The sequence below is a fragment of the Populus trichocarpa genome, chromosome 17 (assembly GCF_000002775.5).
Source record: "Populus trichocarpa isolate Nisqually-1 chromosome 17, P.trichocarpa_v4.1, whole genome shotgun sequence".
NCBI classification, from domain to species: Eukaryota; Viridiplantae; Streptophyta; class Magnoliopsida; order Malpighiales; family Salicaceae; genus Populus; species Populus trichocarpa.
This window is the reverse complement of record NC_037301.2, coordinates 296649-440420: the sequence shown is the minus strand read 5'-3', so window position 1 is coordinate 440420 and position 143772 is coordinate 296649. Positions and strand designations below refer to the sequence as shown.

Sequence of the window (143772 nt, the reverse complement as noted above, 5' to 3'; positions counted from 1 at the left end):
TCCCTTCCCTGCCGGCTGTGAGGGACACCACTACCTGCAATAACAGAAAACGCACAACACAGTCGATTTTAGTTTTATTTTTCTTAGATCCGATTCCTTTGGGTCTGTCACGGTTTGTTGCCCAAGAGTTCATCCCTGTAGCACATCTGGTTGTTGGACATCGTCGGCGCTGATGGCGGCTGGATCTCGGTCTAGATCTGCTGCACTGGTTTGAATCGGAGGAGGACCGGTTGCTGAAGGGGTTTGCTGAGGATGAGTTACTGGCGGTGCGATTCTGCCGGCTGCTGAAGCTGGGGGAACGGCTGGAGGAGGGCTGTCTTTTGCTGCCGTTGTGTTCGGGCCGCCGTTGGAGGTCGGTTGAAGGATGAGCTCGGTGGCGGTGCTGAGGAGATCGGGTCTGTGGGCGCGGCCGTGTTCGTAAGTCTTGCTGCTGGAGCTGGGTTGGCCGAGAGAGGGAAGAACGGTGGTTGGCCGAGAGAGAAGAAGAGGGGATCAGTGTGGAGGCAGTGAAGGGAGACGGCTGCTTTGTGTTGATGAATGGAGGGGAAGTGGCCGACTATGGGAGATGACCGGCGGTGTGGGAGAAGGAAGGAAAAGGAGAGCTGCGGTGGCTTGGTTTGTGGGGGGAGAGGAAGTCTTTGGCCGGCCAGGAGAAGAAGATGGGGAACCGGCTGAAGAGGAAAACCAAAAACGTGGGGGGCGGCTCCTCTTGAAAAAAAGATGGGTTTAGGGTTAGGTTTTTTGTATTTTTTATGATGTTGTCAAAATTGCCCCCCCTCTGAAATTCAGTGTAGCATGGTATTTATAGGAAAAGTTTTGCTAGGTTTTCAAATTAGTCCCTCAACTTTTCTTTCCTTCTCTTTTCCTCTTTTTTTTTTGTAAATTTTGATTTTTCTTAATTTTTTGTATTTTTGAAAACGAGCAATATCAACGTCGACTCAATGAGGAAAATCAATGATTTTAAAATTAACGCGTTAAAAGTTGAACGCGTTCCAAATATCTTTGAAAATTTAAATTCTTTTGAGACGATGCTAAAAATGATAAAAAACGATGCAAATGTATTAAAAACGTATTTTTTTGGATTTTCAATGTTTTTCGCTATTTTTGAATTTTTCTGAAAATTTATCAAAACATGGGTCAAAAATTGGGTAGCAACAGATGCCCCCTCTTTACAATTCTTACGAAGCAAAACTCCTCAATGTTTTGCATAGTAAGCTTTGTAAAGAAAATCTTTTTTTTTTCGTTTTGTCCTAAGATCCCATCGGGCGATCTCCTTGAACCAGAACCAAAATTCTGTGTGTGGTTGGGCTAACCTGAGATCCCATCTGGCGATCCCCTTTAACCAGAACCAATATCCTGTGTGTGTGGTTGGGCTAACCTGAGATCCCGTCCGGCGATCCCCTTTAACCAGAACCAATATCCTGTGTGTGGTTGGGCTAACCTGAGATCCCGTCCGGCGATCCCCTTTAACCAGAACCAATATCCTGTGTGTGGTTGGGCTAACCTGAGATCCCGTCCGGCGATCCCCTTTAACCAGAACCAACATGAGATCCCATCTGGCGACCTCATTAAACCAAAACTAAGAAAATGTGTGTAGCTCGGTCAACCTGAAATTCCATCTGGCGATTCCCTTTAACCAAAGCTACATGAGATCCCATCTGGCGACCTCATTAAACCAAAACAAAGAATGTGGAACAAATGGTCTCATTGTAATGGGTGACCTACCCAAATGGAAAGAATGTGAAGTGCGGTCTCATTATAATGGGTGACCTACCCAGGTGGAAGATAGAAAAAATGTGAAGTGGTCGCGTTATAATGGGTGACCTACCCAGGTGGAAGATAGAAAAAATGTGAAGCGGTCTCATTGTAATGGGTGACCTACCCAGATGGAAGATGAGAAAAATATGAAGCGGTCTCATTATTATGGGTGACCTACCCATGTGGAGGATAGAAAAAATGTGAAATGGTCTCATTGTTATGGGTGACCTACCCAAATGAAAGATGTGATGTGACAAGTGTGAAAAATGGGACTTACCTGGCGAAGTCCTGAAGGGATGATAGAAGAAGGGCCGAAAAACTTGGTGCTTCTTGATAATTCTTGATCGCAGGGTTTGAAAACTCGATGCTTCCTGATTGCAAGGTTGATCTTTTCATTTCTTTGAGATTTTCCTAACAGTAAGGTTTATCTCATCTTCTTCCCGTTTCAAGGTCACAACCATGATTCTCTGTTATTATCAACTCAATGATTCTTTCTTTGTCCACAATCTTGCTGGACTTCATTGAGGATCTTTCTGTAACAAATCACAAGTATGTGCAATGCTTTGAGGTTAGATGACATGCATGCATCCTTACCTGATATGAAATATAGGCCCCCCCCTTTGATGATCCATCGTCATAGGGTGCCTTTGTTTGCATTCCAAAGCTTTATTGGTTCTTTCGATGCATTGGCTCATTCATGTGCTAGCCATCCCCTCAGTTGTAAGTGCAGTGCACATCCTGGGCTGTCCACAACAATTACTGCTCTCGCTGTTTATCAAGCTTGACTCTGCCCCCAAGTGCGGTGTTGCTCGATTCATCATGAAGGAGTTGAACAAATCATCCATCTCCTAGATTCTCTCAAGAATTGTCCTTTGATTTGGTGCATGTGTTTTGCCAACACCCCTCAAGAGGTTTTCTGGTGTTTAACCTCCTTTTAGATTGTCAATCAGTCATGAACTTGCCCCCAGTTGAAACAATACTCTTCAAGTATATATTATCATCAGTCTTCATTGAAACTATCCAATCATCCAGACATGCATCTCATAGCTTGCAGTGAAAGACTCATCGTTGTATGCTCAATGTTCTTTCTCATGGATTTCTCTCAGCTTGTCAAATCAGATAGTGGAAAGAAATGTCTTGACATCATCAATGATGTTCATGTTATCACCCATATTCATACGGTGAAGTGCGCATTTGAGCTCTAAAATAGATGGTCCCACAGTCAGTCTTGGTGGTGTGCATCTTTCTGACATTCATTCCAATGCAACTATGCAATAACATCTGTTGATAACCATGTTTCAAAAAATGACAATATGAGATTGTCCTTTAAGTGCAGCTTTGATCCACCGTCAGTCTTGGTGGTGTGCACATCTTTTCCATATTCGTTCGAATGCAACTGTATGCCCACATCGGTCGATAGCCATGTTTCAAAAGATGACGATATAAAGATTTCCTTCAAGTGTATCTTTGCTTTCCCGATTGTTGACGGGGTTCACTAGATCATGGACTATCTTTGAACAACATTGCCCCCAATATGATCTGAATGTGCTCGTTCATTGATTATCTTTCTTTGAACACCATTGTCTTCAGTACACTGATTCATCATTTAATCATCTTTCATTGCCCCCAACTGATCTGAATACTGTTTGTTTTCCTACCCATGATCCACTGTATTGCCTCCAGGTGGTCAACTTTTCAAGGAGTGTCGAGAAATGTTGATGTCATTCTTGTCAAGGATTTTGCAAATTCGGTCGATGTTCTTGTTGTTTAACAATCTTTCTTGTTCTGGAATCAACTCTCATATTTCAAAGATCATGTCAATTCAAGTCTAATTGTTGAAATGAAATCAAAGAGATATCAGTTTTGGAAAAGATCTTTTGAAAATCAAGCTTTTTGGTCAAAGACCCAACACACACTATTCAATATAGTCCTTTGATTGTCTTGTATTTTGAAAACAGAAATGACCCGTTGTAAGATTAAAATGAATTTTCCATGGTTTTTTTTTTGTGTCAGTTTTAATCTTTGATCTTGGGTATATCTTTTGATGGTCTGTGATGAGGTGATATTTTGTGAATTTCAAAAAACAAGATGCTTAGGCTTTATCAAGAAAGGTTGTTTCTTCTCTTAGCATTTATTTTATCAGCATGCATAATAACTGGTAGCTTGATTCATGAAGTCACGACCCTTATGGAAAAAACTCTTCAAGTTTTGAGATCGCCATTTATCGGTTCAGATTGCTTACTTGATCAAAAAGGGCTTTTAAAAGCACGTAATGCAGGCTATGGTTCATGGCTTATGAAAGAAAGGAAATTTCAGGCTCAAAAGGTGTTTGAGGGTTTCAAAGACCTAGGATCAACATCAAACTATTCATCAACTCTTTTTCTATTGTTGTCTTTGTGGAGAAAGTGACCTATAACCTTGTTAATCTCAAAGATCAGAATTCTCTTAACATAGGTCATAATGTAAATCCAACTTTTTCTATGATGAATAATCAATCTAAAAAATTTTTAAGACACTAAAGGCTTTATCCTAGACACACCAAAAGACATGAAACTTGATTTTTTTAGTGTTGACTTTTGGCATTTGTTGTGTCTTTCTTCAATTGAAACCTCTTTTGCCACTCTTGGAATTGATAGGCATTCTCCTTCCTTTATCTTTGACTTGCCTTTAAGTGAAGGCAATTTCATCATCTTCTTTTTTCAATCTTTTTTTTGCTTTCTCACAGCCTTCCTCAAAGTTTTCTTGGATGGCCCTCAATCTATGGCTTTTATTCTTCTAGCCCTTTCTCAATCATTTGACTTTTATTCTAAGCCTTTCTTTTATCCATTAGTCCAATCAGTGTCTTCAAAATATCTCTCATTTTCCCCCAATGTAGGGTGTGATCCTAGTCAGGGTTTCTTTTTGAAAGAAAATACTTTACCAGACTCAAAATGGGACTGCAAGGGATAATATTTCAAGAAATGTGAAAGGATAACAAAGATGGCCTTTTCTCATTTCAAGCAAGGTCGGTTAGAACCGATAAATTTTGACCTCATCCAGTGTAATGATTGGGACTTGTAAGAGTCAATGATTCATGAGTCCATAACTACTGAATCCACTACATGTCATTATGCATACTGTTAAAATTTAGCTACATCATGTGTGGTTCAGTTTCAGGAGGTATGAGTTCAAAAGTGTTTGGTCACCTCATGTCATTTTCAAGCATCGAGTTATTTCTGCAATCAAAATACTTTTAATCTTCAGGATTGATTAATCTTAATCGCATGTTGGAGCTTGATCAAAATATTTTGTAAAAATACCCTTTGAAAGAAGCATCTCTTGATTTCAAAACAACAGGAAGAAAAAGGAAAGACATGTTTCGTTAAAGGATGAGATGTGACCCCAAAACAAAATGCAAGATGGCAAAATCCATAACAAAAATGATTGACAGTTTAACCCCTTCTTAGATCAGCCTCTTTGGCAATATCTCTGTTTTGCCAAGCAATTCCGATCACTCGTCATTCTGAGGATGTTCTGGCGACAAAATGATCGATGACAAGCTCCTTCACAGATTCCTCTCGTCTTTTGCTCACCAACTTCCGGACTCGATTCTTGCAATTGTTCAATTGAAATGGCTGAGGACCCCACCATGACATCACATCTCTTGTTTGGATTATACCACCTAGAAAACGGTGGTTGCATGGGATCTGTCAGAGTCAGGCAAAAGTCTGGAATCTGGCAGATGCTAGTAAATAAACCCACATGGCAAAGGAATGTCTATCTTTGGCAAAGACATTGGAGTAGTTGGTGCTTTGTGAGACTTGACTAAACCACATAACTATGGTTTCCCGTCTTCAGAGTCATCTCCTGATTCATCTCTTCACAGTTCTGGAATCCATGGCAGATCCTTCAATCTTTCCCATCTTGACAGCTAGCTTAATTCTTTTGGCAATCTTCACAACATCATGTCAATCTTTCCATGTTGTTGTGGTCGTTTGTGTATTGTTGGAAACCTTCCAACAGCTAGGTAATCTTGCCAGCGCATAGAATCATGCAGCGCAGTGCTATCACTGTCAATGTGTGAAATGATGCATTGTTTTTATTGGAGGAGAAACTGATGAATCTGAAACTTCTTTGTCTCCTCTTCGATTGCTCACAGACAGTGCAATAAACAGACACCTCTAGAGGGAGTTCTCCTCTATTGAAGTTTCAGTCTTCTTCATGTTGTTTAGTCCAGGCTTGTCTTTTCTCCCTACTTTTGTATTTCAATGCTGACACTGGTAGGAGAAAATTATAGACGATCTGAAACTATTCCTTCTTGGATTTCCCACTTGCGGATCCACAAACAGATTCCTGCCGAGAGAGCTCTGCCACGGTGAAGTTCTATATTTGCTCCTGTTTTCTAGCTCAAATCTGGCTTTTCTGCCTACTACAGTGTTTCGATGCTGAAACTGGTGGGGGAAAGTTTTAAAGCATATGAAACTACTACACCCCCTCTTGCATTCCCACTTTGCAGAGCCATAAACGGATTTTTGTAGAGAGAGCTCTGCCACATTGAAGTTTGACGACTGCTAATATTTTCAGACCAAGTCTGACTCTTCTGCCTACTACAATGTTTTGCTGGTGCCACTGGTGAGAGAAAATTTCAAAGCATATGAAACTACTACATCCCCTCTTGCATTCCCCACTGGCAGATCCACAAACAAATCTCAACAGAGAGAGCTCTGCCACATAGAAGTTCAGTGTATAATCATGGTTTTTTTTTTTAGATCAGCATCTTGTGCCGCTGAACTGGAATTGAGCTCAAAGTGGGGTAACTTCAAAGAAGGCTAATGCACCATGCACAGAAGGCTAGCAGTTATTTAGTGTCATTGAAAGATGTGGAGGCGATGAACAATTAACAGGGCAATTGACCGAGAACAAAAGTTGTCATTGGTTATGACTGAAGGCATAGTTGTCGTTGTTCATGACTGAAAAGGAGAGGTGCGGCTTCAATGGGACGTGGACGAGCGGTGTTCCCACAAAAGATTGTGCAGACATTCCCTTTCCATTTGATGCTCAACACTTGTTCAGGGAGATCTGAGTCTAGCTACTTCACCTTTGATGCTCTCAACTTCCCTTTGATAATGAGCTTCTCTTTGACCCCTTTCTTCATTTCCCATCATCTTTGTTCAATCAGGTGTAGCAAAGCTCAGATGGGGGAACCTATTTTTCCTCCCGGTACATGCATGATAAATGTATGAACATGCAAACTATATGATGAACTTGCCCTTCGAGAGGTGACATATGGTCGTAACTCTTGCATGATGAAACAAGAATCTTGATTCTTGCCCAAACTCTACAATGAAAATTTTCTGAGTGACGGCCATTGGGTCACCCACAAGTCTTGAGTTCAAGATGCTTCAAGAAGGGTTTGCCCTTATGCAAAACAATGTATACGGAGCACACATCCTAAAGGCAGGTTCTATTCATTATGTGAACATGGGTAGGTTTTCTACCTGGTCTCAAAAGGGTCTCATATCTGCCCAGTGACGATCTTTGTAAAGACAGTATAGGGGCGTTGCAAGAAATAGTTAAGGTACATATACCCACCATTACTAAGCAGGCACTCAGATATGAGTTCGGTTTTTCACGCATCTGAACCCTGACCAATAGTCATAGGGCAGATCGCTAATTCACCACCTAACTTAAAAGCTCGTGTGTGCTTTCAAAAATAAATACAGGTGATGCATGAAACAATTCTAAAAATGCATGGAAACAAATATTGAAAAAAAGAGATAAAATTGCAAAAATTTAAACATATCAAACACAAAGCTTAGTCCAATAATGTCAGAAACAGTACCTTCCCCAGTGGAGTCGCCATTCTGTCGCACGTCAAAAAATCCGCGCGGCATCGGCTGGTGATTTTTCGTTTGTCGTTTTGCTTGAATTGATTGGTTCGTTGGAGTCGCCACCTAGTAATTTATTGAGGGCTACTAGGAAACCTGATATACTGGTCTTGTCAGAGATTCGCGGGTAAGGGACTGGTTGTGGTTAGGGAAGGTATTAGCACCCCTAACACACCCTACCTGAGGTAAGCTGCTTCGTGACTTTGATGTGTTAAAGAAGTTTTAATAATTGTCTTTTCATCGGATATTAGAAATACAACTTACATGTAAGTTAATAATTCTTGACCGTGATCCAATCAAAATATTAAATTCTTCTTTAATCTTTACAATTTTATCTTAAATAAAAATAAAACATCCATAAAACAAATACAAACACACTCATACACTTTCACTATATTTTCTTTTTCTTTTCCTTTCCTTTTCTTTTTTTGTTTTTTACATACACAATTTTTACATGTAAAACAAATAACAAAAATTCAAAATAAATCAAATACAATAATATCTAAATATACACATCATCTGAAAGTTACAACAAAAACACAAAGAAATCCTCGGGAACAGTGCTGCACAGCCTTGGTGTCGTCTGAACAGTAGTGGCGCGTTGCTCCACGCGCCGCCGCCGATGAAGACCGAAAACCAGTGGATCGGGAACGCCTCCTTCTTCTCTTCCCTTCCCTGCCGGCTGTGAGGGACACCACTACCTGCAATAACAGAATACGCACAACACAGTCGATTTTAGTTTTATTTTTCTTAGATCCGATTCCTTTGGGTCTGTCACGGTTTGTTGCCCAAGAGTTCATCCCTGTAGCACATCTGGTTGTTGGACATCGTCGGCGCTGATGGCGGCTGGATCTCGGTCTAGATCTGCTTGCACTGGTTTGAATCGGAGGAGGACCAGTTGCTGAAGGGGTTTGCTGAGGATGGGTTACTGGCGGTGCGATTCTGCCGGCTGCTGAAGCTGGGGGAACGGCTGGAGGAGGGCTGTCTTTTGCTGCCGTTGTGTTCGGGCCGCCGTTGGAGGTCGGTTGAAGGATGAGCCCGGTGGCGGTGCTGAGGAGATCGGGTCTGTGGGCGCGGCCGTGTTCGTAAGTCTTGCTGCTTGGAGCTGGGTTGGCCGAGAGAGGGAAGAACGGTGGTTGGCCGAGAGAGAAGAAGAGGGGATCAGTGTGGAGGCAGTGAAGGGAGACGGCTGCTTTGTGTTGATGAATGGAGGGGAAGTGGCCGACTATGGGAGATGACCGGCGGTGTGGGAGAAGGAAGGAAAAGGAGAGCTGCGGTGGCTTGGTTTGTGGGGGGAGAGGAAGTCTTTGGCCGGCCAGGAGAAGAAGATGGGGAACCGGCTGAAGAGGAAAACCAAAAACGTGGGGGGCGGCTCCTCTTGAAAAAAAGATGGGTTTAGGGTTAGGTTTTTTGTATTTTTTATGATGTTGTCAAAATTGCCCCCCCTCTGAAAATTCAGTGTAGCATGGTATTTATAGGAAAAGTTTTGCTAGGTTTTCAAATTAGTCCCTCAACTTTTCTTTCCTTCTCTTTTCCTCTTTTTTTTTGTAAATTTTGATTTTTCTTAATTTTTTTGTATTTTTGAAAACGAGCAATATCAACGTCGACTCAATGAGGAAAATCAATGATTTTAAAATTAACGCGTTAAAAGTTGAACGCGTTCCAAATATCTTTGAAAATTTAAATTCTTTTGAGACGATGCTAAAAATGATAAAAAACGATGCAAATGTATTAAAAACGTATTTTTTTGGATTTTCAATGTTTTTCGCTATTTTTGAATTTTTCTGAAAATTTATCAAAACATGGGTCAAAAATTGGGTAGCAACAAAAGGCAACAAAGGTAGAGAACAAATCAGACTTATTGACTAGCGGAAACATCTAGCAATATCTGGTACATTCATTTACAAAGATGGTGTAATATCTATAACCATCAACTGATATACATGGTGTAGGACCCCACAAATCAGTATGGATAATGTCAAAGGGAGTTTTAGATTTATTGTGATGCTGTGGGAAGGGTAGTTTGCTAACTTTCCCTGCAAGACATGTGTGACACAACATAGGGAAAGAGGTTTTGGGAACACGTATATTAGCTTTATTTAGCATCAGAGAAACAACAGTATTTGTTGGATGTCCTAACCTATGCTGCCACAAATTGGACTGAATGAGTTGGCCAAGAAACGCCTTAGCTGGAGATGTCTGTTTTGAATTTGAAGGTGCGAAGGCATGGATAGGGTACAGTCCATTAGTGCACAAGCCTCTATAAAGGATCCTCCTTGTGGCTTTGTCCTGAATCCAAAAACAAAATACATCAAATATAAGCCAGCAATTATTGTCAAGGCAGAGTCGATGTATTGATAGCAGATTATGAGTTAATTGAGGAACAAACAACACATAATTCAATTTGAGTGGATATACAGATGAATTAATGGTAGAATGACCAACATGAGATACTTTCAAACCTTCATCATTTGCAGTGTGAATTGTGTCAGCTGTAGGATATGGTGAGGCCAATGTCAGATTAGTCAAATCTGCCGTCATATGATTGGTGGCACCAGAATCAGTGAGCCACTTGAGAGGAACCTAAAGAATTAGATGATGGAGATGTAGAGTTAAGCATTGTGTGCATGGCTTGCATAGGAGGTTGTTGTTCTTGAAACTGAGAAGATGTGAATGATAGATGTGGTGAAGGAGCTCGATATGAAGTATACTGCAGATTTTGTGGTTGTATGGGATAAGAGGTCTGTAAAGAATAAGCAACAATGGCATGCACCCCAATGTAGTTTGGGCCCTTGTCATTATAGAAGTAATACCAGGTGGTATGATTATTTCTACCACATATGTGACATTTGGTTTTCTTATAAGAAGAAGCCTCACAGAATGGGGCAGTGTGTCCCTCAGAGTTGCATAATTGGCAGATTGGAATCATGGATGCAGAATGACTTCGAAATTGCTGACCAGGGAAGGATCAAGAACTCCAGGATTATAGTTGGGAAGTGCATGTGCCATAGGGGAAAATACTGGTCTAGAATTAAAATGTCTAGATCCCTGAGTGAATCGACCTTTACCATTGTTCTTGTTCCCGTTATAAGGCTTAAAACCTCTATTAACAACCTGAGATGGACCATGATTCAGAGAGAAACCTGTATTAGAAACCATTGCTGTCATGAGAGGAGCATTAACTGAAGTCTCCACAATCACTTCCTCTGCAAGTAACTGTGATCTAAAATCGTTTAGTGAAATCACACTTTCACGCCCCCTTATAACACATCTGAATGTGTTATACTCAGCATGTAAGCCATTCATGGCAAGAATAACAATGTCTTCATCCGCAAAGTATACACCAGCAGCAGAAAAATAGTCCCTAGCTTCTTTAATGCGATGAAGATATTGTGAAATCGAATCTACCCCCTTTTTAATTGTTTGCAGATTAGATTTCATTTGAAAAATGCTAGTTCTAGACACAGTTGAAAATTGTTCCTTTAACCGATTCCACATATCCTTGGAGCTAGTGCTACCAATCGCACAAGACATAGCATGAGGTGATAATGTGGCAGTGATCAACTGCATAATAGCTCGGTCTTGCATTTTCCGTACTATATATTCATCATTCTAAGAAGAAGTGATACCAGATTCACTTGAAGTCGAATTGTGCTGAGGTGGACAATGGATGGAACCATCAATATATCCCATAATTTCATTGCTTTCAAGCAGAAGTTGCATCTGAAAGTTTCAATTGAGGTAGTTCGAATCATCAAGCTTGACATTAACAGACTTGGGAATAGAGAAAATGAGAGCTGTAGTTGGAGATTGAAGTAGCTGGAGTTGTGAAGCAGTCACCATCAAGATTTCAAGATCAATCTGTGAATGAGCTAAATTACCAAACAAAGATTAGAGAAGAAGTAACAGAGAATGCGGAAGCAATAGAGGATCTTCAAGCGTGAGCAACAATTGTTCTGACACCATGTTAACGTGTATTATCAGATCAAACACAGAGAGATAGGAAGAGAGATGAGATATGAAAGAGAGCAGACTTATTAATCTTCTTCTTCTATTTTCATTAACTGACTTTTACGAGATATATATATATATATAGATATATATATACATATATATATAGCTGTAAATAACAAACTTAACAGCTTCATATAACTAACTCTCTAACTAACTAACTAACTAACTGCTTTATTAAGATCATGACAAGTGTCACATCTGATGCACTATACTCTAACCATAGGCAGGGGAAGGTAAAGCTGGTGTTTGAAGTGCTGCTGCTCCCATAGTAGTTTGCCCATTGACAGGCAAGCTAATGAATTGTTGATTTGGAGCTGACCCATTTAGCAAAGGTACTCCAAGACAGCCTGCAATGCTTCTGGCAATACCAGTGCTATTTATCTTCTGTGTAAGCAATGCTCTTAATTGAGCACCAATCCACCCTCACCATCTTGATGAATTGCTTCAAAAAGCTGTCTAAGCTGCATTTCTGTCATGTAAAATGCATATTCCCAACATATAGTTTTCTGTTAGTACATACAATTCATCGTAGAACTCAATATGCCCAACCCCTTTTGACAGCCTTGAATTTCTTTCCATTATTAGTCGAACATCCATGACCTTGCCTGCTTTCGAGAAGAATTCATAAAAATTTCTCTTTGTTGCCTTCAAATACATATGGTACGCAAAAACAGTTCTTTGGTCCCTTTTTGGATCGGTTTCAGGCTCCATCAGAGGTGAACCTGCAACATAAACTTTTTTTTTTAAAAAAATGAGATTTAATTTTCAAACTTTTACAACCCGAAAAAACCAAGCATAAAATTGTTGTTTTTTTTTTATATATATATATAGTAATTGAGAGATTTATTGATATAACTAGATTATCATTAAGCCAATTGAAAGCTAGCAAATGAAAACTGAAGTTGAAGGAATACAAAGTTTTTTCTTTTTGGATTTGAGAAAATCCCACCTCCTGAAAAGCGTATTTTATGGGTTCAGGTAAGCGAGTAAAACCCCGGTTGTCCCAGGCTCTTACTAGATGTGCACGCCCTGACTCGAATTCGAAATCTGCTGTGCAGATCTCAAACCCTTTACTATCACGCTATATCCTGTGGGAACGAAGGAATACAAAGTTGATAAAAAGAAAAACAGAGGAGTAAAATCCAAAGCTTATAACATAAAGCAAAATTACAGTTGGAAGAAATAAAACGTGTTACTTGGTCGACCATAGCAGGATTCCATCTGGGTCTCTAAATAAATCCATACCAGTGTAGGTAAAATTGCCATCAATTTCCTTTTTGATGATGAAGAATCAACTCAAAAATTGTATTTCAATCCAGGATCGTATATTCAAAAATCAATATGTTTTTAGTTAGCCAAATACCATAAAAAAGAATGGTGAATGCCTTAGGACGAGACTTTCCTCTAGCATGGATCCAAAACATAGGTAGCCCAACTCAATTCAAACACTTTCGATGTAAAACATTCTTAAAATACAAATTCTTTCTTTCAATACTCTATTTCCCTCTCACGACAGCAACTAGAAGGGTTGTAAGGTTGTCAGGTGTCTTTTTTGCATCTGGGGTTTTAATGGATTTTAGTGAAATATATAAAATTAAATTATATAGAGCTTCATTACTTAGATTGATAATTATCATGTATTAAATATATTAGTTTTATTTTGATTTTGATTATTCTACAAGATTAGTTTTTGAACTAATAGTAATGAAATTGTAAAAACATTATTAAAATCATGATTTTACTTTATTTTAATTGATTTTACCGAATTAGATGATTTAAATCTGATTTTATCAATTTTCAAGTTAATTCTTACAATGATTCAGTATATAATTCAATATGATAAATATATTTAACTCGTAAAAATTTTAAGTTTTTAAAGTGATTGCATAATAAGTATATTTTACTCATAAAATTTTATATAATTTTATAATTCAACGTGCGATTTTAACAGTATTGACGTGGCTCATCCCCTTCGCAAGATAAAATTCAAAAGAGATGGCACTTTTGCAAATCTCTCATCTCCATCAAAACCTAATGAATTTGCTATCACTGTAATTATAAATTAATCTTTCCTAAAATTAGAACATAAACGTTTTCTGGATTTCGATCTGTTGAGAGCTTCCCAGTCAAGAAATTCAAAGCATGGAAGTTGAAGCATTCAAGGGAACTTTACAAAATGGAAAATTGACAGCATGCGCAAAACCGATTGATGATCTAATCAGGCCACTTGAATTTTATTACAGATAACATTAATTTTACAGCAATATATATAGCTGCAGCACTATAAAAGGAGTAAAACAGTCTACTTCATTGAAATTCAGATATGACATATATTTTATTTAGTTGGGCAGAACAGTGTTACAATACTCCACCGTTCTAACTCAAAACTATGGAAAAGATACTAAAGGAGGCCGATCGCTCATTGGAAACCTTCTCTACGTGCTAGTATTGACACAGTACCATATGTAGCATGTATGACAAGCAATGGCATTGGCAAGAAGACATGTAAAGGGAGACTGATCACTCCTGAGCAACTTTCACTACTTGCTTGCCTACATTTCGGCCGCTGAATAGGCCTATCAATGCAGCAGGGCCACTCTCGAGTCCTTCAGTTATGTCTTCCACATAAACAATCTTCCCTTCTTTAATATACGGCAGAACAAAATCCAAGAACTTGGAGTATTGGTCATAGTACTCGTAAACCGCAAACCCTTCCATCCGGATCTGCTTAAAGAGTAGAGCGATTAAGTTCTGCACACTTTCAGGCTGCTCGAGATTGTATTGAGAGATCATTCCACACAAAGCAATACGGCCATGGTGTCTCATGTTTAGAAGGACAGCATCAAGCATTTTTCCTCCAACATTCTCAAAGTAAATGTCGATGCCTTCAGGGAAGTACCTGGCAAAGGAAACAATCATTCCTTTTTCCACTTGAGCCAATCCCCACAAGATTAACATTCAAAAACAAAAAAAGTAAAGCACATAATCACAGATTAATTAAGCTGCAGAACTTCTAGAGGTTCTGTAAGGCTTGAGAGTGCTATTTCAGATTGTCTCTTATGCAGACTTCATACACTAACCTTTTCAAGGCTGCATCCAAGTCATGCTCCTCTTTATAATTGAAAGCATCATCAAATCCAAACTTGGTCTTCAATAGTTCAACCTTTTCTTTACTTCCAGCACTTCCAACAACATAACAACCTATCAGCTTTGCAAATTGCCCAACAAGCTGACCAACTGCGCCTGATGCTGATGAAACGTAGACACGGTCTCCTTCCTTGGGAGAACCAATGTCAAAGAAGCCAAAATAAGCAGTCATGCCAGGCATTCCTGTAAGATCAAAAGCACAAATTCAAAGAATATGGCTCATTACAGTCATAACAAAACAACTTCACATAAGAAAATCATATGGGCCAAGAGCATGCATACCAAGAATTCCAGTGTAGTAGGAAAGGGGTATATCATCAGTATGGTTGATTTTGAAGAGGTATTCAGGTGTTGTTATTAGACTGTATTCTTCCCAGCCGATTGTCCTTCCCCAGACCAAATCGCCTTTCTTGAAGTCAGAGTGCCTGGAATCAACAACTCTAGCCACTCCATATCCAACAATTGGCTGCTCAATGTCTCCAACAAGAGTAAGTAAATTCACAGTAACTAACAGTAAAATTACCATAAATAATCGTAATATAAATTATAACAATTCAACAATGAAAGAGGGAGATTGGGAACATACAGAGCCAAGGGAGTAGGAAGATAGTTCAGGTTCACCGGGTGGCAGATCTCTCTGCATGCGTCCACGCATGAAAGGATCACTAGACAAGTAGAGATTCTTAACCAGCACAGCATCTTTACCACTCTCTTCTTCTGGCACTTTGAGTTTGATGTTACTTGTCGTCAGGTACAGGTTTGATTCTCTTGGAAAACCACTCACATAGTCCTTGAGGATCACTTGTTTGTTGCTGATCACTTCCTCACCACCGACACTATGATCACTAGCCATGCTTTATGGTAATGTTCTTAGATTAATTTGTTGCTGAACAAAATGGTGATAAAATATTGCTGATGATGTACAAGGTTGCAAAAGGCAAAACATTATATAGACATGCATTAGCTAGATCTTGTTGAAAAGTCAATTGCAAGCACAAGATTGCAGATATTATTCGAAGTACTGTTGATTTGCTGATGATGTAAGTGCTGATTGTAGTGTTAATCATGACCTAAGTGCTGACCAGTAGCCTCACAAGATTTTCTTTTAGAATATGGGCCTGTCAATTTGGAAGGAGGGCTTCAATTTTTAGAATATGGGTCTGTCTCATAAATCAAAACTTACACCTAATAGAGACGGGCTTGTCATTCCAAATAGTTGTAGGAGTAGCCCTTGGTATTTAATCAATAAAATATTTTCTTACAATGTGAATATTTATGATCAGGATCTGAGATTCTTCACACTGTAATCTGCAATAATATTTAGTATATTACAATCGAAGATATTAATTTGATTCTATGCACCTATAAAACTCAGTTTTGTAGCTTAACAATTATTTGTTTTGGTATTAGAACTTATTTTTCAATTTCATAATTTATGTTATTTTCGCAAAATTATAATGTTGATAATTTACGTTGTATATATATCAAAAGAATTTTTTACATCTAGTATATTATTGCATTCACTATTATGCTAGACTCACCAACACTATTGACTACTACAATATTGATGAGTCTAGTCTTTTATTTATTTATTGAATAGTTATTTTTTTGGATTCTTGAATTTTTTTTTAATTTTATCCTTCTATGTTATATTTTTATATGTATAAGCCTGATAATTTGTTTTAATTTATATTCTATGTTATATTTGTGATGTAAAAAAAAAAAACCTTGTATAGATTGATGCTTAATTTTACAAAATATAATTTAATTTTATTAATTGAGAAAATTTAAATAACAGGGACCCGACTTCAATGCTGGAACAACAGAAAACTTATTTTTTTTAATTTTATTGTTCAATTGCAATTAAATTAATTTATTTGTAGCTGGATTATAGGTTCTGAATAGGTTTTCTAGGTTAGCTGAAAATTTTTTAATGCTAAAATTGAGAAAATTTAAATAATAGGGAGCAATTTTAATGCTAAAAAAAAAGAGGCCCTTTAATTTTTACTATTTATGAAACATGAAAAAGTATAATTTGCTCCTTAAAGCTTTTACTTTTCTATTTTTTATCCTTTTAGTCCACTAAACTTTATTTGTTTTATATTTTAATTTTGAAATTTTTAAGAAAAGAGAGAGTCACTAAAATAAATTATTGTATTGGTTCATGTTGATTGTCTAGCACGTAAATATTTTTACCAGATGGATAGGTTCAAGTAGCTGGCTCACGCCCAACAATTTATTTAACAAAAACAATTAACTCATATTAAGTCTCAAATGTATAAAAAACATTAACCGAACTAGGTGTTTGGAAAATTAATTTCCTCCTTTGTACTATAATTGCAATCGTCGTCGGGCGGAGACGTGCCACAAGATCAAGCAAATAAACTCGCTTCATGAGCTAAGGACGTATTACATTGTTTTTAAGCTAAGACAGAGAGAAAATATCCCATTTGTATATGTATATATACTATATGTGTTACGTAATAATTTATTTTTTTTTGCTTGATCAACTTTATATTCCCTCTCTAATTAGGCTCTTATACACAGCTAGTGGGCTGAACAAGTCCTGAAGCAACTCCACCAGCATTGCTGCATGATGCTTCAGCTGGCTGATTCTTGTAAGTGAGCTTTACATCTTCTAATTTGATCCCAGTGCATGGATATTTTTTGCTACAATCAAATTTCACCGCCACTTCTGTTGCTGATGATCCATGAATGTCTTGGTAGGTCACATCACTTATTTTCACACCAGAAACCTGTTTAATGTACAGCAAAATACAGCAAGATTTATGTACATGTTTTGGATGTTAGCTTTCAAAATGAAAAGAACGGTATAGACAATAGATTTGACGTGTACCTGGCCAGGGCAATTCTTCTCGCCGGGGCAATAGTTTTGGTCTATTACAATAGGATTTTGGACGTTATTCATGACTGCATGTTGGAAAAGAATATCTCTAGCAAAACCATTGCTAGGCCTTCCCCAAGACTTTATTCTCAGTCCATTTTCTGTACCGGTAAATGTAGTGGTCTTGACTGTAACATTTTGCACACCAGCCTCTTGGGATTCTTTGCCTAAACTTCCAATGCTACAATGTCAACCATATACACATCATTTCAGTTCCCATAATTAGCAACACATTAAACATTAGGAGCAGATGATAATTGATATAAACTTATAATTGATGTTATAATTTCTTATTTACCTGATTCCATGGCCAGGTCCACAAGCCACATTTTCAATCCACAAACTTGAGGTACCGGGGCCAATCGATACACAGTCGTCACCTGTTCCAATCCTAGAATTCAATATGGTGACACCGGTTGATGATTGAACGTGAATACCATCCGTGTTAGGGCTGCTTCCGGCGGCAGAGACTTTGACTCCTTGCACTTTGACCTTTTGGCAACCATTGATGACAATGTGAAACAACTGGCTATTTAATGATGCCAATCCGGTGATTGCAATATTGTTTGAATTGGAAAATTCAAGTGACTGCACAGTAAATAAATCAACAAGAAAAATTAAGACCTTGAAAATATAACATCTATCTTTAGTCTACTAACCAAAATATTGCAAGATGATTATGCCATGCATGCATGTGCTTTATTATCATACCGTTGCGCCTCTGGGGCAACCCTTGCCGGAATTCTTGCAAGACCACAGTCCAGCACCCTGGCCATCAAGAGTCCCTCCAGATACAGTAACCCCATTAATATGCTCAAAGATTAGCCAATTTTTAGCGTTACCAATGACCTTATAATCTGATGGTGCGACCAGGGTGCCATCTATACGTACCAAGATAGCACGGTTCTTGCAGGGACCCTGAAACCTCACTTGACCTAAAGAGAAACTCCCTTTAGGAACAGAAATTGTGGCTGGTTGTGCTGAGGCACATGCCTGTGCCCAAGCAGCAGCAAAGGCCTTGGTTGAGTCAGTTTTTCCATCAGGTTTGGCACCATAGCTTAACACACTATATTGTGCTGCCTTTGCTAAAGGTGAGAACGCAAAGTAAATGATGAAGAAAAGGGTAATAGGATGGGGGATCATTGGAGGTGGAAGGCCTGCCATTGATCTTTTTGGTATGGGATAATATTTGAATTGATGCAAGTGATGAGTAGTTGAAATGGAGAGATGGGAATCTGAAGCAGCTGAAGGTGGTATTTATAGGAAGTTTGGATATAGAATGCATGTGGAGATTTAATATTGGGTATTTGAAAATATAAGGCATCTTTTATGAAAAATAAAATAACGGATGCTATTAATGCATTCATATTGATTAGTTTCTCATGATAAAATAAATAAATTTAAAAAAACAAAAATTTAAAATATAAAATAAATTTATTGTTAGAATAGTTTTAAAATAAATTTATGTCAATTTAAAGTATAAATTAATAACAGGTAAATATATTTTTTCTACCTCGAGATAGAAATTAAATGCTATTTAAAAAACTAATTATTATTACTTAATTGTAATTAATGTTGTAGTAGTAATTAGTGAAATTCTCATATCAAATTTTTAATCTAACCATAGAAGTGATTAGATTAAAAATTAGAAATTAAAGATTATCTAATTATTAGTGTTTATATATATATATATACCGATTAATTTATTCATCATTACAAAATTTTAAATTATTTAATTCGAACAACATTTAACTACCATAACCTTACAATAACTAACTCCATGATAATGGAAAAAATTAAGATAGATTAGGAAGTTAATTCATTCTATGTCTTAGTGCCTCAACCTTGAAAAGTTGATTACGTAGATAGTTTTCCACATTATTTTGGTTATTAATACACATTATTTAGTATATATGAAAGAAGTTTTGCCAAATGAAATTGTTGAAAAGTGGGATTGAACGTGACAGGTGGAGCAAAGAACGGAAAGAAAAGTGGGTATTTCTTTTAATTAAGTTTTTATTACCCAAAAATCATGGCCTTAATCTCACAAATTTTTTCTCTTCTTGCGCGTAATTCTTTCACTTTTCGTGTTTTTGATGGGACACAAAGGATGGCATAGGTTCTTACATGTGCCTAACAATTAATGCAATGGAAACAGTATACTTTTTATTTCCTTTGTTCCCATTTGAAATCGCATTAGCTTTTAGGTTTTTTTATCTAAATTATTCTTTATTCTTGAGTTCTGAAAGCAATTACATTGTAGTTCTTTTTTTGTTTGAAATCCTAAATAAAAAAATAAAAAATAGTGTTTTGTATAAAATAAAAGGGTTAACCTAGTGTGGCAAACTCTCTTGGCAACATATAAATAATTATGTAGACTATACTACACAAAATAACTTTATATAAAATAATTATGATATTTTATATAAAAGAACACATTCCATAATATCTTATAGCATTGTCCATTAACTCTTGTTAACCAATATTGTTTCATTGAAACATCCAGGATCTCATAGGATATGAAGAGGTAGTTCGGGGGAACATTGACAAAGAAGTAGACAAGTGGACATCAGTCAATCAGCTATAAGGTCTTTTTTCTGTTAAGTTTTGATCTGGCTTGGTTTTTGCTCTATCTATGAATATCTTTGCTTTGAACAGTTGTTGGTTACGTATGTCTAACAAACGATATTCCATCCAAAATAGGTTGTTCAATAGTAATGTTGATATCTGTTTTCTATTAGAAACAAAAAAAGATAACTGCTGTGATTCCTTCATCAGAAATTTGTGGAATAATGTAACTGTTAAATGGGCTTTTCTAGAATCTATAGGCAAATAAGGAGGGATCATAGTGATGTGGGACATCTCTATCTTTGAGGTCAGTTCCATAGAATTTGGGGGGCAGTGGATCAATTTATGCGACAAACATGTTAATTCTTTCTTTAACTGCATGGTAATTGGTGTATATGTTGCATCTTCTATGCAAGATCGTGCTAAGCTATGGGAAGACATCACCACTCCGAAGTTTGCCTCCAAATTACCAATGGTGGTGATAGGTGACTTTAATGAAACCCTTCATGCTCATGAGAGAAGTAGCATCTACTTTAATCATTTAAGGTCAACTTCGCTCCGTAATTTCTTGTCCAATTGTGATCTGATTGAATTCAAACTGCAGAGCCATCATTTCACTTGGTTTAGGGGGGGCTCCATGAGTCGCATCGACAGGGCTTTTGCATCTCCAGAATTCCATCTTCAGTTTCATTCTTATCACTCTACCGCTACCTTAGAGGGATGTTTGATCATTGTCAACTACTTCTTTAGACATCAAAGGAAGATTGGGGGTGGAAGCCTTTCTGCTTCATAAACTGTTGGTTGTCACACCCTTCCTTTTCAGCTGATTTTGAAGTCTTTTGGTTTGATAGCTATAAGGAATTTCCAAGTGACTATAGATTGGTAAAGAAACTAGGAACTCTGGGAAAAAAATGAGACAGTGGAACAAATCCACTTTTGGTAATCAAAACTCAAAATTTGCAAACATTCAGAACTCCATCACAACCATCGAAGATTTAAGCGAGGTGCGCCTCCTATCTGAGACTAAAAAAACAAAGCTCAAGAATATGAACTCTGAGCTTTGGGAGGTTAGCAGGAAGGTTGAGGATATTTGGAGGCAGAAATCCTGCCAAAACTAGTGCAAAACGAGGGATAAGAACACCCGTTTCTTCCACCTTTCAGCAAGTTTGAGGAATGGCCACAACCACATCAGCAAGTTTGAGGAATGGCCGCAACCACATCAGCAAGATTGAGCAGAATGGCAGAATTTTAGTCTCTCTAAATGGCATCAAAGAGGGCACTATCAACTACTTCTTAACTCTGTTTGCCAAGCCAAAATCCAGAAGAATTGAAATGGGAGGCTTGGGGTTCTCCAAAATTTCAAAAGCAAGATCAGTTTCGTTAGCTTACCTTAGGTAGGGTGTAGTTGGGGTGCTAATACCTTCCCTTTACGCAACCAGTCTCCATACCCGATCTCTGAGACCAGTTAGGGTTCTTAGTGATCAGAATACTAGGTGGCGACCCCCAGTCCATATTTTACTGATAAGAGACAAGAATTCCTTGTCTCTCCACATTTGCCAGATAGACCATGATATTTTTCCTTGAGAGGGTGGACGATCGCCGCGACGCCACACACGTGCGACACTACCATGGGCTATATGGGTTTTGGCTCTCATTGGAGGAAATTGATTTTCTATACTACATGTCTGTTTTTCATATGCCAAAGGGCATTACAAAAGCCATATCCTCCATCAACCGCTGTTTTCTCTAGAAGGGCACCTCGAATTCACATGGTATCTGTAAGGTCACTTGGCACAAGGTAATCAAGAGTAAACCCCTTGGAGGTCTCGGGCTGGGATTTCTTCACAGCAAAAATTTGGCTCTGCTGTTTAAATGGCTTTGGAACCTTGATAAAGGAGTGGCAGGAGGTTGGCAAGAACTTATCCTATAAAAGTATCGACCTCATTTTTCAAATGGTCTTCCTGTGTTTGCAGGTTCTTTATCTCCAACTTGGCATCCCATGGTATCAACAATCTTTTTAAATCATAACATAGCCACTCCTCTCCAATTCAATATCGGGTTCAAGGTGGGTGATGGGAGAAACATCAGGTTCTGGACCGATTCCTGGCTAGGCTCCACAGCCCCTCTCTAGTTCATGTTTCCCAGGCTTTACAACCTCTCCCAGCAGGAATCATTAAGCCTTACAGAAGTTCATAGCCCAACTGATACCTCGCTCAACCTATCTTGGAGAAGACCCCTTCAGTCCCGTGAGCTCTGCAAGCGAGAGAGCTTGATAGCAGAAGTGGAATGTGGTCTGGTCTTTTTTGATGGTGAAGACAACATAATATGGAAATTTCACAGCTCCGACGTTTACTCAGTTTTCTTAGGATGCCATCTTTTTTATAGTCTTATTGTTTCAGAAAATAATCACTCCCCTGCTCTGCTTTGGAAAGGGTTTGCGCCTCCAAAAGTAGAAGTGTTCATGTGGCTTCTTCTAAAAGTAAAAAGGGCTTCTTAGCTGAGAGGAGGATTATCAATTATGAGGAAGCTCTTTGCCCTTTCTGCTTCAAGGAGATTGAGACTATACATCATCTTTTCCATCTTTATCCTACGTCATAGACTCTTCAGTTGGTTTGGGTGTTTAGGCTGTCTGCCAAAAGACCCAAATCATAACCTTCAAGAAAGAACTGGCCTGGTAAAAGGAAAATTTCAGTGTCAAGTCATTACCCTTCTCTGTAAAGGATTGTACTAGTTAATATGGATAACATGCAACCATCTAATCTTTGAGTCCAAAACTCCAGAATGGGATGTGATTACTAGTTGCGGCAATCATTGCCTCGCTTACTTTATTTTTTCGGATCCCCCCCTGTAATCTCCCTTATCTTGCAGCCCTCATTTTCTTAACGGGGACGCTTTATTTATAATATTCTCAATTACTATATAAAAAAAAAACATTTGTTGTTCTTTTTTTCTTATGTCCCAAATATACTTAAAAACACTAACAAGAGGCCAAACATAAGGAAATAGATAATAATTTTGAAAATCCATTGGTTTCTGTTTTAAACTAGCAAAACAAGGCAGCATATTCTACTTCAACTTTACATTTTGCATATGGAAGTTGGGTTGTAAGTCTATGGGTTGGAAGTTGGGACCGAACCAATCAATAGCCAATGAGCATATTTGCGGCCTTCACTATCCATTTTAATTTCTCCTTATCGCCATGCATGTTTCCTTAGCCAATGATGCTCGGGACAGGTTCTGAATATTAATTAGTATATATCCTCCTGACCTTGAGCTATCAGAATTTACTAAATATTATTTAACAACAAGCAGTACAGGCTGTACAGCACAGTAATCCTATCATATCTCGTCTGCATCTTAGATTAATTTCCATGATCGTTCGTCAGTACCCTTTGAAGATGAGATCATATATACTACATTTAAATTTTGGAATAATTAAGGTTGTTGTGCAATCACATACATAGTTCAGAAACCAAAATTCCTGTCTGATCAGCCTGAACAATAGACGGACAAGGAATGGCCTTTTGGTGTGTTTTTAGTGCATGTCTTCAAAACACACACACAAACGCATGCATTCACAACAATGCTTGATGTGTGAAAGGCGCTGGACGTAGCTTACTCGTTGTTCATGTATCAACCTTTTTTGAAGACTAACCACTTGTAAAGCATGTGCGTAGCCACTTTTAATTTGGTCCCTATTCTTGCCTAACTTTAATAAATCAATCCAAAATGACTTAACCTAGGGGTCAAGAGATCAGTAACGTGATTATCATGTTTAGGTCAATTTCTCTTGTCAAATTAATATAGCTGATTCAGACTTGAAACTGTTTTCAACTAACTCAGAGTGACAAGTAACCTCCCCATGGATCGGAGCAGGCCAACCTATGTAACAAGCTTTCCACATGGGGTTTCTTGTCTTGTGTTCCAATTTCGAAGACGGTAAAAAAGAGAAATCAAAGTTCGCATCTTATCTTGACTCCACTTATATTTGTTCCCATAACTGTCAAATTCTTGTTCAGACTTTAAAAGATATTAGCTAACTTCATTAGTTTTATGTGATTTGTAGAGTGATAAGACTTGAAATACTAAAAAGCATAGTTATATAACCAAATTGGGTTTTATTTGAATCAATTTTTTTATCAATGTTGTTTTTTATTTTAAATATTTTGATTTTAAAAAACAAAATTCTTGAAGCGATATTAAGTACTTGCCAGCTCTTAGGCCAACTGATCTTTTTTTTTATCACTCTACAAAAAACAATATTTTTTTATCAATGTTGTTTTTTATTTTAAATATTTTGATCCAAGTCTCGAATAATTAAGTCATGGTGTGAATTGGGTTTTCTAACCATGCTAAGAAGTTTGATCATCCGTTAAAAAAAAAAAAAAAGTGTATTTGTTTGCCTTTTCAAATGTAATCGATATAGCATGGTAGAAATGATTAATGGATTTCGAACAATGATCCATCCAGATTTGGGTAACTAATTAGCTAAACAAAATCAATGGGGGATAAGTGCAGAGTGAAATCAGTTAGGTTTCGGGCACAAAGTCAGGCAATTTTCGAAGACTCCGTCTTACATCATGAAAAATTGAAATGGCTCACGCATATTTGAGGCCTTATCCATCTCTCGTTTCTTTTCTAATAATAATAAAAAAAGAGTGAAAGCAATCGAACGTCGATTCATACAGAAAAAGTCTATAATTGAATAGTTAAATAAACTTTAACAGTATAAATGCTCGCCAAATAAACTTTCAAGGATCGGTTGCTGATGAATTAAATTGTTCGTGCATGTTCTTCCATGTATAAATGCATGCCTCATCAATATGTGTGTGTAAATGAAATACCTTATCATCCACTGAGATTACAGAATATATTCACATGCATGAATCTCATTTTTTACTAGACATTTGAAGAAGAAATCCCCATGTGGTGAACTTGAATGATTATACAAGTCGATCACTCCTCATCTTCTTCACAAATTTAAAGGAGCTGAAGCCCTAGAGTCCAATTTCTTCCGCTTAACCCATATGTTAAAGTCTCTTTATATTAATGGTACGTAATCTCAGCATGAACTTGGACCTGCATCGATTTGCCATCATATGCTACAGGGAACTATTTATGCCCACATAAATATTTGGTTATTAGCACTTATACAGACATACATAGATTGAACATATTTAGTTTATGGGGGTGTATTCTTAAAATGATTAAAAAAAAATTGATTAATTAATAAATATAACTGAGGATACCCATTATCGTTAAAACCATATATAAAAATATATATTAGAGTTAGCTGGCTCAATATTACCTCCTATCCTAAATAACTTGGTAAAAATTATAAGCTCCTCCTCCTCCTCCTCCTCCTCTTCTTCTTTTTTTTTCAATTAATATTATTATTATTATTATTATTATTATTATTTTCTTTTTTATTTTGCTTCCTTTTTTTCTTTTAATTTCAATTTTAATTTAACGTATAAAGTAAAATCATAACATCTTATATTATTGAAAGCAAAATACTTGTATTCTATAGGTCCTGTTTGCTTGCTGAAAAGTAGTTTTATTTTTAGGGTGATTTTCATGGAGAGTAAATTTTTTTTTTATGTTTTGCAGTGTCATAAAAAATAAGCTGAAAAATATTTTTCAGTGTTTGGTTATGTCATGAAAAATAAGTTAGAAAATAATTTATTTATGTTTTAATTTTTTTAAGTTTATTAAAAGAATGAAGACCAAACCTAACATATGAAAAACTTGAAGGATAATGAAATTGAAAAAATAAATTTTAATTTCATAAATTATTTCAAATAAAATAAATATTAATAAAAAAATAGAATCAAATCTGACAAATAAAAAAAGTTAGAAGATGATAAAATTAAAAAAATCTAATTTTATAATTATTTAATAAATAAATATCAATTGAATTACATTGAAAGATTGAATTTATGTAAAATGTGATAGATTGCCTAATGACAGCAACCCTTCCTTTATATTTATATCTTTAGGGTTGTGTACAATACAAGAGTGGTATGTACTACACATGATAACTATTCTTATATAAGATATTTACATATATATAGGACTCTTTCCATAATATGCCTTGTCAAGATGAAGGTGGAGACTCCACCCGAAGCTTGGATAAAAAATAAGCAAACGAAACTGGAGGGGGAGGCTTGGTAAGGACATCGGCTAGTTGGTCCTTGGAAGAGATGAATTGTACCTAAATTTCTTTCATAGCAACGCGATCACAAACGAAGTGATAATCAACTTCAACATATTTAGTATGAGCGTGAAACACTGGATTGACAGGTAAGAAAGTTGCCCATAAATTATCACACCATAACATAGTGCTGGATGAAGACGGAAATCGTAGTTCTAACAATAAAAAGCGAATCCACAAGATTTTAGCAATACCATCAGCTAAGGCTTTGTATTCAGCTTTCGTAGAGGATCTAGCAACAGTGTGTTGTTTCCCCGATTTCCAGGAAATAGGAGTAAAACTAAGATACACGAGATAACCACCTGTCGATTTTCGATCATCAATATTGTCAGCCCAATCAGCATCAGTAAAGCCATGAAGAGACAAGGAGGAGTCCCGAGTAATGTGCAGACCATAGGAGGTTGAAGCTTGAAGGTAACGTAAGATGTGTTTAACTGTAGCCCAATGGTCCTTAGTAGGAGCATGCATAAACTAACACACCTTGTTGACTGTATAACAAATATCAGGTCTAGTGAAAGTAAGGTACTATAGAGCACCAACAATCTGTCTATAACATGTTGGGGTAGAGTAAATAGTACCAGGCACGAATCCCAACTTAGACGAGGGAGACAATAGAGTGTCAACCGGTTTGTAAGAAGTCATACCTGCTCGTTGGATAATGTCTAGCGTATACTTGTGTTGATTGAGTAAGAGACCCATAAAAGTATATTTAACTTCTATTCCCAGAAAGAAATGAGCAGAACCTAAGTCCCAAAGCTTAAACTCTGAACTCAACAGAGTAATCAATTGGTGAAGCAAGGCTAAGTCACTCCCAATTAACAGAATATCATCAATATACACAAGCAAATAAATCATTACACCACTGAAAGAGAGAATAAACAGAGAAGTATCAACCCTAGATGCCTAAAATCCAAATGAAGATGAGAAACTCACTTAACAAGTTGTACCATGCTCGAGGTGTTTGTTTCAAACCATATAAGGATTTATAAAGACGACATACATGAGATGAAAGTGTAGGATCAACAAAGCCAGATGGTTGTGCCATGTACACTTCTTTCTAAAGAATGCCATTCAAGAAGGCATTATTGACATCCAACTGATAAATTTTCCAACCATAAGTGACAGCAATCGTGATCACAAGTCGAACCGATGTAACCTTAACCACCGGACTAAATGTCTCCAAATAATCATTCCCCACTTGCTGCGTGAAACCACGGGCAACCAACCGTGCTTTATATCTGTCAACTCGACCATCAGTGTGCCGTTTAATCTTATAAACCCACTGACTGCCTACCGCATTCATGGACGGATGGAAGGGCACCAGCGACCAACTATGATAACAATGAAGTGCCCGAATTTCCTCTTGCATAGCATTATGCTAAATCAAGTATCGGTTGGTATCCTTAAAAGAAAGTGGTTCCTGGTGAGGTAGAGAAGCCACCCGGGAGGCAAAGGAAACACTAAAGTTTGTTGTCTTGGATACATGTGGGCGAAGTACCTTAGAATGGGTGTGGGCAACTAGAGGGGGAGTGGAAGACTCACTGGCCGTGGCTTGCTGAAGAGAGAATTGAGACAAATCAACATATAAGTTAAGTCTAGGAGGGGAAACAGAGGAAGAACCTGGCAATGAGGAGCTCAATATAGGACTAGGCCGACAAGGGGAAACAACATGTGAAACAGCAGGGGTAATGTCCATAATCTGTTCACTCTTGGGGAGAATAGCAAGAGAGCTAGCAAGTGAAACAACAGGGGTGACGTCCACACTCTGTTCACTCTTGGTGGGAACAGCATGGGAGAAAGACAAGTCTAAACCTGTACCTGAGGAATGATCATGACAGTGATATGCAGGTAATGGTAAGGGAGCCTAAATGGTTGTGTTATGTGCAGGGGGCGTCGAGTGAGTGTCTCGATAAGGTGGTGGGATGGGTTGTAAAGTAGCAGTAGAAGTTGTATGGGTGGAGCTACAATCTGTTCAGATTTGTCAAGAGGAAAAACTGTTTCATGAAACTAAACATTACAAGCAAGATAAATACGATTTGACGATAAATCAACACATCGATATCCTAAATGAGAGTTGTTATATCCTAGAAAGATACAAGGAGATGAGCAAAAATTTAACTTATAAGCATTGTATGGATGAAGAAATGGAAAACAGAGATACCTGAAAGTACATAGAAAAGTATAATCAGGAGTCGATTGTAAAAGACATTCAAACGGTGATTTATGATTAAGAACATGAGTTGGCATATGGTTAATCAAATACACTGAACTTTCAAATACATAACTCCAGTATTTTAAGGGAGCTTTACATTGGCCAAGAAAAGTGAGCCCAATTTCAACAATATATCGATGACGACGTTCAACCATTCCATTTTGTTCATGAGTATGCATACAGATTACATGATGATGAATACCAATTGTTTTAAAATACGTATTAAGTTTTTAATATTCACCACTCCAATCTGTTTGAACAGACTTAATTTTTAAAGAAAATTGGCGCTCAACAAGCGCCTGAAATTGATGAAATATAGCAAACACATCAAATTTTGAAACCAAAGGATAAAACCAAATAAATTTTGTATGGGCATCCACAAAATAACAAAATAGCGAAAACTATCAGATGACAACATAGGGGAAAGACCCCAAACATCACTAAAAATCAGGTCAAGAGGAGCTTGAGTTTGATGACCTGTAGTTTTTAAAGTCAGACGAGATGATTTTTCCAAAGGGCATGCTGAACAATTAAAATTAAATTGTTTTGACATACAGGACACCTGTTTAGTTGACGCTAGAAAATGAAAAATGCATGGACTGGGATGTCTAAGTCGACGATGCCACACATTAGTAGAAGTAGAGAGACATGTAGATGAGAAAACTTGAGGCAACGACATTGCAGACAACTCGGATAAAATATATAGATCATCTCTACTCTGACCAGAAAGAAGCACCACTACCAGAAAATTGATAAATACAAATGGAAATACCGAGGGAATATTTCCGTCGGTAAATTTCCGAGGGATTTTACCGACGGAAATATTCCCTCGGTATATACCGAGGGAATTACCGTGGGAAAAAAAATTAAAACAAAGCAAAAAAAAATGATGACGTGTCATTTTTACCAACGGAATTTATTCCGTCGGTGATTCCGTCGGTACATTTGTTGGTAAATTGTGAACATTGTTCATCATGTTAATTACAAAGGGAATCACCGACGGACCCGTTTCTTATTATTCTTCTTCTTCTTCTTCTTCTTCTTCTTCTTCTACTTCTTCTTCTTCACTATATGTAAAAAACATCATTAAGGTATGTCTTCTTCTTCTTCTTCACTTTATGTAAAAAACATCATTTCTTATCTATTTCTTTCTCTTCTTTTCTCTCCTCATCTCCTTCTCTTTTCCTCCATGCTTGGGTATGTCTTCTTCTTCTTTCTTCTTTTATCCTCTTAGTTTTTTTTTAATTAATATGCTTAATGAAATTTTTTTTCTCTCCTTAGCTTCACTTGCAACTACATTAAGGTAAGATTTTTCTTTTTTCTTCTTTTTTCATGATTTTTTTCACTATTTTTGTTCTTTATTTTATTTTTAATTGTTTTTGTTCTTAATAATTGTATAAATGTTGTTGTGAGATTTTTTTTTCTTATGAGATCAATTTTTAGTAGATTTATTTATAGGATTTTTAAATTTTTAGCAATTGCAACTTCATTTTTTTCATATGAATTTTTTTAGTTGAATTTATTTTTTTATTTTATTTATTTGTTGCAAATTTGTTTGAATTGATTTTCTTATTCTTTTTTCCAAGCATTTTGAGTATATATTATACAGTGTTAATTTATGTTAATTTAATTATTTTATAATTTTATAAAATGAATTTTTTTTAAAATGTTTTTCAATAATTACCGACGGAACTTCTGTCGGTAATTCCGTTGGTACTTCCGTCGGTAAATCCCTCGGTAATTCCGTTGGTAATAAAAAAATTATTATCGACGCGTCTGTTCCATCAGTAAATCCATCGGTAATTCTATTACCAACGGATTTACCGACGGACAAAACATTACCGACGAACGATTCACCGACGGATCATTTCCGTCTTTGATTCCGTCGGTAATATAATTACCGATGGAATATGTGTCTTACACCGACGGAAAAATTCCGTCGGTAAAACTGTTAAATCTTGTAGTGCACCTCCTTTGTCATGAGGTCCTTAAAATAAAATAGAAAGGGGTGAAATTCAAAAAACACGTTATTCTCAAGATAAAACTTTAGAACAGAAAGTAGAGGTTTTTTAATGTCAGGCACATGTAAAATATTGGATAAGGTAAACGTGTGTTTGGGTGAATGAATTTTAGAGTAAGCAATATTAGAAATAGTAAGGCCCATACCATCGCCAACATGTAAATGATCATTACCACGATAAGGTTCTAAGCTCGTCATACTCACAAGGTCCGATGTCACATGATGATTTGCATCTGTATTAGGAAACCAAGTAACAAAAGCAGTTATAGGAGCATTGTTAAATGCTAAATTGGCATTAGCTTGTAGATTATGAGTAGCCAATTAAAAGCACTGTTGGGCGGTATGTCCATAGTCATAAACACAACTGACACTTTACAGTTCGGTTATAGCCTCCAAATCAGTTTCCTTGCTGCCCAAACTGCTGACCAGAACCAGATGAGAAACGGTTCTGGTGCTGTCCAAATTGCTGACCTGAAGCATAACTATAGCCATGATTCCTATAATTATAGCTACGATTACTTTGTCTCCAACCCCCACGAAATCAGCCCCTTTGTCCAGTACTGGTAGGGGTGAGCAAAAAAAACCGATTAAACCGAGAAAACCGGAAAAAAATAACCAAAAAAACCGAACCGTGAAAAAAAACCGATTAAAATTTTAAAAAAACTGACCAGTTCGGTTCGGTTTCGGTTTTATAAGCCTGAAACTGAAAAAACCAAACCGAACCAAACCCAAACTGAAAAAAACAGGAAAAAAATCAAGCTAAACCAGAAAAAAAACCGAGCCAAACCGAAAAAACCAAGCCAAACCGGTTTGAACCGGTTTTTGTCCTAAAAAATCGAACCAAACCGAACAAAAACTGGTTTGTTTGAACCAGTTTCTGTTCGGTTTTGTTTTTTTTAAATTCGGTTTGGTTATTTTTTTTTATAAAAACCGAATCGAACCGAAAATGATCACCCCTAATTACTGGAACCAAACTGATGCTGCCCAAAGAATGCAGATGCTGCTGTGAAGGAGTTGGGAACAGAGGAGCTGTTATAGTTGATGAAGAGAAGCCTTGTAGAGAAATTCATGTGTGAGGAGGTGGTTATGGAGGTCAGTGTAAGAGATGGGATCGACCTTAGTGGACAAGTTGGTTACAAGATCCTTAAAATCGCTTCATAACCCCCAAAATACATACCAATTAAACTCTGCCATGGAGATTGGTCTACCAATAGCAGCAAGTTCATCAAACAAGGCCTTGGCCTTCTGCAAATAAGTGTTGATAGAGTCATCATTCTGTCGTAAATCTTGGAATGCACCGTGGAGTTACATAATTCACGAGTTGGAAGGAGAAGCAAAGGTAGTTTCCAGCGTTGTCCAGATGTCGTGAGAGGTTTTACAATCCATAACTAGATGCAGAACTTCCGTAGAGAGCAAGGATAAAAGAGCACTCATGATTAAGTGGTCTTGTTGTTTCCATGATAAATATGAAGGATTGATCGATGGTAAGGATGTGGCAGTAGATATAAGATGAGAAGGAGGACATGGTGAGGTGCCATCAACAAAGAAGTGCATGCCTTGGCCCAAAAGAAAAGGTTTCATCTGCATCCTCCGATACAAGAAATTAGTATTGGAGAGTTGTAAAGAAATTACCTGCTGAGTATTAGGAAGAGGAATGATGACAGTCCTATTCATGATATCTAGAGAAGAGTTCAGAGGAACTATGCTAGCAGTAGCAGCCGCTAAAGAAGACTGAGAGATTGGTGCAGCAGCAACAACACCATGTTGAAGTTCTTGGTTGTCCACTGTCAAGAGAAAAGGAGAGGCAAACCGGTCTGGAGGAGACAACCAATAATAAAAGAAAAAACAGAAGAATGGAAGATGGAAGCAAATGAGTGCAGGACGGTTTGGAAGAGATGACCGAACAATAAAACAGAAACATGAAGGGAGATTTTGTTGAAGCTCTGATACCAAGTTGAATGACGTTGAAAGATTGAATTTATGTAAAATATAATAAATTGCCTAATGATAACAACCCTTCCTTTATATTTATATCTTTAGGGTTGTGTACAATACAAGAGTGGAATGTACTACACATGATAACTATTTCTATATAAGATATTTACATATATATAGGACTCTTTTCATAATACCAATCAAAAGAATGAGGACCAAATTTGACAGATAAAAAAGTTAAAAGATAATGAAATTTTTTTAAAAAATTATAATTTCATAAATTATTTAGAAAAAATAAATAGCAATCAAAAGAATAGAACAATATATAATAGATAAAAAAAAATTCAATTAAGAAAAACATAAAAGAAAAAAAATAACAACCAAAAGAATGATGACTAAAGTTGATATAAAAATCAAATTTTAAGGGATGTAATTTAAAAGAAAATAAAGAAAAAAGGATTGAAAACAAAATATATAAAAATAAAAAAGATTAATGATCAAATTTGATATAATCAATAAATAATATATTTTTTATTATTTTATAATATTTAAAAAATATATCCCATTAAAATAAAGAAGGGAAAAAAAACGTGGAATGTTGCCTGTCATTCTTTTGTGCGTGGTCAAATTATTCGGAGCACTTTCACTTATTTGCCCATGGATCCGAGCTGACCAATGCCATACATCACCATGCTCCTCACGGCGTGGGTCGGTCTACTTTTTCAATTTGAAAAAGGTTTCATACCCATGTTTAACTTTGGATTGACTTTTTAATCCGGTAATCAAGGAACTAATCTAGTCCAACTTTTTTTTTAATTTCTTACCATAAGAACAGCCATTACCTAATAAACCCCTCTAATTAACAAGATCATTTAGTATAGTAATGACTCTAAACAAATCATTAATGTTTCTGCTATATATTTAACCACACAACAAAGAACAACTCTCCTCTCCTAATGGTCTGTTCTTTCCATTGCTGTCATCAACAATGTTAATGAATCTTATTTAATGGATCTTATTATAGACCGTAACTAATGGGATTTTATTTGTTATATAGTTATGGGATGGTTCAATTACAAGGTTAAAGAGTTTTGATTAAAGTTATGAAATTCAATTTAAAACTCAGGTCGTGGATTGTTCATTAGTTATGCAGATTAACTCGAATTAACTTAAAAAAATTTGTTTTAATATTTTTTTTTTTAAAATCAAATTAAATTTTTATTTTGACCGAATTTACCTATTAAGTCAATCCTATTTGATCAAACCAACTTCAATCTAATTTATTTTAAAAACTCAGTTAAGATCACGTCTTGAATTTTTGAGCTGGGATGGGTTTTACAACAATGGTTTGATTTTTTGCAAAATGCTTCTCCAAATCGGCTTCAAGGGTATTTTGGTGAGGAAACCTCCAAAAAAATGAGACAAAAATCCTTCTCAAAGTACGGCGCTGATTGTTGTCAATCTATTTCCACCTCCAAACTTCCTATAAATACCATCTTTAATGGCTTCAACCTCCCCATCACAACTCTCTCTTTCTCTCAGTTTCCACCGCTGATCACTTGCATGAACTCATATCATTCTATGGTATCCCTTCCACTTCCAATGAGCCCTCTTCTCCTTACCCTTCTTTCCATCATTTTCCTTGCCTCCCCTTCAGCAAAGGCAGCACAATTTAGTGTGTTGAGTTATGGGGCCAAGCCTGATGGAAAAACTGACTCAACCAAGGCCTTTGCTGCTGCTTGGTCACAAGCATGTGCCTCTACAGGGCCAGCCACAATCTCTGTTCCTAAAGGGAGTTTCTCTCTACGTCAAGTGAAGTTTCAGGGTCCTTGCAAGAATAATGCTATCTTGGTACGTATAGATGGTACCCTAGTTGCTCCATCAAATTATGGGGTCCTTGGTAGTGCAGAAAACTTTCTAATCTTTGAGCATGTTAATGGGGTTACTCTATCTGGAGGGACTCTTGACGGTCAAGGTGCTGGACTGTGGTCTTGCAAGAACTCCGGCAAGGGTAATTGCCCCAGGGGCGCAACGGTATGCTAATCACATGCATGCATGACATAATTATCTTACAATTTTGGTCTCTGGACTAAAGTTAAATACATAATCTATTCTTAAAGTCTTAAATCTTTTTATTGTGCAGTCACTTGAATTTTCCAATTCAAAAAACATTGCAATCACCGGATTGGCATCATTAAATAGCCAAATGTTCCATATTGTCATCAATGGCTGCCAAAACGTCAAATTGCAAGGAGTCAAAGTCTCTGCTGACGGAAACAGCCCTAACACGGATGGCATTCACGTTCAATTATCAACCGCTGTCACCATCTTGAATTCTAGGATTGGAACAGGTGACGATTGTATATCTATCGGCCCCGGCACGTCTAATTTGTGGATTGAAAATGTAGCATGTGGACCAGGCCATGGAATCAGGTAACTAAGAAAATATCAGTCCAGTAGTCATCAGCTATACATTCATATCAATTATCATGAGCACATGATGTCTAATTTGTTGCTTATTATGCGAACTGAAAATAAAATAACGTGTGCATGCATGGTCGATGTAGCATTGGAAGTTTGGGCAAGGACTCCCAAGAGGCTGGTGTGCGAGATGTTACAGTCAAAACCACTACATTTACGGGTACCGAAAATGGACTGAGAATTAAGACTTGGGGAAGGCCTAGCAATGGTTTTGCTACAAATATTCTTTTCCAACATGTAGTCATGAATAACGTCAAAAATCCCATTTTGATAGACCAAAACTATTGCCCCGGCAACAAGAATTGCCCTGGCCAGGTACGTCAAATCTACTGCCTCTATACTCTTTCTTTTCATCAAATTAGGAAAGTAAGATTAACATAAAATATACTTGTATCTTTCTACTAATTTCTTGTGCATTAAACAGGCTTCTGGTGTGAAAATCAGCGATGTGACCTATCAAGACATTCATGGAACATCAGCCACTGAACTTGCGGTGAAATTTGATTGTAGTAGAAAATATCCGTGCACTGGGATTAAACTGGAGGATGTGAAGCTCACTTACGACAATAAACCCGCTGAAGCATCATGTAGCAATGCTGGTGGAGTTGCTTCCGGCATGGTTCAGCCTACTAGCTGTTTGTAGGAGTCTAAAGATGAACTAGTTGACTAAGCAGTAAGGAACAAATCGTAATAATCCTATGCGGAAAAAAAAAAAACAATGTAGTGAGCAAAGTATAGCTCATTGAGTCGAAGTTTATTGCTTGAGCCTGAGGCACGTTTGTGCCCGACCTTTGCAATTATAGTTGTAGTGAAAACTAAAATTTCCAAACTACTACAGTTTGGTTAGTTCTTGTAACTTTTCATTTGATATTTATGTGAGAGTTATATTCTCTACTTTATTATATACAATATAACCTAGCTAAATTAGTAATTTTTATTAAATAATAATCTTGTTCAATCATTATTTAAATTTGGAGTTTAAATCATTGTTTTAAAACTTAACCCGATTTAAAAGATTGACATGTGACTCGAGGTCTAAGATGGTTTGGGTGTCAAAAAAAAATAATGGTGGGAGAATTAATTTGTTGTGATTTGGTTAAAAATCCTGGTTGATCTGTGATCTGGTCAGCCCAAAAAAATTCAGTCAAAACTTGTTAAATTTTTTTTAATTATTTAAATAATGTTATTTTTAATTTTTTATAAAATAAAAAAATATATATATCCGGATTAAGTTACCTTTATTCAGAGACTTACCCTGATCAACATCAGATCAAGTTTTTAAAAAATCAAATGAAATATCTGAATTAAATAATTTCAATTTTCTATAGACTCAAATGATAGCTAGTACCTATGCTTCATTAGGTTCGTTAGTGCCAATGAAACAAGAGACCAAAAAAAACAAGCTGTTAGCTGTATCTCTTAACACGCCGCCGATACAAGCCCTCCCTCCCTGGTTTACTATTGGAAGCTCCATCCACTTTCCATTTCAAGACACCAGAAGGTGGATCAGTTCCCTACTTTCGGGATAAATAAAGCTGCATTTGCAGCATGAGAGGAGTGGATCAGTTCCCTAGAATATTTGACAAAAAACAAACCCCTGGATTCATGTATTCATACCAAGCTCTCCTCAGATGTTGGGAAAAGATGAACCTGGGAAGGTATGTTTATAAGATGATCATACAGGTCTGCTTCATCAGTCCGAAATTCTCTCCTCCATGGTAAGTTCCAAATCACCCATATCAGCAATCCAGCAATCCTTCTTGCTAGAAAGACTAAACAGCCTAGGGAATAAGTTCCTCAGGCTCTGATTTTCCACCCAGATATCACTCCAAAAATAAACTCAAACACCATTACCAGCAGCAAAACAGATACTTTCCTTAAGAGCAATGCCAGCTACTAATGAGTACAAAAAAACAAAAAGAAACAATGTCTTTCCAAATAGGAGACAAATTATGATAGAAACGTAGCAATCCATTATAAAAAGAATGATCATATTTCTGAAGGACGAAAGACCTCCAACTTTCAGTTTTAGACTTGCTAAGGCGCCATAAAGGATATTCGATAAAATGGAAAATATCCATAAAAAGGCTGAAAGATTTTGCTCCCCACTGATTCAAACGACCACTACCATGATCACTAGCCTGGAGAGTTTCATTATAGTTGCCAATGAAACACTAAGGAAGCTCAAAAGTATATCGCAACATACATGGTTAGGGACCGATTTGATGGCTTGGTCTCATGGTTATAGCACAGTAATTTTAAGAAATAGACTCATTGTTAGCTGCTAACAAGCTGCCTTCAAAACATAATTTGGCTTTGAGTATGCATATAGGGAGGAAAAACTTTTTACCTTGCGCCTATTTCTAAAAATATTAGCAGACACTCGCTGGGTTGCCTAATATATTCAGAGGCAGGGGAAGGTAAAGCTGGTGTTTGAAGTGCTGCTGCTTCCATAGTAGTTTTCCCATTGACAGGCAAGCTAATGAATTGTTGATTTGGAGCTGACCCATTTAGCAAAGGTACTCCAAGACAGCCTGCAATGCTTCTGGCAATACCAGTGCGATCTAGCTTCTGTGTAAGCAATGCTCTTCATTGAGCACCAATCCACCCTCATTATCATCATCGAAGTCAGCAGATTTTACTCCACTATCTTGCTGTCCGCCATGTTCTTTAACAGATGAAACCTTAATAGTTCGAACTGCAATCTCCAATTTTCCATTGAAAGCACTTTGTACAGCCTCGGCATTTTCAAGTTGAGTAAACTGAACAAATCGAAAACCTTTGCATTGTCCTGTCTCAAGGTTAAGAGGCAATTGTATGATAAGAAGAGAATTTGGGACAAGAGATAAGGAAGGAACAGAGGAGAGAAAGGAAAGATTGTTTTATTAATTCAATGGTCTCCTTCCATACAGAGTTTGTGAGCCTAAATAGGCCACCCAAAATAACAATAATTCGACGAAGTGGAGCTGAAGACCAGGATTGCGATTAGCATTCCTACTTCCACCACTTTGATTATTTGACTAATTCAACTTGGCGATAAAAACAATGATAAAACCAAAATAATAGCAGTCCACGAACTCAGCTGCTTCCACGTATTCAGCTCCTTGAGCCATGCAACACTTCCTCCACGTACTCTGCTACTTCTTATCAATCCATCCCCCTGCGAAGAACCTTGTCCTCAAGGGTTAAATTGAGGATATGTCTTGGCGAAACGCCACAAATTCTCCCACGAAGCATCTTCTGGCAAGGCTCCCTTCCACTGAACTAAGACCTCTGTTTTGGGACGATATTTGCCCTTTTGGACCACCCTTCTATCCAAAATCAATTAGGTTCTGGTAGTATGACGTCATCTGTAGACACAGGGGGAAGAGTTATCACGGTATCGTCAACAACCGGTCCCCATTTCTTTTTGAGCAAGCTGACGTGAAACACATCATGAATGTGTGCCCCTGCTGGTAGGTCTAGCTTGTAAGCCACAGCCCCCACGCGAGCTAAAATTCTGAATGGTCCAAAAAACCTGGGAGAAAGCTTCAAAGAACTCCTGAACGCTACAGACTTTTGACGGTAGGGTTGAAGCTTAAGAACACATAATCTCCAACATCGTAGGTGACCTCCCGTCGATGCAGGTCAGCTCGAGACTTCATACGAGTCTGTGCTTCCAATAAATTTCTCCTGAGGTCGCGCATGATGACTTCCCTTGTTTGCAGTAAGTTATCCACTGCTTGGACCTTTGTTGTGCCTGGAATGTAAGAGGTCATGTTCGGAGGAGGAACCCCATAAACTGCTTCAAAGGGAGACATTTTTGTTGCCGAATGAACTGCTGTGTTATACCCATATTCTGCCCAAGCAAGCCATTCCACCCAGCCTTTTGGTTGATCCGAAGAGAAGCAACGCAAGTATTGCTCAAGAGTTTGGTTGACCACCTCCGTTTGTCCGTCGGATTGTGGATGATAACTGGAGCTATAGCACAGCTTTGTTCCCTGTAATTTGAACAAGGACTTCCAGAAAGTGCTAAGAAAAACCTTGTCACGATCACTCACAATGGAGAGAGGCATCCCATGAAGCTTCACCACGTTATTGAGGAACTTTTTTGCTACTGATACCGCCGTGTAGGGATGTTTTAAGGGAACAAAATGGGCATACTTTGAGAGACGATCTACCACCACCATGATCACATTATATCCTTGTGACAGCGGCAATCCTTCGACAAAATCCATGGATATATCTGTCCAGATTCGTTGAGGAATAGGAAGGGGTTGAAGCAAACCTGCTGGTCGGAGAGTCTCATGCTTGCAACGTTGGCACACCTCACAATCTCGGATAAAGCTTTTTACTGAGGTGCGGATACCAGGCCACACAAAACTGGCTGAGATTCTCGTGAGGGTCTTTAAATAACCAAAATGGCCACCTGATGGTGAAGAATGTCCATCGGCCAAGACAGCAGGTAACAACGTGGAATTGGGACTTAAAAGAATTCGTCCATTTTGCATCCAAACTCCATCTCGTTGAACACAATTTAAGGGTTGATTAGTAAGCAAGGAATTATAATAAGGATGATTGAGTACCTCTTGCTGCAAGATTTCCCACCAATCGGCAATTGGCACAGTCAAGGCCTGAAATTGGAAGGCCGCCACGCGTGAGAGAGCATCAGCACCTTGGTTCTCCTTCCCTTGGCGATATTGAATGGTGTAATCAAAACCCATTATTTTTGGCAGCCACCGAGCTTGAGACGGCGTTGTGAGGCGTTGCTCTAATAAATATTTGAGGCTTCTGTGATCTGTCTTAATCACAAAGGGTCTGCCCAACAGGTAAGGTCGCCACTTCCTCACGGCTTTCACCAATGCCATCATCTCCTTGTCGTAAGTGGATAATAACTTTGATTTGCCCTTCAAAGCCTCACTGTAGTAGGCAATCGGTTGGTTGTCTTGAGATAAGATTGCCCCTAACCCGTCTCCGCAAGCATCACATTCAACGACGAATGGCTGGGAAAAATTGGGCAGTCGTAAAACTGGGGGGGAGACGAGAGCTTCCTTTAATTTGTCAGAAGCCAATTCACATTCTTCAGTCCAACAAAACCCATCTTTAGTGAGAAGTTTTGTTAAGGGGGCCGCGATTACACCAAATCCGCGTACAAATTTGCGATAATAACCGGCCAAACCCAGGAAGCCACGGACACCTTTAGGAGATGTTGGCACCGGCCAGTTCTGAACGGCGTGTATTTTCTCTGGGTCCACTGCCACACCCTCCGAAGAAATGAGGTGGCCCAAATACCCCACCGATAGCACCCCAAACTGGCATTTGGAGAGTTTGACAAATAGCTGGTGGTCAGCCAGAATTCCCAGCACCTGTTTAACATGCAGCAGATGATCCTCCCAAGACCTGCTATACACCAAAATATCGTAAAAAAAAACGAGGATAAATCTTCGCAAATGTGGCCTGAAGATATCATTCATGAGACTCTGAAAGGATGCTGGAGCGTTGGTCAACCCAAACGGTGTTACCAAAAACTCATAGTGACCATCATGAGTGCGGAACGCCGTCTTCTGAATATCCTCCTGATGTACCCTGATCTGGTGGTAACCGGAGCGCAAGTCTAATTTTGAAAAATACTTCGCGCCATGTAGTTCATCCAAAAGCTCATCAATGACAGGTATGGGAAATTTATCTTTGACCGTAATCTCATTAAGTGCCCGATAATCGACGCAAAAGCGCCAAGACCCATCTGATTTTTTTATCAATAAGACGGGTGATGAAAACGGACTCCGGCTTGGGCGAATAATTCCGGACTGAAGGAATTCTTTGACCAATTTTTCGATCTCATTCTTTTGATAGTGGGGATACCTGTAAGGTCGGGTGTTAACTGGTGGTTGATTTGGTAGTAAAGGAATGCGATGGTCGTGGCTGCGCGTAGGTGGCAGGTTGGTGGGTTCATCAAATATGTGAGAATATTGTGATAGAATTTGCTCCAGGTCTGGTGGTAATGGAGTGTCTTGGCTGGACTGCACCTCCGAAACCATGTGAACAAAGAACCCCATACCAGATAAGTGCAACAATTCCTTCTCACTCAGCAGCGCCAACTCTGAACCTGTTATTCCGTGTAGAACGTGGGTTCTGCCTGATTGTTTGAAGGACATCCGAAGCTTCTTGTAGTCAGTCTTGATTGGTCCCAAAGTTTCTAGCCATTGGACTCCCAACACTACTTGACAGGCAGCCACGGGCAGAACAAAGAAATCAGCCCGAATCGTGATTCCTTGGAGAGATAATGAGAGTCCAAAACACCTCCCCGTACATTCAATTACTTCTTTATTCCCTACTGTCACTTTGAATGTCTTCCCCTTAACCACATGCAATCCTAACTTAATGACCACCGATTGATCAATAAAATTATGGGTGCTCCCCCCATCAATGAGCACAATTAATTCCTTGTGGCCACTCCTCCCTGTTACCCGAAAAGTTCATGGGTGTGATGTACCCACTAATGCATGGAATGATATTTCGGGTAATGCTTCTTCGTCAGGCTCAATATCCATGTCCACCTCATCTTCATCCCCCTGCGACTGCACATCTACCATCATGAATAATTGGGGTCTGGAGCAACGATGCCCTTGAACATACTTTTCATCACAGTAAAAACATAAGCCCTTTTCCCGCCGTTCTCGTGCCTCCTGTCCAGTGAGTCTTCGTGCAGGTCCACCAGGGAAATGGGAAACCTGTGGTGGTCGCTGAGAAGGGGCAGGTCCTAGTAGTCCCATTGTGGAAGTTTGCTTGTCTCACCTGGCCTGAGGTTGCCGTAGTTCTGAATGTGTTGTTCGTCCTCCTTTGGAACTGGTTGCGTTCCTCATTTAGATGAGCGACGCTAATGCATTCCGACAGTGTTTTTGGATTGCTTCACTCGCACATCCAAACGAATTTCATCCTTCAGCCCTGCAATAAAACAGCCCACCAAAAACGTCTCTGGGAGCTCATCGACCTTATGAGATAATTTCTCAAATGCCTCCTGATACGCATTGACAGTAGTGACTTGTTTAAGACGGGAAAGTGCCTCAGATGGATCGTCATAATCAGTTGGTCCAAAACGATGGAGCAGAGCTTGGACAAACTCATGCCAGCGTAGCTGCCCTTTGCCCTTGGTATACCAGCGATACCATTGGAGTGCTACACTTGTTAAGTGAAAAGAAGCCAATTGAACCTGTCGCGGAGCATCAACATTCTGAAATTCAAAGTACTGCTCTGCCTTAAAAATCCAACCTGTTGGGTCTTCACCCTCACCAGCATAGGTTGGAAAGTTCAGCTTAAGGTTGGAATGATTTCTGTTGAAAGTAGAAGTGTGTGAAGAAGATGACCTGTCATGAGAAGAACTTCCCCCAGCAAAAGGATTTACTTCCCTCTCACTGGAACGATGGGTCTGAGCAATTCTCATTGCTTGGAGTTCAGCCATGACTCCTTGAAGAGCGTCGTTGACCCGATTAAAATTCTGATTTAATTCATCAAAATTGGCGTCGTGTCGTCCGAGAGCTTCAGTGATCTCAGCACGAAACTCTGCATTAGTTTTACCACGCGTGTCCATGGGTTGAACCGCGCTCTGATACCACTGATAAGAAGAGAATTTGGGACAAGAGATAAGGAAGGAACAGAGAAGAGAAAGGAAAGATTGTTTTATTAATTCAATTGTCTCCTTCCATACAGAGTTTGTGAGCCTAAATAGGCCACCCAAAATAACAATAATTCAAAATAACAGGGATTCCCGAAGTGGAGCTGAAGACCAGGATTGCGATTAGCATTCCTACTTCCACCACTTTGATTATTTGACTAATTCAACTTGGCGATAAAAACAATGATAAAACCAAAACAATAGCAGTCCACGAACTCAGCTGCTTCCACGTATTCAGCTCCTTGAGCCATGCAACACTTCCTCCACGTACTCTGCTACTTCTTATCATTGTACAAGCTCCACAATACCAAATGGTTCAGAAAGCTATCTAAGCTGCATTTCTGTAATGTAAAATGCACATTCCCAGCATATAGTTTTCTGTTAGTACATACAATTCATCGTAGAATTAGGATATCGGTATGTAAACCCGACAAGATAAAAAATAAGAAACATGATAAAATAAGAAATAACACACAAAAATTTACGTGATTCATCTAATTAGACTACTTCCACGGGCAAGTATAGAAGAATTTTACTAAGTAATGTTGGAATTACAACCTCTCTCTACTAATAAAAGAATAACTAAAATCTCTCTATTAATAAGAGAAAATACCTCACTTACTCTCTCACTAATTCCTTGTAACTTTGTGGGAACTTTCCCTTTCTTACTCTCCTCTTCTTTCTCTCTTGAGATGTATTTAAGGCTTGAATGCATTGGCTATTTATAAGTGTCGCACGTCCCCCGCGCGACGATTCTGCAATTTTTCGTTCTATTTGCTTAATTGGTTCTTAGGAGTCGCCACCTAGTATTTAATGAAGGGTTACTAGGAAATCTAGATGTACTGGTCTTTGTCAGAGATTAGAGAGTAAAGGACTGGTTGTGGCTAAAAAAGATATTAGCATTCCTAGCACACCCAAACTGAAGTAAGCTGCTTTGCAATTTGATGTGATTTGAAAATTTAAAATATTAATCAATTTTAAGGTTTTAATAAATCAGTTATTAAATCCCAGAATATAGAAACATGTTTTTACATTTTCATGAAAAATATAACATAATTTTATTTATCATTGAGATATTTAATTATATTCAAATTAAACAACATTAATTATTATTTTTAATTATTTATTGGTTTGTGGTGGCTCCAGCAGGGCAAAAAAAGGAAGGCTCCCTTTGGTTTGGGAGAGAACCAGGAGACCAGGGAACGGCGGCCCCCTCTGAAAAAAAGATGAAAACCTTGGGTCTTAGGGTTTTTTGTGTTTAGCTGATGGCCCTGTTAATTTTCTCCGCCGCCTTTGCCTCTAAATTTTTCTCCCCGTCAATCCCCCCTCTCTTTTTTACACTGTAGCTTGTATTTATAGGAGAAGTGTGACTTGGCCAAAATCATAATGGTCCCTCCACTTTTCATTTACTTTTTTGCTAATTTTGATTTTTTTTTTTTTTTAAAGTGGGCAATATCAACGTTGACTCAACAAGAAAAATCAGTGATCATAAAATTTACGCGTTAAAAGTTGAATGCGTTCAAAATACCTTTAAAAATTTAAATTCTTTTGAGATGACGTTGAAAATGCTAAAAACGATGCAAATATATCAAAAATATATTTTTTAGGTTTTTTTTTATTTTTTTGCTATTTTTTATGTTTTCTGAAAATTTATCAAAAATATAGATCAAAAATTGAGTAACAATAATAGGCAAGATTCAATCTTTGTTTTGCAAAAAACATAAGAAATAAGTGGCACCAATTGGTGCTACAAGTGACACCGAGTTGGTGCCCACATTATTTACTTATAGCCAATAATGCCTTGGAGGCTCCACATTTTACAGTTGGAAGAAATAAAACGTGTTACTTGTTCGACCATTGCAGGATTCCATCTGGTCTCTAAACAAATCCATACCAGTGTTGTAGGTAAAATTGCCATCAATTGTCTTTAACTGAAGAGCAAGATGATGAAGAATCAACTCAAAAATTGTATTTCAATCCAGTATCGTATCTTCAAAAATCAATTTGTTTCTTCTAGCTAGCCAATTACCATAAAAAAAGAATGGTGAATGCCTTACGACGAGACTTTCCTCTAGCATGGATCCAAAACGGAGGTAGCCCCAACTCGCTTCAAACACTTTGGATGTAAAACATTCTTAAAATACAAATTCTTTCTTTCTGTACTCTATTTCCCTCTCACGACTAGAAAGGTTTTATGGTGTTGTGGATTTGTACCTCCTTGATTTGTTTTTTTGTATTTAAATTCTAATTTTTGGTGTTTGGAATCTTATATATTTTTTTATTTTTATTTTTTTGCATTTGGGGTTTTGATGAATTTTTATGAAATATATAAATTTGAGTTATTTAGAGCTTTAAATACCTGAATGTTTATTGATACTAACTAGATAAATAATTATCATGTATTCAATGTATTAGTTTTATTTTAATTTTGATTATTTTACAAGATTGATTTTTGAAGTAATAGTAATATTATTTTGGTGGTAATATTTATATTTATAGTTAGATTACATATTTTAGTCTGATTTTACCAGTTTATGGATATTTAAAGTTAGTATATTTTTTCAAATTAACTCAAAACCACGTAGATATGGCTCATCCCCTTCCCAATATAAAATTCAAAAGATATGGCACTTTTGCAAATCTCTCATCTCCATCAAAACCTAATGAATATGCTATCACTGTAATTATAAATTAATCTTTCCTAAAATTAGAACATAAACGTTTTCTGGATTTCGATCTGTTGAGAGCTTCCCAGCCAAGAAATTCAAAGCATGGAAGCTGAAGCATTCAAGGGAACTTTACAAAATGGAAAATTGACAGCATGCGCAAAACCGAGTGATGATCTAATCAGGCCACTTGAATTTTATTACAGATAACATTAATTTTACAGCAATATATACAGCTGCAGCACTATAAAAGGAGTAAAACAGTCTACTTCATTATAATTCAGATATGACATATATTTTATTTAGTTGGGCAGAGCAGTTTTACAATACTTATCCGCTGTTCTAACTCAAAACTATGGAAAGGATACTAAAGGAGGCCGATCGCTCATTGGAAACCTTCTCTACTTGCTAGTATTGACACAGTACCATATGAAGCATGTAAGACAAGCAATGGCATTGGAAAGAAGACATGTAAAGGGAGACTGATCACTCCTGAGCAACCTTCACTACTTGCTTGCCTACATTTCGGCCGCTGAATAGGCCTATCAATGCAGCAGGGCCACTCTCGAGTCCTTCAGTTATGTCTTCCACATAAACAATCTTCCCTTCTTTAATATAAGGCAGAACAAAATCCAAGAACTTGGAGTATTGGTCATAGTAATCGGCAACCGCAAACCCTTCCATCCGGATCTGCTTAAAGAGTACAGCGATTAAGTTATGCACACTTTCAGGCTGCTCGAGATTGTATTGAGAGATCATTCCACACAATGCAATACGGCCATGGTGTCTCATGTTTAGAAGGACAGCATCAAGCATTTTTCCTCCAACATTCTCAAAGTAAATGTCGATGCCTTCAGGGAAGTACCTGGCAATGGAAACAATCATTCATTTTTCCACTTGAGCCAATCCCCACAAGATTAACATTCAAAAACAAAAAAAAATAAAGCACATAATCACAGATTAATAAAGCTGCAGAACTTCTAGAGGTTCCGTAAGGCTTGAGAGTGCTATTTCAGATTGTCTCTTATGCAGACTTCATACACTAACCTTTTCAAGGCTGCATCCAAGTCATGCTCCTCTTTATAATTGAAAGCATCATCAAATCCAAACTTGGTCTTCAATAGTTCAACCTTTTCTTTACTTCCAGCACTTCCAACAACATAACAACCTATCAGCTTTGCAAATTGCCCAACAAGCTGACCAATTGCGCCTGATGCTGATGAAACGTAGACACGGTCTCCTTCCTTGGGAGAACCAATGTCAAAGAAGCCAAAATAAGCAGTCATGCCAGGCATTCCTGTAAGAGCGAAAGCACAAATTCAAAGAATATGGCTCATTACAGTCATAACAAAACAGGTTCACATAAGAAAATCATATCGGTCAAGAGCGTACATACCAAGAATTCCAGTGTAGTATGAAAGGGGTATATCATCAGTATGGTTGATTTTGAAGAGGTATTCAGGTGTTGTCATTAGACTGTATTCTTCCCAGCCGATTGTCGTTCCCCAGACCAAATCGCCTTTCTTGAAGTCAGAGTGCCTGGAATCAACAACTCTAGCCACTCCATATCCAACAATTGGCTGCTCAATGTCTCCAACAAGAGTAAGTAAATTCACAGTAACTAGCAATAAAATCACCATAAATAATCGTAATATAAATTATAACAATTCAACAATGAAATAGGGAGATTGAGAACATACAGAGCCAAGGGAGTAGGAAGATAGTTCAGATTTACCGGGTGGCAGATCTCTCTGCATCCATCCACGCATGAAAGGATCACAAGACAAGTAGAGATTCTTAACCAGCACAGCATCTTTACCACTCTCTTCTTCTGGCACTTTGAGTTTGATGTTACTTGTCGTCAGGTACAGGTTTGATTCTCTTGGAAAACCACTCACATAGTCCTTGAGGATCACTTGTTTGTTGCTGATCACTTCCACCCCACCAACACTATGATCACTAGCCATGCTTTGTGCTAATGTTCTTAGATTAATTTGTTGCCGAACAAAATGGTGATAAAATATTGCTGATGATCTACAAGGTTGCAAAAGGCAAAACATTATATAGACATGCATTAGCTAGATCTTGTTGAAAAGTCAATTGCCGGCACAAGATTGCAGATATTATTCGAAGTACTGTTGATTTGCTGATGATGGAAGTGCTGATTGTAGTGTTAATCATGATCTAAGTGCTGTAGCCTCACAAGATTTTCTTTTAGAATATGGGCCTGTAAATTTGGAAGGAGGGCCTCAATTATTAGAATATGGGTCTGTCTCATAAACCATAACTTACTCCTCATAGGGACGGGCTTGTCATTCCAAATATTAGAGGTAATTATTTTCGGTTCGGTTTGGTTTTTATCAAAAAAATAAGTAAATTAGGTTTTTTATAAAAAAACCGAAACGAAACTTGTTCAAACCGACTGATTTCGGTTCGGTTATTTTAGAACAAAAATTGGTTCAAATCGACCAGTTTCGGTTCGATTTAGTTTTGGTTCGGTTCAGTTCGGTTATTTTATATTAAAAATCAAAAACTAAATTTTTTTGGGGTTATTTTTGTAATTTCTAATGAATTTGATTTCGGTTTAACTCGGTTTTTTTCCGGTTTGGCTTCGGTTCTGTTTTAGGCTTATAAAACCGAACCGAATCGAACTGAACCAGTCGGTTTTTAAAAAATTCTAATCGGTTTAATCGATTTTTTTTCACAATTCAGATTTTTCAATTATTTTTTTCCTGATTTTCTTGATTGAATCAGTTTTTTACTTTTTTTTCTTACCTCTACCAATTAAATAGTTGCAGGAGTAGCCCTTAGTATTTAATCAATAAAATATTTTCTTACGATGTGAATATTTATGATCAGGATCTTCACACTGTAATCTGCAATAATATTTGGTATATTACAATCAAAGATATTAATTTGATTCTATGCACCTATAAAACTCAATTTTGTAGCTGAACAATTAATTATTTATTTAGGTATTTTAACTTATTTTTCAATTTAATGTTATGTTCGCGAGATTATGTTCTATATTGTATTTGTGTGATGTCAAAAAAAACTTTTGATATCACTAACACTATTTACTACTAGTATATTATTGCATTCACTATTATGCTGACTCACCAACACTATTGACTACTATAATATTTTAAATAATTATTAATGATATTATCGATGGATTAAATCCATTGGTATATTTTAGAGTGTTGAAAAAAAATTTCTAAAAATATCACAGTGTCACTGTATAATCACCAACAAAATTGCATACGATATTTCTGTCAATTATATGGTAAAATTCATTAGGGAAATATCGACAGAATGAAGCGGGAAATACCGAAGAAATGAAGCGGGTAAATTTATTTTTTTACGCGCTTTTACCGTCAGTAAATCTAGTGATAATTTTATTACTGATGGACTCATCAACAGACAAAAATTATCGATGATAATTTTTTCGATGAAGTATTTCCGTGCATGAGCTTGTCGGTAAATTTATTGTTGAAAAAAATGAGAATATAAATACTAACAAAAAAAAATTGTTAGTAAATCTAAGAATACTGGAAGTGCCCCTTTTCATGGAATTTCATTGTTTGATTTCTTCTCCGAAAATAGAGTTTCTACTTCTAATAATATCGATAAATAAAAATATTGGTCTTTCTAGTTAGGGCTCTAATGTAGGAGAATCAAACCAATTAGTTATAAATTATTGTATTGGTTAATGTTGATAGAGGTCAAAGTCCAATAAATCAAAAGCTCAATATTTTCTAAGTTGTTCTACAGCCAAGTATTACAATGGGTCTGTTTTTAGTAACTTAGAGAGGTCAAGAAAGCTTTCAAATTAGGTTTAGAAAATGTTATTTTATTAGTTTTGTTATCTTTCTGGTTAATTTTAAAATTTTAGCTTAATTTTTATGTTTATGTTATTTCATAAGCCCATTAATAACAACAATTCTGATGCAAGCTTCAAAAGAACTGAACGTTATAAAGGAGAAAATATATTTCTTATATGAAGTCTCAAATGTATATAAAAAAAATTTAACCGAGAGACTTGCCACGGACGTATTACATTGTTTTTAAGCTAAGACAGAGAGAAAATAGCCCATTTGTATATGTATATATACTATATGTGTTACGTAATAATTTATTTATTTTGCTTGATGATCAACTATATATATAGCCCCTCGTTAATTAGGCTCTTATAGACAGCTAGTGGGCTGAACAAGTCCTGAAGCAACTCCACCAGCAATATTGCTGCATGATGCTTCAGCTGGCTGATTCTTGTAAGTGAGCTTTACATCTTCTAATTTGATCCCAGTGCATGGATATTTTTTGCTACAATCAAATTTGACCGCCACTTCTGTTGCTGATGATCCATGAATGTCTTGGTAGGTCACATCACTTATTTTCACACCAGAAACCTGTTTAATGTACAGCAAAATACAGCAAGATTTATGTATGTTTTGGATGTTAGCTTTCAAAATGAAAAGAACGGTATAGACAATAGATTTGACGTGTACCTGGCCAGGGCAATTCTTCTCGCCGGGGCAATAGTTTTGGTCTATTACAATAGGATTTTGGACATTATTCATGACTGCATGTTGGAAAAGAATATCTCTAGCAAAACCATTGCTAGGCCTTCCCCAAGACTTAATTCTCAGTCCATTTTCTGTACCGGTAAATGTAGTGGTCTTGACTGTAACATTTTGCACACCAGCCTCTTGGGATTCTTTGCCTAAACTTCCAATGCTACAATATCAACCATATACACATCATTTCAGTTCCCATAATTAGCAACACATTACACATTAGGAGCAGAGGATAATTGATATAAACTTATAATTGATGTTATAATTTCTTATTTACTGATTGATATAAACTTATAATTGATGTTATAATTTCTTATTTACCTGATTCCATGGCCAGGTCCACAAGCCACATTTTCAATCCACAAACTTGAGGTACCGGGGCCAATCGATACACAGTCGTCACCTGTTCCAATCCTAGAATTCAATATGGTGACACCGGTTGATGATTGAACATGAATACCATCCGTGTTAGGGCTGTTTCCGGCGGCAGAGACTTTGACTCCTTGCACTTTGACGTTTTGGCAACCATTGATGACAATGTGAAACAACTGGCTATTTAATGATGCCAATCCGGTAATTGCAATATTGTTTGAATTGGAAAACTCAAGTGACTGCACAGTAAATAAATTAACAAGAAAAATTAAGACCTTGAAAATATAATATCTATCTTTACTCTACTGACCAAAATATTGTAAGATGATTAATGCCATGCATGCATGTGCTTTATTATCATACCGTTGCGCCTCTGGGGCAACCCTTGCCGGAATTCTTACAAGACCACAGTCCAGCACCCTGGCCATCAAGAGTCCCTCCAGATACAGTAACCCCATTAACATGCTCAAAGATTAGCCAATTTTTAGCGTTACCAATGACCTTATAATCTGATGGGGCGACTAGGGTACCATCTATACGTACCAAGATAGCACGATTATTGCAAGGACCCTGAAACCTCACTTGACCTAAAGAGAAACTCCCTTTAGGAACAGAAATTGTGGCTGGTTGTGTTGAGGCACATGCCTGTGCCCAAGCAGCAGCAAAGGCCTTGGTTGAGTCAGTTTTTCCATCAGGTGTGGCACCATAACTTAACACACTAAATTGTGCTGCCTTTGCTAAAGGTGAGAACGCAAAGAAAATGATGAAGAAAAGAGTAATAGGATGGGGGATCATTGGAAGTGGAAGGCCGCCTGCCATTTATCTTTTTGGTATCGGATAATATTTGAATTGATGCAAGTGATGAGTAGTTGAAATGGAGAGATGGGAATCTGAAGCAGCTGAAGGTGGTATTTATAGGAAGTTTGGATATAGAATGCATGTGGAGATTTATTATTGGGTATTTGAAAATATAAGGCGAAATCCATATTCATCTTTTATTGGAAAAAAAAAAAAAAAAACTAACGGATGCTATTAATGCATTCATATTGATTAGTTTCTCATGATAAAATAAATAAATTTAAAAAAACAAAAATTTAAAATATAAAATAAATTTATTGTTAGAATAGTTTTAAAATAAATATATGTCAATTTAAAGTATAAATTAATAACAGGTAAACATATTTTTTCTACCTCGAGATATATAGAAATTAAATGGGTAATTCTTTCACTTTTCGTGTTTTTGATGGGACACAAAGGGATGGAAACAGTATACTTTTTATTTCCTTTGTTCCCATTTGAAAGCAATTACATCCTTAGTTCTTTTTGTTTGAAATCCTAAATAATAAAATAATAAAATAAGGTTTTGTGTAAAATAAAAAACTTAAGCTAATGTGGCGGACTTCCTCTCTTTCTCTATAAGGGCAACATATAAATGATTATACTACAAAGAATAGCTCTATACAAGATAATTACAATATTTTTTATAAGATAACACATTACGTACTACATGATATCTTATAGCATTGTCCATTAGCTCTTGTTAACCAATATTGTTTTATTAAAACATTTGTTGTTCTTTTTTTCTTATGTCCCAAATATACTTGAAAACACCAACAAGAGACCAAACATAATTAAGGAAATAGATAATAATATACTCAAACTTCTGTTGAATATTGAAAATCCATTGGTTTCTGTTTTAAACTAGCAATCAATAGCCAATATACTTTACATGTGTGCGGCCTTCACTAACCACAATTTACGGCAAGATGCTCGGGACAGGTTCTGAATATTAATTAGTATATATCCTCCTGACCTTTGAGCTATCAGAATTTACTAAATATTATTTAACAAGAAGCAGTACGGCACAGTAATCCTATCATATCTCGTCTGCATCTTAGATTAATTTCCATGATCGTTCGTCAGTACCCTTTGAAGATGAGATCATATATACTACATTTAAATTTTGGAATAATTAAGGTTGTTGTGCAATCATATACATAGTTCAGAAACCAAAATTCCTGTCTGATCAGCCTGGCCGATAGACGAACAAGGAATGGCGTGTGGTGTGTTTTTAGTGCTTGTTTTCAAAACACACACACAAACACATGCATGGGCAACACTGTTTGATGTGTGCAAAGCGCTGTACGTAGCTTACTCGATGTTCATATATCAACCTTTTTTGAAGACTAACAACTTGTAAAGGATGTGCGTAGCCACTTTTAATTTGGTCCCTGTTCTTGCCTAACTTTAATATATCAATCCAAAATGACTTAACCTAGGAGGTCAAGAGATCAGTAACGTGATTATCATGTTTAGGTCAATTTCTCTTGTCAAATTAATATAGCTGATTTCAGACTTGAAACTGTTTTCTGTTGGGTAATTCCCAGAACTCAAACACACACAATTTACGTGGTTCGGCAACTTGCCTACTCCACGGAGCTACTGGTTTGTATTAATGAAGCTTACAAACAATACAAACAAAGGAGGAGGAGATAGAACTCTCTCAACTCAACTCTACTCTCTCAAGCTCTCTCTATTCTTCTCTGTTCTCTCTTCTCTCTGTGTTTCTCACGCTGCTCTCTGTGTTCTTCATACACACATAAGCACACACACACACATAGCTATACATATACAATGGATGATTGAAGGGGCATGATTGATGCCCACCGTTGCCTCCACTTTGTGTCCTCCACCATGTGCCAAGTGGGAGATTAGGTATTCCCACTTGCATATGGTGGGACATTGTTTGTCTCCACTAACTAACAATCTCCCACTTGGAGACAAACAATGAAATCATCATTTATCCTTGAAGACCAACTGAAGTTTTACACAACTTCAGTTTATCAAGTGTAACTCCTTTGGTTAACATGTCAGCTGGATTCTTGCTTCCACAGACCTTTTCTAGCATCAGTTGCTCATCGTCTAACAATTGTCGGATGAAGTGATATTTGATCTGAATGTGCTTAGTCCTGGAGTGAAATGCTGGATTCTTTACAAGGAAGATTGCACTCTGATTGTCGCTATACAAAGTACCATTTCCATTCATCTTGCCCAATTCTTTCAGAAAACTCTGCAGCCATACGATCTCTTTTGCAGATTCTGAGACTGCAACATATTCAGCTTTTGTTGTTGAAAGAGCGATGATCTTTTGCAAGGTAGAACTCCAGGAAACAGCAGTACCTCCTAGAGTATATACATATCCTGTAGTGCTCTTTCGGCTATCAACATCTCCTGCTAGATCAGCGTCTACAAAACCTTCAAGTTTCAAACCACCAGCTGTGAAGGTAAGACATGTCTCTAATGAACCTTTTAAGTACCTCATGATCCATTTCACCGCCTCCCAATGCTGCTTTCCAGGATTGCTCATATATCGGCTTACAACTCCCACTGCATGGGCAATGTCTGGTCTGGTACAGACCATAGCATACATCAAAGAGCCGATAGCTGAGGCGTATGGAATCTTATCCATGTATCCACTTTCTAGCTCAGTTTTTGGTGACTGATCTTTGCTGAGCTTGAAATGATTCCCCAGAGGTGTACTTACTGGTTTAGCATTATCCATACTAAACCTGCTGAGAACCTTCTTGACATACTCTGTTTGTGAGAGCTTTAGTATGCCTTTGTCTTTATCTCTGATGATTCTCATGCCAAGTATTTGTTTAGCAGCTCCCAGATCCTTCATTTCAAACTGTTTTGACAATTGTTGTTTCAGCTTGTCAATCTCCTCAATGCTGGATCCTGCAATCAACATATCATCCACATATAATAGTAGAATGATGTAGAAGTTGTCAAAATGTTTGACATAGCAACAATGATCAGCCTGGCATCTTGTGTATCCCGAACTACACATGAAGTTGTCAAACTTCTTGTACCACTGTCTTGGAGCTTGCTTCAAGCCGTATAAGCTTTTCTTTAGCTTGCAGACTTGTTTCTCCTTTCCTTGTATTTCAAACCCCTCTGGCTGTTGCATGTAAATGTCTTCCTCCAATTCTCCATGAAGAAAGGTTGTTTTTACATCTAATTGTTCAAGATGTAAATTCTCTGCTGCTACTATCCCCAGAACAACTCTGATTGTTGTGAGCTTCACAACTGGAGAAAATATCTCAGAGTAGTCAATCCCTTTCTTTTGTTGAAACCCTTTTACAACAAGTCTTGCCTTGAACCGTTTGCTTCCGTCATGCTCAGTCTTTACTCTGTAAACCCACTTGTTTTGCAAAGCCTTCTTTCCTTCAGGCAGTGTGGTTAGCTCCCAAGTCTTGTTCTTCAGCAACGAACTCATCTCATCCTTCATGGCTAACTCCCACTTGCTTGAGTTTCCATCTTGTAAGGATTCTTCATAACTTAGCGGCTCACCACCATCTGTCAGCAAAATATAATTCAGTAGAAGTGTGAACCGTTGTGGGGGCTTTACAGTCCTTGAAGACCTGCGAACATAAACAATTGGTTCACTTGGCTCTGCATCTTCTTGTGTAGTGGTGGGTACAGATGTGCTTGAATCTTCTTGTAAAGACTCTCGAGTTTTGTTCTGCTCGGTAACATCGGGAAGCCCTTCTAATCTTATGAATTCAGATTTTTGTGGACTTGTATCTAAATCAGTCATATCTGTTTCTGCACTTGATCTGTCTTTGTACAAAACTTTCTCATTGAAGATCACGTTCCTGCTTCTGATAATCTTTCTGTTCTGATCATCCCAGAACCGAAATCCAAATTCTTCATCTCCATAACCAATGAAGAAACATTTCTTGGATTTGGCTTCTAGCTTGTTGCGAGCATCAGAATCTATATGCACATAGGAAACACACCCAAAGACCTTTAAATGAGAGAGTTGTACCTCTTTTCCTCTCCATACTTCCTCGGGCAATCTGAACTCCAAAGGAACTGATGGTCCACGGTTGATCAAGTAAACTGCAGTATGAACTGCATCAGCCCAGAATGTTTGAGGTAGCCCTGAATGCAACCTCATGCTTCTAGCTCGTTCATTGATGGTCCGGTTCATTCGTTCAGCAATGTCATTCTGTTGCGGTGTACCTGGAACGGTCTTTTCCATTCTGATACCATTAACAGCACAATACTCTTTGAAACCTCCATCAATGTATTCTCCTCCGTTATCGGATCTCAAGCATTTCAACTTCAGACCTGATTCAGTCTCAACCATAGCCTTCCACTTCTTGAATGTTTCAAACACATCAGATTTATTTTTCAGAAAGTAGACCCATACCTTTCTGCTGAAATAATCAATGAAAGTCACGTAATACCGAGAACCTCCAAGAGATGCTACTGGAGACGGTCCCCATAAATCTGTGTGTACCAGATCTAGCTTTCTTGGTCTTAAGGTCCTGCCAACCTTTAAGAAACTGAGCTTCTTCTGTTTTCCAAGAACACAGCTTTCACAAATGTCTAGATCAACATTTTTAAGCTCTGGCAGCTTTCCCTTCGATTGAAGTACCTTCATCCCCTTTTGACTCATATGGCCGAGTCTACAGTGCCATAGATGTTGTAACCCATTTTTGGGTTCCCCCCCATAAAAATATAAATATATAGCCGGAAGAAATTAGAAAAAATAATAAGAGGTGGGAGTGCTCAGAAAATGGTTGGACAATTGGTCAATGAGGTTAAAAATACAAAGATTGGAGTTAGGACAGTATATTCTTGAAGGATGAGAGCCCTATTGAGAGGGGAATTTTGAAATTTGAGGAGAAAAGCCCAAATTCGGATGTTTATGGACTTAATTGGATTTTTAAATGAATTTATAGGGGATTTGATTGTAAGAAAAATTGATTTTTAAGTCAATTTGGGTTTTAATTAGAAGAAATTTAAGTTCTGGGGCCAAAATATATTTTTTAGGAATTTATTAGGTCAAATCAGGGGCTTAATTGCATAAATATTGAAGTTTAAGGGCCAATTGAGGACTTAATTGAGAAAATCCGAAATCAGGGACCAAATTGGAAGAGGCGCGTAAATGGAGGGGCTGCATTTTTTCGGTTCAGGGGCCTAATTGAAGAAATTGAAAGTTTATTAATCAATTGAGGGCTCAATTGCATAAATCAGAGGCCAAGGACCAAAGTGAAAAACGCGGCCAACTATAGGGGCGGAGACCGAAATTGGCAGGGATGCAATTGAAGGAAAGAAGATAATTGAGGGCTGCTTTGAAAATTGACGCGTTTTGGCGTCTTGCTGGACTTAAATGAAACGGCGCGTTTTGCCTAAAACGACGCCGTTTCATGCCAAAAAAAAAAAAAAAAAAGGCAGGAACCAGGCGACGCATCGCCCGGTACTGTTCACTGTCTTCCCCGCCGAGCTGCCCGAGTGGCCGACTTCCAGGCGTGTTTGCTGCCTCGTTTGGCCCCCAAATCCGACAAAGCATGCACCGACATGTCCACCTGGAACCCATTTATCATGGGGAGTGGTCCGGTCGGGTCAAAAAAGTTTGGAACAGCTCCGTTTTGTGGCCCAAATCGTGCACCTCGGGCAGTCTGCAAATTTGGCAGTTCGAGGTGCACGCTTTGAACCAACGGTTTGAATTACTCAAGGCGAATCAAGGGCTGGGATGTTTTTCCCATTGAAGACGAGATTACCCTCTGTCCGGCCCTATAAATAGGATCAATTTTCATGCTCAAAGGGTTGGAAAAAGAGGAGCTCAAAGTTGGCACAAAATAAGCTTTTCTGCCCGGTTTTTCCTGCAAACAGCCTTCCCTTTCTTTTTTTTCTCTCCACCGTAGTCCAGCTCCCCCCACAGACCCACACACACCCGAACAGCCCTTCTTCTAGCGCCACTCCCCTTTGATTTTCTTCTTCTCCTCAGCAACCAGCAACAAGGGACACCCTTCTCTCTTGCAAAACCAAATCGGGGCAGCCCCCTCCATTTCCTCTCATTCTCTTCCAGCAGTCACAAAGAAACACTGTCCCCTCTCCCTCCCATCAACACAACGCCAGCAACAGAGCTTCACCTCAGCTTCTCCTTCACCGCAGCTTCAACAGCCCCAGCCACGCCTCCCGCGGCCTCCTCAGCAGTGATAGCCTCCACTGGAGCAAGCCTCCGCCTTCCAGCTTCTTCGCCGGCCAACAGCAGTCTTCCTTCCTCCAGCAACGCCCAGCAGCAACCGGAGTAGCAGCTCCTTCCTCAGTTACACCGACAGCTCCAGCCGAGAGCTTTCCTTCTCCTCTGCAGGAATCGGCTCCTTCATCTTCTAGCCGGGACCAGTGCACGCCAGTGAAACCACCAGCCTCCACCGCAGCACCGCCGACATACCAGCGACGCACCGCCGCCTCCACGCCAGGTGCTCTTCTCCCCCCTCTTCGCACATTTGTTTGGTTTCATCTCCTGCATGCAGAACGAGCAGCGTTCTGCATGCAGGAAGGGGGGAAAATAATTCCCCCCGTTTGTTTTTTAATTAGGCTGGGCCAGATTGGTTCTGGCCCAGCAATGTGGTTTCCTCCTGTGGGCCGGACTGATACCAGCCCAGCCCTACTTGCTGGGCTGGTTCCGGCCCATGACAAAACAGACTTTGTTTGGGGCCGAGATTGACCCAATATCCTTTGGCCCGAGATCGGCCCAGCCCGGCCCAATTATATATTAAATGTTATGTATATTATATTGTGGTTGTATTATTTATATCTGATATATATATAGAAAAATTAATTAAGTTCCTCGAAAATTATTTCAAAAATATGTGAGTTTATTGTAATTTTATTACTGTATTTTGATCAATATCGGTTTGTATTTTTATACTGTAAAGATACAAATCCGGTATTAAAATACCCGGTTTTCGTCAAAACATAAAAAAAATACATAATTACAAAAAAAATATTTTGTTTTCATGCATACGGCCTAGTCTCTCCAATATATATATATAAATATTTTAACATCATATTTTTCACACAACAAAGAAAATTTCAAAACAATATATGTATCAGCATGCATTTTGGCTTTAATAACCAGTTTATTCAAGCCATGAGAACTAGGCCAATATTTCAAAAATTCTAAAAAATCTTTTTGTCCTCTTTTAGTATTTGGGATTACGAATTTATACGTAAGACGTATTCCTGATATAAAAAAATATGGTTTTTCATAGACGTTAGAATGGTTAGGTTTTACCCGATAAGATAAGGACCTCCTTATTGAGGAGGACTTTTCTTGAACCATAGACGGACCAACATACATGGACAGTTAGAAGGATTAGGTTTTACCCCTTAAGATAAGGACCTCCTTATTGAGGAGAACTTTTCTTGGACCATAGACGGACCAACATACATATACATCAGAAGGATTAGGTTTTACCCGATAAGATAAGGACCTCCTTATTGAGGAGGACTTTTCTTGAACCATAGATGGACCAACAACTAGGAAACACAACGAGACCTTGAATTTTATCAGACAGATAAACAATGCAGCTTACCTTAGGTAGGGCGTATTTGGGGTGCTAATACCTTCCCTTTACGCAACCAGTCCCCGTACCTAATCTCTGAGACCAGTTAGGGTTCCTAGTGACCAAAATACTAGGTGGCGACTCCCATTCCATTTCCCACCAACAAAAGACAATATTTTCTTGTCTCCCCATATTTGTCAGATAGATACCATACATCACTTCCAGAGTTTTAAAAGTGGAATACTCGCCGCGACGCCGCGCACCCCGCGACAGAATGGCGACTCCACTGGGGACTTTGTGGACTAAGCTTTGTTTTTGTCTGAATTGTTTTTTCGTGTGTTTTTTAATATACTTTTCCTTTTGTTATCTGCTTATATGCTTTAAATATTTTTTCGCATATTGTTCATGCATTTGTATAGAACTGTCTCATGCATCTTATAGAACTGTCACATGCATCACATACTTTGATTTTGAGAGCATCTTATAGAACTGTCACATGCATCACATACTTTGATTTTGAGAAGCACACACAAGCTTTAAGCTAGGAGGGGGATTAGCGATCTGCCCTATGACTATTGGTCAGGGTTCAGATGCGTGAAACACCCAACTCATATCTGAGTGCCTGCTTGGTAATGGTGGGTATACTTACCTTAACTATTCCTTGCAACGCCCCCATACTGTCTTTACGAAGAACGTCACTGGGCAGATATGAGACCCTTCAAGACCAGATAGAAAACCTACCCATTCTCACCTAATAAGTAGAACTTGTCCTTAGGATATCTATCTTATGTTCATTTGCATCATGATTAACAATGTTAAATTCATCAATCCAGGTTTTGAACCAAATCATGACTAAGTACCTATCTTTCCAAGAGTTTGGGCAAGAATCTGAGTTGACTCAAGTAGCTGAAGGAAAATGCCCAAGAATCGATGCTAGTAGGTTGCCTTGCATTACTAAGATAAATCACATGGTAAATGACTTGGGGAAGTTAGTGTCTATTATGGAATACATTGATGAGACTATTTTTGAAAGGCGATATGGGAGAATTGCACAACTAATGAGGTTACCCGTACAAGCAGCAGCAATCAAAGCCCTACTGAATTTTTGGGATCCTAGTTATCGGAGTTTTACCTTTGGGAACATTGATATGACACCGACTTTGGAGGAATATGAAAGGATTCTAGATTTTCCAAACAACAGCCACAGGATCTATCTAAGGCGAAAATTTGAAGACACAGCTTCGGAGGTAGTCAGTTTATTAGGCTTGGGAAAGATCAGTCAATGTAGAGTCGCCGAGGGGGGTTTCAAATGGAAGGTCATAGAAGCCCGAATGAAGAAAAATGCTGAAGAAGGCAAGTTAGGAGAGGAACGATACAGGTTGGTGGCCTTCGCCATTTTTGGGCTAGTATTGTTCCCTTCCGAAATCGGAGTCATCAGTTTGGAAGCAGCAAGTGTCTTCATAGAATACGAGCGTGACCAGATCAATCCTTCATCAGCTATTTTAGGAGAAACCATGTTATCACTCAATCACTGCAGAATGCATGGAAAAGGAGCCATGAGATGTTGCACCCCTATGTTGTATTTATGGATTATCAGTCATATCGAAACACCAAGGGACATTTTTAACAACTTTTGGTGGTTTGACCTACGACCGTTAAAGGTTACCATGGATGAGACTTGGAAGAATTGGGATGAGAAAGCATGGATAGATAAATATGCAGCATTGCCAAGGAGCAACTTCAAATGGAAAGCACCATGGATGAACAATGCCATCTGCACAATGAGCTGTGGAAATAAGATATGGGTTCCCTTGATTGGTATAACCGGGTACATCAGTTACGCGCCCGCCCTAGTAACAAGACAGTTGGGTGGAATGCAGTACGCGCCAAGAACTCTGGGTTTAGCTGATTTCATCGGTTTATTCAAGCACCAACCCTTCCTCGAAGAAATGGAGCTTATCCGACAAGATTGGGAAAGACCCCTGATGGTAAAAAAGGAAGAAGGGAGCACATTTGAAACATCATTCAGCCAGAATTATGCCGTTTGGAGGAATGAAGAGCTTTCTGAAGAAAGGGGTTTCTCCATACCAAAACATCCAGAATCCGCAATAGAGCAACCAAAAAGGAAAAGGACTGATATTGAGGAAGAGCTGAGAAAGCAGCTAGAACAATGTAGAATTGATCTCAGCAAGAGCAAAGGGCAGCTGCGACTGTTAGAAAATCAATTAGAGGAAGAAAACACGATGAGGGTTTACTTGAACCAGCAGTTGGAAAAACAGGATAAACAATTGACATCTTTAAAGGAATGGCAGAAAAGGGCCGAGGTAGCGGAAGAAATAGCAAAAGGGGTCCAGGCTGAGCTAAAGAAACGAATGACCGAATATGATGAGCTGGTTAAGAAGAATGGGCTCGCAGAAAAAGAGTTGGCAAAGGTTAAAAGATCAACAAAAGGCAAGATGAATGTTGACAAAGAGGTGATGGATTCCTTGAAGAAGGGAAAGAGCATTCTTTCAAAGAAAATAGAAGTTGAAAAGGAGAAGAATCGGCTAGCCCAGCTCGACATAGAAGAGGAAAGAAGGATTAGAGCTCAATATATGGTGCAACTTGAGGAAGAGAGAAGTGCAAGAAAGGCCGCCGAGTCTGATATGAGAGATTACCAGAAAAGAGCTGAGTCTTCGAAAGGAAGAATGATGACTTTACAATCTGAGATCGAGATACAAGTAGAAGAGTTGAGGGAGTTGAGAAGCCATTACTTCGAGATGGAGGAGGAGCTCAGTAAGGCTAAGCAAGAGCGTCAAGAATGTCAAGGCTACATGGAGAGCTTTACAGTCCAAATTAACTCCAAAATAGCAGAGCTGGATATCGAAAAGGAAGAACTGCAGAGGGTAAGGGATAAGTTGGCCCGGTCGGAGGATATGGTTCGAGTATTGGAAAGAAGTAATGAAGCCCTAGGAGCCAGCAACGAAGTGATAATTGCAGATAACACTGTGTTCCATGATAAGATAAGGTATATAACGCAGCAGGTCGAACAAGTAGCCCGTTATGCGGAAAGGTTACAACGACAAGCTACCCAAGTTGGAAATGATGCTTCAAAGTATCGGGAATACATGGCAGCCATCACATGTTTTATTGGGGACTTAGCTAATAGGGGAAACGCCTTTTAAAGGGTAACAATGTATAACGCCCTGTTTTGTAATCATTGTATGAATGACTTCTATTTATAAGAAGGCCATGACCTATCTTTCTTTCTAAAATGTTTTGGTAAGCTACAATGATAAAGAACTTGGCAAACCCCCTTTACAGCAATCGGGTCAACTCAGAAATCTTGCCTAAAGGATTACGAAAGTCATGAATCAATTTTACAATATACATTTGCACGAGCATCATATTTTCATCACGCATTTGTTTAATTTATCATATGCATGCCAGATCGTGAAACATAGGTCCCACATCCAAGGTCCACAACACCCGGTCTAGAGCAAGAATGGAGAACGAAGAGAGAGCTCACTTAGAGTCACATTATCAGATCGAGTTGGAGTCCGTAAAAAATGAAGTTTCTCGGTTAACTGATTTACTTGAGCAGCTTCTAAGAGCTAAGAATGGGGAGGGAACATCAGCACAACAGCCTGAAGGAGCGCCAGCAGCGCACGTCCCTCAAGTATCCCAAAACCAGGGGGCAAACTCGGCCAATGAACAACATTTCGTGCCGATCACCCCTATCCAGCCAACTCACGCTCCAATCACTGTGGACTTAACAGTGGAGGGAGTCCCGGATAATAGGTCTCCCAGTGTGATGGACCAAGACAAGCTATTTGCTCTAGAAGAAAGGTTAAGGGCAGTTGAGGGTAATGACTGGTTTGACCCCATACGAGCAGCCGAAGTATGTTTGGTACCAAACATCGTGGTACCAAAAGATTTTCGAATACCAGAGTTCATTAAGTATACCGGTTTGGAATGCCCAAACACTCACCTTCGATCCTACTGCAACAAGATGGCGGAAGTAATCCGTGATGATAAATTGCTAATCTATTTCTTTCAAGATAGCCTAGCAGGATCCGCTTTGAGCTGGTACATGAGGTTAGACAGCATCAGGATCAAGAGCTGGAGAGACTTGGTGGAGGCTTTCCTCAAACAGTACAAGTTTAACATGGAAATCGCTCCTGATCGAACAAGTCTAATGGCAATGGAGAAAAGGAGCCAGGAGTCAGTAAGGGCTTATGCGCAAAGATGGAGGGATGAGGCAATGCATGTCCAACCCCCTTTGATAGAAACGGAGATGGTGAGCTTGTTTGCCAATACCTTCAAAGCACCTTATTATGAGCACCTAATGGGTAGCTCCTCTCAACATTTCTATGATGCGGTACGCATAGCTGAAAGGATAGAACAAGGGATTAAAGCTGGGCGAATAGCGATGCCAGTGGAAAAGAAGGGTTTTATTGGAAGAAAGAGAGAAGGCGATGTTAACAATCTGGAAGGTGGGTACAAGGGCAAGAGAGTAGATTTCCATAATCCTCAAGCACCTACCTCTCAATTCTCACGCATAAACTTTAACCAACCTTTTTCCCCTAATCGAACAAATAACCAGTCAAACTACCAAAATCACTACCAAAGACCCCATACAAAATACACTTCGGAACAACTGCCACCCTTACCCATGCCTTTGAAGGACATGTACGCCAAACTGTTGAGCATTGGACAAATAGCTCCTATCCCTACACTACCACTACAACCACCATTCCCAATTTGGTACAAGCCCGAGTTGGCTTGCGAGTACCATGGGGGTAATCCCGGGCATGGGATTGAAACCTGTTACGCTTTCAAGAAGAGGCTATTGGAGCTTATTAAGATGGGATGGGTATCCTTTGAAGACAAGCCCAATGTTAATTCAAACCCATTGCCTAAGCATGCCCCAAATAGTAGTGGAGTAGGCATGATCGAAGTAGGAAATCAATGCAAGGTATTGAAGGTATCCATGAAGAAGTTGTATGACATGTTGGTACAATCAGGATTTTTAAAGACAAAAGGGGAGAGCCGTTTGGAGGGATATGATTACTGTGAATACCATGGAAGAGATGGACATCATATTGAGGATTGCATCGAATTTTGCGAAAAGATTGCAAAAATGCTAAAAATAGGGGAGTTGAGGATTGAACCCATGAAGAGCAGCGGTGAGGTGAGTATGATGGAAGGTCGAGATGAGATGACAGGAGTATGTAGGATCCAACAAACAGCTAAGGGGCCACCAAGGCTAATCTTGGTCAAACCTTCCTGCACAAAAGGAAACCACAATGCCATGCATTACAATTACGGCTATACCTCCAACGTTCAAACTCCACTTCCCTTGTTCCAAACCGAGATTAGTGGTTTGACTCGGAGTGGTCGTTGCTTTACGCCCGAGGAGTTGAGAAAGGCAAAGGGCAAAGAAGTGGTAGATCTTGACAAAGCACTAGAAGTTAATAAGCCAGTAACGAAAGAGGAATCGAATGAATTCTTGAAGTTGATCAAGCATAGCGAATATTGCATAGTAGATCAACTAAAGAAGACTCCAGCTAGGATCTCCCTTATGTCCTTGATACTCAGCTCTGAGCCGCATCGAAACGCCTTGCAAAAGGTATTGAATGAGGCATATGTACCCCAAGACATCGAACATAAAACCATGGAGCATCTAGTGGGGAGGATCCATGCAACGAATTACCTGTACTTCACAGCTGACGAGCTCGATGCTGAAGGTACCGGACATAACAAGCCTTTATACATTACGGTTAGGTGCAAGGACTGCCTCATAGGAAAAGTACTCATTGATAATGGCTCGGCCCTTAACGTGTTGCCAAAACACATGCTAGAAGAAATGCCGATCGATGAATCCCATATTAAGCCAAGTACTATGATGGCCAGAGCGTATGACGGGTCGCCTAGGCCAATAATTGGGACTTTAGAAGTGGAGCTATATGTGGGACCACAAATGTTCCTAGTAACACTTCAGGTTATGGATATCCACCCTTCCTATAGTATGTTGTTAGGAAGACCTTGGATTCATGCAGCGGGGGCAGTAGCTTCGTCATTGCACCAATGCCTGAAGTATATCATGAATGGGATGTTGGTAACTGTCAAGGCCGAGGAGACAGTATCCATGACAAAGAATGTAGCTATGCCTTTTATCGAAGCGGGTGATTGCAAGGGTAACAATATCCATGCCTTTGAGATTGTGAACACCGACTGGGTGCCGGAAAACACAGTGCTAAGAAGGCCAAGGATCTCAGAAGCAGCAAGGATGGCAAGTCTATGCTTCTTGAATCGCGGAATCCCATTTCAGTATAACCTTATTATCGGGATACCAGAAGGGGTTAATCTGGCAAAGATGAAAAGTGCTGCTCAAAGATTTGGGCTAGGGTACCAACCTAACCAAGAGGATTATCGGTGGGCTGCTGGTCGGAGAAGGGCAAGAAGGATGGCTAGAATTAAAGGAAGAGAGCCTGATGAAGAAAAGCTGGAAATCCCTCCCCTTAGCGTGTCATTCCCAAAAGCTGCATACATAATGCAACATGATAAAGAAGCCGAAAGCCTTGATCAAGAGCTGTCAAACATGAGCATAAATACCTTGGGGGAAAACAAGGTGGAAGGAGATGACATGAAGACAGTAGCAAGAAAGGGAGATGAAGCACTCCCACAACTGACGGTCTACACCATAGAAGAAGTATCCGCCAAGACCTTTGTGCGCAAGTTAGCTCAAGACGAGAAGTTTCAGAATTGGGTGACCCAAGAAGCTCCAGTGGTTTTCAAAATGTAAACCAATTTTGTTTGTCTTAACATGCTTTTGTCATTGCTTATGTTTGCTTTTATTTCCTCTAGTTGACAATCAAGGCTCATAATGTCAGCTAGATTCTATGTTTGTCATGGAGCCCACCTTTCCTTTAAATAAATTGTGAGATCATGCACTTTTCACAAATTGCCTTCTTTTTTATGCATTTACACCAAACACTTCCCGCTTTCAGGAATCCTGAAAGCGGATCTCCCACAACATCACATACATTTAGCATCAAGAATAAATGGCCAAACTTGAACGAGCATGTGATAGCTATGGAAGAAGAAGAGTGGGATGAAAGCAATATCAGTGAATTCACTAGGCTAGTAGAACAACAGGAACAGACTTGGAAGCCTATCGCTGAGGAACTCGAAACCATCAATGTGGGCAGTGATCAGCTTAAGAAAGAGTTAAAAATAGGTACCCTAATTACTTCTGAACAAAGGATCAAAATGATCACCCTATTACAAGAATATTCAGATGTCTTTGCTTGGTCCTATGAAGATATGCCTGGTTTGGATACAAATATTGTAGTACACAAGATACCGTTGGAAGAAGGTTGTAAGCCAGTCAAGCAGAAGCTGAGGAGGGCCCACCCGGATGTCTGGATCAAGGTCAAGGCAGAACTCGAGAAGCAATGGGATGCTGGTTTTCTAGAAGTCGTTAGATATCCGCAATGGGTATCTAACATTGTTGTGGTGCCTAAGAAGGAGGGGAAGATTAGAGTGTGCGTGGATTTTCGGAATTTGAATAAAGCTAGCCCCAAGGATGATTTTCCGCTACCACACATAGATGTTTTAGTAGACAACGCTGCCCGGAGTTCCACATATTCCTTTATGGATGGTTTTTCAGGATACAACCAGATAAAAATGGCTTCGGAGGATAAGACGAAAACAACTTTTGTCACACCTTGGGGAACGTTCTGCTATAAGGTCATGCCATTTGGATTGAAGAATGCAGGAGCAACCTATCAAAGAGCAATGGTGACTTTGTTCCACGACATGATGCACAAGGAAATTGAGGTGTATGTAGACGACATGATTGCCAAGTCTAAAAGGGAAGAGGATCATGTTGAAGTTTTGAGGAAGTTATTTGAGAGACTGAGGAAGTATGAATTAAGGCTCAACCCTGTAAAATGTTCATTCGGAGTTAAATCGGGTAAGCTGTTAGGATTTGTGGTAAGTGATAGAGGTATAGAGGTGGATCCAGATAAAGTGAAGGCCATCCAAGCTATGTCCTCCCCTAAGACGGAGAAAGAAGTAAGAGGATTCTTGGGAAGATTAAACTACATTGCTCGGTTCATAGCTCAGTTAACAACGACGTGTGAACCTATATTCCGACTACTAAGGAAAAAGAATCCTGGAACCTGGAATGAGGAGTGTGAGGAGGCATTCAATAAAATCAAACATTATTTACAAAATCCACCTTTACTGGTTCCTCCGGTATCGGGAAAACCTCTAGTATTGTATCTAACAGTGACTGAAGCAGCCATGGGATGTGTATTGGGTCAGCATGACGAAACCGGAAGGAAGGAAAGAGCTATTTATTACTTAAGTAAGAAATTCACTGAATGTGAGTCTAGATACACGGAAATAGAAAGGCTTTGTTGTGCGTTGGTGTGGGCGGCAAAGAGGTTGCGACATTATATGTTATACTATACCACTTGGTTGATTTCAAAGGTGGATCCTCTGAGGTACATTTGTAACAAGCCCTTTCTCTCAAGTCGAATTGCAAGGTGGCAAGTTCTATTAGCAGAATATGACATAGTATACATGACAAGGAAAGCCGTAAAAGGAAGTGCAATTGCAGACCATCTGGCCGATAATGCTGTTGAAGATTATGAACCTTTGGATTTTGACTTCCCTGATGAAGATATATTGTCAATAGAGAAAGAAGAAGAGAAGACAGATTGGTGGACGATGTTTTTTGATGGTGCAGTGAATGTATATGGTAACGGGGCCGGTGTGGTAATAATCTCTCCTAATAAGAAACAATATCCAGTTTCGGTTAAACTACATTTCGAGTGCACCAACAACACAGCTGAGTATGAAGCTTGTATCCTCGGTTTAGAAGCGGCATTAGAGTTGAAGATAAAGAAGTTAGATGTATATGGAGATTCAATGTTGATTATTTGTCAGGTTAAAGGGGAATGGCAGACCAAGGAGGAAAAGTTGAGGCCGTACCAGGAATACCTATCCACGCTAGCAAAGGAATTTGAAGGAATTAGATTCACCCATCTGGGAAGGGAGGGGAACCATTTTGCGGATGCTTTGGCCACGTTAGCTGCTATGACTACCATTGATCTCAAGTGCAAGGTACAACCGGTACACATTGACATTAGAAATGACCCAGCTTATTGTTGCTTAGTTGAAGGAGAGATAGACGGACATCCTTGGTATTATGATATCAAGAACATTGTGCAAAATCACGAATATCCGGTGGGAGCTTCCAAAACGGATAAGAAAACGTTGAGAAGGTTGGCTATAGACTTCTATTTAGATGGAGAGATTTTGTACAAAAGATCATTTGATGGGACCCTACTAAGGTGTTTGAATGAGGCAGATGCTAGAAAGGCATTACGGGAGGTCCATGAGGGGATTTGCTCAACCCATGCTAGCGGGCATATGATAGCGAGGAAAATCCAAAGGGCTGGTTATTTTTGGATGACACTAGAGAAAGACTGTATCGATTATGTCAGGAAATGTCATAAATGTCAAGTTTACAGTGACAAGGTCAATATGCCACCAGCTCCTCTATTTAATCTAATATCCCCTTGGCCGTTTGCAATGTGGGGAATCGACGTGATCGGGCCTGTTAACCCAAAAGCTAGCAATGGTCATAGATTCATCCTCGTAGCTATTGACTACTTCACAAAATGGGTAGAAGCTAGTTCATATGCCCACGTAACACAGAACGTAGTGAAGAGGTTTATAGAGAAGAACTTGATTTGTCGATATGGTCCTCCTGAAAAGATAGTGACAGATAATGCACAGAATTTCAATGGCAAAATGATAGCGGAGCTGTGTACTAAATGGAAAATCAAGCATTCGAATTCTTCACCATACCGACCAAAGATGAATGGCGCAGTAGAAGCCGCCAACAAGAACATCAAGAAGATTATTCAGAAAATGGTAGTCACATATAGAGATTGGCATGAGATGTTGTCATTCGCACTTCACGCATACCGCACTACAGTCAGGACCTCGACAGGGACTACCCCATATTCTTTGGTATACGGTATGGAGGCAGTGATGCCGTTGGAAGTGGAAATCCCATCGTTAAGAGTATTAATGGATTCCGAACTAGAAGAGGCTGAGTGGGCCAAAGTGAGATATGAGCAACTGAACTTGATCAGCGAAAAGAGGATAGCTGCAATATGTCATCACCAACTTTACCAGAAACGAATGGCCAAGGCATATGATAAGAAGGTTAGACCGCGGTTGTTTCAAGAAGGGGATCTAGTATTGAAGAAAATATTGCCGTTACCTGGAGACGATCAAAGCAAATGGGCACCGAATTACGAGGGTCCTTACGTAGTAAAGAAGGCATTCTCAGGAGGAGCGCTGAAGTTGGCTAGAATGGATGGAGAAGACCTAGCTCGACCTGTGAATTCTGACTCTGTAAAAAGATATTATGTTTGATGTACGCTCCTAAATCAATAAAGCAAAGTTTGGCCATTGACTTCTTTCTTTTTTTGCATTGATCTCACAACAATCATTTTTTTGCATTAATCCCAATAGCGCATGTTTTGTTATCGCACCTAAAAAAAAAAAAAAAAAAAAAAGTTTAGCATCGGCTGAACGAATTCCTTCTCTATACAAAAGCCTAGGCTAAAATCACACCCCTACACTGGGGGCAATAAGAGATGTTTTCATGAAAAGTTTTACGTGTTTAAAATGTACGAAAGCATATAGATTTGAAAACCAAGCTAAAGCATTTGACAAAAGCATGACAAAGAGGCAATAACAAATCATACATTTTGGGAAAAGGACTACTTAAAGAAAGTCAGAGATTTCTTCTCCAAAATATGATAGGAGGCAACACGAGAGATGAATCCAGCATGCGACTTCAAAAGCAAGCTCAGGTTAAGAAGGAGGCTCATGAACTCGAAGAAGGTGATGGGGCCTATGTTTCAAAACCAGGTACGAATGCATGCATGACATCTAATCATAAAGCATTGCATATATGTTTTTTGGATCGTTACAGGAGGAGACCTTGATGCTTTCCAACAAGATTGGAGACGAAGAAAGAATCATAGAGGATGATAGCAAAGAATCACGGTTTTGAACCATAGTGGATTCCGGAACAACGAGAAGAACAAGAAAAAGAGAGAATGAAAAGTTTTGAACCCTGCCATCAGGAAGAACGACATCGATATCAGCTTTGGTAATAAGGAATCGCCAGATGGGATTCCAAGTTGATTAAAGGAGATCGCCAGAAGGGATCTCGTGTTTCGCTATTAGAAGGTCGCCAGATGGGACCTCATATTTCATGTTGAAAGGAATCGCCAGATGGGATTCCAAGTTGATTAAAGGAGATCGCCAGAAGGGATCTTATGTTTCGCTATTTGAAGGTCGCCAGATGGGACCTCGTATTACATGTTGGTTAGAAGGAATCGCCAGATGGGATTCCAAGTTGATTAAAGGAGATCGCCAGAAGGGATCTCGTGTTTCGCTATTTGAAGGTCGCCAGATGGGACCTCGTATTACATGTTGGTTAAAAGGAATCGCCAGATGGGATTCCAAGTTGAATAAGGGAGATCGCCAGAAGGGATCTCGTGTTTCGCTATTTGGAGGTCGCCAGATGGGACCTCGTATTACCTGTTGAATAAAAGGAATCGCCAGATGGGATTCCAAGTTGAAGGAGATCGCCAGAAGGGATCTCGTATCTCGCTATTTGGAGGTCGCCAGATGGAACCTCATATTTCGTTTGAATAAAAGGAATTGCCAGATGGGATTCCAAGTTTGATTAAAGGAGATCGCCAGAAGGGATCTCATGTTTTGCTATTTGAAGGTCGCCAGATGGGACCTCGTTTTTCATGTTGATTAAAAAAGGAATCGCCAGATGGGATTCCAAATTGATTAAAGGAGATCGCCAGATGGGATTCCAAGTTGAGGAGGATTGCTGTAAAAGACAAGTTTCAGATCAATCAAGCTTCAACCAGATCAGTTTCGGGAGTTCCGTTTTGGGGTTTATCTTTATAAAACTTACTGCGCAAAACCTCTGCTCCGTAAGCATTATAAAGAGGGGGCATCTGTTGTAACCCATTTTTGGGTTCCCCCCCATAAAAATATAAATATATAGCCGGAAGAAATTAGAAAAAATAATAAGAGGTGGGAGTGCTCAGAAAATGGTTGGACAATTGGTCAATGAGGTTAAAAATACAAAGATTGGAGTTAGGACAGTATATTCTTGAAGGATGAGAGCCCTATTGAGAGGGGAATTTTGAAATTTGAGGAGAAAAGCCCAAATTCGGATGTTTATGGACTTAATTGGATTTTTAAATGAATTTATAGGGGATTTGATTGTAAGAAAAATTGATTTTTAAGTCAATTTGGGTTTTAATTAGAAGAAATTTAAGTTCTGGGGCCAAAATATATTTTTTAGGAATTTATTAGGTCAAATCAGGGGCTTAATTGCATAAATATTGAAGTTTAAGGGCCAATTGAGGACTTAATTGAGAAAATCCGAAATCAGGGACCAAATTGGAAGAGGCGCGTAAATGGAGGGGCTGCATTTTTTCGGTTCAGGGGCCTAATTGAAGAAATTGAAAGTTTATTAATCAATTGAGGGCTCAATTGCATAAATCAGAGGCCAAGGACCAAAGTGAAAAACGCGGCCAACTATAGGGGCGGAGACCGAAATTGGCAGGGATGCAATTGAAGGAAAGAAGATAATTGAGGGCTGCTTTGAAAATTGACGCGTTTTGGCGTCTTGCTGGACTTAAATGAAACGGCGCGTTTTGCCTAAAACGACGCCGTTTCATGCCAAAAAAAAAAAAAAAAAAAAAAAAAAAGGCAGGAACCAGGCGACGCATCGCCCGGTACTGTTCACTGTCTTCCCCGCCGAGCTGCCCGAGTGGCCGACTTCCAGGCGTGTTTGCTGCCTCGTTTGGCCCCCAAATCCGACAAAGCATGCACCGACATGTCCACCTGGAACCCATTTATCATGGGGAGTGGTCCGGTCGGGTCAAAAAAGTTTGGAACAGCTCCGTTTTGTGGCCCAAATCGTGCACCTCGGGCAGTCTGCAAATTTGGCAGTTCGAGGTGCACACTTTGAACCAACGGTTTGAATTACTCAAGGCGAATCAAGGGCTGGGATGTTTTTCCCATTGAAGACGAGATTACCCTCTGTCCGGCCCTATAAATAGGATCAATTTTCATGCTCAAAGGGTTGGAAAAAGAGGAGCTCAAAGTTGGCACAAAATAAGCTTTTCTGCCCGGTTTTTCCTGCAAACAGCCTTCCCTTTCTTTTTTTTCTCTCCACCGTAGTCCAGCTCCCCCCACAGACCCACACACACCCGAACAGCCCTTCTTCTAGCGCCACTCCCCTTTGATTTTCTTCTTCTCCTCAGCAACCAGCAACAAGGGACACCCTTCTCTCTTGCAAAACCAAATCGGGGCAGCCCCCTCCATTTCCTCTCATTCTCTTCCAGCAGTCACAAAGAAACACTGTCCCCTCTCCCTCCCATCAACACAACGCCAGCAACAGAGCTTCACCTCAGCTTCTCCTTCACCGCAGCTTCAACAGCCCCAGCCACGCCTCCCGCGGCCTCCTCAGCAGTGATAGCCTCCACTGGAGCAAGCCTCCGCCTTCCAGCTTCTTCGCCGGCCAACAGCAGTCTTCCTTCCTCCAGCAACGCCCAGCAGCAACCGGAGTAGCAGCTCCTTCCTCAGTTACACCGACAGCTCCAGCCGAGAGCTTTCCTTCTCCTCTGCAGGAATCGGCTCCTTCATCTTCTAGCCGGGACCAGTGCACGCCAGTGAAACCACCAGCCTCCACCGCAGCACCGCCGACATACCAGCGACGCACCGCCGCCTCCACGCCAGGTGCTCTTCTCCCCCCTCTTCGCACATTTGTTTGGTTTCATCTCCTGCATGCAGAACGAGCAGCGTTCTGCATGCAGGAAGGGGGGAAAATAATTCCCCCCGTTTGTTTTTTAATTAGGCTGGGCCAGATTGGTTCTGGCCCAGCAATGTGGTTTCCTCCTGTGGGCCGGACTGATACCAGCCCAGCCCTACTTGCTGGGCTGGTTCCGGCCCATGACAAAACAGACTTTGTTTGGGGCCGAGATTGACCCAATATCCTTTGGCCCGAGATCGGCCCAGCCCGGCCCAATTATATATTAAATGTTATGTATATTATATTGTGGTTGTATTATTTATATCTGATATATATATAGAAAAATTAATTAAGTTCCTCGAAAATTATTTCAAAAATATGTGAGTTTATTGTAATTTTATTACTGTATTTTGATCAATATCGGTTTGTATTTTTATACTGTAAAGATACAAATCCGGTATTAAAATACCCGGTTTTCGTCAAAACATAAAAAAAATACATAATTACAAAAAAAATGTTTTGTTTTCATGCATACGGCCTAGTCTCTCCAATATATATATATAAATATTTTAACATCATATTTTTCACACAACAAAGAAAATTTCAAAACAATATATGTATCAGCATGCATTTTGGCTTTAATAACCAGTTTATTCAAGCCATGAGAACTAGGCCAATATTTCAAAAATTCTAAAAAATCTTTTTGTCCTCTTTTAGTATTTGGGATTACGAATTTATACGTAAGACGTATTCCTGATATAAAAAAATATGGTTTTTCATAGACGTTAGAATGGTTAGGTTTTACCCGATAAGATAAGGACCTCCTTATTGAGGAGGACTTTTCTTGAACCATAGACGGACCAACATACATGGACAGTTAGAAGGATTAGGTTTTACCCCTTAAGATAAGGACCTCCTTATTGAGGAGAACTTTTCTTGGACCATAGACGGACCAACATACATATACATCAGAAGGATTAGGTTTTACCCGATAAGATAAGGACCTCCTTATTGAGGAGGACTTTTCTTGAACCATAGATGGACCAACAACTAGGAAACACAACGAGACCTTGAATTTTATCAGACAGATAAACAATGCAGCTTACCTTAGGTAGGGCGTATTTGGGGTGCTAATACCTTCCCTTTACGCAACCAGTCCCCGTACCTAATCTCTGAGACCAGTTAGGGTTCCTAGTGACCAAAATACTAGGTGGCGACTCCCATTCCATTTTCCACCAACAAAAGACAATATTTTCTTGTCTCCCCATATTTGTCAGATAGATACCATACATCACTTCCAGAGTTTTAAAAGTGGAATACTCGCCGCGACGCCGCGCACCCCGCGACAATAGATGTGCTTGATTTTCTGCTTCAGTAGAGGCAATAATGTCTGCAAATGTTGTGGTCATATACAGGGTGCCGGTTTTCTTTCCACGAGCCAAAACCATTGCTCCCTTTGATACCTTCCACATACCTCCAGAAAAAAGGATTGAATGACCACTATCATCAAGTTGTCCGACCGAGATCAGCTTCTTCTTTAGATCAGGAACATGCCTTACATTTTGAAAGTTCCATATAGATCCATTCATTGTCTTGATTTGTACATCTCCTATACCCACAATATCCAATGGTTGTCCATCGGCCAGATAGACTACACCGTGATCTCCAGCAATATAGTTTTGCATCATTTCATGGTGTGGTGTACAGTGAAATGAAGCACCAGAATCAAGAACCCAATCATCAACAGGACTATGCACAGCAAGAATCAAAGCGTCTTGCACCTCATTTGTGGTAGCGTTTGCAGAGTCAGCTTCAGGTTTTTTCGGTTTTGTGCAATTCCTCATGAAATGACCAGGTTTGCCACAATTCCAACATTCAACTTGCTTTCTGGGTCCGAACTTGCTTTTACTTCTGTATCTTGATTTGGATCTGCCTCTGGATAAGCCTCTATCCTGTCTCCTCCCTCGAGTGTTAATGTTGAGAGCTGATCCTGAACTTGAACTTTCACCTGAGTCTTTCCTTCGCACTTCTTCAGCTAAAATCAAGTCTCGGATGTCATCATATTTCAGTTTGGATTTTCCAGCTGAGTTGCTCACGGCTGTCCTCATACCTTCCCAACTGCTTGGAAGTGAAGCTAGCAAAATGAGTGCACGGATCTCATCATCAAACTCAATCTCAACAGATGACAATTGATTTGTAATGGTATTGAAGTTGTTGAGATGTTGTGTCACAGAGGTGCTTTCTGTCATCTTCAAGTTGAACAACTTCTTCATCAGGTGCACTTTGTTATTTGCTGATGGCTTCTCATACATCCCAGACAAAGCTTCCATTAGTCTTGCAGTGGATCTTTCTTTTGTAACATTGTGAGCAACTCTTCTCGACAAGGATAGCCGGATAATGCCCAAAACCTGTCTATCAAGAAGTTGCCAATCTTCTTCCGGCATATTTTCTGGTTTGCTCCCCAACAGAGGAAGGTGAAGTTTCTTCCCATATAAATAGTCTTCAATTTGCATTTTCCAATATCCAAAATCTGTTCCATCAAATTTTTCAATTCCCGCGGCTTTTATTTCATCTGCCATTTTAATATGTCTCGGATTTGAATCTCTCAAATCTGACCTTACAGATGTGTCTGGAACGGCCAAAACTATTGGAAACGACACTGAGATCACCCCAATCGGACTTCGGATGGCTCAGATCTTAACAGTCAAAGTTTTAGGTCAACAGACGGTGCTGATGAAGCCACGTGTCAGGCCAAAATAGTGTCTGCGAAACACTGAATCAAAACCCAATGTGATGACGTGGCTAGATGACGTGTCATCCACGTAATCAATCCGGGGCCCGCCTTCGATGACGTGGCAAATACACGCACTCTTGTTGCTGACGTGTCAGGTGATGACGTGGCTGCTGTCTGGTCTTATGACGTGGCGTATGACTGTGCAGAATTGCTGGCGTGGCGGGTCAACCCGGTTCAGTTGCAGACAATCGGGTGAAGACGACGCGTGGAGAGCGTGGCGCGAGTGGTCGCGCGTGGGCAGTGCTGTCGTCGGCGCGTGTTGGAGCGTGCGGTCATGCAGGACGTCGGTTCGTCGCCGGGTTTTCACCAGTGAATGCGTCTCTTCTTCCTCTACGCGATGGTAATGTCAAAAACACGTTTTGAGAACTTTGATTGTTGAGTTTGGATCAAACACTCTTTTTTTCAAGAACAAGCTCTGATACCAATTGTTGGGTAATTCCCAGAACTCAAACACACACAATTTACGTGGTTCGGCAACTTGCCTACTCCACGGAGCTACTGGTTTGTATTAATGAAGCTTACAAACAATACAAACAAAGGAGGAGGAGATAGAACTCTCTCAACTCAACTCTACTCTCTCAAGCTCTCTCTATTCTTCTCTGTTCTCTCTTCTCTCTGTGTTTCTCACGCTGCTCTCTGTGTTCTTCATACACACATAAGCACACACACACACATAGCTATACATATACAATGGATGATTGAAGGGGCATGATTGATGCCCACCGTTGCCTCCATTTTGTGTCCTCCACCATGTGCCAAGTGGGAGATTAGGTATTCCCACTTGCATATGGTGGGACATTGTTTGTCTCCACTAACTAACATTTTCAACTAACTCAGAGTGACAAGTAACCTAGCTCCCGATGGATCGGAGCAGGCCAACCTATGTAACAAGCTTTCCACATGGGGTTTCTTGTCTTGTGTTCCAATATTGAAGACGGTTAAAAAGAGACTACTATATTGACAAGCTGATGAGAAATCAAAGTTTGCATCTTATCATGACTACACTTATATTTGTTCCCATAACTGTCAAATTCTTTTCTTTTCTTTTTGATAATCATCGAGAGAACTGTCAAATTATTGTTCAAACTTTAAAAGATATTAGCTAACTTCATTAGTTTTATGTGATTTGTAGAGTGATAAGACTTGAAATACTAAAAAGCATAGTTATAAAACCAAATTGGGTTTTATTTGAATCAAATTTTTTATCAATGTTGTTTTTTATTTTAAATATTTTTATTTTAAAAAACAAAATTCTTGAAGCGATATTAAGCACTTGCCAACTCTTAGGCCAACTGATCTAACCCGATCCAAGTCTCGAAGAACTAAGTCATGGTGAATTGGGTTTTCTAACCATGCTAAGAAGTTTGATCATCCGTTAAATAAAAAATAAAAAAAAGTGTATTTTTTGCCTTTTCAAATGCAATCGATATAGCTAAACCAAAATCAATGGGGGATAAGTGCAGAGTGAAATCAGTTAGGTTTCGGGCACAAAGTGAGGCAATTTTCGAAGACATCACATATTTGAAGCCTTATCCATCTCTCGTTTCTTTTCTAATAATAATAAAAAAAGAGTGAAAGCAATCGAACGTCGATTCATACAGAAAAAGTCTTTAATTGAATAGTTATATAAACTTTAACAGTATAAATGGTCACCAAATAAACTTTCAAGGATTGTTGCCGATGAATTAAATTGTTCGTGCATGTTCTTCCATGTAAATGAAATACCTTATCATCCACTGAGATTACAGAATATATTCACATGCATGAATCGCATTTCTTACTAGACATTTGAAGAAGAAATCCCCATGTGGTGAACTTGAATGATTATACAAGTCGATCACTCCTCATCTTCTTGATCACAAATTTAAAGGAGCTAGAGCCCTAGAGTCCAACTTCTTCTGCTTAACCCATAAGTTAAAGTCTCTTTATGTTAATGGTACGTAATCTCAGCATGAACTTGGACCTACATCGATTTGCCATCATATGCTACAGGGAAATTATGCGGCTGTAGTATATGCTTGGAATAGTTATTTAACATTCCATTAGTTTGTGCTGTCCTTGCAATTTCACATTCAGGTGAGAAGAGAGTTGAATGTCGAGTGCACACCATGACACAATGACTTTCACTATAATTATAGTTAATTAGTCCAAAACTATGCTGAATTAATTAGGAAAGTTCACAACTTGAAATATTTATGCCCACATAAATATTTGGTCATTAGCACATATACACCCATACATAGATTGAACATATTTAGTTTATGGGGGTGTATTCTTAAAATGATAAAAAAAAAAATCTCCATTAATTAATAAATATAACTGAGGATATCCATTATTGTTAAAAAATATATATATATTAGAGTTAGCAGGCTTAATATTACCTTCTATACTAAATAACTTAGGAAAAATTATAAGCAGCTCCTCCTCCTTTTTTTTTTTTTTTTTTCAATTCAGCTCTCATTATTATTATTATTTTATCTTTTTTATTTTTATTTTTTTCCTTTTAATTTCATCTTTTCAGATTTTTATTTTTTAACAATCATCTCCGTTGCCTCTAAACAAGCAAAGTCGACTAAATCATATCGAGACAACTTCTACACATTTAATTTTAAATCTAGGCTAGATAATAAGTCGGTTTGAAAGTTTTTCTTAATCAATTTTATCAATTTTTTCTCATTTTCATTCTCAAACTTCTTTATTGCTTGGCTGGGCTATCTTTGTACTGGCCAAGTTGAATGAGTCACGTTGAAACAACTCTTATAAAATTTAATTTTAAACTTAATCTAGACAAGAAGTTGATTTGAAAGATTTTTTTTATCAATTTTTTTTTATTTTCATCCTTATACTTTTTTCTGGGCAGTCGGGATGCCTTTGTACCGGCCAAGTAAATAAAATTGCTTAGAGTTAACTCTCACATGATTTAATATTAAACGCGGGCTAAGTAAAGACTCAAATCAGAAAATTTCATGTCAAATTATGTTTATTAAAAAAATAATATAAATAATATCTTGAAATCTCGTCTAAATTGCTTACACAAAATTAGAGGATTATCTAGAGATAAAATTTGTCTGAACCTTTTTGATACTGCACCAATTCGAGCAACGTCATTTATTTCAAGGAAGGAGAAAATATGATGAATGATGGGTTCTGGCAAGTAGCACTAATACTCTGTTGTGTTTTTTTGACTTGGTCATAGAACTAGCTGAGCCATAATTTCAGAAGTTGTTATGTACAACAATGAACAACAGCCAAATGAGATAGCTATCAAAAACTAATATGGAGGGAATAATCACCAAAATATATTTGCATATTAAAGTAAATTCAGGTTGTAATTAACTAAGGGATAACAAAACCATAGAGTTATTAATTTACATATCTACGAGGGTGACCAGTTCCAAATTGATGGTGCACCCAAAAAAAATTCTAAAAAGCCCAACTGATGCCTAAACAAGGTAAGAAAGAAGGACCAAAACCTCATCTCCTTAGCCCAACCTAACCATCTCCCCATCTTCCATCCAAAGCCTCTCTTCTCAATGTCCAACCTAATCAATTATGTATTTTTTATTTTGAAAATATAGAAATTCTTTCAGAAAAAAATTATATTCGATTTTATGCTTTATGTTTTATATTTTCAATCAATTATATATATATATATATATATATTATCTTGAAACATATATTATATGTTTTTTTTTTTGCAGCTATCCTTGTATGTTTATCTGATTTTTAGAGAATTTTTGATATTATATTATAGAATTATCTCAATTCAATAATTTAAGTTATTAAATAAGTTTTTAGAATATAATATATATTATTCTCTAACATAATCAATCATGAAGGTTTCATTTGGTATATATTTATACACCAAAAGCCTCTCCCCGGATTCTATGCAGAATCCTAGTAGTGGAATTATGTTCATGTGTCTGAACTTGGCTAGAATGATTAGCTCAGACCTGAACTGTTTCCCTAAAGGTTGAGAGTCATGTAACCTCTTAACTGCAGTGAAACAATCATAAGGGTGCGCTGCCCTATACGTTGTCCCCATCTTTCCGACTCCGATGACATTGTCTTGGTCAAAACTGCGAGTGGCAATATTGAGTGCCGCGAAACTTGTTCTTGTAACCTTCTTCTCCAACTCCGAATTCTGTTGATGAAATCACCGATGAGAATTAGTGAAAGATCAATGAACAACGCTATTTTACACAAAAATTTGCTAATTAGAATTATTCGTAAGATTGTGATTTGTCAATGAGCCATAACAAAGTGCAAAATGATCTCAACGTACAGTTTACATGCACAGAATGATAGAGTTGATCACTTTGCTGCCTCCATATCTGAGCTCCACAGCTGGTAATGTTAAAAGCTACAATCCAGATTTTTCTATCATCACTGCCTTTCTCCCTAGATCTAGAAGCCTCATGAAAATGTCTCGAGAACTTTCCTCTAAAAAATCTGCTCACCCTTGTCCAAATTACAAGAGTATCTTACGTATAAGGTCGTACCCCAGATACTAAAAGAAAACAAAATAATTATTTTTGGAATTTTTGAAATATTGGCCTAGTTCTCATGACTTTAATAAACTGGTTATTAAAGTCAAAATGCATGATAAATATTTTTTGAATTTTTCTTTGTTGTATGAAGATACAATATGAGATTATTTTTTATTTTTTATTTTATTTTTGAGAGACTTGGCCGTATGCATGAAAACAAAAACATTTTTTTAATGTCTTGACGAAAACTGAGTATTTTAATACTGAATTTGTATCTTTACAGTATAAAAATACAAACCGATATTGATCAAAATGCAGTAAAAAATATACGAGAAAATCACAAAAATAAAATTAAAAATATTTATTTGGAATTTTTTTTCAGGCTGGGCCCAGCCCGGCCCATGTGGCTGGGCTGGACCCAGCTGGTTTCTACCTGCAAGCGTGCGTGAACAATTCACGCACGCCTGCTACAGTCACGGTGTAATCAATCTTCAAGTGCACAATATTTGTGCATTATCTGCGAAGTTGGAGAAGTTTACCTGGAAGCAACGAAAGCAACAACATGCTTAGGACCTCTATCTTCTCCTTTTCGTTTGTTTTTTTTTTCTTCCGGTTCTTCCTTTTTTTTTGTTTCTGTTTGCCGTCTCTCTCGTTTTCTTCTTCCCTGTTCCCTGGTGCAGCTGGAGGCGAAGCTGGTGCTTGGTGACGAAGACGATGGCTGGCAATGCTTCTTTCTGTGTGTTTTTTTTTTTCTCTTCTGTACTCCCCTCTCTCCTTTTCTATTCTATCCTCTTTCCTTCCCTCTCTGTCTCGTCTTTCTTTTTCCTGTGGTTCCCCCCTTGTTCTGCTCTCCTCTCTTCCCCCCTCTGTTTTCTTCCTTCCCCTGCTCCTGCTCCTCCCTCTCTGTCTCTCCCCCTTACGTTCCCCTCTCCTTCTGTTTTTTTTTCTTTCCTCTGTCGTTCTCGCCTCTCTGCACTGGCTTCGTGGTGGTGCTCCTGCTCTCGTTGGTTCACAGTGGCGGCTTCGCCGTTGCAGACGAAGATGACAGTGTGGAAGGGCTGTTCCACCAACACTGCTTCCTCTCCTCTTGTTTTTTCCTCTGTTTTTTCTTTGCTGTCCCGTTCCTCCTCCTCCTTTTCTTTCTCCTCACTGTCACCTCTCCTCTTTCCTTTTTCCCTCTTTTCTCCTCCCCATTCCTACGATCCTTCCTCTGCTTTTATAGCCAAAGGATGCAGACGTTTTCCGGCAACAAAGTAACAGCTGGCGTACATGTTGGCGTGAGACATGCCCCGTGATTGGAGCGGCTCCACTGCTAACGCCTGCACTGCCTTTTACTGCTGAAAACGGTTTCTTGAAGGAGACAATAAATAGTGCAACGGCACCGTTTCAACATTCAAATGAATATTTTCGATTTGGTCCTCGGATGTTTTTGCAATTTTGTAATCAAGCCCCTGGATAAATTGTCATTGGATCCCTTGATTTTAAAGCCTTTTCCGGTTTGGTCCTTGGTTTCGGGTTGTTTCAATTAAGTCCCTAATTGGCCATCAAACTTTAATAATTATGCAATTAAGCCCCTGATTTGACCAAATCAACTCTTCAAAATTATAATTGGACCCTAGAACTTTAATTTCTTCCGATAAAAGCCTACATTGACTTAAAAATCAATTTTTCTTGCAATCAAACCCTACATAAATTCAATTAAACCTTAGATAACATTTAATTGAATTCATAAACATCTGATTTTGAACTTTTCTTCCTCAAATTGAATTTTTCTTATCAACAGGGCTCTCACTATCAAATTTCAACCTTTTGTATTTTTGAATCTCCTCAATCAATTTTGGCATTTTTTCGGCATTCCAGCATCCTTTTCTCGCTCTTATTATTTTTTGGATTTCTTCTGAATATTTTTTATATATATATATTTTTTGTATTTTCTCAATTTTTTTTTGTGGAAACTCAAAAATGGGTAACAACAAATATCATTCTAAAATACTCGAAGAAAATTTTCATTTATAATTCTATTTGTATTGTAGATTTTCTATTAGTGTAATAGTCCATGAAAATAGTTAAAATGGAAACTGAAGAGAAGACATAACCTATTAAAAACCCACTTTTGAGTGAAGATATCAACTTTTTCCGATGTTCATGATCATCACTCCCGTAGTTGTTCTCTTGTAAAGAACTGTATCCATTGCCGGCAACACCAAGGATATGAATCAAAAGAAGAGCAAGTTTTGCACCACCCACAGCCATTTTGTAGATAGCAAAACAGCAGCAAATAACAAGAGATCGTTCAAGGTTTAAGCTAACAAAGTCTAGAAGCTCTTAATTTTCTACAGCATTTTGTTAGATAAAAAGAGAACAAGAGGAGATCATTCAAAGTTTAAGCTAACAAAGTCTAGAAGCTCTTAATTTTCTACAGCATTTTGTTAGATAAAAAAAGAACAAGAGGAGATCATTCAAAGAGAACAAGAGGAGATCATTCAAAGTTTAAGCTAACAAAGTCTAGAAGCTCTTAATTTTCTACAGCATTTTGTTAGATAAAAAGAGATCATTGAACACGTTGAGGAGATGCCTTGATTTGTTAGTCTATTTCTTCAAGTCATAAAGCCAAGTCTCCTGCATCAAATTCCAAGTTCATGATGGGACAGTACGTCAAGAGAGAATGGATGGCCCTATAGGACTACAATTTCCACGAAACTGTGGGAAAACAAATTAGTCAAAAAAGTTATGTCCTGATTTATAACTTCTTTGTCTAGACTTATTTTTCTTCGTTTTTTTTTTTTTCAATAGAAGTATTTGCACGTCAGTCAACTTAAATTTTAATTGATATTAAATTTTAATAATACTTAGTATATTTAATATTAATTCTTTTTTATTGTGATTTCAAAGTTTAAACCAAAAAAAAAAAAACAATGTGTTGACAAGTATATAATAGATTATTGACAAGTATTTTAAAAAGATAGAAATAACTATAATTAAAGATAATGTTTTTGAAGATAGGGAAGCCACAATGGCTTGATTTTTAAATGGTTTAAATAGATATATTACTAATGTGGCTGAATTGCAACATTATTTAAAAATTGAAGATATTGTATGTATGGCTACAAAATAGAAAAACAATTGGAAAAAAAAAAGTAATGCAAGACTAGATGAATATTTGGGATTCTCTTGGGGTTGAAAGTTAAATTTCAAGAGACATGGTAATGCACAAATAAAGTCTATAGCAATATCTAAAGTTGTTGAACTCTTATATGTTAGAAAGCAAGTTGCGACAATATAGAAAAAGAAGAAGAAATAATGTTTGATAGAAATATAAGAGAGAGATTAAGAGTTTTAGGCGTGAATGAGTTGTGCATAATGCATCAAATTATCCAAATAAAAAGATTATAATTTTGAAAGATGATAAAGAAGTAGAGTAAGTTATTGATGAATTTGAAAGTAAAAGCATATCAACACTTGAAGATACTAGTGACATTAAATATGCTGATAATGGTGAATTCTTGATTATAAAAAGATATTTGAATGTCTAGATTAGTGAAGAAAGCTTTAATAGTTGAATAAATGTGAAGAATTTAGGGTTACAAAACATGTTTTAATCTTATTCCCAATAGAGATGAGACCTTCAGTCTGATAGGTGAAGTCCTATGAAGAGAAGTGATTGTAAGGGTCTTCCAAGGAAACTTTAATAGATTTCAAGCAATAAACATCAGTGGCAGTACACTATCAAAATCTTTAGATTTACTGACGGAATTTTTCGTTGACATTTGCACTACCATTCCATTGGTAAAAAAATTACCGATGAAATCACCGATGGAATGTCTCCGTTGGTGAATCTTTCATCAATAATATTTTATCCGTCGGTAAGTCCATTGGTAATAAAAAAATATTATTACCGATGGATTTACTAACGGAAAAAGCGAGCAAAAAAAAATTTTATTCCATCAGTAATTTTCTCGGAAACAAACCGTATATAATTCCATCGGTAATTATTTAAAAATATTTTTAAAAAACTATAAAATAATTAAATTAATATTAATCAACACTCTAGAATACTCAAAATGCTTGGAAAAAAGAAGAAAATCAACTCAAAAAAATTTACAACAAATAAATAACACGAAAAAATAAATTAAACTAAAACAATTCATATGAAAAAAAATTTAAAAATCCTATAAATAAATCAACTAAAAATTGATCTCATATGAAAAAAAAAATCCTACAGCAACATTCATACAATTATTAAGAACAAAAACAATTAAAAATAAAATAAAAAACAAATATATTGAATAAAACACGAAAAAAGAAGATAATGTAGTTGCAAGTGAAGCTAAGAAGAGAAAAAAAAAATTCGTAAAGTATACTAATTAAAAAAAACCAAGAAGAAAAAATAAGAAAGGAGAAGAAGACATACATGAGCATAGAGGAGAAGAGAAGGAGTTGAGGAGAGAAGAGAAGAAGAAGAAGAAGAAGAAGAAGAAAGGAGACGTGTTTGTTGTGAAATTAGGGATTCTAGGCTTTTTATTGAGGCGTTTACCGATGGATAATTAAATATTAATATTTTTAATCATTCCGTCGGTGATTCCATCTATAATATTTAATTTAAATTTTGAATTTAATAAAAAAATTTCAGAAACCGCCAAATATCACCGACGACTTTTCAATCCATAGGTGATTTTGTTTGTAAAAAACAATAATTAACAGTGCAATTGGAGTGAATAGTTCCAGAGCTCTCTGTAAAATACCGACTGAATGTTCCGTCGGTGATTCTCTTTGTAATTAACATAATGAATAGTATTGACAGTTTACCAACGATTTTTCTAATGGAATTACAGACGGATTTACCGACGGAATAAATTCTGTTGGTAAAAATGGCACGTCATCATTTTTTTTGCTTTGTTTTAATTATTTTTTTCTCACTGTAATTCTTGGGATTTTTCTACGATTTCCACGAAGCTTGGGAAAACAAATTAGTCGGATGATGTTGATTTATTTTTCTTTTTCTCTTCTTTTTTGTCATGCGGGTCGTTGTTTGAAATTAATTTTTTTTTAGAAAAAAATACCTTGACACTTCTATGATCTTGACTCCATTCATAATTTAAAATCTACAATTTACTTCCCGAATCAATACAATTTTAAAATTTAAACAAAAGAACAAATCTACCCTTCCATATAAATTTCAAAGTTTTCCTGGTGTAGAGCTGAAGAACTCAAGGCGGGTTTTAGGTAATGGCAACTCAAGAAACAAATCTTTTTATTTGGGGTTTGTTTACTGTGCCTGGAGTATTGGTTTAATGGGTTTTAGGTTTAGATTTAGAAAAGTTGAAATTAATGTGATTTTGGTTTTGTTGAGAAACAATATGGGAAATTAAACAAGTGATACATGTATTCTTAGAAAAATCATGGCATGTCATGTCATGTGTAACACAATTAATCTCAGTAATTGAAAGATAAATAGTTTTTTTAGAAAAAAAAAATAAATGGAAGCAAATATGGAAATTGAGAATGATATAAATTTGATTAGAAATAAAAGAATCCATTTTCCTGAAAATGGGGCTAAATCATACACGCAGCCCTTCAGTTATAAGCTTTTTAAATTGAAACCTCAATTTTATTTTATTTTCTGTTCTTGGATTTTGTTCTGCCTTATATTAATGAAGCATGTAAGACAAGCAATGGGATTGGAAAGAAGACATGTAAAGGGAGACTGATCACTCCTGAGCAACCTTCACTACTTGCTTGCCTACATTTCGGCCGCTGAATAGGCCTATCAATGCAGCAGGGCCACTCTCGAGTCCTTCAGTTATGTCTTCCACATAAACAATCTTCCCTTCTTTAATACAAGGCAGAACAAAATCCAAGAACTTGGAGTATTGGTCATAGTACTCGGCAACCGAAAACCCTTCCATCCGGATATGCTTATAGAGTACAGCGATTAAGTTCTGCACACTTTCAGGCTGCTCGAGATTGTATTGAGAGATCATTCCACACAAAGCAATACGGCCATGGTGTCTCATGTTTAGAAGGACAGCATCAAGCATTTTTCCTCCAACATTCTCAAAGTAAATGTCGATGCCTTCAGGGAAGTACCTGGCAAAGGAAACAATCATTCCTTTTTCCACTTGAGCCAATCCCCACAAGATTAACATTCAAAAACAAAAAAAGTAATGCACATAATCACAGATTAATTAACCTGCAGAACGTCTAGAGGTTCTGTAAGGCTTGAGAGTGCTATTTCTGATTGTCTCTTATGCCGCCTTCATACACTAACCTTTTCAAGGCTGCATCCAAGTCATGCTCCTCTTTATAATTGAAAGCATCATCAAATCCAAACTTGGTCTTCAATAGTTCAACCTTTTCTTTACTTCCAGCACTTCCAACAACATAACAACCTATCAGCTTTGCAAATTGCCCAACAAGCTGACCAACTGCGCCTGATGCTGATGAAACGTAGACACGGTCTCCTTCCTTGGGAGAACCAATGTCAAAGAAGCAAAAATAAGCAGTGATGCCAGGCATTCCTGTGAGAGCAAAAGCACAAATTCAAGAATATGGCTCATTACAGTCATAACAAAACACGTTCACATAAGAAAATCATATGGGCCAAGAGCTTACATACCAAGAATTCCAGTGTAGTATGAAAGGGGTATATCATCAGTATGGTTGATTTTGAAGAGGTATTCAGGTGTTGTTATTAGACTGTATTCTTCCCAGCCGATTGTCCTTCCCCAGACCAAATCACCTTTCTTGAAGTCAGAGTGCCTGGAATCAACAACTCTAGCCACTCCATATCCAACAATTGGCTGCTCAATGTCTCCAACAAGAGTAAGTAAATTCACAGTAACTAGCAATATAATTACCATAAATAATTGTAATATAAATTATAACAATTCAACAATGGATTAAAGAGGGAGATTGAGAACATACAGAGCCAAGGGAGTAGGAAGATTGTTCAGGTTCACCGGGTGGCAGATCTCTCTGCATGCGTCCACGCATGAAAGGATCACAAGACAAGTAGAGATTCTTAACCAGCACAGCATCTTTACCACTCTCTTCTTCTGGCACTTTGAGTTTGATGTTACTTGTCGTCAGGTACAGGTTTGATTCTCTTGGAAAACCACTCACGTAGTCCTTGAGGATCACTTGTTTGTTGCTGATCACCTCCTCACCACGGACACTATGATCACTAGCCATGCTTTATGCTAATGTTCTTAGATTAATTTGAAATATTGCTGATGATCTACAAGGTTGCAAAAGGCAAACCATTATATAGACATGCATTAGCTAGATCTTGTTGAAAAGTCAATTGCAAGCACAAGATGGCAGATATTATTCGAAGTACTGTTGATTTGCTGATGATGTAAGTGCTGATGGTAGCGTTAATCATGGTCTAAGTGCTGACCAGTAGCCTGTCAATTGAAAAGGACGGCCTCCATTTTAGAATATGGGTCTGTCTCTTAAATAGCTGGATTACAGGTTCTGAATAGGTTTTCTAAGTTAGGGGGTAATTTTTTAATGTTGAAATTGAGAAAATTTAAATAATAGGGTCCAATTTTAATGCTGAAACAAAAAATGGCCTTTTTTTTACTATTTATGAAGCATGAAAAACTATAATTTGCTCCTTAAAGTTCTTACTTTTTCATTGTTAATTCTTGTATTTCGAGGGTTTCAAGTTTTAATTATAAACTTTATTTATTTTATATTTTAGTCTTTGAAATTAAAAAAAAAAGGAGAGAGTCACTAAAATACAATATTGGAGAAAAAAAAAAGGCCAATCGGTTATAATCTACGCACCAAAAGGTCCCATTGAAAGCAATTTTCTTAGTGTTAATAATTAAACACAAGTACTAGACCCCATTCCATGGAATTTCGTTGTTTGATTTCTTCTCCGCAGATAGAGTTGCTGCTTCAAATCATATCGATAAATAGAAATATTGGTCTTTCTAGTTAGGACTTTAATGTAGGAGAATCATATCAATTAGATATAAATTATTGTATTGGTTCATGTTGATTGTCTAGCACGTAAATATTTTTACCAGATGGATAGGTTCAAGTAGCTGGCTCACGCCAAACAATTTATTTAACAAAAACAATTAACTCATATTAAGTCTCAAATGTATAAAAAACATTAACCGAACTAGGTGTTTGGAAAATTAATTTCCTCCTTTGTACTATAATTGCAATCGTCGTCGGGCTGAGACGTGCCACAAGATCAAGCAAATAAACTCGCTTCATTAGCTAAGGACGTATTATATTGTTTTTAAGCTAAGACAGAGAGAAAATATCCCATTTGTATATGTATATATACTATATGTGTTACGTAATAATTTATTTTTATTTTGCTTGATCAACTATATATTCCCTCGCTAATTAGGCTCTTATAGACAGCTAGTGGGCTGAACAAGTCCTGAAGCAACTCCACCAGCGTTGCTGCATGATGCTTCAGCTGGCTGATTCTTGTAAGTGAGCTTTACATCTTCTAATTTGATCCCAGTGCATGGATATTTCTTGCTACAATCAAATTTGACCGCCACTTCTGTTGCTGATGATCCATGAATGTCTTGGTAGGTCACATCACTTATTTTCACACCAGAAACCTGTTTAATGTACAGCAAAATACAGCAAGATTTATGTATGTTTTGGATGTTAGCTTTCAAAATGAAAAGAACGGTATAGACAATAGATTTGACGTGTACCTGGCCAGGGCAATTCTTCTCGCCGGGGCAATAGTTTTGGTCTATTACAATAGGATTTTGGACATTATTCATGACTGCATGTTGGAAAAGAATATCTCTAGCAAAACCATTGCTAGGCCTTCCCCAAGACTTAATTCTCAGTCCATTTTCCGTACCGGTAAATGTAGTGGTCTTGACTGTAACATTTTGCACACCAGCCTCTTGGGATTCTTTGCCCAAACTTCCAATGCTACATCAACCATATACACATCATTTCAGTTCCCATAATTAGCAACACATTAAACAATAGGAGCAGATGATAATTGATATAAACTTATAGTTGATGTTATAATTTCTTATTTACCTGATTCCATGGCCAGGTCCACATGCCACATTTTCAATCCACAAACTTGAGGTACCGGGGCCAATCGATACACAGTCGTCACCTGTTCCAATCCTAGAATTCAATATGGTGACACCGGTTGATGATTGAACGTGAATACCATCCGTGTTAGGGCTGTTTCCGGCGGCAGAGACTCTGACTCCTTGCACTTTGACGTTTTGGCAACCATTGATGACAATGTGAAACAACTGGCTATTTAATGATGCCAATCCGGTGATTGCAATATTGTTTGAATTGGAAAACTCAAGTGACTGCACAGTATATACATTAACAAGAAAAATTAAGACCTTGAAAATATATCTATCTTTAGTCTACTGACCAAAATATTGCAAGATGATTATGTCATGCATGCATGTGCTTTATTATCATACCGTTGCGCCTCTGGGGCAACCCTTGCCGGAATTCTTGCAAGACCACAGTCCAGCACCCTGGCCATCAAGAGTCCCTCCAGATACAGTAACCCCATTAACATGCTCAAACATTAGCCAATTTTTAGCGTTGCCAATGACCTTATAATCTGATGGTGCAACTAGGGTGCCATCTATACGTACCAAGATAGCACGGTTCTTGCAAGGACCCTGAAACCTCACTTGACCTAAAGAGAAACTCCCTTTAGGAACAGAAATTGTGGCTGGTTGTGTTGAGGCACATGCCTGTGCCCAAGCAGCAGCAAAGGCCTTGGTGGAGTCAGTTTTTCCATCAGGTTTGGCACCATAACTTAACACACTATGTTGTGCTGCCTTTACTAAAGGTGAGAACGCAAAGAAAATGATGAAGAAAAGGGTAATAGGATGGGGGATCATTGGAAGTGGAAGGCCTGCCATTGATATTTTTGGTATCGGATAATATTTGAATTGATGCAGGTGATGAGTAGTTGAAATGGAGAGATGGGAATCTGAAGCAGCTGAAGGTGGTATTTATAGGAAGTTTGGATATAGAATGCATGTGGAGATTTAATATTGGGTATTTGAAAATATAAGGCATCTTTTATGAAAAATAAAATAAAATAAAATAACGGATGCTATTAATGCATTCATATTGATTAGTTTCTCATGATAAAATAAATAAATTTAAAATTTAAAATTTAAAATATAAAATAAATTTATTGTTAGAATAGTTTTAAAATAAATTTATGTCAATTTAAAGTATAAATTAATAACAGGTAAACATATTTTTTCTACCTCGAGATAGAAATTAAATGCTATTTAAAAAACTAATTATTATTACTTAATGGTAATTGATGCTGTAGTAGTAATTAGTGAAATTCTCATATCAAATTTTTAATCTAACCATAGAAGTGATTAGATTAAAAATTAGAAATTAAAGATTATCTCATTATTAGTGTTTATATACATATACACCGATTAATTTATTCATCATTACAAAATTTTAAATTATTTAATTCGAACAACATTTAACTACCATAACCTTACACTAACTAACTCCCTGTTAATGGAAAAATTTAAGATAGATTAGGAAGTTAATTCATTCTATGTCTTCGTGCCTCAACCTTGAAAAGTTGATTACGTAGATAGTTTTCCACATTATTTTGGTTATTAATACACATTATTTAGTATATATGAAAGAATTTTTGCCAAATGAAATTGTTGAAAAGTGGGATTGAACGTGACAGGTGGAGCAAAGAACGGAAAGAAAAGTGGGTATTTCTTTTAAATAAGCTCTTATTACCCAAAAATCATGGCCTTAATCTCACAATTTTTTCTAATCTTGCTCGTAATTCTTTCACTTTTCGTGTTTTTGATGGGACACAAAGGATGGCATAGGTTTTTACATGCTCACGAGAGAAGTAGCGGTTACTTTAATCATTCAGGGGTCAGCTTTGCTCCATAATTTCTTGTCCGATTGTGATCTGATTGAATTCAAATTGCAGAGCCATTGTTTCAATTGGTTTAGGGGGGCTCCATGAGTCGCATCAACAGGGCTTTTACATCTCTAGAATTCCATCTTCAGTTTCCGTTCTTTTCACTCTACCGCTACCTTAGAGGGATGTCTGATCATTGTCAACTACTTCTTCAGACATCAAAGGTACATTGGGGAATATGAACTCTAAGCTTTGGGAGGTTAGCAGGAAGGTTGAGGATATTTGGAGGCAAAAATCCCACCAAAACTAGTGCAAAAAGGGGGATAAGAACACATGTTTCTTCCACCTTTCGGCAAGTTTGAGGAATGGCCGCAACCACATTAGCAAGATTGAGCAAAATGGCAAAATTTTGGTCTCTCTAAATGGCATAAAAAAGGGCGTTGTCAACTACTTCTCAACTCTGTTTGCCAAGCCAAAATGTAGAAGAATTGAAATGGGAGGCTCGGGGTTCTCCAAAATTTCAGAAGCAAGATCAGTTTGGTTAGAAAGACCGTCTTCAGTGGAGGAAGTGAAGCAAGCCATGTGGGATTACCTTCTCCTTCTATAAAAAGGTATGGAACCTTATCAACTCCGACATCTTTGTAATGGTCAAAGAATTTTTCAGAGTAGGTAAATTACCCAAAGGTATCAGCTCGTCTTTTGTGACTTTGATCCCGAAGACTAAGGGGCTAAGCAGATTCTCTCAATTTTGACCGATTAGTTTGATATATGGGTTATATAAAATAGTGGCAAAACTCTTGTCCACTAGGCTCTGAAGCGTTCTGTCAGATGTGATCAGTGTAAACTAGTCTCCAAACCAATATCGGGTTCAAGGTGGGCGATGAGAGAAACATCAGGTTCTGGACTGATTCTTGGCTAGGCTTCACAACCCCTCTCCAATTCATGTTTCCTAGGCTTTATAACCTCTCCCTGTAGCAATCATTAAGCCTTGCAGAAGTTCACAGCCCAACTAATACCTCGCTCCATTTATCTTGGAGAAGACCCCTTCAGTCTCGTGAGCTTTGCATACGAGAGAGCTTGATAACAGAAGTGGAATGTGGTATAGTCTTCTCTGATGGTGAAGGCAGCAAGATATGGAAATTCCACAACTCTGGCATTTACTCAGTTTTCTCAGGATGTCATCTTTTTTATAGTCTTACTGTTTCAGAAAATAATCACTCCTCTACTCTACTTTGGAAAGGGTTTACGCCTCCAAAAGTAGATGTGTTCATGTGGTTTCTTTTAATTGGCAGTAATAGTAAAAAAAGCTTCTTAACTGAGAGGAGGATCATCAATTATAAGGAAGCTCTTTGCCCTTTCTGTTGCAAGGAGATTGAGACTATACATCATCTTTTCCATCTTTGTCCTACATCATGGTCTCTCTTGGGTAGACTCTTCAATTGGTTGGGGTGTTTAGGCTGTCTGCCAAAAGACCTAAATCATAACCTTCAGGAATGGTCCGGCCTAGTAAAAGGAAAATTTCAGCGTCAGGCCATTACCCTTCTCTATAAAGGATTGTACTAGTCAATATGGATAGCGCACAACCATCTAATCTTTGAGTTCAAAATTCCAGATTAGGATGTGATTTTTGACCTCACCTTTCATCGGTTGGCCTTTTGGTTGAAGTCCTCAATCAAAAACTTCAGCTACACAAGCTCCGATATTTTTAGAAATCCTAAATGTATCATGAACTGGACTAATTAGTTGCGGCAATCGTTGCCTCGCTTACTTTATTTTTTCGAATTCCCCCATGTAATCTCCCTTATCTTGTAACCCTCATTTCTTTAATGGGGACGCTTTATTTATAATATTCTCGATTACTATAAAAAAAAAAAAACATTTGTTGTTCTTTTTTTCTTATGTCCCAAATATGCTTAAAAACACTAACAAGAGGCCAAACATAAGGAAATAAATAATAATTTACTCAAACTTTAAATTTACATATTGCATATGGAAGTTGGGTTGTAAGTCTATGGGTTGGAAGTTGGGACCGAACCAATCAATAGCCAATGAGCATATTTGCGGCCTTCAGTAACCATTTTAATTTCTCCTTATCCCCATGCATGTTCCTTTTCACAGCTGTGGTGGCTTAATAGTTTTCATGAATTTACGGCAAGATGCTCGGGACAGGTTCTGAATATTAATTAGTATTTAAATTTTGGAATAATTAAGGTTGTGCAATCACATACATAGTTCAGAAACCAAAATTCTTTTCTGATCAGCCTGAACAATAGACGGACAAGGAGTGGCCTTTTGGTGTGTTTTTAGTGCTCGTCTTCAAAACACACACACAAACATATGCATGGGCAACAATGTTTGATGTGTGAAAGGCGCTGTTCGTAGCTTACTCGATGTTCATATATCAACTCTTTTTGAAGACTAACCACTTGTAAAGCATGTGCGTAGCCACTTTTAATTCGGTCCCTGTTCTTGCCTAACTTTAATATATCAATCCAAAATGACATAACCTAGGAGGTCAAGAGATCAGTAACGTGATTATCATGTTCATGTCAATTTCTCTTGTCAAATTAATATAGCTGATTTCAGACTTGAAACTGTTTTCAACTAACTCAGAGTGACAAGTAACCTAGCTCCCCATGGATCGGAGCAGGCCAACATATGTAACAAGCTTTCCACATGGGGTTTCTTGTCTTGTGTTCCAATATCGAACGTCGATTCATACAGAAAAAGTCTATAATTGAAAAGTTAAATAAACTTTAACAGTATAAATGGTTACCAAATAAACTTCCATATGACCTATGATCGGTTGCTGATGAATTAAATTGTTCGTGCATGTTCTTCCATGTATAAATGCATGCCTCATCAATATGTGTGTGTAAATGAAATACCTTATCATCCACTGAGATTACAGAATATATTCACATGCATGGATCTCATTTTTTACTAGACAATTGAAGAAGAAATCCCCATGTGGTGAACTTTGAATGATTATACAAGTCGATCACTCCTCATCTTCTTCACAAATTTAAAGGAGCTGAAGCCCTAGAGTCCAATTTCTTCTTCAATTGGAAATTGGTTACATAATCTCAGCATGAACTTGGACCTACATCGATTTGCCATCATATGCTACAGGGAAATTATGCGGCTGTAGTATATGCTTTGAATAGTTATTTAACATTCTATTTGTTTTTTTTTTTTGTTTTTTTTGGATAACATTCTATTTGTTTGTGCTGTACTTGCAATTTCGCATTCAGGTGAGAAGAGAGTTGAATGTGGAGCACATACCATGACACATAGACTTTCACTATAATTATAGTTAATTAGTCCAAAACTATGCTGAATTTATTTAAGTTCACAACTTGAAATATTTATGCCCACATTATAAATATTTGGTCGTTAGCACATATACACACATACATAGATTGAACATATTTAATTATTGTATGGGGGTGTATTCTTAAAATGATAAAAAGAAAAAATATATATTCTCGATTGATTAATAAATATAACTGAGGATACTCGTTATCGTTAAAAAATATATATATTAGAGTTAGCTGGCTCAATATTACCTCCTATACTAAATAACTTGGGAAAAATTATAAGCTCCTCCTCCTCCTCTTCTTCTTACCTTTTTTTTTTTTTTTCAATTCAGCTCTCATTAATTATTATTATTATTATTATTATTATTATATCTTTTTTATTTTTTTTTCTTTCAATTTCATCTTTTTAGATTTGTTTTAACAAGTATCTACGTTACTTCTAGACAAGCAAAGTCGACTAAATTATATCGAGACAACTTTTATACATTTAATTTTAAATACAAACCATATAATAAATCAGTTTGAGAGGTTTTTTCCAATCAATTTCATCAATGTTTCCTCACTTTCATTCTCAAATTTCTTTATTGGTCGGCTAGGATATCTTTGCACTGGCCAAGTTGAATGAGTCACGTTAAAACAACTCTTACATGATTTAATTTTAAACTCAAGTTAGACAAGAAGTTGGTTTGAAAGGTTTTTTTTTCTATAAATTTTACTTTTTTTATTTTCATTCTTATACTTTTTTTCTAGACAATCAGGTTATCTTTAAACCGGCCAAGTCAATAAAATTACTTAGGATCAACTCCCACATGGTGTAATATTAAACATGGGCTAGGTAAGGACTCAAATCAGAAAGTTTCATATTGGATCATGTTTGTTAAAAAAATAATATAAATTATATTTTTTAACCTAGCATTACTTACACAAAATTGGAGGACCATCTACAGATAAAATTTGTCTGAACGTTTTTTATACTGCACCAATTCGAGTAATGTCATTTATTTCAAGGAAGGAGAAAATATGATGAATGATGGGTTCTGGCAAGTAGCACTACTACTCTGTGTTGTTTTTTTTTACTTGGTCATGGAACTAGCGGAGCCATAATTTCAGAAGTTGTGTATCTACAACAATGAACAACAGCCAAATGAGATAGCTATCAAAAACTAATATGGAGGGAATAATCACCAAAATATATTTGCATATTAAAGTAAATTCAGGCTGTAATTAACTAAGGGATAACAAAACCATAGAGTTATTAATTTACATATCTACGAGAGTGACCAGTTCCAAATTGATGGTGCACCAAAAAAAAATTCTAAAAAGCCCAACTGATGCCTAAACAAGGTAAGAAAGAAGGACCAAAACCTCATCTCCTCATCCCAACCTAACCATCTCCTCGTCTTCTCAATGTCCAACCTAATCCTCTCGTGGCCAAACACAACCGAAGGTAGGAAATAAAGGAGGGGGAGAAAATTCAATCACCGAACACTCCCCAGGGCAAGTCAAACCGAGCCCTCTCCAGCTTCGGTCCAGCCAAACCCTGCATCTACGCCACCCTCTCTCTCCAATATTTCTTATACTATCTCCGGTTAACCTTTTGCACGATGGTCACCTTCAACCGATGTCACTGTCATGGAAAGCCTAAATTCAATCTGAGGTTTTCACAACTTCCACCACAAAATATAGCATAACACAGATGGGATATTTTATTGGTGTAAAAACACTAATTTTATCAATATAAAAATCACCAATAAATTTATTAATAGATTGATTACTTATTAAAATAATTAAAAATATGGTTTGACTCATATTAAATATTTAAGAAGAGATATTTTTAATTAATATGAAGATGGAAACTTAAGTCAACCTATTATACTGGTAGTCTGATTTATGAATTTAAGATAACCTCATAAAAAATAAATTAAAAAAGTTTTGAAGTTGAATCCTCAGTAAACCTAGTATTGAAAAATAGAATTAAAATTAAAAAATTATATATATTAGAAAAAAATTAAAAAAAAAACTAAGGAAAAAACACTTTTGTTCCGGTTAATATTATTATGTGAGGAGGTGTTCAGTGAATACCCCTCCTTTATTTTCAGGAATATGCATTTATGTTGTTAAGGAATGATGGTTTTGCATAAAACAATTATTTACAATTTCATCAACAATGAAATGTACGTGCCATCAAGAAACAAGCACTGCCTCCTAATCTGCATAATTGACAAGCTAAAATATGCTGAATTTTTATTTATTTTGTAAATAAAAATCTATCCTAGAATAGTTTTAATTAAAGATATTTTTTAAATTAACTTTTTTTCTTCTGTTTTCATTGGTTGTTTGCCATTTCTCACAACAGACTCTTCTTCAGGACAATCTCGGAGTTATCAACAGCAGATCATATCATTACTCTCTTAGAGCTTGGCGGAGATAATGGTAAAAGTTGGTGTTTTTTTGTTTGAAAATATATTAAAATAAATTTTATATATTATTTTTAATATTAATATATCAAAATAATAATAAAAAATACTAAAAAAATATTAATTTAAATTTTTTATTAAAAGAAAAAAATTACCAATTTGAAAACGTGCCTTCCAATAACACTCCCAAAGAGTGCTTTAGCAATGAGGCCATATCTGTATTGTTTCACTTACAAAACCAGAAACAATGATTTTATATAGCATACACACATCTGCTGTTTCATTTTGTTTCTGCTGACTCCAGCTCAATGCTATCATCAACTTAATTAGCAGCGACCAGTCAGTTGAGCCAATAGCTTAGGATTTTCGATGAATCTCTCTCTCTCTCTCTCTCTCTCTCTCTCTCTCTCTCTCTCCCCTGAGAACCATTAACATTTGGAATGCTTGAAGCATCGTTGGCCTTTGATCTAGAATGGGATGAATACAGCTAGATGCGATCTTCAGAAAATGAAGTATTTCACCATCAAATCCTTGACCAAGAAGAGATTTATCAACAGCATGATAGAGGCCAGAAGAACTGCTCGATAGATGAGCGATTCGTTCAAACAAATTCTCCTCTAGAGTGTGAGATGATTTACTGTTATGGTCAGGATCATGAACTGCAATTAGCTCAAGAAGAAGAATACCAAATTGATAGACATCCTGCTTGATCAATTCCAGTTCACCTATCTTACTACTTGCAATTAAGCCCTTGTCATTTGATCTCCTGTGCATTGCCCCTCCAAAATTTGATATCTTTGGTACAAAATATTTATCCAGCAAGATGCTTCTTGAGCATATGTCAAGATGAACTATCAGGAAGTTGTTAAAATCATGAAGCCATGCCAAGCCTCGGGCTACTCCGATGGCGATTTTAACCCTGACATGCCAATCCAGTTTTTCAGCGTTGCATTTCACAGGATGTAACCAATCATGAAGGTTCCCATTTGGCATATATTTGTACACCAAAAGCCTTTCCCCGGATTCTATGCAGAATCCCAGTAGTGGAATTATGTTCATGTGTCTGAACTTGGCTAGAATGATTAGCTCAGACCTGAACTGTTTCCCTAAATGTTGAGAGTCATGTAACCTCTTAACTGCAGTAAACAAATCATAACGGTGTGCTGCCCTGTACATTGTCCCCATCTTTCCGACTCCGATGACATTGTCTTGGTCAAAACTGCGAGTTGCAATATTGAGTGCCGCGAAACTTGTTCTTGTGACCATCTTCTCCAACTCCGAATTCTGTTGATGAAATCACCGATGAGAATTAGTGAAAGATGAACAACGCTATTTTACACACAAAAAATTGCTAATTAGAATTATTCATAAGATTGTCATTTGTCAAGGAGCCATAACAAAAAACAAAATGATCTCAACAGTTTACATGCACAGAATGAGAGAGTTGACCACTTTGCTGCCTCCATAACTGAGCTCCACAGCTGGTAATGTTAAAAGTTACAATCCAGATTTTTCTATCATCACTGCCTTTCTCCCTAGATCTAGAAACCTCATGAAAATGTCTCGAGAACTTTCCTCTAAAAAATCTGCTCATCCTTGTCCAAATTAGACGAGTGTCTAAGAAGCACCTAGACTATCATATCACCGACATAACATTCCTATAAATCTCTTGATTTATCAGCTATCTTCTAATTCTTACTACCCTTATTTTAGATGGATCGAAGGCAAACAATAGGATACAAAAACAATTACGATTGAAACAGCAGATAATGCATATAACCAACCACAAATCCACTTTTGAACGAGTGGAACAAAATTCTTTTATGTGTCCTTGGCAGGGTTTTGAAGGCCTACCACTAAGTCCAGGGTTGATTTCCACCAAGAAGTTACTATTTAGAATTAAAAATATTTTTCTAGCACTACCAAAAAATTATCAAATACAAACGAAAACACTAACATAAATTTTGTGTTAGTAGATTGCAATGAACTTTACCGACGAAGTATTCTCTCTATGTATCAATCAGTAAACACCAATTGAAATATTCTCTCAGTATACATCCAGGAATTACAGTGATAAAAGAAAGAATTGAAAAAAAAAAGTCAAAATGTACGATGACATGTCATTTTTATATACAGAATTAATTATAAATAGGTTAATTCTACCGGTAAAGCTGTTTGTAATATTTAATTTATGACCTAATGAGCAACCCTTCTCTCCTCCTCTCTCATTTCTTCTTCTTCCTCTATTTTTCTCTACAACAAACAGCACACTCCCTCATGTTTTTCCAAATCAAACTTTCACTATAAATTCAGTCAGCCAAACACTTAGTTTGTCAACATCAATATTCTAATTCAAGTTTTATTGAGGATTTCCTGCTTCAAGTAAGCAAAACTATATATTTTTTATTTGAACTAAGTTTTAAAATATTAATTTTTATTGTATATTTTTGTAGTATATATATTTTGTTTGGATGTTTACTTGTTTTATAACTTTTTCCCATAGAAATTATTTTATGAATGTATGATTTGTACATGTTAGGATTTGTTTGAAATTTTATAAAATTATATTTGTTTGTAAATTAATGAAATTTATTTTGAATTTGTGACGTAAGTGTTTTGTGAAGAAATAAATAATAGCTTATTTAACGGGCTCATTTTATGTTTTGTCAATTTATTGTTGAGTTAAAATTTTCATTAAATATATAGAAATTTGAATTTATGTAAATAATTGATAATGAATTAAAAGGATTATTAAAATAGATTGAATAAGTTTGAGTTAAACCAATATTTGTAAATTTATTTAGTTTACGTAATTAATTAATACATGTTGTCAACAATATTCTATATAGGTTTGATATAAGTAATTGATGATTATTCATGGATGTATCAAGATTTATCTAAAGGGTTGTGAATGATGGAATATTGTAATGAGGTTCAGGATTTTATTAATTACGCACTATCTAATCCAAGAAATATTAGGGAAAATAGTATTAGATTTCCATGTAAGAGGTGTAAAAATAAAAATATTTTTTAATCTAGATGTTGTAACGATGCATCTTTTACAAAAAGAGTTCATGAAAAAAATACTTGTGTTGGTTTTCATACAGAGAACCATATGTTCCTCACGAGACCATGGTAGAATGGATGGTTGAGTCAACTTCTAGCTCTAGCAATGTGCATGGAATTGTAGATGACAATAGTAATCCTTAAAGGAATATAGTTATAGATGTGATGAAATAAATAAGGGTTATGCAAGTGAATTTTCAATTGTAGATGAAGAACCTAATGCAGATACGACATGATTTTTTTTTTTTATCTTTGAACAGATTCTGATAAACCATTATGGGATTAGGGCACAAATCAGAGTGAATTATCGGTTGTTGCATAGATTATTAAGGAAAGAGTCCACATATATGTAAATACATTATATATAGGATAGTTATCATGTGTAGCACATTCCACCATTGTATTGTATACAACCCTAAAGGTATAAATACAAAGGGATGGTTGGTTTATCAATCATCATCACAATTATACAAAAGACTATCTCTCTAATCTTAACTTAGTATCAGAGCAAAACAAATAACCAACAGCCTTCCATCGCCCAGCAGCCTTCTTCACCTGCTTTTAGACTTCTCCCTTACATCCGGTTCTCTTCTTCCAGCAAATATCAAGAATGTAATCTGCAAATTTATTCCCTTCCTACCAATCAGAAAACGTGTTCTGCCAAACTTCTTTCTCCTATAGACAATCAAGAACTTCATTATTCTGCTGCATCTACACCTCAATCTTCTTTCTCCATTATGGCGCCGACAGCCACCTATGGTGTGTCCCCTGCTGCTGCCATCATATCCCTTCCTAACACGGAACAGGTAATGTCTTTAAAACTCTCCAATACCAACTTTCTGTACTGGAGGATGCAGATGAAGCCATTCCTCTTAGGCCAAGGCGTATACTCTTTTGTTGATGGCACATCAACATGTCCTCCTTTTCATCTGGAATCTGCTGCAGTATCTTCATCCTCTGTCAATCCTGCATACTTGACATGGAAGCAGCAAGATCACTTAATCATAAGTACCCTCTTATCCTCTCTCTCGGTGGAAGTTCTGTAGTTAGTTGTGGATTGCAACACCTCCCATGATATCTGGAGAACGTTGGAAATAACTCTTGCATCTCCTTCAAATTCCAGGATCATGCAACTTCACGGTTCCTTCCAAGAGCTACGCCAGCATGATGATTCTGCCAGCACCTACTTGCAGAAGGCAAAAGCATTGTTTGATGAACTTGCTGCGGCTGGCAGACCAATCTCCTTGGCAGAATTCAACCTATATGTGTTTCGGGGGTTACGTAATGAATTTAAAGATCTTGTCACAAGTTTGTCTACCAAGGTTGATCCCATCTCCTACACTGATCTCCACAGCAGTCTACTTACACATGAATTTCTCCACAAAGCTGCTCTCCAACCAGCAGTAACAGCACCTCTGTTACCAACCCCATCGCAGCAACCAGCTGCTTTTTTTGTGCAGAATCACTTGGGCTTCAATAATGCTAGACGAGGCAGGTTTCGTGGGGGCTGGAGAAATAATAATAATCGCAACAATGCTTATCGTGGAAATAATGGAAACAACAATTATATCTCAGGTCAACAATTTGGGCAACAAGGACACCGATTCTCCTCAGGACAGTTTTCTGGATCTCCCTCTCGGCCATCAGGACAATTTGGGCAGCAAGGAAATCGCTTTGTTGGGTATAATCGTAGTGTAAAATGTCAGCTGTGTTATGAATATGGGCATACTGCCCAACAGTGCTCTCAGTTGGCTAATCATCCTCTCCAAGCCAATGTCAATCTCGCATTTAATACTGCTCCTGCAACATTTCCTGTCACATGGTTTCCTTATACGGGTGCAAATCATCATATAACGCCAGACATTGTTGGTGATGGTAAGGGCCTTGTTATTTCCAATATTGCTCACTCGAAAATTCATTCCCCAAAACGCACATTTACTTTATCCAATATTTTACATGTTCCTGCCATTAAAAAACCTCTGCTATCTGTTCAAAAATTTTCCCTTGAGAATAACGTGTTTTTTGAATTTCATTCCTGTTTATTTTATATTAAGGACCTCATGACAAAGGAAGTGCTTCTTTCCGGTCAGAGTAAAGATGGTCTATATGTTCTGTCCGAGTCGTCTGCCATGTTATTGCCTCAGGCTTTCTCATCTACATGTCTCTCTACTTCCGCTGATATCTGGCATCGTCGACTTGGGCATCCAAGCCCACGCATTTTGCATTTGTTGGTGAAAAATAAAAAAGTGTCATGTACGACAAAATGTTTTAATTTTAATTGTCCTGTGTGTCCTCTGGGCAAGTCGTGTCGTCTGACTCTAAAAACTACAGGTCATCAAACTCTAGCTCCTCTTGATTTAATTTTTAGTGATGTTTGGGGTCCCTCTCCTATGTTGTCATCAGACGGTTTTCGCTATTTTGTTATTTTTGTGGATGCCCATACAAAGTTTATCTGGTTTTATCCGATGGTTGCTAAGTCTGATGTTTTTAATATTTTTCATCAGTTTCAAGCGCTCGTTGAGTGTCAATTTTCTTTAAAAATAAAATCTGTTCAAACAGATTGGGGTGGTGAATACCGAAAACTCAATATGTATTTTAAAACAATAGGTATTCATCACCGTGTGATCTGCCCGCACACCCATGAACAAATTGGCATGGTTGAACGTCGTCATAGACATATTGTCGAAACTTGACTTACCCTTCTTGGGCAATGTCACGCTCCCCTTAAATATTGTAGTTATGCCTTTGAAAGCTCTGTTTACTTGATTAATCGCATGCCAACTCCGATTCTTAATTATAAGAGTCCTTTCGAATGTCTTTTAAAATCATCTCCTGATTATGCTTTTCTTCGTACGTTTGGGTGTCTTTGTTTTCCATTCCTCCATCCATACAATACTCATAAGTTAGATTTTCATTCATCTGCTTGTGTTTTTCTAGGATATAGTAACTCTCATTTAGGTTATCGATGTCTTGACTTGACATCCAAACGTATTTATCTTGCTCGTCATGTCCAGTTTCATGAACATGTTTTCCCTCTTTTGTAAATCTGAACAGATTGCAGTGCCACCTACAAATCCTACTGCCGCCACTATACCGGTTACTTTATATCATCCAAAGCCACCATCTTCAGCCCTTCCACCGTTACCCCCCTCACCACCTACATCTCATTTGGCTCCCTTACCATTATCTGCATGTTATTATCATGATCATGCTGTAGGTACAGGTTCAGATTCGCCACCCTCGCATGCAGTATAGGTTCAGATCGCTCCTGCCAGCTCCCCTGGTTCTTCTCCTGCTGGTTCCCCTATTCTGGCGGTGACTCCAGCAGATTCTACAGCTGGTTCTACCCCACGACCTGCACATATATTGAGCTCCTCATCAGGTTCTTCCTCTGATTCCTCTCATAGAATTAATCTATGTGTTGATCTGTCGAAATTCCAGCTTAAGCAGATACCGGCCAGTGTTGATAACAACTCCTCCAAGCCAGCCCGCCTCCATCCTATGGTGCTTCGACCACGTCCACCAAAGGATGTTAACTTCAGTGTTGCAATTCCCTCACGGGTTGCAACGTTACCTCAACAGGAGTCGTTGTCTTTTAAGGATGCCAATAAGTATTTGGTTTGGTATAATGTCATGCAAGAGGAAATCCAGGCACTTCACTCTAATCATACTTGGTCATTGGTGTCGTCTCATCCGTCTATGAATGTGATTGGTAGTAGGTGGGTTTACAAGATTAAACGCCATGCCAATGGTCGGATTGACCGATATAAAGCACGGTTGGTTGCCCGCGGCTTTTCTCAGCAAGAGGGGATTGATTATTTGGAGACGTTTAGCCTAGTGGTTAAGCCTACAACGGTACATCTTGTGCTCACTATTGTTGTCTCGTATGGTTGGAATATTCACCAGTTGGATGTTCATAATGCTTTCTTGAATGACATTCTTCAAGAGGAGGTATACATGGCATAACCACCGGGGTTTGCTGATTCTGTTATGTCATCTCATGTGTGTCGTCTTCATAAATCTTTGTATGGCTTGAAACAAGCACCTCGAGCTTGGTACAACAGGTTGAGCAGGTTCCTCATTTCCATTGGATTTCAGGCATCCAAGGTTGACACTTCTCTGTTTATTCTCTCTCTCAATGGTGCCATGATTTATCTACTTGTGTATGTGGATGATATTTTACTGACCGGGAGTAACTCAGCCTTGCTTCATAGACTGATTACTTTACTGCAAACAGAATTTAAGCTTCGAGATTTGGGTTCTGTTCATTTCTTCTTGGGCATTGAAGTTAAATCTACAGTTATGGGTATCTTGTTAAGTCAACACAAGTATGCACTCGATATTATCCAACGAGCAGGTATGGCTTCCTGCAAACCGGTTGATACTCCTTTGTCTACCTCCTCTAAACTAGGAATTGTGCCTGGTACTCCACACTCTGATCCGACACGGTATCGATAGATTGTTGGAGCACTGCAATATCTTACTTTCACTCGACCTGATATCTGCTATGCAGTCAACAAAGTATGTCAATTTATGCATGCCCCTACTGATGATCATTGGGCTGCTGTTAAACACATCCTCCGTTACCTGCAGGCTACAGCAACTTATGGTCTGCACATTACTCGAGACTCTCTTTTGACTCTTCATGGTTTCACAGATGCTGATTGGGCAGGTAGTATTGACGATCAAAAATCAACAGGTGGTTATCTTGTATACCTTGGTTCTACACCTATCTCATGGAAATCCGGGAAACAACGCACTGTTGCTAGATCCTCTACAGAAGCAGAATACAAAGCCTTGGCTGATGGTACTGCTGAAATTTTATGGATTCGTTCTTTATTGGCAGAACTTCGGATTTCCACTTCGTCCATGACTACGTTATGGTGTGATAACTTAGGGGCCACTTTCTTATCTGCCAATCCGGTGTTCCACGCTCGTACTAAACATGTTGAAGTTGATTATCATTTTATCTGTGATCGTGTTGCTAAGAGAGAAATTCAGGTACGGTTCATCTCGTCAAAGGATCAACTCGCGGATGTTCTTACCAAGCCTCTCCCTCCAGTCTCATTTGCTTATTTTAGATCCAAGCTTCGGGTGGAATCTCCACCTTCAGCTTGACGGGGTGTATTAAGGAAAGAGTCCAGATATATGTAAATACATTATATATAGGATAGTTATCATGTGTAGCACATTCCACCATTGTATTGTATACAACCCTAAAGGTATAAATACAAAGGGATGGTTGGTTTATCAATCATCATCACAATTATACAAAAGACTATCTCTCTAATCTTAGCTTAGATATTTACTATCAAGTCGAATCATGAGTTGAGTGAGGCTGGTTATGACAGAATTATTAAATGGGTAAAAAACATTTTATCTAAATAAAATAGATTGAAAAAGAACTTTTATGTTGCTAAATCCATGATGAAACCACTCAACCTAAAATACTAGAAAATTAACATGTGTCCAAACTTCTACATTTTGTTTCAATTTTGTTGTTTAATTTCAATTAAATGTATAGGATTAATTTTAATTATTATTTTGGAATTTTGTAAATTAGGGTTCAATTGGTTAAATATATTGATTAATTTCATGTTTTTATAATTTGTGGTTTGTGGTTTATGGTTTTGAGTTGTTGAAAATTAAGAGTTAATTGATATAATTTGGAGTAGTTATAAATTAAAGATTTATGAAAAATTTTATTTAAATGCCAAATTGGGTTATTTTTTATGTTTTAAATAGTATTTAGAAATCCATGAGCTGTGTATAAATGTTGAAATGTGGAATTCTGAAAAGTAAGTAAATAATATTACAGGAGAGAAAAAACAAGACACTTTTACTATTTAACTTGAAAAATTAACCAAATTTTTGGAAACAATTAACCAAACAATTGTACACTAACGGTAATATTGACAAACTTTAGAATTTAAAAAAAAATATAAAAACTAGGTTGATTACAAGTTGAGTGATCTCTTCACACAGTGACAAGGAAACAAATTGAATAAAATCAATTGGTTTGTGGCAATTAAATTTAAATTATTATGTATTTGCAGTATTAAAAATTATGGGTAGTCTCTCGTATAAGGGAGGTGCTGTCAAATTTTTTAAAATGTGAATGAATTGCAGTATCTTAATCCTTTAATTTGTGTAGATGCCTAAGAGAAAGTGAATAACACATTGTACAGACAAAAATGCTACTAGTTCTTCCAACAACGCTTTCGACAACCATAAGTCGTTAGGTATCGACCAAGATCCGACACCTGAGACACATGCAGCCACTCTCGACACTGGCTCGTAGAGTACGCGAAGCCGCAACGTTGAGGGGTGGTCCCTTCACAGCGGGATTCATTTACCCAAAAGGCTCAGTGAAAGAATGACCTTTCAATGTAAGTTTGTTTTTCCTTTACAACGATATGTATATAATTTTTTTTAAAAAAAAGTAATTTTAATTAATGAATGTAATTTTAAATTTACAAACATTGAGGGTGTCAGAATAATAACATCGACGAGTTAATGAATTGTTTTGTTTGTGTCACTTGTGTGGTACTTTAATTAAGGACGTGGACTAGAGGCTTCTCTTTTTTTGGCTATTTCTGTAATGAGTTAATGTTTTGGTCTGTGATCTATTCAATTAAGTTTGCAACGATCCATGGTCTTGCCAACTGAAGAATATTGATTTATCCTTAATACAAGCAACTACATATATATATCATCTTCATAATAATAATAAATAAATAAAAAAAGCTAGCAAGAAACTAAAAATATGATGATGAAATGAAAATCTTATGGGGATATATACCTGCACGTTGGCTTCTTTTCTCTTCTTCTCTTGCCTTTCCATCAAAGATGTCATCATTGGTGTCTTCATCATCACCTCTTTCCCTTTCCTCTTGAGGAGACGAGCCCAAGGCACACAACAGGACATGAAAATAGTTATAATGGAAACTGAAGAGAAGACATAACCTATCAAAAACCCACTTTTGAGTGAAGAATCCAACTTTTTCCGATGTTCATGATCATCACTCCCGTAGTCGAACGAGCAAGTTTTGCCGGCAACACTGAGGATATGAATCAAAAGAAGAGCAAGTTTTGCACCACCCACAGCCATTTTGTAGATAGCAAGACAGCAGCAAATACCAAGAGATCGTTCAAGGTTTAAGTTAACAAAGTGATCTAGAAGCTCTTAATTTTCTACAGCATTTTGATAGATAAAAAGAGATCATTGAACACGTTGAGTCCATAAAGAATTAAGATGCATTGATTTGTTAGTCTACTTCCTCAAGTCAAAAGGCCAAGTCTCCTGCATCAAAATCCAAGTTTATGGGACACGTCAAGAGAGAATGGATGGCCCTTTAGGACTCCAATTTCCTCGAAAGTGCGGGAAAACAAATTAGTCAAAAAAGAAGGTTAAGTCCTGATTTATAAGTTTTTGTCAATTAATGTAGACTTATTTTTCTTGTTTTTTATTTCAATAGAAGTATTTGCACGTCATCAACTTAAATGTTAATTGAGATTAAATCTTTAATCCGAGCAATTTTAATAATACTTAATATATTTAATAATTCTTTTTTATTGTGATTTCAAAATTTAAACTAAAATAGAAAAACAAAATAAAGAAGGAAAACTTCCTCAACTTTCATATCAACTCTTTTTAATGATTGCTTCCATATAATTTAAAGTAAAAACCTTCTCGGTTGTAGGAGTCCAGTACCCCTTCCTTCGTGTTTAACCACCAAAATATTTTCATACTGCAATCAGCATAAAATCAAAGATGTTTATCCTGTTTGTTCACGCAACAGATTCTTCTTAAGGAGAATCTCTGAATTATCAACAGACCACGTTATTGCTCTCTTAGCAATGAGGCCATATATCTGTACTGTTTTCCTACACAGGGATATTGTTAGTTTCACAGCTAGTGCTGCTAATGGCACAAGATGGCATTGCCCAGAAGATATGCAATGGTAGAGGGATCACTCCTGGGCAACCTTCACTACCTGCAGATAAAATATTGGCTAGTGTTGCTTGTGCTTGTTGTTTTTCTTGGTTTTGTTTTCATCTACGTCAATTTTCTACTTGTTTTCTTAATTCTTTGAAAACAAATCCAAATTCTTAGGAACCTTGCAGATCAACAGATCGGTGCAGTTCCAGCGCTGGCTGGAACTCAAAACATGAGGTTGTTTACCAGGTGGTAGATGTTTCTGCATGCCTCCACGCATGAAAGGATACAAGACAAGCAGAGATTGTAAACCACCACAGCATCTTTTCCACTTTCTTCTTCTGGTGCTTCTAGTTTGATGCTAGCCACTTGTCGTGACGTACGTACGGGTTTGATTCTTTTGGACAGTATAGTAAAGAGAGCATTTATTCTTGAGCTACATCTTCTGCCCTGAAATGGATGGCCCTATACTACAATTTCCACGAAGCTTGGGAAAACAAATTAGTCAAGAAGCTTAAGTCCTCATTTATAACTTCTTTGTCGGATGATGTCGATTTATTTTTCTTTTTCTCTTCTTTTTTGTCATGCGGGTCGTTGTTTGAAATTAATTTTTTTTTTAGAAAAAAATGCCTTCACACTTCTATCATCTCGACTCCATTCATTTAAAATCTACAATTTACTTCCCGAATCAATACAATTTTAAAATTTAAACAAAGAACAAATCCACCCTTCCATATAAATTTCCAAGTTTTCCAGGTGTAGGGCTGAAGAACTCAAGGCGGGTTTTAGATAATGGCAATTCAAGAAACAAATCTTTTTATTTGGGGTTTGTTTACCGTGTTAAGCATAAGAAGATAACAGACATTAAAGACCAAGAAGAGAGTTAAAAATTTAAATGTTGTATTGTTACATCTCCAGCTAGCTAATGGATATTGAAGATCAAGAAGAGAGTTCCAAAAGAGAGTTACAGTTACAAAGATTCAAACTTTGTAACTGTGAGCTTCTTGTTTATGATGGATATTCTACTACATTGATGAACCTACACTAATCATGATTTCAAAATTGAAATTGAAATTATTGAAATTATATTTGTAATAATATTTTGTAACTAATTAGTTTAGAATGTATATATATGTGAGCTTCTGTTGTACTATTTTCAATCACCAAAAAAAAACATATACAGATTACATTTTCTCTTATTCTCTTATTATTAATGGTTGTTGCCGTCCATTTATTGTACATTAATGGTAACAAACCCAACAAAGTGGTGTTTAAGTATCCATTAGGGTCTATCATAGAATCCCTAATAGATTTCAAGCAATAAATATCAGTCTCAGTAGCACTTGTTACGGTGAAAGTAGTTAATTAACAAGAAGAACATAAAAGAGTAGATAAAAAATAAATTAGCCATTTGGATTTGAGAGTTCATCAGAGTAGACTACAATGGAATGGTTGGAATGACCAAAATTGAGAAATAAGAACCATAAATACCTACTTAAAAGGAAATTTTGAATTGAAATCTGTTTTTGTTTCTGAAATCTCCGAAGAGAGCATTTATTCTTGAGCTACTTCTTCTGCATTGAAATGGATGGCCCTTTACTGCAATTTCCACGAAAGTGTGGGGAAAACAAACTAGTCAAAAAGCTTAAGTCCTCATTTTCAACTTCTTTCAATTTCCACATCTTTTTTGTTTAAATAAAAGTATTTGCACGTCAGTCAACTTAAATATTAGCTGAGATTAAATCTTTTGTTTTTGTATTTGATTAAAAATAAAAGTATCCATTTTCTTAAAAAGTAGGGTTAAATCTTTCGTTTTTGTATTTGAAACTATATTTTAAAAGTATATTTGACTTTAAAAAATCAATTTAATATATTTTTAGTATTTTTTTGATATGTTAATTTAAAAAAATAAAAACACTTATTTTAATATAATTTCAAGAAAAAAAATATTTTTAAAAAAAACTTTACACCACAATATTAAATAAAATACTTATGAATACACACAGCCCTTCAATTATAAGCTTTTTACATTGAAACCTCAATATTTTTTTTTGTAATTAATTTCAATTGTTGAAACTTGGGAAGTTTTGATTGCCATTAATTCTTATATTAGATTAATCTCTTCCATTTTAAGAAACATAGCTTCTTAAAACAGGGGTAATTTCGCTGTGAAAACTTAGCTTCCAGGACTTAAGTGAATAAAAAATAAGCTCCGGAGTATATTGATAAAGTATGGAAGCTTGATTCCACATTTGGGACTCTGAAACCAAAAACCCACAGCTTAAAAACTTGTTTTGGGTAGTGTTCATGGATGTGGAGCGTAGAGGTCGAAGGTGGTAGAAACTCATTTTAGTCCCTGTAGTTATAGAAACATCTTATTTGTTCCCTGTATTTAATTTAAGATTTATCTTAAAGTGATTAGTATGGATAAAGGTTGTCAAAAATGTTTTTTTGACACGACATAAAATATACAATATAAACTCGAATTGAAAACTTGAATCATAAAATCGTAAAATCATAAGTAAAATATTTTAACTAATTATATATTAATAATTTCAATCAAGTAGTAATTAATAATATAACACAATTAAAATAAAAATAAAATAAACAATAGAAAAGTCCAAATACATTTATTTTCTTCACATTGATTTCTCTACTTCTTGGACAAATCGACCCACTTACTTCGTCACTTACAAGAAACGAGTACTTTCAAATTTTGATATATCACACTTAACATTAATTATTGCAAGGGTCAAGCATGCTAATTTACAATTTGTATTCTGTATATTTTCCAGTTAAAACAGAGTAATATATTAATTGACATGTTAATAGTTTACATAAGAAATTATGAAGAATGAATAAGTGTTTTAATCTTACGGAAATAAATCCACAAATAACTTGTATCATTAAAAAAAATTATAATAATTATAGTGAAAATCAAGCCCTTGATTATCAAATCGCACAAGTTTTACAAGATATAAATTTAAAACAATGAATATGTTAAGGTACATTTACCAGAATGTATAATTTTATATTTTTCTAAACAGTTAAAATCGATCTGATTTTACCGTGTTTGATCAATTTTACTAGTTTTTAAGTTTTTATTTAATTTGACATATTAAATACATATTAATTTGTAAAATTATAAGATTTTAAGAATCAACTTGATTTTTTATTTACCATATTGGTATGGACTATATATTGCTATGGAAATAAATAAAGAAAAGATGCATTGATTTGTTAGTCTACTTCTTCAAGTCAAGAGGCCAAGTCTCCTGCATCAAAATCCAAGTTTATGGGACACGTAATTAAAGAGAGAATGGAATATGGCCCTATAGGACTACAATTTCCATGAAAGTGCGGGAAAACAAATTAGTCAAAAAAAAAAAAAAGTTTAAGTCCTGATTTATAAGTTTTTGTCAAAAAATGTAGACTTACTTTTCTTCTTTTCTTTTTGTTTTTTCAATAGAAGTATTTGCACGACAATCAACTTAAATGTTAATTGAGATTAAATCTTTAATTCGAGTAATTTAATAATACTTAGTATATTTAATAATTCTTTTCAATTATGATTTTAAAGTTTAAACTAAAAAGAAAGAAAAACAAAGAAGGAAAACTTCATCAACTTTAATATCAACTCCTTTTAATGATTGCTTCCATATAATTTAAAGTAAAAACCCTGTCGGTTTTCACATCTATGTTCTGAAGATTTATTTTTATTTAATTTGATGATGATAATTAAAATAAGTATTAATAATTAAGAACTTTAATGATTTAAATTTAGGGAAAACATGTTAGGGTGAGAAAACCTCGTTCATGATAAATGATTTTCCACTTAATATTGTTTTATTTATTTATTGACGACATGCTTAGAAAACATTAAATGGGAGTTTTGTGTATTAATTTTAGCTGAATATTCCATGAACAAAGATGCTCCTGAGATAAAAAATCGTGTGCGAAATCATTAAATTTAATTCTTTATCAATGATTTAGGAATTAAATTTGTAAGAATCAAGTAAAATTTTCGAAACTTTATTTTTCATTTCTTTATTGAATACCTTGAGTCCACAAAGAAAAGATGCATTGATTTCTTAGTCTTTTTATTCAAGTCAAAAAAATACATTGTTAGTCTTTTTTATTATCAATAATAATACTAATAGATTCAAATTTTTTTAATTCTTAAATTTTATAAATAGTTTTTGAACATGATTTATCACATTTAAGGATTTTTTTAGTTTTAAATCACACATAAAATATGAACATATTATTTTGATATTTGTTTATTAATTTATTTTAATAAACATAAAATGTTTTTTAAATAAAAAAATTATTCAAGTTATAAAACTAGTATTTATGTTAAGATAAACAAGATATATGTCAATAAAAAAATTTATCTTGATAAAAAAAAATCAAAACAATTATAATAACAATATCAAAATAATTTATGTGATGAATATTATGATTTGAAAGGGGGGCCTCAAAATTTTGAGAACATGGGCCTATCAAATAAATCGAGACTTACAGCTAATAAAGATGGGCCTGTCATATCGAATGGTTGTCGGAGTCCTGTTTAACCAGCAAAATATTTTCATTCTGCAATCTGCATCAAATCAAAGATGTTTATCCTGTTTGTTCACACAACAGATTCTTCTTAAGGAGAATCTCTGAATTATCAACAGACCACGTTGTTCCTCTCTTAGCAATGAGGCCATATATCTGCACTGTTTTCCTACACAGGGATATTGTTAGTTTTACAGCTAGTGCTAAAGGCACAAGATGGCATTGCCCAGAAGATATGCAATGGGAGACGGATCACTCCTGGGCAACCTTCACTACTTTACTTGTAGAGAAAATATTGGCTAGTGTTGCTTGTGCTTGTCGTTTGCTACTTGTTTTCTTCTTCGAAAACAAATCCAAATTCTTAGGAACCTTGTTGATCAACAGATCGGTGAAGTTCCAGCGCTGGCTGGAACTCAAAACACGAGGTTGTTTAGCAGGTGGTAGATCTTTCTGCATGCCTCCGCGCATGAAAGGATCACAAGACAAGCGGAGATTGTAAGCCACCACAGCATATTTTCCACTTTCTTCTTCTGGTGCTTCTAGTTTGATGCTAGCTACTTGTCTTCACGTACGTACGGGTTTGATTCTGTTGGAAAGCCACTCACATAGTCCTTGAGAAATCACTTGCTTCTTGCTCTTCACTTCCTCACCACCAACTCTATGATCACTAGCCATGCTTTTTGCTAAATTTCTTAAATTAATTTGTTGTTAAGCAAAATGGTTGAAAAATGTTGCTGATGGTCTACAAGGTTGCAATATGCCCTTGTTGAAGAGTCAATTGAATGCACAATATGTAGTCCAAAGCAATAGAAAATATTCAAGACTTTTGGGACAATTTGGACGGAGTTGTATACAAAACTTTAATCTGTATCCTGAGGTTTTTTTCAAGTCCCCAGAAAAGAGACTAGTTTGAAATATTTGTAGTCACTTTTGCAGTACCTTGAAGTTGGATAGATAGTTGAAGCTTGTTCTCAAACAGCCCCATTGCTTCTTACATACTTGTTTATTATACCAAAACATGATAGAGTTGCCTAAATTTGTCCTGTTTTTCCTGTTTCCATTGACTCTATGCCATTTCAATCTCAACAGATTTGCCCTTTGAGCTGGGAGGGTAAATTTCATGCTGCTGCACTAGAATCTCTGAATCATCAATTTGGCGACATCTCTCCGTCATTGCTCTTATGTCTTTGTACAATTGATGCATTGTTGGTCTTCGATCTGGAATGGAATCAACACAGTGGCATGCAACTTTAAGCAGCTGAAATATCTCATCATCAAATCCTTGCCCAACCAGAGACTTATCAATGGCATCATAGATCTTAGAACTAGTCAAAAGATGACTAATCCATTCATTAAGAAGACTGTTCGAGGAACCAGTCATTCTGCTAGAATCCACCCCCGTAATCAGCTCAAGGAGCACAACTCCAAATCCATACACATCTTCCATAGCAAATGCTGTATCCCAAAACTCACCATTCAAAGGGGAAGTGTTTGTTGGATTTGCGATTATCGCCTCCCCAAAATTCGACAACTTTGGCTCGAAATCCTGATCAAGTAAGATGCACTTTGAGCTTATGTTAAGATGGAAAACTCGGATAGTACTACTGCAGTCCTGATGAAGCCATGCCAAGCCTCTTGCTAACCCGATTGCAACTTTAAACCTCACAGTCCATTCCATAATCTTTGCCTGACCTTCCATTGGATGTAGCCAATCATAAAGGTTACCATTTGGCATGTATTTGAAAACCAGAAGCCAATGTTTTGATGTGATTGAAAATCCCGAAAGTTGAAGTATGTTGACATGCCTCAATGAACCAAGTGTCTTCAATTCTAACACGAATTGCTCCTCGAGGATTCGACAGTTGTGTAATTTCTTCACTGCAAAGAGATAAACACTAGGCAACGCTGCTTTGTACAGCATCCCAATCTTCCCCTGCCCGATGACATTGTTTTGCTGAAATTATTTGTTGCATCTTTAAGATCTGTATAGCTCATTCTTGTAACCTTCTTCTCCAACATATAAATCTGAGGACAGAAATTCCCAATCCATTACTCACTAATTGTTGAAGAAACACAAGTATTAACCTTGAAATTGAAGCAGGTTAAAGAATTTAGGACTATCTGTAAATTAAGACATCATGTAACCGCAGATGAATAGTTAACTCAAAACTCATAAGAGATAATTAGAAAAGTCTAATAACAGGACAAAAAGAAAAGCAAGAAGTCCTGCAATCAATTTCAAAAGCAAACCACTCAAAGTTGACATGCACATAATCATATAGTCAGTACCTCTTTGCCTCCTCCATTTATGTTCTCAACCGATGGCGAAGCACTTAAATTATCAGCTTCTTTCCTGTTATTCCTCAAAACCAGCATTACCATCGTTAGTATCGTAATCTTCTTATTTCTTTTTTTGACATGCACCCATGGCACACAGCCGGACACAAAACCAACAATGACTGAAACAGAAAAAACCGTATAACCAGCAGCAAACCCAGTTCTGAAAGAAGAATAAAATTCGTTGCTATGCCCTTTGCAAGGATCTAAAGGCCCTCCACATAGGCCAGGGTGGTTTGCATAATTCACATTTGTGGATGAAGAAAAACCACCAATTGACCAAAAAAACACCACATGCAGAATTTGCTTTAACAAATTCTGGCACTGGACCTGACAACAGATTGTCCGCCACACTGAAGTTCCTGAGTCGTTGGAGAAGGCCAACTTGCGGTGGGATATTTCCTATTAGTTGGTTATGGTCTAGTTTTAGAACATTTAAGAAGGATAAATTGGCAATACTTGATGGGATTTCACCAGAAAAGTTGTTGAAGGATAGGTCAAGGTTAGTGATGTATGGTAGCCTTTTAGAGATGTCAGATGGAATCGGCCCCTGAAGCTCATTTCTTGGAAGGTCCAAACCAGTTAAGCTTGTGCAGTTTTCGATGCCAGGAGGGAACTGGCCCTTGAGCCCCATGTTAGACAGTGCTAGATTTAAGACTCTGCTCTCCTCAGGCTTCCAGCAGTCGACTCCCGCAAACCTACAGATGAAACCCTCAGTCTGATTGGCGAAGTCCCATGAAGAGAAATGATTGTAAGGGTCTTCCAAGGAATCTTTAACAGATTTCAAGCAATAAACATCAGGCTCAGTTGCACTACTTACACTAGATATACAAGACAAGACAAAGATCAGTACTGAATGAGCTCTGTTCTGACTAGTGGCCATTCTTGGAGAGTTTGTAGCTAGCACTGATCTTACTTAAGGTAAAATGAAAAGGAACAGAAAAAACGAAATAGGTTGCTTTGAAGTTTTCAAGCTACCTAGGTCGCAGAAGAAAGGGAAAGCAACAGATAACACATTAATTTGAATTGGGATTTTATATATATATATGACCAATAGATCACAATTTTCAAGTAAGAAAAATATTCGAGTGAAAATATGGATTATGGATGATGCTTCCTCGCAGTTAATATTGACCATCGACACAAGCTAAAGGTTAGGCAGGAGACAACTGTAGTATAGTTTTGGGACTCTACTGCTACCCGTGGATATTTTGTTTTCTATGCAATGAACCTTGTCACCTACGGCAATTATTTTATTTTATTTTTTTACATGAGATAGATAGTTGATCTTGATAAGCTTATTTTTTTACTTGAGACTTTTCTACATACAAGAGATGCAACAACAATCTTTTCTTAAGAAGCATGGTGATACCATCTGACACAGAGCTCTGATAATATTTGTATAATATACATTTAAACACAAATTCAATTGGTTATTCTAAGCTGGAAGAATTGAATCCATTGATCTTGACTTGCAACACAAGATCAGGAAGTATTATCCAAACCATTTTCACTCATCGGCGTATTTTGATCAGATTGATCTTCTGTTTGAATTACAAAGTAAAATGCTGGCAACTTATTCCCGGACACAATTATATTCTATACAATATTGCTTCTTACATGTTGGTTTATGAACATGATAGAAACAGGAAAATATAGATCTGCTAACTTCGGTCCTGTTTTTGCTGGCAACAGATTAGTCTTGAGAAGTAGCAGGACAAATTTCAGGCTGCATTTGGATCTCTGAATCATCAACCACTTCACATCTCTTGGTTATTGCCTTTATGTCCTTGTACACTTGAAGCATTGTCGGCCTTCGATCTGGAGTGCAATCAAGACAGTTACATGCAACTTTAAGCAGCTGAAAGATCTCATCGTCAAATCCTTGCCCAATCAGAAACCTATCCATGGCATCATTAAAATAAGAAGTGCTCAAGAGATGACCAATCCATTCATTAAGAATGCTGTTTGAGGAAAAATTAATTTTGCTACAATCCATCCCAGTAATCAGCTCAAGCAGTACAACTCCAAATCCGTGCACATCTTCCTTAACAAGCGCCATCTCACAAAACTCATTATGCACTCCTGGACTGTTACTCATACTCATGATCAGCATCGCCTTTCCGAAATTCGATAGCTTGGGTTCGAAATTCTTATCAAGCAAAATACACTTTGAGCTTATGTTGAGATGCACCACTTGACCTCTGCAGCCATGGTGGAGCCTTGCCAGGCCTCTTGCTACCCCAACCGCAATTTTCAACCTCAAAGGCCATTGCAGAGTCTTCCTCCGGTGCTTCACTGGATGTATCCAATCAAAAAGGTTTCCATTAGACATATACTTGTACACCAGAAGCCTTGTATTTGATTCTACGCAGAATCCGAACAGGGGCAGTAAGTTCTTATGCTTTAATGTACCCAATGTTTTCAATTCAGAAACTATCTGTTCCTCAAACTGTTGAGAGTCAACTATCCTCTTCACTGAAAGGAACCTACCATCAGGAAGGGTAGCCATATACATGGTTCCCATTCGTCCCAATCCAATTTTGTTGGCTTGGCTAAAATTTGCTGTTGCATTTCTGATGCCTACGAAACTCAATCTCTTAACAAGACTCTCCAACATACAAATCTGTGGAAGATGAAGAAATGAAACAAGATCATATATATATATATAAAAACCCTTAACTGCTGTTCCAAGTGAAAAGGCATTCCAAGTTCTGGAGAGACTAATTAATTGATGCATTATTAAAGGAACGGATTCTTCACATGAGGAAGCATCTCTTTCGTTGCTTCCCGCAGGAGATCCAGAGTTGGATCACTGCCAGTTGCTTTATTTACTGCATTCTTGTAATAAACTTCTCATGCTGTGGAGATCTAGCTAGTGTTGCTCTACTATGAGTTCTATATATTAGCATGCTGACTTCTTATTTAGTGCAGTCATCTTCATTAATTATTCATTCAGCTAGAGAAACGTCTCTCGTTGCTGGTCAATTGTCAAAGCAAGGAGTTGAACATCTCATAGCTTGGTTTTAATTTGAGGCTTAGGTGCTACTTTAAGGACATGAACTCGAGGTCTCTCCTTTTCTGCTTGTGTCTGTAATGAATTAATGTTTTGGTTTGTGGTCTATTTAATTCATCAGTTTGCAATGATCCATCTTCTTCATGGTCTTGGAAACTGAAGAATTTGGATCTATCCTTAATAAAAGCAACTCTATCGTCCTCTTCATCAAAAAGATAAAAAAAAAAAAATGATGGAATGAAAGTCTTATGGGGATACCTGCTCGTTGGCTTCTTTTATCTTCTTCTCTCGCCTTTCCATCAAAGATGTCATCATTGGTGTCTTCATCATTATCTTGTTCCTCCTCCTCTTGTTAAGACGAGCCCAAGGCACACAACAGGACATGAAAATAGCTAAAATGGAAACTGAAGAAAATGCATAACCTGTTGCAAACCCACTTTTGAAAGAAGAATCCAACTTTTTCCTGTGTTCATCTTCACTCCCGTAGTAGTTCTCTTGTAAAGAACTGTATCCATTGCCGGCAACACTAAGGATATGAATCAAAAGAAGAGCAAGTTTTGCATCAAGAGCCATTTGTGGATAGCAAAACAGCAGCAAATAACAAGAGATCGTTCAAACTTATATTTGACTATTAACTACGTACCGCGTCCAAAGTTGCAAAGTCTTTGTCACCCTTGTCCCAGTGGACAATTCCAGTCTAAGTTGACTTGTAGTGTTTCAAGAAGGAATAGTTGGAATTAAGGACTCGAAAACGCGTCAGATCTAATTTATTTAATTATTGGATGTTTGGAAGCATATATTAGTATTGTTGGTTGAAATTGTTTTTTTTTGTTTGAAATATATTAAAATAATATTTTTTTATTTTTTAAAAAAATATTTTTCATATTATTACATAAAAATTATCTAAAAAATAATTAATTTAAAATAAAAAAATTAAATTTTAAAAAATATAATTCTAATGGTGTTACCAAACACCGTAAAAAAAAGAGAGATATAAAATTGAGAGCTCATGTTGAAAGAGTCCCAAAAACAAGTAACTTTAATTATAATATTGTAAAATAATTTTTTTTATTAAATGTAAAATAATATTTTTAGTTTAATTTCTATATTTTTTTATATTTAGATTAATTTTGCACTTTAAAGTAAATAACATGTAGCGCTCTGTGCGCATGGCATAAGAAGACAGTGAGGGTGAGGATGTGTTTTGGAAAGAATTTGGGGACTTTGAAACCAAAACCCACAACTTCAAAACCTGTTTTGGGTACTCTTCATGGATCTGGAGCTTAGAGGTTAAAGGTGGCAGAAATTCATTTTAGTCCCTCTACTTATAAAAACGTTTCCTGTATTTAATTTAAGAGTTTTAAAATAGTGATGGGTACGAATTACATAATTTTGTAAATAATTTTGAATCTCAAAACTTCAAAATCAGAGCCCATAAAAAATTGATTAGTTATTTCACAGCAACTCATATAATTTTTCTACCAACAAAAAAAATTATACAACGTGTGTTTTTACAACGTGTTTTAAAGAATAGAATAATAATATTTAAAAACAATTGAAAGCACTTTTCCGAGTCTGCTTTGAAGTGTCCAAGAAACGACAAGTTTGGAAATAAATAAAGATTGGACAGTCTATTCCTTCAAGTCAAAAAGCAAGTCTCCTGTAATCCAAGTTCATGGAACACACAGCTGGTCTCTACTAGCGAGATTGGGTGCATGCTTCCATATGATTTAACGTTAAAAAAATTACCAATTAAATCACCGATGGAAAGTCTCCGTCAGTGAATCTTTTGTCAGTAATTTTTTATTCATCGGTAAATCTGTTGATAATAAAAAAATATTATTACCGATAGATTTACTGACAGAAAAAGCAAGCAAAAAAAAATTTCATTCCGTCAGTAATTTCCTCGGAAACAAACCGTATGTAATTCCATCGGTAATTATTTAAAAATATTTTAAAAAAACTATAAAATAATTAAATTAATATTAATCAACACTCTAGAATACTCAAAATGCTTGGAAAAAGAAGAAAATCAACTCAAAAAAATTTACAACAAATATATAACATGAAAAAATAAATTAAACTAAAAAACTTCATATGCAAAAAATTTAAAAATCCTATAAATAAATCAACTAAAAATTGATCTCATATGAAAAAAAATCCTACAACAACATTCATACAATTATTAAGAACAAAAACAATTAAAAATAAAATAAAAAAACAAATATATTGAATAAAACACGAAAAAAAGAAGATAATGTAGTTACAAGTGAAGCTAAGAAAAGAAAAAAAAAACAAATTCGTAAAGTATACTAATTAAAAAAAACTAAGAAGAAAAAATAAGAAAGGAGAAGAAGACATACCTGAGCATAGAGAAGAAGAGAAGGAGTTGAGGAGAGAAGAGAAGAAGAAGAAGAAGAAGAAGAAGAAGAAGAAGAAAGGAGACGTGTCTGTTGTGAAATTAGAGATTCTAGACTTTTTATTGGGGCGTTTATCGACGGATAATTAAATATTAATATTTTTAATCATTCCGTTGGTGATTCCATCTATAATATTTAATTTAAATTTTGAATTAAATTAAAAAAATTCAGAAACCGTCAAATATCACCGACGACTTTTCAATCCATCGGTGATATTGTTTGTAAAGAAAAGTAATTAACAGTGTAATTGGAGTGAATAATTCCAGAGCTCTCTGTAAAATACCGATTGAATGTTCTGTCGGTGATTCTCTTTGTAGTTAACACAATGAATAGTATTGACAGTTTACCAATAATTTTTCTGACGAAATTACCGATGGATTTACCGACGGAATAAATTCCGTTGGTAAAAATGACATATCATTATTTTTTTTGCTTTGTTTTAATTATTTTTTCCCCACTGTAATTCTCTCGGTAAATACCGAGAGAATATTTTTATCGATAAAATCCATCGATAATTTACTAACAAAAATATTCACTCAATATTTATGTTTTTATTTATCAAGTTTCTGGTAGAGGTAACAGTAGTTACAGTGACAGTAGCTAACAAGGAGAACATAAAAGGAGGGTAGATAAAAAACAAATTAGCCATTTGGATTTGAGAGTTCATCAGAGTAGAAAACAGGACAGTATAGCAAAGTGAGCATTTATTCTTGAGCTACATCTTCTGCCCTGAAATGGATGGCTCTAAACTACGATTTCCACGAAGCTTGGGAAAACAAATTAGTCGGATGATGTCGATTTATTTTTCTTTTTCTCTTCTTTTTTGTCATGCGGGTCGTTGTTTGAAATTAATTTTTTTTTTAAGAAAAAAATACCTTGACACTTCTATGATCTTGACTCCATTCATAATTTAAAATCTACAATTTACTTCCCGAATCAATACAATTTTAAAATTTAAACAAAAGAACAAATCTACCCTTCCATATAAATTTCAAAGTTTTCCTGAAATTAATGTGATTTTGGTTTTGTTGAGAAACAATATGGGAAATTAAACAAGTGTTACGTGTATTGTTAGAAAAATCATGGCATGTCATGTCATGTGTAACACAATTAATCTCAGTAATTGAAAGATAAATTGTTTTTTTTAGAAAAAAAAAATAAATGGAAGCAAATATGGAAATTGAGAATGATATAAATTTGATTAGAAATAAAAGTATACATTTTCCTGAAAATGGGGCTAAATCATACACGCAGCCCTTCAGTTATAAGCTTTTTAAATTGAAACCTCAATTTTATTTTATTTTCTGTTCTTGGATTTTGTTCTGCCTTATGTTAATGAAGCATGTAAGACAAGCAATGGCATTGGCAAGAAGACATGTAAAGGGAGACTGATCACTCCTGAGCAACCTTCACTACTTGCTTGCCTACATTTCGGCCGCTGAATAGGCCTATCAATGCAGCAGGGCCACTCTCGAGTCCTTCAGTTATGTCTTCCACATAAACAATCTTCCCTTCTTTAATATAAGGCAGAACAAAATCCAAGAACTTGGGAGTATTGGTCATAGTACTCGGCAACCGAAAACCCTTCCATCCGGATATGCTTAAAGAGTACAGCGATTAAGTTCTCCACACTTTCAGGCTGCTCGAGATTGTATTGAGAGATCATTCCACACAAAGCAATACGGCCATGGTATCTCATGTTTAGAAGGACAGCATCAAGCATTTTTCCTCCAACATTCTCAAAGTAAATGTCGATGCCTTCAGGGAAGTACCTGGCAAAGGAAACAATCATTCCTTTTTCCACTTGAGCCAATCCCCACAAGATTAACATTCAAAAACAAAAAAAGTAATGCACATAATCACAGATTAATTAAGCTGCAGAACGTCTAGAGGTTCTGTAAGGCTTGAGAGTGCTATTTCAGATTGTCTCTTATGCCGACTTCATACACTAACCTTTTCAAGGCTGCATCCAAGTCATGCTCCTCTTTATAATTGAAAGCATCATCAAATCCAAACTTGGTCTTCAATAGTTCAACCTTTTCTTTACTTCCAGCACTTCCAACAACATAACAACCTATCAGCTTTGCAAATTGCCCAACAAGCTGACCAACTGCGCCTGATGCTGATGAAACGAAGACACGGTCTCCTTCCTTGGGAGAACCAATGTCAAAGAAGCAAAAATAAGCAGCGATGCCAGGCATTCCTGTGAGAGAAAAAGCACAAATTCAAGAATATGGCTCATTACAGTCATAACAAAAAACACGTTCACATAAGAAAATCATATGGGCCAAGAGCTTACATACCAAGAATTCCAGTGTAGTATGAAAGGGGTATATCATCAGTATGGTTGATTTTGAAGAGGTATTCAGGTGTTGTTATTAGACTGTATTCTTCCCAGCTGATTGTCCTTCCCCAGACCAAATCGCCTTTCTTGAAGTCAGAGTGCCTGGAATCAACAACTCTAGCCACTCCATATCCAACAATTGGCTGCTCAATGTCTCCAACAAGAGCAAGTAAATTCACAGTAACTAGCAATAAAATTACCATAAATAATTGTAATATAAATTATAACAATTCAACAATGGATTAAAGAGGGAGATTGAGAACATACAGAGCCAAGGGAGTAGGAAGATTGTTCAGGTTCACCGGGTGGCAGATCTCTCTGCATGCGTCCACGCATGAAAGGATCACAAGACAAGTAGAGATTCTTAACCAGCACAGCATCTTTACCACTCTCTTCTTCTGGCACTTTGAGTTTGATGTTACTTGTCGTCAGGTACAGGTTTGATTCTCTTGGAAAACCACTCACATAGTCCTTGAGGATCACTTGTTTGTTGCTGATCACTTCCTCACCACGGACACTATGATCACTAGCCATGCTTTATGCTAACGTTCTTAGATTAATTTGACATATTGCTGATGATCTACAAGGTTGCAAAAGGCAAACCATTATATAGACATGCATTAGCTAGATCTTGTTGAAAAGTCAATTGCAAGCACAAGATGGCAGATATTATTCGAAGTACTGTTGATTTGCTGATGATGTAAGTGCTGATGGTAGTGTTAATCATGTTCCAAGTGCTGACCAGTAGCCTCACAAGATATTATTCGAAGTACTGTTGATTTTCTTTTAGAATATGGGCCTGTCAATTGAAAAGGACGGCCTCAATTTTAGAATATGGGTCTGTCTCTTAAATAGCTGGATTACAGGTTCTGAATAGGTTTTCTAATTTTTTAATGTTGAAATTGAGAAAATTTAAATGATAGGGTCCAATTTAAACAAGAAATTGCCTTTTTTTTTACTATTTATGAAGCATGAAAAAACAAGAATTTGCTCCTTAAAGTTCTTATTTTTTCATTGTTGATTCTTGTATATCGAGGGTTTCAAGTTTTAATTATAAACTTTATTTATTTTATATTTTAGTCTTTGAAATTAAAAAAAAACGGAGAGAGTCACTAAAATACAATATTGGAGAAAAAAAAAGGCCAATCGGTTATAATCTATGCACCAAAAGGTCCCATGGAAAACAATTTTCTTAGTGTTAATAATTAAACATTCCATGGAATTTCGTTGTTTGATTTCTTCTCCGCAAATAGAGTTGCTGCTTCAAATCATATCGATAAATAGAAATATTGTATTGGTTCATGTTGATTTCTTCTCCGCACGTAAATATTTTTACCAGATGGATAGGTTCAAGTAGCTGGCTCACGCCAAACAATTTATTTAACAAAAACAATTAACTCATATTAAGTCCCAAATGTATAAAAAAACATTAACCGAACTAGGTGTTTGGAAAATTAATTTCCTCCTTTGTACTATAATTGCAATCGTCGTCGGGCTGAGACGTGCCACAAGATCAAGCAACTAAACTCGCTTCATTAGCTAAGGACGTATTACATTGTTTTTAAGCTAAGACAGAGAGAAAATATCCCATTAATTTGTATATGTATATATACTATCTGTGTTACGTAACAATTTATTTTTTTTTGCTCGATCAACTATATATTCCCTCTAATTAGGCTCTTATAGACAGCTAGTGGGCTGAACAAGTCCTGAAGCAACTCCACCAGCATTGCTGCATGATGCTTCAGCTGGCTGATTCTTGTAAGTGAGCTTTACATCTTCTAATTTGATCCCAGTGCATGGATATTTTTTGCTACAATCAAATTTGACCGCCACTTCTGTTGCTGATGATCCATGAATGTCTTGGTAGGTCACATCACTTATTTTCACACCAGAAACCTGTTTAATGTACAGCAAAATACAGCAAGATTTATGTATGTTTTGGATGTTAGCTTTCAAAATGAAAAGAACGGTATAGACAATAGATTTGGCGTGTACCTGGCCAGGGCAATTCTTCTCGCCGGGGCAATAGTTTTGGTCTATTACAATGGGATTTTGGACGTTATTCATGACTGCATGTTGGAAAAGAATATCTCTAGCAAAACGATTGCTAGGCCTTCCCCAAGACTTAATTCTCAGTCCATTTTCTGTACCGGTAAATGTAGTGGTCATGACTGTAACATTTTGCACACCAGCCTCTTGGGATTCTTTGCCTAAACTTCCAATGCTACAATATCAACCATATACACACATTAGGAGCAGATGATAATTGATATAAACTTATAATTGATGTTATAATTTCTTATTTACTAATTGATATGAACTTATAATTGATGTTATAATTTCTTATTTACCTGATTCCATGGCCAGGTCCACAAGCCACACTTTCAATCCACAAACTTGAGGTACCGGGGCCAATCGATACACAGTCGTCACCTGTTCCAATCCTAGAATTCAATATGGTGACACCGGTTGATGATTGAACATGAATACCATCCGTGTTAGGGCTGTTTCCGGCGGCAGAGACTTTGACTCCTTGCACTTTGACGTTTTGGCAACCATTGATGACAATGTGAAACAACTGGCTATTTAATGATGCCAATCCGGTAATTGCAATATTGTTTGAATTGGAAAACTCAAGTGACTGCACAGTAAATAAATTAACAAGAAAAATTAAGACCTTGAAAATATATCTATCTTTAGTCTACTGACCAAAATATTGCAAGATGATTATGTCATGCATGCATGTGCTTTATTATCATACCGTTGCGCCTCTGGGGCGGGCAACCCTTGCCGGAATTCTTGCAAGACCACAGTCCAGCACCCTGGCCATCAAGAGTCCCTCCAGATACAGTAACCCCATTAACATGCTCAAACATTAGCCAATTTTTAGCGTTGCCAATGACCTTATAATCTGATGGTGCGACTAGGGTGCCATCTATACGTACCAAGATAGCACGGTTCTTGCAAGGACCCTGAAACCTCACTTGACCTAAAGAGAAACTCCCTTTAGGAACAGAAATTGTGGCTGGTTGTGTTGAGGCACATGCCTGTGCCCAAGCAGCAGCAAAGGCCTTGCTTGAGTCAGTTTTTCCATCAGGTTTGGCACCATAACTTAACACACTATGTTGTGCTGCCTTTGCTAAAGGTGAGAACGCAAAGAAAATGATGAAGAAAAGGGTAATATGATGGGGGATCATTGGAAGTGGAAGGCCTGCCATTGATATTTTTGGTATCGGATATTATTTGAATTGATGCAAGTGATGAGTAGTTGAAATGGAGAGATGGGAATCTGAAGCAGCTGAAGGTGGTATTTATAGGAAGTTCGGATATAGAATGTGGACATTTAATATTGGGTATTTGAAAATATAAGGCATAATCCATATTCATCTCTTATGAAAAAAAATAAAAAATAATAACGGATGCTATTAATGCATTCATATTGATTAGTTTCTCATGATAAAATAAATAAATTTAAAAAAAACAAAAATTTAAAATATAAAATAAATTTATTGTTAGAATAGTTTTAAAATAAATTTATGTCAATTTAAAGTATGAATTAATAACAGGTAAACATATTTTTTCTACCTCGAGATAGAAATTAAATGCTATTTAAAAAACTAATTATTATTACTTAATGGTAATTAATGCTGTGGTAGTAATTAGTGAAATTCTCATATCAAATTTTTAATCTAACCATAGAAGTGATTAGATTAAAAATTAGAAATTAAAGATTATCTCATTATTAGTGTTTATATATATATACACCGATTAATTTATTCATCATTACAAAATTTTAAATTATTTAATTCGAACAACATTTAACTACCATAACCTTACAATAACTAACTCCCTGTTAATGGAAAAAATTAAGATAGATTAGGAAGTTAATTCATTCTATGTCTTCGTGCCACAACCTTGAAAAGTTGATTACGTAGATAGTTTTCCACATTATTATGGTTATTAATACACATTATTTAGTATATATGAAAGAATTTTTGCCAAATGAAATTGTTGAAAAGCGGGATTGAACGTGACAGGTGGAGCAAAGAACGGAAAGAAAAGTGGGTATTTCTTTTAATTAAGCTCTAATTACCCAAAAATCATGGTCTTAATCTCACAATTTTTCCTAATCTTGCTTGCAATTCTTTCACTTTTCGTGTTTTTGATGGGACACAAAGGATGGCATAGGTTCTTACATGTGCCTAACAATTAATGCAATGGAAACTGGAAACAGTGTACTTTTTATTTCCTTTGTTCCCATTTGAAAACGCATTAGCTTTTTGGTTTTTTTTTTTTTGTCTAAATTATTCTTTATTCTTGAGTTCTGAAAGCAATTACATCTTAGTTCTTTTTTGTTTGAAATCCTAAATAAAAAAATTGTGTTTTGTGTAAAAGAAAAGGCCTAACATAATGTGGCAGACTTCCTCTCTCTCTATCAGGGCAACATAGACTATACCACATAAAATAACTTTATATAAAATAATTATGATATTTTATATAAAAGAACACATTCCATAATATCCTATAGCATTGTCCATTAACTCTTGTTAACTAATATTGTTTCATTGAAACATCTAGAATCTCATAGGGTATGAAGAGGGAGTTCGGGGGACATTGATAGAGAAGTAGACGAGTGGACATTAATCAATCAGCTATAAGGTCCTCGTCTTGCTAAGTTTTGATCTGTCTTGGTTTTTGCTCTATTTATAAATATTTTTGCTTTGAACAATTATGGGTTAGGTATGTCTAACAAACGATGTTCCATCCGGAATAGGTTGTTCGATAGTAATGTTGATATTTGTTTTCTATTAGAAACAAAAAAAGATAACTGTTGCAATTCCTTCATCAAAAATCTGTGAAATATTGTAACTGTTAAATGGGCTTTTCTAGAATCTATAGGAAAATCAGGAGGGATCATAGTGATGTGAGACATCTCTATCTTTGAGGTCAATTCCATAGAATTTGAGGGGCAATGGATCAGCCTATACGGCAAACATGTTGGTTTATATGTTGCATCTTCTGTGCAAGATCGTGCTAAGCCGTGGGAAGACATCACCACTCCGAAGTTTGCCTTCAAAATACCAATGGTAGTGATAGGTGACTTCAATGAAACCCTTCATGCTTATGAGAGAAGTAGCGGCTACTTTAATCATTCAGGATCAGCTTTGCTCCGCAATTTCTTGTCTGATTGTGATCTGATTGAATTCAAACTACAAAGCCATTGTTTCACTTGGTTTAGGGAGGGCTCCATGAGTCGCATCGACAGGGCTTTTACATCTATAAAATTCCATTTTCAGTTTCCATTCTTTTCACTCTACCGCTACCTTATAGGGATGTCTGATCATTCTCAACTACTTCTTCAGACATCAAAGGTACATTAGGGAATATGAACTATGAGCTTTGGGAGGTTAGCAGGAAGGTTGAGGATATTTGGAGGCAAAAATCCCGCCAAAACTAGTGCAAAAAGGGGGATAAGAACACCCGTTTCTTCCACCTTTCGGCAAGTTTGAGGAATGGCCGCAACCACATCAGCAAGATTGAGCAGAATGGCACAATTTTAGTCTCTCTAAATGGCATCAAAAAGGGCGTTGTCAACTACTTCTGAACTTTGTTTGCCAAGCCAAAATGCAGAAGAATTGAAATAGGAGGCTCGGGGTTCTCCAAAATTTTAGAAGCAAGATCAGTTTGGTTAGAAAGACCACCTTCAGTGGAGGAAGTGAAGCAAGCCATGTGGGATTACCTTCTCCTTCTATAAAAAGGTATGGAACCTTATCAACTCCGACATCTTTGTGATGGTCAAAGAATTTTTCAGAGTATGTAAATTACCCAAAGGTATCAGCTCGTCTTTTGTGACTTTGATCCCGAAGACTAAGGGGCTGAGCAGATTTTCCCAATTTTGACCGATTAGTTTGATACATGGGTTATATAAAATAGTGGCAAAACTCTTGTCCACTAGGCTTCGAAGCGTTCTGTCAAATGTGATCAATGTAAACTAGTCTGCTTTCATTGCCGGACGTCAGATTCTAGATAGGTTCATGATAGCAAACGAGGTTGTCCATGATATTCGAAGCAAGAAGGACCACAGGTTTTTGCTGAAGGTAGATTTTCATAAAGCGTTCGACTCGATTTTATGGGGGCATATCAATACTACCATGGACTATATGGGTTTTGGCTCTCATTGGAGGAAACTAATTTTCTATACTAGATGTCTGTTTTTCCTATACCAAAGGGCATTACAAAAGCTATATCCTCCATCAACCGCTATTCTCTTTGGAAAGGCACCTCAAATTCACATGGTATTTGTAAGGTCACTTGGCACAAGGTAATCAAGAGTAAACCCCTTGGAGGTCTCGGGCTGAGATCTTTTCACAACAAAAATTTTGCTATGTCATTTAAATGGCTTTGGAACCTTGATAAAGGAATGGCAGGAGGTTGGCAAGAACTTATCCTATGAAAGTATATGCCTCATTTTGCAAATGGTCTTCCTGTGTTTACAGGTTTTTTTATCTCCAACTTGGAGTCACATTGTATCAGCAACTCCTTAAATCACAGCATAGCCACTCCTCTCTAAACCAATATCGGGTTCAAGGTGGATGATGAGAGAAATATCAGGTTCTGGACTGATTCTTGGCTAGGCTTCACAGCCCGTCTCTAATTCATGTTTCCTAGGCTTTATAACCTCTCCCTGCAGCAATCATTAAGCCTTACAGAAGTTCATAGCCCAACTAATACCTCGCTCAATTTATCTTGGGGAAAACCCCTTCAGTCTCGTGAGCTTTGCATACGAGAGAGCTTGATAACAGAAGTGGAACGTGGTCTAGTCTTCTTTGATGGTAAAGGCAGCAAGATATGGAAATTCCACAACTCTAGCATTTACTCAGTTTTCTCAGGATCTAATTTTTGACCTCACCTTTCATCGATTGGTCATTTGGTTGAAGTTCTCAATCAAAAACTTCAGCTACACAAGCTCAGATATTTTTAGAAATCCTAAATGTATTATAAACTGGACTAATTAGTTACGACAATTGTTGCCTCGCTTACTTTATTTTTTCAAATTCCCCCATGTAATCTCCCTTATGTTATAACCCTCATTTCTTTAATGGAACGCTTTATTTATAATATTCTTGATTACTATTTGTTCTTTTTTTCTTATATACCAAATATGCTTAAAAACACTAACAAGAGGCCAAACATAAGGAAATAGATAATAATTTACTCAAACTTCTTTTGAATATTGAAAATCCATTGGTTTCTGTTTTCTACTACAACTTTAAATTTACATATTGCATACGGAAGTTGGGTTGTAAGTCTATGGGTTGGAAGTTGGACCGAACCAATCAATAGCCAATGAGCATATGTGCGGCCTTCACTAACCATTTTAATTTCTCCTTATCCCCATGCATGTTCCTTTTCACAGCTGTGGTGGCTTAATAGTTTTCATGAATTTACGGCAAGATGCTCGGGACAGGTTCTGAATATTAATTAGTATTTAATAATTTTGGAATAATTAAGGTTGTTGTGCAATCACATACATAGTTCAGAAACCAAATATTAATTAGTATTTAAATTTTGGAATAATTAAGGTTGTTGTGCAATCACATACATGGTTCAGAAACCAAAATTCTTTTCTGATCAGCCTGAACAATAGACGGACAAGGAGTGGCCTTTTGGTGTGTTTTTAGTGCTCGTCTTCAAAACACACACACAAACACATTCATGGGCACCAATGTTTGATGTGTGAAAGGCGCTGTACGTAGCTTACTCGATGTTCATGTATCAACCTTTTTTGAAGACTAACCACTTGTAAAGCATGTGCTTAGCCACTTTTAATTTGGTCCCTGTTCTTGCCTAACTTTAATAAATCAATCCAAAATGACTTAACCTAGCTAGGAGGTCATCGCAACCATAAAAACCACCACAATATAAAACACATTTGGATAATATTTAACATTATTGTGGTAGAGTTTACTTTTTAAAATATTTTTTTTGAAAATAAATAAAATAATTTTTTTATTTTAAAAAATTTATTCTTAACATTAACACATTATTCAAAAATATAAAAAATAATGTTTTTATTCTTTAAAAAACACCGGCTAGTGTTGATCGTTATGGTAACGATTACTTTTCAAAGTGTTTTGTTTTTTTTTCAAAAATACATCAAAAAATATTTTTAATAATAACATATCAAAAAAATTTAAAAACATAGAATAAAATTAATTTAAAACAAATAAAAAAAATTTCAAAAACATTTTTAAAATATAAAAATAAACAAGCCAAGGGAGTATAAATAAAAGTGATGAGATAAGCATCGTATTCGTAAAGCTAACAGCGTGGTTGAAGACTCTTCGATTTACCTTCAAGTACTGATCATGTGTACATGACAGAGGTGGAAAGATGAGTATAAAGAGGGCGACCTCTCACCAAAACTTCAGAGCTAGCCGGCTGTAGAGGAAGAGTGTCAAAGCTAAAGATGAAAGATCGAGACGGCGGAGGTGACGACGACTAGGAAGGTTTCTTCATCAGTTGACTTCAAGAACTTGCAAGGCAATGTATCCATTGCCGACAACACTTGAGGATATGATCATAAGAATACAAACTAAGATGAGTAAGCTTTGCATTAAGAACCATTAATTAATTTGCACTTGACAAAACAGTACCGGAGTAGCAGCAGCATACAACAAAACGAGTCCCCGGAAAAGGGACTCGTTTGAAATATTTGTCTTTATCACAACATTGATAGAGATTGGTTTTTTTAATTAATGCCTTTATATTTATTTTTCCATGTATTGTTTTTTTATTTCTATAAGCAATTGTGTGCAATTGTGTATTATTTAATAAAATTAAATGGAATGTAAAAAAAACCAATGCATTGAGAGCACCACATGGTTTAAAAATCAAATTTGTTTGTTATATATTCAAAGATGTCAATTAAAAACTATTTATAATTCAAGGAGAGTTTGTATAAACTAGTCGAGAGAACTATCGTATTTGACAGATTCTAAGCCATTGGTTTAAAATTAACGATTAGATTCTAAAATATTCTAAGCCAATGTGGTGATGCATCAGAACCACACGCTATTATTATTTCTGCCACTTAGAAGCTGCACTATTCCTGAGTTCCAACAACTTTCCCAGACTATTTCATGAATTTCAGGATGTTCATTAGCGGATGTTTTATGTGTGTTTTATTTTTAAATTTTAAGTTTGTACTCTGTGTAACATGTAATTATGGGGTGTGTAAGGAAAATATAGTAAAAAAAAATCAACTCAAAAATTGCAAGTTTGTACACTCAGTGTAGGTAAAATTGCCATCAATTGTCTTTAACTGAAGAGCAAGATGATGAAGAATTAATCAACGCAAAAATTGTATTTCAATCCAGGATCGTATCTTCAAAAATCAATTTGTTTCTTCTAGCTAGCCAAATACCATAAAAAAGAATGGTGAATGCCTTAGGACGAGACTTTCCTCTAGCATGGATCCAAAACATAGGTAGCCCAACTCACTTCAAACACTTTCGATGTAAAACATTCTTAAAATACAAATTCTTTCTTTCAATACTCTATTTCCCTCTCACGACAGCAACTGGAAGGGTTGTAAGGTGCCCCACATCTCCTTGGGGAAAAGTCTACCGTATCTAGAAGCTAGAAATCCAATCTTTTGGTTTTGATTTTAAATCTCACAGACAAATTATCTGCCTTCACACCAATTTCCACAAATGGAATAAAAAAGAATTATTTGCCACCCCATTTGGATTTATTTCCACAAATGGAATAAAAAAGAATTATTTGCCACCCCATTTGGATTTTATCCAAAATTGCTGCCGTCTGCGAAGACAAATATTATTTTTTCAACTTCTAGAAGGCGAGAATCCCACCAGTCAAAGAAGACTCTTTTTATTAGCCAATGGGTAACAGCCACCGATGCTGGCAACAGCCACAGAGTAGAAATATACTCTAACAAATTGAAAAATATGGGGTTGACAAATTGAAATATGGGTTCTACACCCGCAACTATGACAAATTGAAAGAGCTGACTAGTAACCACCACTAATAATGTTCACCAACTACTCAAGCAAACTTCTTTCTGTCTAGGTAATAGCATCATCCCTGCCTCCCTGGGGTTATAACCCCAGAACAACCACAGTGATATGGATGGATAATGCAATCCTATTGATGATAACTATATATTAGCAAATATACTACAAGCACAACAAAGCGCTTTCGAGATGAGCGAAGGCAGGTCATATGCCTTGAAACAATCCTTCAATAAAATAGTACCATATGTGGCATGTACGACAAGCAATGGCATTGGCAAGAAGACATGTAAAGGGAGACTGATCACTCCTGAGCAACCTTCACTACTTGCCTGCCTACATTTCGGCCGCTGAATAGGCCTATCAATGCAGCAGGGCCACTCTCGAGTCCTTCAGTTATGTCTTCCACATAAACAATCTTCCCTTCTTTAATATAAGGCAGAACAAAATCCAAGAACTTGGAGTATTGGTCATAGTACTCGGCAACCGCAAACCCTTCCATCCGGATCTGCTTAAAGAGTACAGCGATTAAGTTATGCACACTTTCAGGCTGCTCGAGATTGTATTGAGAGATCATTCCACACAAAGCAATACGGCCATGGTGTCTCATGTTTAGAAGGACAGCATCAAGCATTTTTCCTCCAACATTCTCAAAGTAAATGTCGATGCCTTCAGTGAAGTACCTGGCAATGGAAACAATCATTCCTTTTTCCACTTGAGCCAATCCCCACAAGAGTAACATTCAAAAACAAAAAAGTAAAGCACGTAATCACAGATTAATTAAGCTGCAGAACTTCTAGAGGTTCTGTAAGGCTTGAGAGTGCTATTTCAGATTGTCTCTTATGCAGACTTCATACATTAACCTTTTCAAAGCTGCATCCAAGTCATGCTCCTCTTTATAATTGAAAGCATCATCAAATCCAAACTTGGTCTTCAATAGTTCAACCTTTTCTTTACTTCCAGCACTTCCAACAACATAACAACCTATCAGCTTTGCAAATTGCCCAACAAGCTGACCAACTGCGCCTGATGCTGATGAAACGTAGACACGGTCTCCTTCCTTGGGAGAACCAATGTCAAAGAAGCCAAAATAAGCAGTCATGCCGGGCATTCCTGTAAGATCAAAAGCACAAATTCAAATAATATGGCTCATTACAGTCATAACAAAACAACTTCACATAAGAAAATCATATGGGCCAAGAGCATACATACCAAGAATTCCAGTGTAGTGGGAAAGGGGTATATCATCAGTATGGTTGATTTTGAAGAGGTATTCAGGTGCTGTTATTAGACTGTATTCTTCCCAGCCTATTGTCCTTCCCCATACCAAATCGCCTTTCTTGAAGTCAGAGTGCCTGGAATCAACAACTCTAGCCACTCCATATCCAACAATTGGCTGCTCAATGTCTCCAACAAGAGTAAGTAAATTCACAGTAACTAACAGTAAAATTACCATAAATAATCGTAATATAAATTATAACACTTCAACAATGAAAGAGGGAGATTGAGAACATACAGAGCCAAGGGAGTAGGAAGATAGTTCAGGTTTACCGGGTGGCAGATCTCCCTGCATGCGTCCACGCATGAAAGGATCACAAGACAAGTAGAGATTCTTAACCAGCACAGCATCTTTACCACTCTCTTCTTAATTATGGCACTTTGAGTTTGATGTTACTTGTCGTCAGGTACAGGTTTGATTCTCTTAGAAAACCACTCACATATTCCCTGAGGATCACTTGTTTGTTGCTGATCACTTCCTCACCACCAACACTATGATCACTAGCCATGCTTTGTGCTAATGTTCTTAGATTAATTTGTTGCTGAACAAAATGGTGATAAAATATTGCTGATGATCTACAAGGTTGCAAAAGGCAAAACATTATATAGACATGCATTAGCTAGATCTTGTTGAAAAGTCAATTGCCGGCACAAGATTGCAGATATAAATTATTGTATTGGTTAATGTTGATATATAGAGGTCAAAGTTCAATAAGTGGCTTGCTCACGCCAAATGATTTATTTGATAAAAATAATCATAACTTTTTATATAATTGTTAAATCAAAAGCTCAATATTTTCAAATTGTTCTATAGCCAAGTATATGTTGTATTAAACTCAATCTAGAAGGTCGAAGAAGATAATTATCATTTGCATCCACTGCTTGCAATCACCGCCAGCCACCAGCTGTCAACCGTATTCACAAACTGCCAGCAGCTATTTTAAGCCGTCAATTAAGATTTTTTTTTTACTTTTAATTTGTGTATAAATATGTGCTATTATCAGTGTGTGGGAGAGATAATCAAGTAAAGAGAAGAAAGAAACACTAGAGAAAGAGAGGGCGTGTATTAAGCTTTTGTTGTTGAAATAAAATAGTATGTTTTATTCTCTCTAAGTGTTTCAAAGCCACCACCAGTGGTTTATCCCACCAACATTATAATGGGTCTATTTTTTATAACTTAGAGAGGTCAAGAAAGCTTTCAAATTAGGTTTAGAAAATGTTATTTTATTAGTTTTGTTATCTTTCTGCTTAATTTTAAATTTTTAGCTTAATTTTTATGTTTATGTATTTCATAAGCCCATTAATAACAACAATTCTGATGCAAGCTTCAAAAGAACTGAACGTTATAAAGGAGAAAATATATTGCTCATATGAAGTCTCAAATGTATAAAAAAATAAAATTAAACGAACTAGGTGTTCGGAATATTAATTTCTTCCTTTGTACTATTGCATTCGTCGTCGGGCGGAGACTTCCCACAAGATCAAGGAATAAACTCGCTTAATGAGCTACGTATTACATTGTTTTTAAGCTAAGACAGAGAAAATATCCCATTTGTATATATACTATATGTGTTACGTAATAATTTATGTTTTTTGCTTGATCAACTATATATTCCCTCATTAATTAGGCTCTTATAGACAGCTAGTGGGCTGAACAAGTCCTGAAGCAACTCCACCAGCATTGCTGCATGATGCTTCAGCTGGCTGATTCTTGTAAGTGAGCTTTACATCTTCTAATTTGATCCCAGTGCATGGATATTTTTTGCTACAATCAAATTTCACCGCCACTTCTGTTGCTGATGATCCATGAATGTCTTGGTAGGTCACGTCACTTATTTTCACACCAGAAACCTGTTTAATGTACAGCAAAATACAGCAAGATTTATGTATGTTTTGGATGTTCGCTTTCAAAATGAAAAAGAACGGTATAAACAATAGATTTGACGTGTACCTGGCCAGGGCAATTCTTCTCGCCGGGGCAATAGTTTTGGTCTATTACAATGGGATTTTGGACGTTATTCATGACTGCATGTTGGAAAAGAATATCTCTAGCAAAACCATTGCTAGGCCTTCCCCAAGACTTAATTCTCAGTCCATTTTCTGTACCGGTAAATGTAGAGGTCTTGACTGTAACATTTTGCACACCAGCCTCTTGGGATTCTTTGCCTAAACTTCCAATGCTGCACCAACCATGTACACATCATTTCAGTTCCCATAATTAGCAACACATTAAACATTAGGAGCAGATGATAATTGATATCAACTTACAGTTGATGTTATAATTTCTTATTTACCTGATTCCATGGCCAGGTCCACATGCCACATTTTCAATCCACAAACTTGAGGTACCGGGGCCAATCGATACACAGTCGTCACCTGTTCCAATCCTAGAATTCAATATGGTGACACCGGTTGATGATTGAACGTGAATGCCATCCGTGTTTGGGCTGTTTCCGGCGGCAGAGACTTTGACTCCTTGCACTTTGACGTTTTGGCAACCATGGATGACAATGTGAAACAACTGGCTATTTAATGATGCCAATCCGGTGATTGCAATATTGTTTGAATTGGAAAACTCAAGTGACTGCACAGTAAATAAATTAACAAAAAAGATTAAGACCTTGAAAATATAATATCTATCTTTAGTCCACTGACCAAAATATTGTAAGATGATTATATATGCCATGCATGCATGTGCTTTATTATCATACCGTTGCGCCTCTGGGGCAACCCTTGCCGGAATTCTTGCAAGACCACAGTCCAGCACCCTGGCCATCAAGAGTCCCTCCAGATACAGTAACCCCATTAACATGCTCAAACATTAGCCAATTTTTAGCGTTGCCAATGACCTTATAATCTGATGGTGCGACTAGGGTGCCATCTATACGTACCAAGATAGCACGGTTCTTGCAAGGACCCTGAAACCTCACTTGACCTAAAGAGAAACTCCCTTTAGGAACAGAAATTGTGGCTGGTTGTGCTGAGGCACATGCCTGCGCCCAAGCAGCAGCAAAGGCCTTCGTTGCGTCAGTTTTTCCATCAGGTTTGGCACCATAGCTTAACACACTATATTGTGCTGCCTTTGCTAAAGGTGAGAACGCAAAGAAAATGATGACGAAAAGGGTATTAGGATGGGCGATCAGTGGAAGTGGAAGGCCTGCCATTGATCTTTTTGTTATCGGATAATATTTGAATTGATGCAAGTGATGAGTAGTTGAAATGGAGAGATGGGAATCTGAAGCTGCTGAAGGTGGTATTTATAGGAAGTTTGGATATAGAATGCATGTGGAGATTTATTATTGGGTATTTGAAAATATAAGGCAAAATCCATATTCATCTTTTAATTAAGTTCTTATTACCCAAAAATCATGGCCTTAATCTCACAATTTTTTCTCTTCTTGCGCGTAATTCTTTCACTTTTCGTGTTTTTGATGGGACACAAGGGATGGCATAGGTTTTTACATGTGCCTAAATGGAAACAGTATACTTTTTATTTCCTTTGTTCCCATTTGAAATCACATTAGCTTTTTGGTTTTTTTTTTGTCTAAATTATTCTACTCATAAAAAATAATAATAAAAATAAAATAATATTTTGTGTAAAATAAAAGGCTTAACCTAATGTAGCATTCCTCTCTTTCTCTGTCAAGGCAACATAAAAATGATGATATGTAGACTATACTATATATAATAACTACAAAGTAATTATAATATTTTCTATAAAATAACACATTTCATGATATCCTATAGCATTGTCCATTAACTCTTGTTAACCAATTTTAATTTGTTTTATTAAAACATTTGTTGTTCTTTTTTTCTTATGTCCCAAATATACTTAAAAATACTAACAAGAGGCCAAACATAAGGAAATAGATAATAATTTACTCAAACTTCTTTTGAATATTGCAAATCCATTGGTTTCTGTTTTAAACTAGCAAAGCAAGGCAGCATATTCTACTTCGACTTTACATATTGCATATGGAAGTTGGGTTGTAAGTCTATGGGTTGGAAGTTGGGACCGAACCAATCAATAACCAATGAGCATATGTGCAGCCTTCACTAACCATTTTTTCTCCTTATCTCCATGCATGTTTCTTTTCACGGCTTTGGTGGCTTAATAGTTCTCATGAATTTTCGGCAAGATGCTCGGGACAGGTTCTGAATATTAATTAGTATTTAAATTTTGGAATAATTAAGGTTGTTGTGCAATCACATGCATATATAGTTCAGAAACCAAAATTCCTGTGTGATCAGCCTGAACAACAGACGGACAAGGAATGGCCTTTTGGTGCGTTTTTAGTGCTTGTCTTCAAAACACACACACAAACACAAACACATGCATTCACAGCAATGCTTGATGTGTGAAAGGCGCTGGACGTAGCTTACTCGATGTTCATGTATCAACTCTTTTTGAAGACTAACAACTTGTAAAGCATGTGCGTAGCCACTTTTAATTTGGTCCCTATTCTTGCCTAACTTTAATAAATCAATCCAAAATGACTTAACCTACTAGGAGGTCAAGAGATCAGTAACGTGATTATCATTAAGTCAATTTCTCTTGTCAGATTAATATAGCTGATTTCAGACTTGAAACTGTTTTCAACTAATTCAGAGTGACAAGTAACCTCCTCATGGATCGGAGCAGGCCAACCTATGTAACAAGCTTTCCACATGGGGTTTCTTGTCTTGTGTTCCAATTTCGAAGACGGTAAAAAGAGACTACTATATTGACAAGCTGATGAGAAATCAAAGTTTGCATCTTATCTTGACTCCACTTATATTTGTTCCCATAACTGTCAAATTCTTGTTCAAACTTTAAAAGCATAGTTATAAAATCAAATTGGGTTTTTTTTTAATCAATTTTTTTTTATCAATGTTGTTTTTTATTTTAAATATTTTGATTTTAAAAAACAAAATTCTTGAAGCGATATTAAGTACTTGCCAACTCTTAGACCAACTCATCTAACCCGATCCAAGTCTCGAACAATTAAGTCATGGGAATTGGGTTTTCTAACCATGCTAAGAAGTTCGATCATCTGTTAAATTAAAAAAAAAAAAAGTGTATTTGTTTGCCTTTTCAAATGCAATCGATATAGCATGGTAGAAATGATTAATGGATTTCGAACATCGATCCATCCAGATTTGGGTAATTAATTAGCTAAACAAAATCAATGGGGGATAAGTGCAGAGTGAAATCAGTTATGTTTCTTTTCTAATAATTGAAATGGCTCACGCATATTTGAGGCCTTATCCTTCTCTCGTTTCTTTTCTAATAATAATAAAAAAAGAGTGAAAGCAATCGAACGTCGATTCATACAGAAAAAGTCTATAATTGAATAGTTAAATAAACCTTAACAGTATAAATGGTCTCCAAATAAACTTTCAAGGATCGGTTGCTGATGAATTAAATTGTTCGTGCATGTTCTTCCATGTATAAATGCATGCCTCATCAATATGTGTGTGTAAATGAAATACCTTATCATCCACTGAGATTATACAATATATTAACAATTATATGTGTTGCCTCTGAACAAGTAAAGTTGAAAAAATCATATCGAGACAACTTTTACATATTTAATTTTAAATTCAGGCTAGATAATAAATCAGCTTGAAAGATTTTTTTAGTCAATTTCATTAATTTTTCCTCACTTTCATTCTCAAACTTCTTTATTAATTTTTACATATTTAATTTTAAATTCAAGCTAGATAATAAATCAGCTTGAAAGATTTTTTCAGTCAATTTCATTAATTTTTCCTCACTTTCATTCCCAAACTTCTTTATTGATAGGTTGGGCTACTTTGCACTGGCCAAGTTAATAACTTACATTTAAGCAATTTCTACATAGTTTAATTTTAAACTTAAAATAGGTAAGAAGTTGATTTGAAAGGTTTTTTTTTTTCTCATTTTCATTCTCATATTTTTTTTTCTAGGCAATCAGGTTATCTTTGTACCGGCCAAGTCAATAAGATCACTTAAAGTTAATTTTTATACGGTTTAATATTAAACATCAGCTAGATAAGAATTTAATATCAAATTATATTTATTAAAAAAATAATATAAATTATATATTTGAATCTCACGTTGCACAAAATTAGAGGACCATTTACAGATAAAATTTGTCTGAACCTTTTTGATACTGCACCAATTCGAGCAATGTCATTTATTTCAAGGAACGAGAAAATGTGATGAATGATGGGTTCTAAAACGCCCAACTGAGAGTGCTTGTTAATGGCCCAACTGATGCCTAAACAAGGTACGAAAGAAGGACCAAAACCTAACCATCTCCTCATCTTCCAACCAAACCCTCTCTTCTCAATGTCCAACCTAATCCTCTCTTGGCCAAACACAACCGAAGGTAGGAAATAAAGGAGGGGGGAGAAAATTCAATCACCGAACCCCTTCCAGGGCAAGTCAAACCGAACCCTCTCCAGCTTCGGTCCAACCGAACCGTGCATCTACGCCACCCTCTCTCTCCAATAAACAACATTTCAGATAAGCCTGTTGTAACCCATTTTTGGGTCCCCACAAAATATATATAAAAATATATAGCCAAAGGAGGTTAGAAAAATAACAGGAGGCAGAAGCGCTCAAAAAAATGGTTGGAAAATTGGTCAATGAGGTTAAAAATACAAAGATTGGATTTTTGACAGTATATTCTGGAAGGAGGAGAGCCCTGTTGAGAAGGAAAATTTGAAATTTGAGGAGAAAAGCCCAAATTTGGATGTTTATGGACTTAATTGGATTTTTAAATGAATTTATAGGAGATTTGATTGTAAGAAAAATTGATTTTTAAGTCAATTTGGGCTTTAATTAGAAGAAATTTAAGTTCTGGGGCCAAAATATATTTTTTAGGAATTTATTAGGTCAAATCAGGGGCCTAATTGCATAAATATTGAAGTTTAAGGGCCAATTGAGGACTTAATTGAGAAAATCCGAAACCAGGGACCAAATTGGAAGAGGCGCGTAAATGGAGGGGCTGGAATTAATTGATTCAGGGGCCTAATTGAAGAAATTGAAAGTTTTTTTGATCAATTAAGGGCTCAATTGCATAAATCAGAGGCCAAGGGCTAAAGTGAAAAACGCGGCCAACAAGAGGGGCGGAGACCGAAATTGGCAGGGGTGCAATTGAAGACAAAAAAGATGATTGAGGGCTGATGTGAACATTGGCGAATTCTGGCGCCATTTTTAAATGAAATGGCGCGTTTTCTCCAAAACGACGTCGTTTCATATATATTAAAAAAAAAAAAAAGGAGAAAGAGCAGAACGGTGTCGTTTTGAACGACACTGTTCATCTTTCTTCTTCCCCCCCGAACATGCAGCGGGGAAGAAGGAAAAAGGGAAGCTTTTGTTTGAATTTTTGGTCGGCCCCTCTCTCTCGCCTGGAGCCCACCGACCGGACACAATGGCCGACCACCCACCGCGCACTTGCCAGAAAACCGGGGAGGGGGGCCGAGCCTTGGCAGTCGCGCCCAATGGCCGACCGGCCGGCTGCTCCCCATGCTCCACAGCGAAAAGCCACTCACTTGGCTCTATAAATAACAACCAACACAGCAGCAATGGAGGAGAGAGAAAGGAACGGACGGGGGGAGAAAACGGAAAAAACAGAGGAGAGGGGAGGAGAACGAAAAAACCAAAAGAGAGAGAAAGGGGAGAGGAAGAAGAGAGAACCGAAAGAAAGGAAAACAGAGGGAAAGAAAACCAAAGAAGAAGAAGAAGAGGGAAGGAAACAGAGGAGAAGAAAAGAGGAAGAATCCCTCTCTCCGCCGCTTGAGACAGCAGCGCCGCTGCTTGGAGCCGCCGCCAGTGAACAGCGACACCGCTACCGGCCTCCACCGCAGCACCGCCAGCGACGCACAGCCTCCTCCGCGCCAGGTAATTCTTCTTCCTCCCTTTCATTACTGCATTTTCTTTTTTTTCCCTGCATGCAGAACAAATAATGTTCTGCATGCAGGAGGGCGGGGGGGAAATAATTCCCCCCGCCAGCGTTTGTTGCTGGGCCAGGCTGGCCCTGGCCCAGCCCAGTCTTCTGGGCCGGGTCTGGCCCAGAAGAGGATAATAGTTTTTTGGGGTTGAGTCCGACCCAGTCGGTTGGGCCGGACCAGCCCAGCCCATTTAATATTATATATTATATATATATATATATATATTATATTTTGTATTATTTATATATATATATTTATATATATACATGAAAAATTATAAAAATTCTGCAAAAATTATAAAAAAAATATATGTGATTTTGTTGTAATTTTATTACTGTATTTTGATTAATATCGGTTGGTATTTTATACTGTAAAGATACAAAATCCGGTATTAAAATACCCGGTTTTCATCAAAACATCCAAGATTTTCAAAATAAAAAATGTCTTTTGCTTTCAAAAATTTTCTAAAAATATCTTTGAAAATATTGTTGATTTTTCTGCATTTTTTTTTATCAAAGTGAATTAATATTTGGTTGTATTTTTATACCGTAAGGATACAAACCCAATATTAAAATACCCGATTTGCGTCAAAACGTACAAAAAATACATATTTTAAAATGTTTTGTTTTAAAATACGGCCTAGTCTCTCCAATATATATATATATAAATATTATAACATCATTTTTTCATATAACAAAGAAAATTTCAAAACAATATATGTATTAACATGCATTTTGGCTTTAATAACCAGTTTATTCAAGCCATGAGAACTAGGCCAATATTTCAAAAATTCTAAAAAAATCTTTTGGTCTTCTTTTAGTATAAGGGATTACGAATTTATACATAAAACGTATTCTTGATATTAAAAATATGTTTTTCTTACATAGACGTTTAGAACGGTTAGGTTTTACCCGATAAGATAAGGACCTCCTTATTGAGGAGAACTTTTCTTGAACCGTAGACGGACCAACAACTAGGAAACACCACGAGACCTTGAATTTTATCAGACAAATAAACGATGCAGCTTACCTTAGGTAGGGCGTATTTGGGGTGCTAATACCTTCCCTTTACGCAACCAGTCCCCGTGCCCGATCTCTGAGACCAGTTAGGGTTCCTAGTGACCAAAATACTAGGTGGCGACTCCCACACCATTTTTCACTGCTAAGAGACAAAGAATTCCTTGTCTCCCCATATTGACCAGATACATCCCCCCATTACATTTACTTTTACTTTTTTTTATGGGTGGACGATCGCCGCGACTTCGCTCACGTGCGACAAAGCCCATTGTCAAATATCTGTCTCATCAACGAGTTTGCCGATACAATAATTGACAACATATTTGGTCAGTGATTCTATCGGGGTGTATATTGGAACACTCAACAACTCTCTGTAATTCTTCACAAAAAAAAATTATTATTATTATTATTTACCGATGGAATTCTTATCAGTGTTCACCAAAATAGTTAAATAATTCTCTGTAATTCTCTAATGAAAATGTTAATCACTTATCAATGGGATTTTCATTGGTTTTTAAACAAATTGGTTTTTTTTTAAAAAATGTTATCAAACAATTTCAAATGAAATTAAACAACATAAAATAACTAATTTAAATTCAATAATAAATTTTATATAATGCAAAAAAAAATATTGCAAATATATCTATACAAGCTTTAACTACATGTGGAGGTTTCGTAAGGAGGAAAATCTTAAAGATTCAAAGAACCTCTATGTGTTCTAATGTTGATATTAATTCTCATCAAATTTTGACAACATAATTGATATCCTTAAATAAATAATTGTACTGAACAAATTTGGCTGGAAGAATTATAAGCTCCTTGTATAATCTTGTCCTTCATTTTCATTATTATTATACATGTAGATAGATAGATGTATAAGACATAGACTAGATTATTGGTTTGCATTATGTAGCGGGTCGAATTCATTTTTTTTCAATGTAAAAAAAAAATATCTAGGCGTTGATAATATATTTCTAGTAAAAAAAATTTTAATCGCGTGGGAATTGATTTAATGTAACTCGTTTATTTTTACGGATCTAAAGACAACCCTAAAAACCGTTAAAAATATAATTTGACTTAAATTAAATATTTAAGATGAGATATTTTTAATTAACATGGAGACGGCAACTTGAGTCAACCTATTCTAATGATAATTTGAGTCATGAATGTAGGATAATCTTATAAAAAATAAATTAAAAAATTTATGAAATTCAATTCTCAATAAATCTAGTGTTGAAGAATATAATTAAAATTTTAAAAAATATATATTAGAAAAAAAATAAAAATAATAAACTAAGGAA

The 143772-nt window shown here is 36.9% G+C and overlaps 10 protein-coding genes and 3 pseudogenes across 15 annotated transcripts; 1 reads left to right on the top strand and 12 right to left on the bottom strand.

Annotated features, from left to right (window-relative positions):
• Positions 1–13823: 13823 nt before the first annotated feature.
• On the bottom strand, positions 13824–15715 carry LOC18106742 (2-alkenal reductase (NADP(+)-dependent)). The gene is made up of 4 exons (XM_006372626.3): positions 15373–15715; positions 15069–15252; positions 14720–14969; positions 13824–14538 (listed from the first exon to the last, which is right to left on the bottom strand). Exons 1-4 carry the CDS (start codon positions 15637–15639, stop codon positions 14160–14162), a joined length of 1080 nt encoding a protein of 359 aa, XP_006372688.2. The 5' UTR covers positions 15640–15715; the 3' UTR covers positions 13824–14159.
• A 1359-nt stretch (positions 15716–17074) lies between these two features.
• Positions 17075–18900, bottom strand: LOC18106741 (polygalacturonase). The gene is made up of 4 exons (XM_006372625.3): positions 18403–18900; positions 17990–18279; positions 17644–17872; positions 17075–17542 (listed from the first exon to the last, which is right to left on the bottom strand). Exons 1-4 carry the CDS (start codon positions 18853–18855, stop codon positions 17324–17326), a joined length of 1191 nt encoding a protein of 396 aa, XP_006372687.2. The 5' UTR covers positions 18856–18900; the 3' UTR covers positions 17075–17323.
• A 15271-nt stretch (positions 18901–34171) lies between these two features.
• Positions 34172–36015, top strand: LOC18106740 (polygalacturonase). Its single transcript, XM_006372624.3, has 4 exons — positions 34172–34674; positions 34784–35073; positions 35208–35436; positions 35546–36015. The coding sequence occupies exons 1-4, from the start codon at positions 34204–34206 to the stop codon at positions 35762–35764; spliced, it is 1209 nt and encodes a 402-aa protein (XP_006372686.2). The 5' UTR covers positions 34172–34203; the 3' UTR covers positions 35765–36015.
• A 9596-nt stretch (positions 36016–45611) lies between these two features.
• Positions 45612–47598, bottom strand: LOC18106739 (NADP-dependent alkenal double bond reductase P2). 2 transcript variants are annotated; one of them, XM_006372623.3, is made up of 4 exons: positions 47139–47598; positions 46835–47018; positions 46486–46735; positions 45612–46303 (listed from the first exon to the last, which is right to left on the bottom strand). In XM_006372623.3, the coding sequence occupies exons 1-4, from the start codon at positions 47511–47513 to the stop codon at positions 45925–45927; spliced, it is 1188 nt and encodes a 395-aa protein (XP_006372685.2). In that variant the 5' UTR covers positions 47514–47598; the 3' UTR covers positions 45612–45924. The 2 variants fall into 2 exon arrangements, with proteins under 2 accessions (XP_006372685.2, XP_024444085.1); XM_024588317.2 differs by having other exon boundaries at positions 47174–47313.
• A 1812-nt stretch (positions 47599–49410) lies between these two features.
• On the bottom strand, positions 49411–51256 carry LOC18106738 (polygalacturonase). The gene is made up of 4 exons (XM_006372622.3): positions 50754–51256; positions 50340–50629; positions 49950–50178; positions 49411–49850 (listed from the first exon to the last, which is right to left on the bottom strand). The coding sequence occupies exons 1-4, from the start codon at positions 51207–51209 to the stop codon at positions 49629–49631; spliced, it is 1197 nt and encodes a 398-aa protein (XP_006372684.2). The 5' UTR covers positions 51210–51256; the 3' UTR covers positions 49411–49628.
• Positions 49411–136746, bottom strand: LOC18106728 (polygalacturonase). 3 transcript variants are annotated; one of them, XM_006372612.3, is made up of 5 exons: positions 136247–136746; positions 135830–136119; positions 135487–135715; positions 135164–135386; positions 49411–49624 (listed from the first exon to the last, which is right to left on the bottom strand). In XM_006372612.3, exons 1-4 carry the CDS (start codon positions 136697–136699, stop codon positions 135168–135170), a joined length of 1191 nt encoding a protein of 396 aa, XP_006372674.1. In that variant the 5' UTR covers positions 136700–136746; the 3' UTR covers positions 49411–49624; positions 135164–135167. The 3 variants fall into 3 exon arrangements, with proteins under 3 accessions (XP_006372674.1, XP_052304353.1, XP_052304354.1); XM_052448393.1 differs by lacking the exon at positions 135164–135386 and adding an exon at positions 123897–124119; XM_052448394.1 differs by lacking the exons at positions 135164–135386; positions 135487–135715 and adding exons at positions 123897–124119; positions 124219–124447.
• On the bottom strand, positions 85395–87162 carry LOC18106722 (NADP-dependent alkenal double bond reductase P2). 2 transcript variants are annotated; one of them, XM_006372606.3, is made up of 4 exons: positions 86829–87161; positions 86521–86704; positions 86173–86422; positions 85395–85991 (listed from the first exon to the last, which is right to left on the bottom strand). In XM_006372606.3, exons 1-4 carry the CDS (start codon positions 87093–87095, stop codon positions 85613–85615), a joined length of 1080 nt encoding a protein of 359 aa, XP_006372668.2. In that variant the 5' UTR covers positions 87096–87161; the 3' UTR covers positions 85395–85612. The 2 variants fall into 2 exon arrangements, with proteins under 2 accessions (XP_006372668.2, XP_052304355.1); XM_052448395.1 differs by having other exon boundaries at positions 85852–85991; positions 86095–86422; positions 86829–87162.
• LOC18106721 (polygalacturonase) lies at positions 88054–89850 on the bottom strand. The gene is made up of 4 exons (XM_006372605.3): positions 89351–89850; positions 88941–89230; positions 88598–88826; positions 88054–88498 (listed from the first exon to the last, which is right to left on the bottom strand). Exons 1-4 carry the CDS (start codon positions 89801–89803, stop codon positions 88280–88282), a joined length of 1191 nt encoding a protein of 396 aa, XP_006372667.1. The 5' UTR covers positions 89804–89850; the 3' UTR covers positions 88054–88279.
• On the bottom strand, positions 96711–106816 carry LOC18106734 (probably inactive leucine-rich repeat receptor-like protein kinase At5g48380). The gene is made up of 2 exons (XM_024589262.2): positions 106407–106816; positions 96711–97822 (listed from the first exon to the last, which is right to left on the bottom strand). The coding sequence occupies exons 1-2, from the start codon at positions 106713–106715 to the stop codon at positions 96896–96898; spliced, it is 1236 nt and encodes a 411-aa protein (XP_024445030.2). The 5' UTR covers positions 106716–106816; the 3' UTR covers positions 96711–96895.
• LOC112324668 (probably inactive leucine-rich repeat receptor-like protein kinase At5g48380) lies at positions 112909–115503 on the bottom strand (annotated as a pseudogene).
• LOC18106719 (probably inactive leucine-rich repeat receptor-like protein kinase At5g48380) lies at positions 115936–118078 on the bottom strand. 2 transcript variants are annotated; one of them, XM_024592614.2, is made up of 3 exons: positions 117715–118078; positions 116385–117066; positions 115936–116261 (listed from the first exon to the last, which is right to left on the bottom strand). In XM_024592614.2, the coding sequence occupies exons 1-3, from the start codon at positions 118027–118029 to the stop codon at positions 116137–116139; spliced, it is 1122 nt and encodes a 373-aa protein (XP_024448382.2). In that variant the 5' UTR covers positions 118030–118078; the 3' UTR covers positions 115936–116136. The 2 variants fall into 2 exon arrangements, with proteins under 2 accessions (XP_024448382.2, XP_024448381.2); XM_024592613.2 differs by having other exon boundaries at positions 115936–117066; positions 117715–118075.
• On the bottom strand, positions 121049–122819 carry LOC18106731 (2-alkenal reductase (NADP(+)-dependent)-like; annotated as a pseudogene).
• LOC18106729 (NADP-dependent alkenal double bond reductase P2-like) lies at positions 132562–134117 on the bottom strand (annotated as a pseudogene).
• Positions 136747–143772: the final 7026 nt, after the last annotated feature.

Coding starts and splice junctions, on each gene's coding strand:
- LOC18106734 (XM_024589262.2), bottom strand. CDS start 106,715: ATGGCTGTGGGTGGTGCAAAACTTGCTCTTCTTTTGATTCATATCCTC. Junction 97,823..106,406: donor GAAAAGAAGCCAACGTGCAG/GTATATATCCCC, acceptor TTTCATCAACAG/AATTCGGAGTTGGAGAAGAT.
- LOC18106722 (XM_006372606.3), bottom strand. CDS start 87,095: ATGGCTAGTGATCATAGTGTCCGTGGTGAGGAGGTGATCAGCAACAAA. Junction 86,705..86,828: donor CTTCCTACTCCCTTGGCTCT/GTATGTTCTCAA, acceptor GACATTGAGCAG/CCAATTGTTGGATATGGAGT. Junction 86,423..86,520: donor ATACTACACTGGAATTCTTG/GTATGTAAGCTC, acceptor TTGCTCTCACAG/GAATGCCTGGCATCACTGCT.
- LOC18106740 (XM_006372624.3), top strand. CDS start 34,204: ATGAACTCATATCATTCTATGGTATCCCTTCCACTTCCAATGAGCCCT. Junction 34,675..34,783: donor ATTGCCCCAGGGGCGCAACG/GTATGCTAATCA, acceptor TTTATTGTGCAG/TCACTTGAATTTTCCAATTC. Junction 35,437..35,545: donor ACAAGAATTGCCCTGGCCAG/GTACGTCAAATC, acceptor TGCATTAAACAG/GCTTCTGGTGTGAAAATCAG.
- LOC18106738 (XM_006372622.3), bottom strand. CDS start 51,209: ATGGCAGGCGGCCTTCCACTTCCAATGATCCCCCATCCTATTACTCTT. Junction 50,179..50,339: donor GGACCTGGCCATGGAATCAG/GTAAATAAGAAA, acceptor TTGATATTGTAG/CATTGGAAGTTTAGGCAAAG. Junction 49,851..49,949: donor AGAAGAATTGCCCTGGCCAG/GTACACGTCAAA, acceptor TACATTAAACAG/GTTTCTGGTGTGAAAATAAG.
- LOC18106739 (XM_006372623.3), bottom strand. CDS start 47,513: ATGCATGTCTATATAATGTTTTGCCTTTTGCAACCTTGTAGATCATCA. Junction 46,736..46,834: donor ATACTACACTGGAATTCTTG/GTATGTACGCTC, acceptor TCGCTCTTACAG/GAATGCCTGGCATGACTGCT. Junction 46,304..46,485: donor TTGGATGCAGCCTTGAAAAG/GTTAGTGTATGA, acceptor TTCCATTGCCAG/GTACTTCCCTGAAGGCATCG.
- LOC18106721 (XM_006372605.3), bottom strand. CDS start 89,803: ATGGCAGGCCTTCCACTTCCAATGATCCCCCATCCTATTACCCTTTTC. Junction 88,827..88,940: donor GGACCTGGCCATGGAATCAG/GTAAATAAGAAA, acceptor TGGTTGATGTAG/CATTGGAAGTTTGGGCAAAG. Junction 88,499..88,597: donor AGAAGAATTGCCCTGGCCAG/GTACACGTCAAA, acceptor TACATTAAACAG/GTTTCTGGTGTGAAAATAAG.
- LOC18106719 (XM_024592613.2), bottom strand. CDS start 118,029: ATGGCTCTTGATGCAAAACTTGCTCTTCTTTTGATTCATATCCTTAGT. Junction 117,067..117,714: donor TAAAAGAAGCCAACGAGCAG/GTATCCCCATAA, acceptor CATCTTCCACAG/ATTTGTATGTTGGAGAGTCT.
- LOC18106728 (XM_006372612.3), bottom strand. CDS start 136,699: ATGGCAGGCCTTCCACTTCCACTGATCGCCCATCCTAATACCCTTTTC. Junction 135,716..135,829: donor GGACCTGGCCATGGAATCAG/GTAAATAAGAAA, acceptor TGGTTGGTGCAG/CATTGGAAGTTTAGGCAAAG. Junction 135,387..135,486: donor AGAAGAATTGCCCTGGCCAG/GTACACGTCAAA, acceptor TACATTAAACAG/GTTTCTGGTGTGAAAATAAG.
- LOC18106742 (XM_006372626.3), bottom strand. CDS start 15,639: ATGGCTAGTGATCATAGTGTCGGTGGTGAGGAAGTGATCAGCAACAAA. Junction 15,253..15,372: donor CTTCCTACTCCCTTGGCTCT/GTATGTTCCCAA, acceptor GACATTGAGCAG/CCAATTGTTGGATATGGAGT. Junction 14,970..15,068: donor CTACTACACTGGAATTCTTG/GTATGCATGCTC, acceptor TTGATCTTACAG/GAATGCCTGGCATGACTGCT.
- LOC18106741 (XM_006372625.3), bottom strand. CDS start 18,855: ATGGCAGGCCTTCCACCTCCAATGATCCCCCATCCTATTACCCTTTTC. Junction 18,280..18,402: donor GTTGCCCCAGAGGCGCAACG/GTATGATAATAA, acceptor TTTACTGTGCAG/TCACTTGAATTTTCCAATTC. Junction 17,873..17,989: donor GGACCTGGCCATGGAATCAG/GTAAATAAGAAA, acceptor TTGACATTGTAG/CATTGGAAGTTTAGGCAAAG.